Consider the following 142,212-nt stretch of genomic DNA (forward strand, 5'->3'; position numbering starts at 1 on the left):
ATATCACCTATATACTCATTACCCTGCTTCAGTCATCAACTCATGGCCAGTCTTGTTTCACTTATACCCACTTGTTTCATTTATGTCCCCATTTTATGCTGAAATAAATCTCATTAATAATATCACTTCATCAGTAAGTTTCTATTCAGTATGGGAACTTTCCCTTTTAAACATAATCACAATATCGTTATCACACTCAAAGATTTAACAGTAATTAGATATGTTATCAAGTATCTGATGTTTGCATTTTCCATTGGGTTTTTTTTTTTCCAGTTTGTTTAAATCCGGTCCAAGTAAACTACATAACATTGTGATTGATTGAGTGATGTGCATTTTGAGAGGCTGTCCGTACATTCCAAGTACTCTGGGATAGTCCTGGTTTTCACCATTTTACTTTGTTTCCTAGCACTAGCTAAAGTGACCAAAGAGTCTTTTTTTTTTTTCAATATTTCAGATATATTAACATTTTAATCAGGAAATTCAGTATTACATCAATATTTACATATTATATCATTAGTTTTCATTGATGACATTTCAATTTTTGATTAAAATTATAGAAACTACATAATTACCACATCATTAGTACTATGATCAAAATTTGATCTTAATATTAGGCTAAAAAATAGTTATGGAGAAGCAATTTTTAAGCTATCTTAAAGTGTATATTCTTGTTGGGTTTTTTGAGCTGCTTAATTAGAAAATATATAAATTATTTTATCACAGCATGCTTCTAATACAGAATGTTTTAAATAGGAGTTTTTTGCAATACAAATGATACCAATAGCCTTCACTTTAAACAGTAAACGTCTCTTTTTCTATGAATTTAACCTTCAAAAAAATTTTATTGAAGTATAGTTGACTTACAATGTTGTATTAATTTCTACTATACAGCACAGTGATTCAGTTATACATATACATATTCTTTTTCATACTCTTTTCCATTATGGTGTATCACAGGATATTGAATGTAGTTCCCTGTGCTGTACAGCAGGACCTTGTTGTTTATCCATCCTACATATAATAGTTTGCGTCTGCTAGTCCCAAACTCCCAATCCTGCCCTCCCCCACCCCCCTCCCTTTGGCAACCACAAGTCTGTTCTCTATGTTTGTGAGTCTGTTTCTGTTTCATAGATAGGTTCCTTTGCGTCCTATTTTAGATGCCACATGTAAGTGATATCATATGCTATTTGTCTTTCTCTGTCTGACTTACTTCGCTGAGTATGATCATCTCTAAGTCCATCTATTTTGCTGCAAATGGCATCATTTCATTCTTTTTATAGCTGAGTAATAGTCCAGTGTATATATGTACCACATCTTTATCCATTCTTCTGTCGATGAATATTCAGGTTGTTTCCATGTCTTGGCTGTTGTGAACAGTGCTGCTATGCTCGGGGGGGGGGGGGGGGGGAAATATCTTTTTGAATTAGAATTTCATCTGGATATATGTCCAGGAGTGGGATTGCTGGATCATATGGCAACTCTGTTTTTAGTTTTTTGAGGAACCTCCATACTGTTTTCCATAGTGGCTGCACCAATTTACATTCCCACCAACAGTGTCAGAGAGTTCCCTTTTCTCCACACCCTCTCCAACATTTGTTATTTGTAGACTTTTTAATGATGGCCATCCTGACCAGTGTGAGGTGATACCTCATTGTAGTTTCGATCTGCGTTTCTCTAATAATTGGTGGTGATGAGCATCTTTTCATGTGCCTGTTGGCCATCTGTATGTCTTCTTTGGAGAAATGTTTATTTAGGGCCAACGAGTTATTTTTGTATCATTAAGAATTCATAGATTTAAACGTATTTAATGTGTGTAAAAATATATTGCAATCATTATCCTCACTGATGGTGACACTGTCCTGGCTTTGGCAGACAGGCGTTGTTTGTTTTGGCTCCGAGTCTTGAATGTTGACCCTCATGGTGCTTGAGAGCACTGCATCCACACTTCCTCATACAAGAGGCTTCAGGCCTGTTTTGGGCATTTCCTGCCCAGACTTGAAGTCAGCCGTTTCTCCAAAAACCCCTGAGACCATTTAGAAAAAATTGTTTCTACAGACCACAGTCTGAGTGCTAGAAAATATATTATTGGGTTTTTAGTCATTTCTAGGCATTTTCTATGGAAAAAACTTTAAACTATCTTAATAAAGAAAAATACATATGAGTTTCCACTGATAATTAAATTTTAAGTTGAGAACTAAGGGTTTTACTATACCTCATCAATTTTACATATTTATTTTATACACTCCATCATTACAGTCTTCTTCATTACAATCTTTCTTTCTGAAACCCTCCTTTCTGGTTTTGTTTATTGCAAATTTTCTATAATAAAAAGTTTAAAGTTGGAAAAAGACATCATAAACAGGGTAAAAAAGAAGTTGAAAACTCAGAGGTCTTTGTAGGACTTATGGTTGGTAAAGGATTAATATTTCCAGAAACTTCCCAAACTTCTGGTTCTCAAAAACACCAACATCATTCTCATTTGCACCATCCCATATAATAATCCTACCCGTTAACAGCATGACCCTGGACCAGTTACCTTATGAAGTGCAAAAAGACAAGAAAGGAACTTTCTACTTTTCTGATTCCGCTATGAGAATCCAAGAACTACAGCTGACCCTTGAACAACAGGGGTTTGAACTGGGCAGGTCCCCTTATATGTGGATTTTTTTCATAAGTATTAATATATACTGTAGTACTACAGGATTCCATCCATGCTTGGTTGAATCCAGAGATGCTGAACGCTGATACAAAGGAACCACTAGTATGGAGGGAGGGTAGACTATAAATTATAGGCAGATTTTCAATTGTGCAGAGAGCCGGTACCCCGAATTCCAGCGTTGTTCAAGGCTCAGCTGTACTCTTAGCTGTAGCTGTATGTCCAAGAAGCTCTGAGCCTCGTGACTCCACGTTGAATTATTTCTCTGGGCTACGTGCTTTGATCTGTGCTCCTGTAGTTTGCAGAACCTGATAACTCACCTATTCCTCTGTATTTCTTCCCTAGTTCCCTACTCATTCTGAATATATGTCATTTTCAGTCTTTCTATTTTTTTCATTTGTGTAAGTCTTTATCCAAAGATATTCTTGAGCTCTTAGTATATGACAGCTGCTGAGGAGGGCTTTCAAAGACAATTTTGGTTTTTGTTTTGTTTCTCATTTTTTAACAGCTTTATTGAGGTGTAATTGATAAACACAAAACTGCACATATTAAATATATACAGTTTGATGGGTTAGAATATGCATATATCCATGGAACCAGGATAAACTTATGAGCAAATCACACGTCACTGCCCTCATAAAGGTTACAGCCTAATAGGGGAGGCAGACATTAATAAAATATTCACACAAATAACATGAAAGAGAAGTTTGGTGAATGCCATGAAGTAAAGATGCAGAATTTAACAGGCAGGGTATGTCAAGGGGGTTGTGCAAATCTTGAGGGAAGGCCTATGAGGATTAGAGACACATGTAGAAGTGCAGAAAGTGGTTTTGGACATCCCGGAAAGGGTGTGCCCATGTAGACAGACACAGAGCCCAGACATAGATGATTTGAAGAGGGAAGCATAGGCTATGTCATTTTACAGAAGTTAAAAGTGAGTCAGGGGCTTCCTAGGTGGCGCAGTGGTTAAGAATCCGCCTGCCAATTCAGGGGACACAGGTTTGATCCCTGCTCCAGGAAGATTCCACATGCTGTGGAGCAACTAAGCCTGTGCACTACAACTACTGAGTCTGCGCTTTAGAGCCCGTGAACCACAACTGTTGAGCCCATGTGCTGCAACTAGTGAAGCCCACGCGCCTAGAGCCCAAGCTCTGCAACAAGAGAAGCCACAGCAATGAGGAGCCCATGCACTACAACAAACAGTAGCCCCCACTCACCACAACTAAATAAAGCCCTCACACAGCAAAAAAGACCCAACACAGCCAATAAAATAAATAAATTAATTAATTAATTAAAGAAAAAAAGTGAGTCGGAGTATAGTAGATACCTATCGATGAAAGGGATCTCCGTTCCTCACTGAAAAACAAGCCCCCAGCCGCCGACCCCATGATTCTGTAGAGCTGACTCCGCCCCCGAATTCAGGATCTGTGCATCCGGGCTTTGAGGTGCGCAGCTCCATGTGTTGAATACGACACCAGGCTGTATGGCAGCATCCCAAGCCCACGGGGTTTTGGAGGGTCATGAACGGTTGTGCTGGCAGAAGAGCTGTGGGCAGGAAGTCAAATCCATACTCAGACTATCTATTCCAGTGGAGACACCATTGCCCTCCCCGGTGGCAGGAGAGGTTCCATATAGTCAGCCTGTCACCGTGGATTATTTCCGCATCAAAGACACAGCCTCAGCCCCTGTGGTCGGGAGGCTGGACACGCAGCAGAGGTGGTGCCCGATCAGCCTTGGCGAGTGTGAGGTCATGACTCCACCGTGCGGAGCCCCGACCCTGCTGCCAAGGCCGTTGTGTGTGTGGTCACGATGAGCATGAAGGAGGCTGGGAGAGCAGCTGAGTGACACCCACAGGACAGGTCATCATGTCTGCTGATTCTGGAGAGTTCCCTCTGATGCGGTGCCTCTGGTGGGTGTTTGTGTAGTAAAGGCTCTCCGCGTGTTCTGCCTGTTCCGTGAGGTTGACCCTCATACCTCCCCTCAGACCTCCTAGTCACCAGTTTTCCAAGTCTGTTTTTTCCAAGGCCTTGATCAACAAAGGCAAACTATTAGCCACTGCCCGTGAATCATTGCAAATCTACCCTCAGGCATCAAGGTGTCCAACGAGGTGTACCACACAAATTCTGTCCACTGGGAGTAACTCTCTTCACCACTCTATTTCAGAGGCCACGCCTGTGTGACGTTATACAACTGACCACCTCCAGCAGGTGCTGGCAAAGCCATGCACATCTTTCTATAAACCATGCCCTGGCTCTTTCCCTGTACTCTTAGCTGGTTATCGGGAACTGCTGATTGCAGGCATGAATTGAGTGAGAGAAGGTAAAGCGGTAGGAGAAAGAACCATGATTGTCTGAGCTCCCAGCCCATCAAGTTTATTTGTGCCTTTAAAACAGCTCGAGCCCAAACTCGTATGTGCCGAATCAACCGATATTTCCTTTACATGCAGTTTTGTGGTTCCATGGATCCCATCATACCCAGTTCACGATAAGTTCAGCTCACCTGCTGTCCCTTGACCAGGTGATTAATCACTCCCCCCGTTCATAGGAAGCAGAGATAACTTTTAAAATGGAGAAAAGGGCTCAGTGGGGAAAGGGTTACTCCTTCTGGCCAGCACTCTGATTCCAGTGTGTGGCCAGCAGGTGGAACCCACAGCAGTCTGTCTGCCAGCAGTCTGGATGCCTCTCCTACAGCTAGCTTTGCTGGGGCAGCTCTTCTGCTTGCAGAGACCTTCCTGCCCCAAGTCCCACTCCAAACTGGTCGCCTCGTGGACCACCTAGTAAACGGATCAGCCCTGCATTTCCCAGCGAGGTGTGTTGCTTCCAAGGTCCTGAGAGGCCCCCAAGACTGTGTCTGTTTCTCTGCCGTGGATGGTTACAAGATGTAGCCCATCTCTCTCTCTCAGGTGAACACGCACACGCTCCAGAATTTTGGACGCTTAGAAACTCTGACCGCCTGACAATGGCACTGAACTGTTACAGGATGTATGTCCTGCCACCTGGCACACCTAATTGTCTTAATAAGACCCCCAGGGTGCTGCCTAAAGCGGCTTCCCAGATCCCATTAGCACGGTGCCTGGAACCCACATGAGGACCTGGAGCCTAGAAAGATGAGCTGGTCCCTCTGGACTTCATGATGAGAGAGAGGAGAATGATAGCACAGGGCAGGTGGCAAAGGTCGTTGTTGGCCCTGCCACAGAATCACAAACTATTTTTTATTTTATTATCAGTTGGAATGGAAGATAAAGCATCTGCCAGAAAAGAAAGCCCATGCCAGATGCCCCGAGTCATAGCTACAAACTGCATCAGGGCATGACTGTACTTAGATCACCTCTGTCATTCCACATTCCCCGCCACCAAGCGGTCAAGCCGCCAGGGCCACAGCAGTCGAGGTTGGCCTGCCACACTCTGTAGTGTCAACCAGCGCGGGGGCAACAAGCCCAGGTGGATTCGGGCAAGACCAGCATATTGTCCGGTCTCCACACACCTCGCCCCAATGGATGACCTGGGCCTGGCGGGGCCTGGTGACTCACTGCACTGCTGGTTTGAGCTGCCACCAGCTCGGAACTATAGCCAAGTACTTGGCATACTTACACGGAGGCTGAGAAGCAGATTCTGATGGCATGCGTTTTTATTCTTGTTGAACGTTTTCCTTTAGAATTTGCTTTTTAATTTTCAGTAAGGCTCTTAAGTGTAAGATTTCACGTTGTTTGGATATTCGCAAAGGCTCTTGTGCTTTCCCCCCACCGTAGTTTAATTGTCTATAGATTCTCTTGAGGGACCAATGGTGATCCCTCTGCATTTTGAAGATATTCTAAATTTATTTTGTCATCTAGTTTGCTGATGGGAAACCCACTGTCTTTTTTTTTTTTTTTTTTTTCCTATTACTCAATTTCAGCAAATTCTCTTTCCTGGGTAGATATTTGAGGTTTTTACTTTATCCCTGATTTTATCTATGGCTTCTCTACTTGTGTGCAACTTCTACTTGAGGACAAAGTCTTTCTTCCTTTCTGGGCAATTCTCAGTAACTGTATCTGGATATTTCTCCCAATTATTTCTTCTCTACTCTGTTTTGGGTCCGTATTAGACTTATTTTGAATTGCCCAATTTATTTTCAATGTCTAATAGTAGTTCTTTTTTATAAGTCTCTGTATATAACTGTGCTGCATTCCAGTTAAGTACCATCCTCAAAGTTTATTCCCTGAAATCCAGAGCCATTGTGCAAACACCCACCACTCCTCCTGCCTTTTTTTTTTTTCTCCTGCCTTTTTTAAAATTTTATGTTGGAGTATAGTTGATTTACAATACTGTGTTAGTTTCAGGTGTACAGAAAAGTGATTTACATGTAGTTATACATGTACCTGTATCTATTATTATTTTTCAGATTCTTTTCCCTTATGGGTTATTACAGTGTATTGAGTAGAGTTCCCTGTGCTATACAGTAGGTCCTTGTTGAGTATTTTATATATAGTAGCATGTATATGTTAATCCCAACCTCTTAATTTATCCCCGCCCCACCTTTTCCCTTTGGCAACCGTAAGTTTGTTTTTAAGTCTGTGAGTCTGTTTCTGTTTTGTAAATAAGTTCATTTGTATCATTTTTTTAGATTCCACATATAAGTGATATCATATGCTATTTGTCTTTCTCTATATGACTTACTTCACTTCGTATGATAATCTCTAGATCCACCCATATTGCTGCAAATAGCATTATTTCATTATTTTTTATGGCTGACTAATATTCCATTGTATATATATGTCACATCTGCTTTATCCATTCATCTGTCAGTGGACACTTAGGTTGCATCCATGTCTTGGCTATTATAAATAGTGGTGCAATGAACATTAGGGTACATGTATCTTTTCGAAGTATGGTTTTCTCCAGGTGTGTGCCCAGGAGTGGGATGGCTGGATCATATGGTAGCTCTATTTTTAGTTTTTTCAGGAACCTCCATACTGTTCTCCACAGTGACTGTACCAATTTACAGTCCCACCAACAGTGTAGGAGGGTTCCCTTTTCTCCACACCCTCTCCAGCATTTATTGTTTGTAGACGTTTTGATGATGACCATACTGACCGGTGTGAGGTGATACCTCATTGTTTTGATTTGCATTTCTCTAATAAGTAGCAATGTTGAGCATCTTTTCATGTGCTTTTTGGCCATCTGTATGTCTTATTTGGAGAAATCTCTGTTTAGATCTTCTGCCCATTTTTGATTTTTTTTTTTTTTATATTGAGCTGCATGAGCTGTTTGTATATTTTGGAGATTAATCCCTGTTGTTTGCATTGATTGCAAATATTTTCTCTCCTGTGGATTTTCTTTTTATTTTGTTTATGATTTCCTTTACTGTGCAAAAGCTTTTAAGTTTAATTAGGTCCCATTTGTTTATTTTTGTTTTTCTTTTCATTACTGTAGGAGGTGGATCCAAAAAGACATTGCTGTGATTTATGTCAAAGAGTGTTCTGCCTATGTTTTCCTCTAAGAGTTTTATAGTATCTGGTCTTACATTTAGGTCTTTAATCTATTTTGAGTTTATTTTTGTGTATGGTGTTAGAGAATGTTCTAATTTCATTCTTTTACATGTAGCTGTCCAGTTTTCCCAGCACCACTTATTGAAGAGACTATGTTTTCTCCATTGTATATTCTTGTTTCCTTTGACAAGGTGTGTGGGTTTATTTCTGGGCTTTCTCTCCTGTTCCATTGACTTATAAGTCTGTCTTTGTGCCAGCACCATACTGTTTTGATTACTATAGCTTTATAGTGTAGTCTGAAGTCAGGGAGCCTGATTCCTCCAACTCTGTTTTTCTTTCTCAAGATTGCTTTGGCTCTTTGGGGTCTTTTGTGTTTCCATATAAATTTTAAGAGTTTTTTTGTGCTAGATCTGCAAAAAATGCCATTGATATTTTTATAGGGATTGCACTGAATTTGTGGATTACCTTGGATAGAATAGTCATTTTGACAATATTGATTCTTCCAACCCAAGAATATGGTATAGCTTTCCATCTGTTTGGGTCATCTTCGATTTCATCCGTGTCTTATAGTTTTTGGAGTACAGGTCTTTTGCCTCCTTAGGTAGGCTTGTTCCTAGGTATTTTATTCTTTTTGATGAAATGATAAATGGGATTATTTCCTCAATTTCTCTTTTTGATCTTTCACTGTTAGTGTATAGAAATGCAACAGATTTCTGTGCATTAATTTTGTATCTACAACTTTACTGAATTCATTGATGAGCTCTAGTAGTTTTCTGGTGGCATCTTGAGGATTTTCTATGTATAGTATCATGTCATTTGCAAACAGTGACAGTTTTACTTCTTCTTTTCCAGTTTGTATTCCTTGTATTTCTTTTCCTTCTCTGCTTGTCATGGGTAGGACCTCCAAAACTATTTTGAATGAAAGTGGTGAGAGTGGGCATCCTTGTCTTGTCCCTGATCTTAGAGGAAATGCTTTCAGGTTTTCACCATTAAGTGTGATGTTTGCTGTGGGTTTGTCATATATGGCCTTTATTATGTTGAGGTAGGTTCCCTCTAGGCCTACTTTCTGGAGAGTTTTTTTTTATCATAAATGGGTTGTTTTTTGTCAAAAGCTTTTTCTGCATCTATTGAAATGATCATATGGTTTTTATTCTTCAATTTGTTGATGTGGTGTGTCACACTGATTGATTTGTGGATATTGAAAAACCTTGCATCCCTGGGATAAGTCCCACTTGATCATGGTATATGATCCTATTAATGTATTGTTGGGTTTGATTTGCTAGTATTTTGTTGAGGATTTTTACATCTATGTTCATCAGTCATATTGGCCTGTGATTTTCTTCTTTTTGTGTTATCTTTGTCTGGTTTTGGTATCAGGGTGATGATGGCCTCATAGAGTGAGTTTAGAAGTGTTACTTCCTCTGCAATTTTTGAAATAGTTTCAGAAGGATCCGTGTTAGCTTTTTTCTAAATGTTTGATAGAATTAACCTGTGAAGCCATCTGGTCCTGGACTTTTGTTTGTTGGGAGTTTTAAAGTCACAGTTTCAATTTCAGTGCTTGTAATTGGTCTGTTCACATTTTCTGTTTCTTCCTGGTTCAGTCTGGGGAGATTGTACCTTTCTAAGAATTTGTCCATTTTTTCTGGCTTGTCCATTTTATTGGCACATAGTTGCTTGTAGTAATCTCTTATGACCCTTTGTATTTCCTTTTAAAAAATATGTATTTATCTTATTTTATTTTTGGTTGTGTTGGGTCTTAGTTGCAGCATGCAGTCTCTTTGTTGTGGTGTGTGGGCTCTTTAGTGATGGTGCATGGGCTCCAGAGTGCATGGGCTCTGTAGTTTGTGGCACACAGTCTCTCTAGTTGAGGTGCATAGGCTTATTTGGGATCCCAGCATCATGTGGGATCTTAGTTCCCCAATCAGAGATCATCCCTGCATCCCTGCATTGGAAGGCAGATTCTTAACCACTGGACCACCAGGGAAGTCCTGATCCTTTGTATTTCTGTAGTGTCCAATGTAACTTCTCCTTTTTCATTTCTAATTTTATCGATTTTTAGCTCTCTCCCTTTTTTCGTGATGAATCTGGCTAAATTTTGTTTATCTTTTCAAAGAACCAGCTTTTAGTTCATTGACGTTTTCTATTGTTTTCTTTGTCTCTATTTCATTTATTTCTGCTCTGATCTTTATGATTTATTTCCTTACACTAACTTGGTTTTGTTTGTTCTTCTTTCTCTAATTGCTTTAGGTATAAGCTTAGGTTGTTTGAGATTTTTGTTTCCTGAAGTAAGATTGTATTGCTGTAAACTTCCCTTTTAGAACTGATTTTGCTGCATTCTATAGGTTTTGGATCATCGTGTTTTCATTTTTATTTGTCTCTATGTATTTTTTTGATTTTCTCTTTAATTTCTTCAGTGAACCATTGGTTGTTTAGTAGCATATTGTTTAGCCTCCATGTGTTTGTGTTTTTTACAGTTATTTTCCTTGTAGTTGATTTCTAATCTCACAGTGTTGTAGGTGGAAAAGATGGTTGATGTGATTTCAAGTTTCTGAAATTTATCGAGGCTTGCTTTGTGGCCCAGCATGTGATCTATCCTGGGGAATGTTTCATGTGCATTTGAGAAGAACGTGTGTTCTGCTGCTTTAGGATGGAATGCTCTATAAATATCAATTAAGTCCATCTGGTCTAATGTGTTACTTAAGGCCTGTGTTTCCTATTCATTTTCTGTCTGGATGATCTGTCCATTGATGTAAGTGGGGTGTTAAAGTCCCCTGCTATTATTATTGTCTTATTCTCCTTTTATGGCTGTTAGCATTTGCCTTATATATCAAGGTGCTCCTATGTTGGGTGAATATGTATTTACAATTGTTATATCTTCCTCTTGGATTGATCCCTTTATCATTATGTAGTGTCCTTCTTTGTGTCTTGTAACAGTCTTTAAAGTCTATTTATCTGATATAAATATTGCTACTCCAGCTTTCTTTTAATTTCTATTTGCATGGAATACATTTTTCCATGCCCTCACTTTCACTCTGTATGTGTCCCTAGATCTGAAGTGGGTGTCTTGTAGACAGCATATATGTGGGTCTTACTTATGTATCCATTCAGCCAGTCCATGTCTTTTGGTTCAAGCATTTAATCCATTTACATTTAAGTTAGTTACCAGCATGTATATTCTTACTGCCACTTTGTTAATTGTTTTGGATTTGTTTTGGAAGGTCTGTTTTCTTCCCTTCCTCTTTGTTCTCTTCTCGTGATTTGATGACTATCTTTAGTGTTGTGTTTGGATTCACTTTTCTTTTTTGTGTATCTATTGAAGATTTTTGGTTTGTGGTTATCATGAGGTTTTGATATAGCAGGCTGTATATATACAAGATTGTTTTAAGTTGCTGGTATCTTCTTTTCAAATGCATTTCCAATATGCTGCATTTGTACTCTCTTCTTCTTACGATTGTTGGTTTTGATATATTTGTGTGATGATTTCCTACCTTTACTATATGTTTGCCTTTACCAGTGAGCTTTCCCATTCATAATTTTCTTGTTTCTAGTTGTAGGCTTTTCCTTTCCACCCATAGAAGTTCCTTTAGCATTTGTTGTAAAGCTGGTTTGGTGGTGCTGAATTCTTTTAGCTTTTGCTTGTCTGAAAGCTTTTGATTTCTCCATCAAATTTGAATAAGACCCTTTCAGGGTGGAGTATTCTTGGTTGTAGGCTTTCCCCTTTCATCACTTTAAATATATTGTGCCATCCCTTCTGGCCTGCAGAGTTTCTGCTGAAAAATCAGCTGATAACCTTATGGGGATTCCCTTGTATGTTATTTGTTTCATTTCCCCTGTTGCTTTTAGTATTTTCTGTTTGTCTTTAGATTTTGTCAGTTTGATTAACATATCTCAGCATGTTCCTTGGGTTTATCCTGTATGGGACTCTGCGCTTCCTGAATTTGGGTGACTGTTTCCTTTCCCATGTTAGGGAAGTTTACAGTTATTATCTCTTCAAATATTTTCTCAGGCCCTTTTTCTCTTCTCCTTCTGGGAGCCTTATAATGTGAATGCTGGTACGTTTAATGTTGTCCCAGAAGATCCTTAAACTGTCCTCATTTCTTTTCATTCTTTTGTGTTTATTCTCTTTTGCAGCAGTGATTTCCACCATTCTGTTTTCCAGCTCACTTATCCATTCTGCCTCATTTAGTCTGCTATTGATTCCTTCCAGTGTATTTTTCATTTCAGTTATTGTATTGTTCAACTATGTTCTTTAAATCTTCTATCTCTTTGTTAAACATTTCTTGCATTTTGTCATCTGTGCCTCCATTCTTTTTCTGTGATCTTGGATCATCTTTACTATCATTACTCTGAAATCTTTTTTGGGTAGGTTGCCTATCTCCACTTCACTTAGTTGTTCTTCTGGGGGTTTATCTTGTTCCTTTGTCTGGAACATATTTCTCTGCCATCTCTTTTGGTCTTTGGTCTAACTTTCTGTATTTGCAGTCCCACAGGCAAGTTCCTCTTGCTTCTGGTGTCTATCCCCTGGTGGGTGAGGTTGGTTTAAGAGGCTTGTGCAGGCTTCCTGGTGGGAGGGACTGGTGCCTGCCCACTGGTGGGTGGAGCTGGATCTTGTCCCACTGGTGGGCAGGACTGTGTCAAGTGGTGTGTTTAGAGGTGGCTGTGGACTCAGGAAGACTTTAAGCAGCTTGTCGGCTGATGGGTGGGGCTGTGTTCCCACCGTTTGTTGTTTGGCCTGAGGCATCCCAGCACTGGAGCCAAACGGCTCATGGGTGGGGCCAGGTCTCGGTGCCAAAATGGTGACCTCCAGGACAGCTCACACCAATGAGTATACCCCAGTACCTCTGCCACCAGTGTCCTTGCCCACAGTGAGCTACAGCTGCCTCCCAGCTCCCCAGGAGACCCTCCAACATCAGCAGGTAGGTCTGGCCCAGGCTCCTATGAAGTCAGTGCTTTTTCCCCTGGGTCCTAGTGCACACAAGTCCTTGTGTGCACCCTCCAAGAGTGGCATTTCTGTTACCCTCAGTCCTGTGGAGTTGCTGCAATCAAGCCCTGCTGGCCTTCAAAACCAAATGCTCTGGGGTCTCCTGATGCCAGACCCCCAGACTGGGGAGCCTGACGTGGGACTCAGAACTCTCACTCTTGTGGGAGGACCTCTGCAATATAATTATTTTTCAGTTTGTGGGTTGCCCATCCAGCAGGTATGGGATTTGATTGTATCACGAATGCACCCCTTGTACCATCTCATGGCTTCTTCTTTGTCTTTGGAAGTAGAATACCTTTTTTGGTAGGTTCTAGTCCTTTTCTGCATCTACAGTTGTTCAGCAGTTAGTTGTGATTTTGGTGTTTTTGTGAGAGTAGGTGAGCTCAGGTCCTTCTCCTTCGCCATCTTGTCCTTGCCCCTGGGATCTGCCTTTCTGACTCCTCTTGCTTTCTAGTAAATGCTGACCCCTGGCTGGACTGTAGCTTCATACAGGCAGAGGCCAGATGAGTCACCTTCCCATGTCCCTAGGACATGGACAATAGAGGTTCCCTAAACATATCAAATGAATGAGATCCAGGAAAGAGTCACAGGTCAGTGACATCTTGATCAAAGATGAAAAAGTATGTTTGTTAAACATGCAAGACTCTGCCTGCAGCTCAAAGAAGTCCCAAGACTCCTCCAGGCTTCACAGCTTCCAAACCTGGTGGCTCTGGCTTCCTGACCCCACGTCCAGAACCACACTCCTCACCTTGAGCTGGGCCTCCAAGCTCCAGGGAGCCAACACCTCACTCTCTAGGGTGGAAGGCAGCTGCCTGTGCTTGTGCCTCCATATCCCCTGTGCAGTGTGGGCTGTGACTCACTTCTAAGTCATTGTTGACAGCAATGCCTGTGTGAAGGCAGCTGCTCATAGACAAAATCAGTGAGCTCTGTCTGAACGCAACAAAGAAAATTTTAACAGATTCCAACTGGTCTACCAATATCTTCAAAGGAGAATTCCAACTGAATTTTTCATAACTTATATTTCCTTATATCAAAAACATTTTTAATTAGTAAAAACAAAGGACACTCAAAATCTGATAAAAATCATATTTTCCTTTTAATTGACACCATTTCCTCTCTTGGGTGCTACTTTGGTAATGATTAGGTCCCCACCTCTCAAGAACATTGCATCTGAACAGGCTGAGACAGAGCCAGTGTGAACACAGACCCCAAACCAGGGCTTTCAGAATAAAAAGAACAGAAAAAAAAAACCAGCCTTTCTCTTCACTTACAAAGGGAGTCACTCAGAGGGTCCAAATCTCTTGTTTTCCAAACCTAGAAAACCTGGAGCTCAATGCAAAACTGGAAACCAGAATATATCAGAAATGAAGCACAGTGCTTCCTCAAATACTCAAGTTCTCATCTGCCTCTTCTACAAGGAATGGCCCCACTCCAGCATTTTTAAAGGAAGATGTTTTGTTTCTATTTCACTTTCCAACTGGGTATAAAATCTACTAAAAGGGATACAATGAATCAGAATAAATCAGCTCACTCACAAGAGACACTCCCCGATAATGATTTTTGGTTGCTGAGATTATTCAGCACATTATTTCAAAGTGGCAAAATTCAGGACAATCTGAGAAGAGAATTCAGAAGTGGCAGCTACATTCACTGATAGGTTCATCTGAGACACACATACATACAACCCCATTTTTCAGTGTATATGTCAAGGGGCCAAGACCCCTGATCAGCACAATAAGTTATTTTGTACATTACAGTGCACAGAACAACAGAGGGAAAGACACTTTCTTGGAGAGGTTCATATCGCTCTGAAGGAGGCTGGAGCCCAGAGCCCTGGGGCCTTCATTAGCTCGATCCCTCCTCTTCTTTGGTTGTGGTGGCCTCAGAGGCAGCTGCTTCCTTTAAAGGATCCGCTGGCTTCTCTTCCTCCTCCTCCTCCTCCTCTTGGGGATAGAGGTCTGGGTACTTCTGCATGCACTCCTGCATGGCCCGGAACTGGTCTATACAGTCTGACCCCTTGACATCCTCTGTGCTGTAGTGGAAGCAGGAAAAGGCCGCCTTGAACTGTTCCCCGCACGGGCCGCTGGCCATCCCCCCAAGGCACGGACAGTTCCAGTTGATGTCTCCATTTGGCAGGATCAGTCCTGGGACAGGAAGATGGGCAAGGAAGTGTGAGAGGTGTTGCCTGAGGTTTCAGAAAAAGCAAAACCAAGACCAGCCTTCACAGGAATATCAGTAACATGAACTGCTGCCTAGCCGGCATTCGCTGGTGGGCCTGCCTCACCCTCGGGATTGGGTTCAAATGCCCAGCACAAGCTCAGCATTCCTGGCTCCATGGGGGGGGGGGGGGGGGGGGTTGGTTCACCATCAGCGACTGTCTTCATGTGCAGCCACTGGCCTGTGTGCTAAGCCACCTCCCAGTGCTGTAGCTGTGCCTGTGCTCCAAGAACTACACAGCAGAAACCGTTTAATTCAAAGCAGAAGTGACCACTTGGATAGTTACTGAGAAGCTTTTAAAGCCTAAACACTTTAAGGCGCCGAGGTACTGGTCTCCTCCTTCCACACAGATGGTCGGGACCCCCCACCCTATGCACCATCCCCTCAAGCCCCTCCCGCTCCTCCACTGCTCTCAGCTCAGCACAGCATGAGGACTGGTCAAAGCGAGGCTGGAAGCTGTCCCAGGCATGGTGGACAGGAAAAGGTGAATGACGTGCCAGAGCACTGTTGCTCCATTCTTGTAAAAATGGAAAACCATTCAAAACTCAGAAGAAAGAAGAAACGTCTAGGTTTGGCCTTATGGCCAGGGAAGTGCATGGGAACGAGGGCTGGAAAGCACATGCCCCCTCACACCTGAGGGAGACGTACTCAGTGTCCTAGGAGCAGTGGTGGCTGAGGCAGACACCTGGAAACCCAGCCGCGGCCAGGAATGCTGACCGCCACCAGCACTCACCGTGCTCCTCATACGGATCATTGGGGTCGTCAGCCACCAGCTCCGCGTTGCTTGGAGTTTCATGGTCTTCTTTGGTCACAAATATGATTCGATCCTTCCCTAGTGTTTGGACAACAGAGGGAGAAATGTTTCACCCAGGAGCTGTGAATCAGCCCTAAGCCCAAGCAGCCACGGAAACCTCGTTTGAAGACTGTCCCATTTGAAACCCCGAAGTGATGTGACCCTTGCACAATGTGCTCCCTGGGCTGGGGACTTGCTCACCGCCGAGTATGGGGGAAGGTCTAGCAGCCACTACTGCACCGTGTGCCTGTGGCAGGAATGGGGAGGAAGTCGGTACCCCATGGTGCCATGGGCATCCTCAGGTGGGAGTCTAGACGCCCCAACCCATCAAATGCAGCTGCTCTCAGCTCCCAAGTTTGCTGACGTCTAAGAAGCTGGTCTTCCTCCCTTGCTCAGAACTCCCATGCACTCCACAACTCTGTTACTTCCCGTCCCTGTGAGCACCTCCTCCACTTGCTCCAGGCCCCACAGGGCCTGCCAGCAGGCGCCTTCAGACAGCACTTCACCTTCTGGGCTCCTCCGGAAGAGGCTTGGAAAAAGCATGCAGGTGACAGTAAACACCAGAGATGTACCAGTGAGGACAGTGGTGGGGAGAGAGGGAAGGTACTTGGTGCTTTACACCCTCCCCACAGCTGTGCAAGGTCTCCCAGGCGGGGTGACAGCAACAACAGCTGACCCTCAGCACGCTTAGGACCATGGCCGGCTCCACAACACCTGAGGTTTCTTCTCCAACACCTCCCATTCTATCTCAGAGAAGGCGGCTTGTCCCAAGTGGCCTGGGAAAGGACTGGAGCCGTGCAGCCAGGGCATGTTGAAGAACCTAAAGACCTTGGTTATTCTGGCCAGTGTTCAGAACAGTCAAAAGCAGTCTGCACAAGTGCTGAGTGCTGAGCAGAATAAACAAGCTGCCACAGTTGCTCAGCTCAGCTCTGACAGTTTTGTTTACCAGGATCTCAGCCAGGCCCAGTCCAACAGGGAGGCAGGTTTCAGGCCCAGAGGCAAGGGGTCCAAGCCTGGCTGGGTACAGCGGGCACCAGTGGGGCTTGTGAGGCCCACAGGCCCAGCTTCACCCAAAAGAAGCTGATTCAAGCTCTCTGCATGTCCACGCCGCTGGCGGGCTCCTGGGTGATGGATGCACAACCCCACCCAGAATGTTCCAGGTCCCTCCCACAGGCCGTGTCTTCTCAGGCACCTTCCTGGACATCCCCCCGGGGAGATCAGTTACACTGGATTGAAGGATGTGATACTGTCATTTAGAATAAGAAATATATATTTGCTCTTTGACCCCATTCTTAGCACAGAACTCCTAAAATTTCAATTCCCCAAGTGATGAGCGCATAAAGGTCTTTTGTTATGTTAATAATAAGATGGCTTTGGGGAACCTGAGGACTGGCGCTGGTTGCCAGGAGAAACAGCCCTCCGATTAGGGGGTGGAGCTTTCAGTCACCCTTCCCGGGGAGGGGAGAGGGGCTGCAGGCTGAATCAGCTGCCAGTGGTTGATGGTTTAAGCAATCATGCCTGTGTGATGAAGCATCCGCAAAAGCCCAAGCAGACAGGTGGACACGTGCAGGTTCGGGGAGAGTAGGTGCCCAGAGAGGGCATGGAAGCTCCACCCCTTCCCCTCACCTTGCCCTGTGCGTCTCTTCCATCCAGCTGTTTCTGAGTTATATCCTTTTATAATGCAATATAATGTTCTATCCGTTTATAATAATCCAGCAATCTAGTAAGTAAACTGTTTCTCTGAGTTCTGTGAGCCCCTCTAGCACATAAATCCAACCCTAGGAGGGGGTTGTGGGCACCTCTGATCTACAGCCAGGGGTTCAGAAGCACAGATGACAACCTAGACTTGTGACTGGCACCTGCAGTTGGGGAGAGGTGTTGCAGGGCTGAACCCTTAAGCTGTGGGACCTGACACCATCTCCAGGTAGACAGCGACGGGTAGAGCTGAAGTGTAGGACACCCTGCTGGTGTCAGAGAATTGCTTGATGTGGGGAAAATACCAACACACTGGAATTGGAATCAGAATCATTAACAGCAGAACATAACTGCACCTTTTATACACTTGGGCCCTAATCAATGAGTTTCCCACCCGCTGGCTCATATAATCCCCACATCAACACCGTGAGGCGGGTATTACTAATATAATCCCCACATCAACACCGTGAGGCGGGTATTACTAGTCTCCTATTTACAGAGAGAGGAAACGGAGGCCCAGAGAAGTCAGGAAACCAGCCTGAAGACACACAGTACATGAAGGCAGAGCAGGAACACAAACTCTGGTCTGAAAGATTGCGAGTGTGTCGCCTTGTCCAGTGCACGCCTGTCCCAGCAGGAATGTCTGGGAGTGGACACAGGACTGACACAAGGATAGTGCTCACTGACCCCTAAGTCCCAACTGTGAAGAAAGAACTCGTCATGACTGCTGACTAGTGGGCTAACCAGCTAGGTCGGAAGTCTCATGACATTTCTCAGATATTTCTCTAGAGAAATAAAATATAAAAATGCTTGTTTTCTCTTCCAAGATAACCTTAAAAAGTTGACACAAGCATACTGGGAAGGATGTGGATAACCACCTTAAGCCCTCTTAGAGCTCAAGTCAAGATGTTCATGATCACAGGTGACGGGAGAAAAGGCCTGGGGTGGACGTAACTCCCAGCCAAGGGAGGGCCAGTGACTTCCTGGTCTCCACGGCAAAGGCTCCTCAGTCAGAGGCTGGCCCTGGATGACCCTGGCCATCAGACGGTGGCACAGGGACGGTAACCTCAAGGACCCCCACTGGCACAGAAGCACGTTCTCTGTGCGAGGGGCAATTCAGTCAAATATCATTTCCCAGACTGAATTAATGTTGTAAACTAAATGCTGTGAGAATTCAACCCATTTATCTGTCTGGTTTGAGAGTTACTGAAGCCCACAGGCAAATGTTTATAAGAGCAGGTTCCTTAGACATTTACGTGACAGTAATAAAAGAAAAAAATAAAAATCAATACAAAAATATATTTCTCAAATTCAGGAAGCAGTGATTCCCTGATGCTGGACTCATTATAGGAGAATCAACCTTTTTAAACAACCTGGAACTAATTCCATTTATGAGGGCTCCACCCTCATGACTTAAGCTCCTCTCAAAGGCCCCACCTACTAATACCATTCACTCCTGGGGTTAGGATTTCAGCATATGAATTTTGGGGGACACATATCATAGCAATGAGAAAATAAGGTCCCCTTGGTGATTTGACTCATTTGGGGGCAGGGACTTATCTTTACACCGCCAACCGTGGTATCCAGATGGTCCTCATGTTGGTCGAATGGACCAATAATAGAAAGGGCTCAAAACCATCTGTAAGAAGAACACAAGCACAGCCCTGAGGCTGAGAATTAAGCCCAGCTTTGGGAGGTCTGGCTCACAGTGCCATCAATATCCCAGAGAGTCTTAGGACTGAGGTTCAAATCTGGGCTTAAGCACATAACAGCTGCTGTGATCTCAGGCACCTACCAGCTCAGCCTACCTACCTCCATGGTTAAGGCAAGAGTCAAGAGGCTTTGGTTAAACACAGGAAGGGACGTGAGCTTCTGCTCTCACCTGAGATTCCACTCAAAACACAGTAACCTTTTAAACGGCATCAAATGACAAACATAAAATCTCCCAGAAGAGAGAATCGGAGGCTGGAGGTGTAAGTGTTAGAAGTGGGATAGAGGAGTGCTCTTGCCTTAAAGACTGGAGAAAGCTGACTGCAAAGTCCCCAGGAGGGTCAGTCAACTGGAAGAGCAGTCCCCACTCCAAGCCCTGGAAGGACCAGGAATCAGAGGCCCCAGATCACTCTGAAAGCAGGACTTCAGGGTGAGGCTGAGGACAGAAGGAATGACTGAGCAGTTAGATACCAAGATACCCCCAGTTCTGCAGTTTTACTCTTTGCAGCTGTCCTTGACTCCCATGTTTTTCTCACACTGCCCTCATCCAATCTGGCTGGCTCTGCTTTCAACATCCAGAAAGACCTGCATCCCTCACCTCCACGACCCCATCTCCCACCACCTGCTGCCTCCATTCAGCATCTCCTTGTTTTCACTTGAAGATGCTGAGCACAAGCCTGCCTCGGGGCCTTTGCACAGGCTGTTCTGTTGTCCAGGAACACAATGAGATACCCTCACAGCCACCCTCTCCCTGACTTCATACCTCCCGCTCGGGTGCCATCTTCCTTCATCACTCCCCATCACCCTTAGCCTGCTTTTTCTCACCTAACAATTATATATTAATATTTGTTTACCACCTGTCTCCCCCCTGAAATGTCAGCTCCTCAGAGACAAGGATTTGTGTATTCCATTCATTGCAGTATTCTCGGAGCCTAGAACAGTGCCCAAGATGTAAGGGATGATCAGTATTTGTTGAAAAAGTGAATGGAGAAATGAACTCTGAATTCAGACATGAAGACCCCAGACCCAGTGGAGGGCAGAAGACAGAATGGCTATCACCATGAAGTAGGTTAGAGGAAAAAAAAACCTTAGATGGGTGGTCTCATTTCCTATAGAACATGTTCAAGTCTTTACATATAAGAATCTCTTGGCACGTCCAACCCAGAAGGGGTACCCTCCACCCACCACACCACAAGGGCAGACTGCCCACCTGTGCCCACCTGCACATGTGATCAGGTGCTGAATAAATGTCTGTTGACAGAACAGGAGAGAGCAGGGTCAGCATTAGAAAAGGAGAAACAAAGACAGGGGCAGTGTGGCCCTGGGCCAGGGAGTGAGCCTGAGTCCATGCTGCCCAACACCTTGAACACGCAGCTAAGGCCTTTAACCCCAAGGCTGGGGGGCGGACCCCTTAAGTAAATGTGCACAGGCAAGTAATTCACTCAGAACAGAGGGCAGCCGTGTGTGTGTGTGGGTTCACTGGGTAAAGGTGCCAGGGATATGGCCATCTAATGCTGTCAGCTTGCTGCAGGAAGACTTCAGGAAGGAAGATGACACACATAAAGCAGGTACTTTCAGAGAGTTTAGGATGTGAAAGACACAAAGGGTCGGGGAAGACCTCACGGGAGAGGGGACATTTGAGCTGAATCTTAAATGATGAGGAGGCAGCAGTGGGAAGAGCTGGAGGAAGGGTGCACCAGGCAATGGGTGTTGGCTGGGCAGCAATGGGTGGTTAGAGACCAGGAGGAGCCGGATCAGGCAAGGTGCTCCATCACGTAAGCCTTAATGGGGAAGGAGCTTGGGATCGTTTCTCTAAGTCCCGTGTGAAGCATAAAGAATCGGTGAGTAGAAAAACAAGAAGTTGAGGACTTAGGGGGCAGTGGCATGGATAAGATAAAAACTAGGGAAGGCCTACAGTGAGTGCTTTTAATTCTCATCCCCAAACTAAGAAAGAGATCTCTGATCCAGGAAAAGAAAGGGATCTAAACACCTGCCTCTGCTTCCCAGAGAACCTGTGACTCCTAGAAACCCTCAAGAATGAGGATTATAGTCTCACTATACCCAAAAGGCTAGAAAAATATTTGCTAAATGAAGTAAATTAGACTCAGATGAAGGAAATTAAAAACGAGACCTACTGTCTAACAACGTGGTGAGGGCAGAGGACTTTCGCTCAGGGCAGAGTTAAATATCAATCAATGGAAACTACTCATTAGAGACGTCAGTGAGTAGTATCGCTTTATGACCCAGGGAAGGAGGGTTCCAGAAGCAGAATGGGGTACTGGGAAAAGGCTTAGCATTTTAGATTGAGCTGTTCTCCTAACTGAAGCATGACCTTGGGTAGGTCACCTCCACTTCTGGGCTTAAGATTCCCTGAATTAACTGAGGGAGCTGGACTATTCACTAAAGAATGTGTGGGTGAGTTCCAACTCTCTCTGGAGCTTTGTAGTCTCAGGTGTCCACCATCCCCTTCACCTGGCACCGAGCAGGTGCTTCATGAATATCTGCAGAATGAATGAAGATCAAGTTCTCACTTTACAAGACTGGACACTGGTCCCTGGAGAAGCTGGGTGGCAGCTCTGGGACGGCCAGTTAGTGGTTGTGCGGGGAGACCCTTGGACCCCCGCCTGGAGACCTCCGAGGTCCTGGGTAGAGGTAACAAGCAGAGACGGTACACGGGGACCAACTTTGCTTTATTTTGTTTTGTTCTATTGTGCGGGGCGTCTTCCCAGCGGAGGGATCCCTGGAGGCCACTGGGCACCAGACTGGGCACCAGACCGCGGGGCTTTGAGACGTGCCGGCCGCGTGGCTTACCCAAGTCACCTCCGGGTCTTGCCTTACTCTCCGGATAAGAGCAGGGCCTCACTTGGGAGGGCCGCTCCCGGACCAGGGCCCGAGCCGTCCCCGCGGGCGGCAGCCCCTCCCCGCGGGCGGCAGCCCCACCCCCCGCGCAGCGCCCCCTGAGGGGCCACTTTCCGGGACAGTCAGAGGCAGGGCAGAGGGAGCACGTGGCGTGTGGTGAGCGCCCCGGCAACGTCACGGTTGGCAGCGGTGAACTCCCCGTTAGCAGCCGCGGGCAGCGCGCCCGCAGCGCCCTCACCCCCGGGCCTAGTTCAGGAGCGCTCCCACGTGCTGGTCCCTCCGAGGTCGGGGTTCGAGCCTCACGGCGACCTCGGCCGGCCTCGCTCCTCCCCGGGCCTCGGTGCCCTCATCTGGAGAGTGGAGACTGCGCCCCCGCCGCCGGCGCGCCCCGAGGGTCCCGAGGGCTGCGCCCCGCGCCGCCGCCGCCAGTCCGCTGCAGGCCCCAGCAGGCCACCTCCACGCAGCCCGATCCCCTACCTTCCTGCCGGCAGTAGGCCATAGTGCAGCCCGGCGCTCCGACCTCGCGGCGACCGTGGCGACGGCCTCACGCCGTGACCTCTCCGCCGCGGGGAAGGCGGCTCGGAGGCCCGCGCGGGCCCGCCCCCTCCAGGCCTGCCCGCCGCGCGCCTGCCTCGGCGCGTCTAGCCGGGCCTCTCAGCCGGGAACTACACTTCCCAGCAGGTCGCACGCCGGCCGGCCCCTCCCCGGGCAGTGGGAACTACATTTCCCAGAGGGAATGGCGGTGCGCAGGCGCATCGGTGCGGAACCTGTACGCTGCGACTGTCGGAGCGAGCGCCCGACCCTGGACCACACTTCCCAGGAGGCGATGCGGCACCGCGAGCGAGAGCGGAAAAGCGCGCGCCCGGGGGCGGGGGCTCTGCGGGGCGTGCCGGGCTCTGGGCGGGGCGCGGGTGTCTGCTGCTCCCGGGCAGGCGAGAGCGCCCGGGGCTCCGCGCTGCGGCCGTACACCCCTCTCAGAGCCGAGCCGAGCGAGGCGGGCGGCGAGCGGGCCCCGCCATGGCCGCGAACGTGAGTGCCCCCTGGTGCGCCGGCCGCCCCCAGGCCGCCCGGTTCCCCAGCGCGTCTCCCCGCGGGCGCGTCGCGGCCGCCTGCCCGCCGGGCCCCTCCGTACGGCCGGCCCACCTCCCTCCCGCGTCCGCAGCCGGGCCTCCCGGCCGCTGAGCCGTGTGTCCGTCCCCCCCAGCCTGGCCGGACGCCTCGTGTCGCGCGGCGCTCCCCGCAGCCCCTCCCTTAGTCTCCAGCGCTCTCCTGGGCCCTCGGCTTTCCCGCCTGGGCGGGCTCTGAGGGCTGGACGCGGCCGCGGAGGGGAGGCCCGCCCGCGGGGGGTGGGGGGTGGGGGGGAGCCGATCCGCGCGGGAGGGGGTCCCGCGACGCGCCGTCCGGGCGGGCGGCGAGCTCCCCGCCGCAAGGGGGGGTGTGACCCGAGGCTGCGGTGCCGCCCGGGGGCGCGGGCCGGGAGCGAGGACTGCGGGAAGAGGGGGCGTCCCCCGTGGCCCGGCCCGCGTCCTCCTGGCGTGGATTTGGTTGCAGAGGCCCTTGGTTGAAGCTGGTGCCCCGGAAAGTCTACTGGCCTCTTCTCCCTGCAGCCAGCCTTTCTCGGGAACCTTTCTATTTAAGCCCAACGTTCATTCGCCACACCGAGGGGCACCTCCCGCCAGGGCGCTGGGTGTGGGAGGAGCTGGTGACTCACACTCCGCTCTGTGAAAGTGTGTCTGGAGCCAGCTCGGAGTCCTGCCAGCCCAGGCACTCCCTCCCTCCTGCTTCGGTGGAGTGTCTTAGCCACTCTCCCCTGGTCTGTTACACCCTCTTTCCAGGCCCCTCCTCTGTCCCCAAGCGTCCTCTCTGCCTCCCACACCCCCTGAAAAGCCAGGGCTTGCGTCACCCACAGCCCCAGCACACTCTGCCTGGATTGGAGGGAATTGTTGGGGAGGCCAAGAAGCCTTCAGCGGTGCGCCTGGAGGTGGTCCGTGAGATGCAGGGTCTGTGTCAGGAGATGGGCATATTGCCACCGTGGCTTACAGATGGGGAGCTTCCCCAGCAGGAGAAGGCACAGGACCTCACAGCCAGCTTGGCCCGTCGTGGGAAGGTGTGGCAGGATTTGGAGTCAGGCCGACCTGGGGAGAAATCCAGATTCTTCCTCAGTAGCACTGTGGCCGTAATCCCTTGGGATTTTTTTTCCTCATGGGAGCAGTTATTGTGAAATTTAAGGGAGACTGTGCTTAGCACAGTGCCTGGTGCATAATAAGTACTTAATACATAAGGAAGAGTGTATCTTCAGTCCTGGTGGGCAGAGACCTTCTTGGATATGTTGGGTCCTGACCTTTGCCAAGGATCGTAGATGAATTAGGGTATCCTCAGCTGCCAAACCGTTGTTGATTCAGCCAGCAGTGGGTGCACATTTACAGGGGCCAGCAGGCCCGGTGAGGAGAAAAGATCTGAAGATGGTGGGGTGGAGCAGGGAGGCCACAGAATTCTTAATCACTGTAGCATCTGTCCAGTGATCGAGTTCCTGTTGCCATCTCTACTTTATAAATGAATAAACAGGATCAGAGAGGTAGAGCAGCTTACCTGGGGTTACACAGCAAGTGATGTTCAGGGCCTGTATGTCGACCTCTGTTCCCACCTCTCACTGCTCATTGCTTCTAAGTCAGAATAGGGGAATGGGCAGGGAGGAAATCTCCATGCCTGTCCATATTTACTGGGAATTTGGTCCAGAAGGTGGGCTGGGTGTGTCATGCCACTCCACACCCTCGCCAGCCTGAGGGGCTTCTTCTTCCTTCTCTTCAAGGCCATCTTTGAGCCCCTTATCTTGATGTTGGTTCCTAGGTGTGTGCTGAGGGGTGGCCCAGGAGGAAGCCTGGCCTTCCAGCCCTGAGTTGGGGACTGCACTGGCCACAGCAGGACTGGCTTGTTCTCCTGTCCTGCCTGTCTGCAGCAGGCTTCCAAGGAGTGAGGAATGCAGTCCAGGGCAGAATGGCAGGAGAGTGGCCTCCAGTCTGTCCAGCTTTGAATCCTAAGTCCACCTCTTAGAGGCTGTGTGATCTGCACTGGTGTTGTAACTGCTGAGCCTCTCTTTTCCTGTCTGTGAAATGGGGTTGTGATAGTGCCCATCTCCTTGGGCTTGTCCACGACTGGCCTGTGATGGACTGGAGTGTTTGCCCTTGTCATCATCATGATGGTTGATGGTCACCTACCTGCCTGCAGCAGATTGCTCCACTAATGTTTCCAAATGGCCTGGAAAGTCAAGACCATTTCTGAATGCAGTGGACATCTGGTCCCTGGCAGGCCTGGTCTGGTGGCGTTCGGGGACAGTCAGAGAACATGGCACCAGCTTTGCTTAAGCAGAGGCTGACTTGAATCTCCTCTGACCTGGCAGTGCCAGGATGGGCTAGCTCACCTCACCCTGAGTGCTCATCTGAGAATCGCTTACATCTTTGTGGTGTCTGTCAGCTCAGCCCAGCCCAGCCCAGCCTTGGTATCAGTGATAGAGCTGATGGCATTCCCGCCAGCCGGCATGAGGCTCACTGTGCCCTCCTGGGCTGTGAGCATCCAATAATTGTGTCCTTTGGTTCTTACCACAACCCTGTGTACTGGATTATTATCCCCAGTTTTACCGCTGAGGAAGTGGGGGGGCAGACAGGGTTTAAATTGCTTGCCCAAGGCCTCACAGCTGGTGTGTAGCAGAGCCTGCATTCAAACCCAGCCTTCTGGCTCCAGAGTCCTGCCTTTGACGATGGTATTCCGGGTCAGCCGCGGACACCCTAAATTATGCTCTGTTACCAGCTGGACAAAGCCTGACCCACTGACTCTGGAGTTTGCAGCCTACCGTGACCCATCTAGATGTGCCTAGTTGCCCTCCTCTCCTCCCCACACCCCACAACCCAGCCAGAGTACATAGGTAGCTGTTCCCCCTGCTGAGGAGGCCCTCACCCCAGGGTCTGCCTCTGAGAGCCCACTCAAATGCCCGCTCCTCCGGGGGCCTGCCTTGACCCTCCCAGCTAGGTCACTCCTTTAACCCCTCCCAGCTGGAAGGGGTCTCTGGATCTGCTCCTCTTGCTAGGCACTCAGCAAGGCTTTGCACTGTTTGTGGCTGTGACTTGATGCCCCTAAAGCCACTCACCCCTACAGTCTCACCCCTACAAGGCCTGGCACTGCCCTAAGGAAGCTCAGCCACTGTTTATTAAACTAAATTAAAAATGTATCTCTAATAATCTGTTTGTAAAACAGTTTACTAGTTTCTTAAAAAAATACATCTCCCTATGATCCATCAGTTCCACGCCTTGGTACCTAATGCCCAGGGGAAATGAAATGAAAACATGTCTCCATCTCCGTGAAGACTCTGACAACAAAAATTCAATTAGAATCAAGTTAAGAAGGAAAAAAGTTAATTTTAATTAAGCCAAACAGGATTATAATCCAGGAGACAGGCTCTCAGGAGCTCTGAGAACTGCTCCACGTTAGAAGTCAAAGGCACAGTCATGTACATTTTTGAGTCAAAGGATCGAACATCAAAAGGACATACTGATATTTTATAAGAAGTTCACCAAAAACACATAGTCCAGGTAGGCACATATAGAGGAGCAGGAAATCACCATGACCGCCTGCAGAGCTGGAAAGAACACTGTTCTTTTAAGAAGTGGCATTACTAGCATCAGAGGAAAGGGAAAAAAAATGATCTTTACAGTCGAGCAAATGCCCCTGTCTTTGAGAACTTCTGGTCATTGTGTTAATGCAGATGCAGACTGCACGCTAGAGAGGGAGAGAGGAGACCCAAACAGACACAGAGAGAATATTATGCTTAAAGTTTCTTGTCCTGCTTTAAAATATATATTTCATTTAATCATTTTCCCCCTTTTGATCATTAATCTTTCGGTAGAATACATTAGGTGATCAAATATTTGGCCCCTCCATGGGGGTGGTGGTTGCTTACCTGCCCTGGGTCCTGTCCCTCGGTGCCAGATCTTAATAGCCTGGTTCTTTCTTTCCTTTTAGGGGGTTAGGCTGGTAAAATGCTTGGCAAGGACTGGTGGTCAGTTGTCCAACAGGACTTAAGCCAGTTTTACTCTGCACATGTGTCATGTATACCTGTTATCTTATGTAGAACTACAGATGTGATCAATAGTGTCAAGTCGTTAGACATAATTATAACTTTAGTTGGAGTTTTGAATATAGATCAAGAGGCACAAGAGATTATTCCTCTGTAAATGATACAGAATGCAATCAACATAGCCAACAACAGTAACAAAGTCATAAGCAGAGTTCTAAGCCATGAATCCACAGAGCTGAGTGATTTCCCTGAGATTTCACCTGAACTAGGAATGGGGTCCTTCAATGTGGAAATTTTATTTGATATGTGAGTTATTAGGTGTTAGATGAGTTGTATTAGAGGACTCATCTGTGTATGAAAATGCAACATTTAGTCTGGATTGTAGCACAAGCTTCTTCTTGCAATGTGGTTTTAAAAATCAAGAGTCATTCGATTTTGCAACATCAGTTTCCCATGGTAACAATTTCAGAATTAAGTAAATTAATCCTGTGTAGTAAATAAACAGAGGTGTATGCTGACGGGGAAACATTTTATGGCGTGTACATTTTCTAAGGCAACACCGATATCTAATACTATGGGCTAAGGAATTCAGGCTTGTCTGCTGTGCTGCAGTGCTGCTTGCAGCCTCCTTGGCTGTTTGACCAACGGTGGCTGATAGGTTTCTGAGCGTATCTCTGTTTACATGTATTCCTGCACTAGGACTCAAGATTCCCAAAAGACTTTGCCACCAGATACCTTGGTGTCCTGCTAACATTGACTCTGTCGTGGAGAGAGAAAGGGGGTTCATCTGCCTCATTGTATAGACGCTGGGGTAACGTTATGCCCAGCAAACATAAGACTTTTACCTGCCATCTTGTAAGATGTTTACGTGCCCATCCTTGGGTAGGTGTGCCAGTTTCAGTACCATATAGGAAGATAAAACCTGGCGGGGGGGCGGGGACAGCACAAGTGATCCCTCCCAGAGAGCTCTCATCAATATCCTCATCGATTGGAGGTTTTGTTAACAGGGTATTAAACGGTGGGTCATTCCTCTTGCAGGCTTTCCTAAAGCTGTCTATATGGTATTTGACATGGGGGAGTTGCGAGCACAAGTTACTTATGTTTTTCTATTCAAGACATTTGTAAGTTAAGTAAGGAATGGAGCTTGGGGTGGGGGTGGCTGGGTGTAGGCACTAGGGTAAGTTGTGTCTGGTCTCTAAGGACCAAGGATAGTGTAGTGTCAGACAAGGAATAGACACATTAGTGCGTTAGAGAATTTGGACCTGAAAGATTAGGCCAGAGGCAGGTTGATCTAAGTAAGTGGTAACATTGGAAACATCTGAAAAGTCAGTGACAGGAACTATGAAGGGCCTATATCAGCCTTGAATTGTGTGAAGAATTTGATGATGGATCCAACAATTGGTTGACTTTACCTCCAGTAGCTGTACTTTGCAACAACTTTACAAAGCAATTTTCCTTCCATCTTAAACACTAGGGCAAAAGCAGAGCTAGAAGTAAAACCGTAGCTTTCAATTTTGACAGACAGACATTTGGTAAATAGTTCATTTGAACTAGTAGGATGGGTCTCACAGGCCTGGTCTGGACTCTTGGGTCAGCTCTCTGCTGCTGTTGTCATCTTCTCGTCCTAGCTTGGTGATGCTTGTTGTAGTTGAAGCCGGGTGTTAGAAACAGGGGCTGAAGCCCATTTAGGTGTTGGGGCCTTTTTAAAATGAGAGGCGCGAATCCATAAATTGTCGTTTCGTTTGGCTGAGCATGAACTAGTTAACAATAACGGATAAGGTTCTTTCCATCGTGGCTGCAAAGAATCATTTATTTGATGTTCTTTCCAATAAACAAAACCTCTAGGTTATAATCTGTGATCTGTAGGATTTTCTGGGGAGCTCACTGTAAGAAGAGTTAGTTACCGATTGTTTTTTAAATGCCTCAGTGAGATCCTGACAATAATGTAATGTTTCCCTTGAACCACCGTGGGGGAGAAAGTTGCCAAAAATACTGTTTTCCCCATAAACCATTTTCTCAGGTGCACAATGAATTAAAGGAGGTACACTCTGGAGTAATGGCAGTTGTGCTCCAGACACTAGGTTGTTTTTTTTTTACATCAGGTCTAAACCATATTTGTGTGGTGGGGTCAGAATTCCCCTTTTTGTGGCCATATCTGTTTCTCTTCTTTAGTGGCAATTGCTTGAGTCTGTAGAAGGAGATCTTTTACTGGGTTAGTGGGATTAACGGAGAGGAGTAGACATTCTGGAGGCTGGACAGGATGAGTGTTTAAAGCTGCAGCATCAGCAAGCTGATTTCCTTTAGCTTCTGTAGTGTCGAACTTGGAATGCCCAGTGTGGCAATAATTGCTAACTGTTTTGGCAGTCGTATGACAATAACTCTGCAACTTGTTTTCCATTTTTTTATTAGGTTGTCCTGAAGGGGTTAAAAACCTCATTTTTCCATAACATTCCAAAGTCTTGTGTCACTCCAGAGGCACGGAGGCTGTCATAAATATGTGTTAGCTGGTCTTTAGTAGAGTTAAGGCAACTAATTCAGCTTGTGCCGACTTTGTTTCTGGTAAATAAAAGCTTTCAGTTGTTTCTACTGTGGGCATTACTGCATATCCAGCTCAGTAACGTCCCTACCCATCCCTTAAGTAGGACCATCTATAAATTAAATTCCATCAGCATTATCGATATGGGCTGTTTTCTTCCTGTGGTGCTGGAAGCAGAGTTGCAGGGTTAAGGTTATTACATGGGACCAAGGTAGCATAAAGCAGCAATACTTCATAGGAAGGTAGCTGGCTTACAGAATAGTGCTGAGGGTGGTGAGAGTTTATAAGAAACTCACCTGAGTGTGGGACATAAATAGTTAAAGGAGACCCCATAACTGTTTCTTCAGTGGCCTTATGTGAGAGCCGTGGCTGCTGAAGTAGCCCTGGAACAAACAGAAAGTCCTTTTGCTACTGAGTCTAATTTAATTTGGGAGCATAACAGCAAGTCATCTACAGACATTTTTGTAAAAGCATCAGTTATTGTATAGGCATAACTGTGTATAAATGACAAAAGACTTTAAAAGCATGGTTAAAGACCTGATTTCAATACACTTATCAAGGAAATTTGGCTATTCCTGTGGCATACAGCATTTTAAGATACTGTAATAACTAGAATCATGACTGACAACATACCAGCACATTTCAAATATCCTATTTCTTGGATATTTGTATTAATATATTTATCCATACAATATAACTTAAAAAGGTTTATCATTGTTCATTTGACAATGTTTCTCATGTAATTTAGCATACCAAATGAGCCTAATTAGCTTAATGTTTCTCTTTGAGCTGGTTAGGGGCTTCCTGAAGCATCCCAAAGTTAGCTGGAGCCCAAAAGAACTTCATTTAGAATTTGATTTGAGAAAGTTTGTGAAAGATATCAAAAGGTTTTAAATGCTTGGCTAAATAGGATCATAAGTCACTGTGAAACAATATTTATTCACTGAAAGTGACAATAAAAGATTTCAAAAGCAAATACAGAAAGTTACAGCACATTACTTAAGAGGTAAAGAAACTTTACAGTCTGTAATCAAAAGCAGATCAACACTTCAAGAAAACTTTGTCCTCTTAACAGAAAAAAAAACAAATTCTAGTCTTCAGCATTTCACCTTTGATATTAAAATTCATTCATTTAATTAAATTCAGTCTGATCTTAGTAAGTCCTGGCCATGCATAAAACTCTTTTCTCAGGGTTCCCTTTTAAAAATTAATTTTTAGAAGTGTATGCCACTTTATAGTTCAGTCTTCCAATAAAGCACAGAATATATTAATAGTCTCAAACATATTTAGTTTCTCTGTAATAAGAGATCAAAAGTAGGTAAACACAGACTTCTTTAGCAATTAAGGTTTCAGTATTTCCTTATTAAGAAAATGATCTGGACATTCAGTGAATTCCATCATTTACTTAGGCAGAACTCTAAAGTTTCAAGTCACCAAAAATCTGGAGAAACTGTTTTTAGGTAGACATACCATAAAACAAAATTATTCTTAAAAGAGTTCACTCCAAAACTTATTTATTACTTATGAAAATATCGTACCAAGTTAGTTTTCTTGTTGACAGATTTTATAACAGAGATCTCCCATGAGCTTATTAACTTTCAGTAAGCCTAGGTGCAATTAAAGTATCACACTTAATGTTGATGAATCTATAAAGACATGTCTGTATTAATTAAGCCATGAATTTAGACTCATTTCCATTCATTAAAGATTAATCCTAGATTATGTGATCCTTTAAAAATTTGGGCTTTTTAAAGTTACATTTAGAAATATTTGATTTGTGAGCATTTACTTTTAAGTCAAGTAAAGCTCTTACAAACTAATGTTGGTAACAACATCTGGAGCTAGAGATGAATCATACTTATGGTGTACATACAGACATACGTGTGTCCCGATAGACACAGACAGAACTCTCAGAGTTTTCCTGCTGGAGTTTTACAAAGGCCTCTTTCCACACGCGGCCTCCCCTCCTTTTTTTTCCCCCAGTTTTAGAATCTACTAATTAAGCCAAAGCTGTAGAGTCAGGCAATGTGGTCTGTGTTTACATTTCAAGGACATGATAGGAGTTATGACAGCCTTTCTCCTAGGAATACTTTTGTTCTCTCAGGGTGAGAATTTGAAAAGATGTGTTATCAAGCCAGCTTTCTCTACAGTGTTGGAATGTCAGAAGAGCTGCCCCCTGGCCATTTGAGAGTTAAGTGTTTGCGAGCATTGGTTTCCTCAGGAAGCCAGCCTGAGCGGCTGCCTGGCAAGGAGTATACGGCCTTTGAGGCACAGTTTCCCATTATTAATTTGGCAGCCCAATTCAGATAGGATCGGAACAACTTTCTGAGGGTGGTGTGATGGATGGAATGTGTGTCTGGGTCCCTAAGGGGTCCCCCTTGGGTGAGCTCGACTCTCACGTGCCTCGGCTTCTCCCTCCGACCGTGTGAAACCGAGTGGGTGCTCGGAGCCTCAGGGTGATCAGCCTTTATTACGCGCACCTGGCGAGCAGAGTGTACTTAGTGGTTGGAGTGGGAGTCCCTGTGGGACTGCTGCACGGTAGGAGGCTTGATCCTCAGGCACTTCCCCATGGTTCTCAGTTGCCTGTGAACAGCTCGTGGCTGGAAGGAGCAACCGGGCTCAGTCTCTCATTTCACTAGCAGTTTGTTCAGACCATGTATACGTAATCTTCCAATTTAAGTCAAATTAAAAAAAAAAACAACCCAGTGAACCCAGTTCACTCCAAAGCTTCTCCCAGGTCCCTGTCTAGGAGACGTTCCAGTACCCCCTTAGGACTCCAAGTCCTAAGAAGAACAGCTCATGTAGAACTCAGGATGTCATTTAAAGCAATGATGTTCAGGTATCAGGAGAACCCACCAGAGCACCTAAGGAATATGCAGAAGTGGGTGGGGCGTCCAGGGCCTGTGCTGGTACCAGGCGCCGGTTCGGGGTGGACTCCAGGAGTCCTCTGCTGGGTGTTTCTGATATCCTACCAACTATGCCAAGCAAATGTCGACTAAAATTCAATTAACAATCAAGAAGAAAAAAGGGCATTTTGTTTGAACCAAACAGGATTATGACCCAGGAGATAGACTCTCAGAAGGTCTGAGAACTCTTTCACCTGGTAGAGGCTGAAGGCACAGACATGTACATTTTTGGGCCAAAGGATCATACGTGAGAATGACATACTGATGTTTTATGTAAAGTTCACCAAGGATGCATAGTGCAGGTAGGTACAAAGTGAGCAGCAAGTCATCATGACCCCCTGCAGAGCTGGGAGGGAACGCTGTTCTTTTAAGATGTGGCGTTGCTAGCATCAGAAGAAAGGGGAACAAATGATCTGTACAGTCGAGCAGGTGCTCTTGTCTTTGAGAAGGTCTGGTCAGTGTAATGCAGATGCAGACTGCATGTTAGCGAGGGAGGGAGGAGGCCCAAACAGACACAGAATTTTATGTTTGAGTTTCCTTGTCCTGCCTTAAAACATAAATTTTGTTTCACCAACTTGTACATGAGTATTCATAGAAGCATTGTTCATAATAGCGAGGAACTGGAAACAACCCAGGTGTCCATCAGCAGGTGTGTATACTCGTGGCTGGAATTTTTTTATTATTAATTATCTATTTTTATTGGCTGCCTTGGGTCTTCATTGCTGCATGCAGGCTTTGTCTCTAGTTGTGGAGAGTGGGGGCTACTCTTCGTTGTGGTGTGCGGGCTTGTCGTTTCGGTGGCTTCTCTTGTGGAGCACAGGCTCTAGGGTACACGGGCTTCAGTAGTTGCGGCATGTGGGCTCAGTAGTTGTGGCACATGGGCTTAGTTGCTCTGCGGCACGTGGGATCTTCCCAGATGAGCGCTCAAAGCCATGTCCCCTGCATTAGCAGGCAGATTCTTAACCACTGCGCCACCAGGGAAGTCCCTCGTAGGTGGAATTCTACTTGGCCATAAAAAGAAACAAACTACTGATACCATGACATATGACCCTCAGAAGCGTTACGCTGAGGCAGAGAATCTGGACAGAAGGAGTTGATGCTGTGTGATGATTCCATTCATACTGCATTCTAGAAAAGGCAGAACTAATCCGTAGTGATTCAGATTCAAATCATTGCTACCTCTGGGTGGTGGGGAGAGAGGGGTATTGGCAGGAAAGGGGCACAAGGAGCTTTCTGTCAAGACACGTGTTCTGTGTCTTGACAAACAGGGTAGTATGCACTTGTCAAAACCGAACGCTTGGCCTGTGCGTCTTTAATGTATAGAATTAAAACTCAGTAAAAACTGAGTGTAAATAAATAGTGAAATCCAATTTATTTTTTGAAAACCAGTTTTGGTTTTATTTTAACGTCTTTTTTTCAGTATTCCAGTACGAGTAACAGGAAAGAACATGTCAGAGTTACAACCAAGTCCCAGCCGGGCTTCCTGGAGCGGCTGAGCGAGACCTCGGGTGGAATGTTTGTGGGGCTCATGACCTTCTTGCTCTCCTTCTACTTAATTTTCACCAATGAGGTACGATGTTTGGGGGTCCCTCTGTGCAGAGTGAGGGTCCCTGCAGTATCAGAGATGAAAGGCTGTGAATCCGGAGGCTGGATATGGTAATAAGGGCCTAGATTTTAGGGGGGGCGGGGCTGAATTAATCAGACTTCTTTCTGTTGTGACCCACCTCACGACTGATGTAAGCAGGAGGAGGAATGGATCCATTCACACACCTGAAATCCTGGGGCTTCAGGCATCTATCAGCTTCAGGCATGGTTGGATCCAGGCGTTCACGCTGGGTCACCAGGAATCTCCATTTCTCCATCTCTTGCCCATTTTTCTCTGTCTTGGATGTTTCTTTGGCAGATTCTTCCTTGGTGGTGGCAAAGATGGCCCAGCAACTCCAGGGTGACATCCAAGCAGCTTAGCAACCTCAGGGAAAAGAGGAACCATCTCTTTCTAAATTAGTTTAGCAAAAGTTGCTGGGAGATCTCTCGGTATCCTCAGTCCTCTCTCTGAACCGCTGCCTGGGGCCAGTGGACACAGGATATGATTCACGAGGCCCGGGTCACGTGATTTGAACAGCCGTGTGATCAGCCCAGGTGGAACACACGGGCTGAGAGGAGGGGAGGGGAGGAAAAGGCAGAGAAAAATGGGAACGGAGTACAGGGCAGAAGAAGCAGCAGCTCTTCCCAGCATGGGCGGTATCAGATGGGTGCTAGGAGGCCTTCCTGGGAGAGCAGGCGTCCTGGGTTCCACTTGCCAAGGACAGAGGGTGCAGCTGTGTGCAGTGGTTGAAATCCTTGCTCCCCGCTGTGCAAAGGGCCGCGCGTTGAAGACGGCGACCTTGCTGGCCGAGGGGCTCTCGCTGGTGGTGACCCCCGACAGCATCCACAGTGTGGCTCCGGAGAACGAGGGGAGGCTGGTGCACATCGTCGGGGCCCTGCGGACATCCAAGGTAGGCTTGGCGGTGGTTGCGGACCCGAGGTGGCTTGGGGCGCCTCACGGGTTGTTGTCTGGTGGAGGATCTGAAAGCGTGGGCCTTGGAGACGGAGACACTTGGTGAGACTCCCGCTGCATGCTCAGCAGCCGTGTGGACCCACTTCTCCTGAGTCTCAGCGTCTTCCTCTGTCAGATGGGGAGAATAACTGTAACAAACTGGGGGCCAGTTCTGAGGAACAGGCGGGGTTCAGTAGCTGCCCTCCTGGCACAGTCTCTGGCCATGGCAGGAGCCTCACAAAGAGGCGCTTTAATGATGATGGTGATGGGCGTGTGTATCTGGGGCGAGGTCTCCTATCTGAACACCCAACACACTGCATGGGCACCATGCCCTCTGGCGCACAGCCTGAGCTGTGTGTGCGGCTTGCAGGTTCAGCACTTGGGACGGGCAGCTTCTCTGGTCTCCCCATGCAAGAAGCTGTGGAGTTCTCTGTGCTCTTCTGCCCTCTGGACCTGTTTCTCCTCCAGTCCAGCTTCCGCTGAGCTGGGGATCCTTATCCTTTATTTTTCTGGTTTGTTTGATTCTTTTTGAAGCTCTTGTCTGATCCAAACTACGGGGTCCACCTCCCGGCTGTGAAGCTGCGGCGGCACGTGGAGATGTACCAGTGGGTGGAGACCGAGGAGTCCAGGTGAGAGGCTGGGGCGGAAGGAGGCGCGGGGTTAGGGTGATGTGCAGGTGGCTTTCACTTGGACACTTCTGGAAGTTGAAGTATAAAATCTTCCTATCGGAGAAATATCAGACTATCCCCCAGTGATTGGCTGATGGTCTTGTTTAGAGGTGGCTGGGATCTCCTGCAGAGGGGCTCGGAGAAGAAAGCGGGCTTGGTTAGCTCCCCTCCAGGGAAGTTGTCCAGGGCTGCCCCAGCTCAGGCTCAGACAGATCTATCCTGAGGCGTGTCACATCTTCTCTCCCACGGTGTGTGGGGCGGGGCTCCTGGGTTACATCCTATCAGGTCTAACGAGCTCCAGGCAGGCTCTCATCGACCACGTGGACTATGAGTGAGGGTGGAAAGGTGACTGAGGGAGCCCGGGCGGCTCAGCCTGGGGCAGGGCAGCCTCAGGGGCCTCCGTAGAGCTGTGGTGGAGCAGAGGGTGCAGGCAGGTCACTGAGCCCACAGGGCGGGGCCCACAGACAGCCAGCTGCAGCCCACAGAGGGTGCAAGCCAGGGGAGGCTGGTTTCCGCTCAGGATGAGAAGGCTCTTTTCTCTAGTGAGGGCCTTCGAGGGCTGGAGCTGGCTGTCTGCCAGGGAGCACGCTGCTTCTGGACTGGTGTGGACCAAGCCTGCTCCATCTGGGGAGTCTGACTTGGGAACCCCGAGGTTGCTTCCAGCCAGAGATGCTTAGAGATGGAGGTGCCTCAAGAGTAATGGGCTGACTCTGGGGCTGTGCTTTCCCCTCAGGGAGTACAACGAGGACGGGCAGGTGAAGACAGAGAGGAGGTACTCCTACAGTGAGTACCGGGCCCTGGACCGGGTGGATGGGGCACCTCCCTGCATACCTGTGGTCTCTGTCCTTAGCAAGCGTTAGGCTCCCTGGGTGCTGGTCCTGAGCCCTGCTCTCCCATCCGTTCAGCGAGGCTTCAGGAGCTGCCCCTTCGGCCCTCAAGTGGTGACAGGCTTGGGTAAGGGGATGAGGGGCCAGTGCTCCTCAGACCTGCGGTTCACCGTGGTTTCTGGGTTGTCCCCTCTGCCCGGAACAGACACTGAATGGAGGTCAGAGATCGTCAGTAGCAGGAACTTTGACCGAGAGATTGGCCACAAAAACCCCAGGTGAGAGCTGTGTCCCCAGGCCTGATTGTGGCCTTGTCGGCCACTGGTAGATACCTAGCCTCAGCTTTCTCATCTGGGTAATGGGATTGAGTCGCTCTGTCTCATGAGCTGATGAAAATATAGGACAGCATTCTGAGGCCAGATCCTGTGCTGGGTACCAGAAACACAGAGGCGAGACCTGACACCCCTGGCCCCAGGGGACCTCCGCTCAAACAGGTCATAGCTATAAAGTTGGATGGAGTGCCTGGAGGGGTTGTCAGCGGTTGGCGTGGGTGGGAGGACAGTCAGCAGGGGTTTTCAGGAGGTAGCAGCATTTGACCTGGCCCTTTGGGGGTTCCAGCAGAGGAGGGTTAGCTCAGGGCCAGGGGTGGGGGTGCTGAAACAGGCTTGACACTGGGCTGGGCCAGGGAGGGCCTTGGGTGTGCACAGTGGGGTTTGAGTGCTGGGGGGCTGGGAAGGGTATGAAGTCCATGGAAAGGCCATCTGACAGCTGGGTGCAGGGTGGGACAGGCTGGCAGGGTCCAGGCAAGAGGGTATGAAGCTCTGGGGGACAGGGGGCGCGAGGAGGCTGCTCCTTCCGGACAGAGGGTGGGGCGGGGGGAAGGGCCAGACTGCAGTGCGGGGCTGGGCGGGACTTGCAGGAGCACCCTGGGTGGGGACCCTGCCCAGCACAGCCCACAGGGACCCAAACAGTCCCCACCTGGTGCCCCCCTTCATCAGCAGCTCCCCCTCCCCCCCCCACAGTGCCATGGCCGTGGAGTCATTCACCGCAACAGCCCCCTTCGTCCAGATTGGCAGGTTCTTCCTCTCGGCAGGTGAGTGTCAGGCCCCTTTAGATGAGCCAGCACTGAGCTGGGGCCCTGCGCTTCCACCCGGCTGCCTCCCAGGAGCCCAGCGCTCAGCCCTCAGGTGGCTAAACGGGTCCCCTGCCGCCCGGGGCATGGGGTCAGCCGGCGCTTTCCCAACATCGTGCTTTGGGCCGGGGCCAGAGGGCAGGCGTGTCCCCAGGTCAGGAGAACCTATGTAGAACACCCCCAAAACCTGTTCCAGGGAGCAGTTGGCAGGTGCTGCGTCCTTATCAGGTTGACTAGACAGAGCCGAGAGCCCTTCCTCAGGCAGCCCTAGAGCCAGCAGCACAGAGAAGGCCCCGGGGCTCCACTTCTGAGCCCCATGGGCGCCCAGCCCTGTGCCAGGGAGGGGCCGGTTCATCACAGGCCCCAAAGCGACTCCAAAGAGAGGCTCGCAAGGGACAGGGCAGTATCACTGGCTAAAGAAACTCCTGGGCTCTGTCCCTGGGCCTGACCCAGGAAGGAGGGAGAGATGATACTCAGGGGGTGGATAGCCAGGGTGATGGGGGAGAGACCGTGTGAGCCAGGGCCTGGCTTGTCTGCTGTCTGCTCTGGCACTCAGCTGGTTCCAAGCCCTGCCAGCCAGCCCTGGCCTCATGCTGTTGGTGCAGCAGGGGGCCAGGCCTGGACGCAAATGACTGGACCCAGGGTGGAGTGGCTGCAGGGCTAAGGCCTTCCAGAGCTGTGGTCACTCTGGCTGATGGGGAGAGGGGACAGGAAAGGCTTAGGAGGAGCTGAAGACTGAAGGGGGCTGCCATTGTGAAAGGATGGAGTCGGAGGAGGGACTCAGGGTGGGAGACTCCATGTGTGGAGGCCCCTGGGGTGTGGAGGCCCCAGGGGCAAGCCAGGCAGTGGCCACATGACTGGGCTTGTGAGGGTGCTTGGGAAGGCTGTCAGGCCGAGGGCTTGCAGACAAGAGCTGCAGTGGACACAGCACTGTTTCTAACTGCCCACCTCTCAGGCCTCATTGACAAAGTGGACAACTTTAAGCAGCTGAGCCTGTCCAAGCTGGAGGACCCGCATGTGGACATTATTCGCCGGGGGGACTATTTCTACCACAGTGAAAACCCCAAGTACCCTGAGGTACGTACCCAGTGGGCTTGGGCGCTCCGGTGGCAGAGGTCAAGGTCCCAGAGTCCCACCCCTGACAGCACGGTAGTCAGAGCCCAGTTTCAGACTCCGGTTCATTTCCCGTGGCTCATAGCTGCACTGGGCCAGGGAAATGGGAGGGGAGAGGCTTTCTGGGTGACGGAGCTGCCTGGGCAGAGGTGGAGGTCGTGGGCGGGGGGATGGCGCCGTGGGCCCAGGCCGATGGCGGCCGCCTCCCTCACTTGCTTCTCTTCCACCCGAGGTGGGTGACCTGCGCATCTCGTTTTCCTACGCGGGGCTGAGCGGCGATGACCCCGACCTGGGCCCAGCTCATGTGGTAATCGACTCCCCAGGCAGACAGGGGGGACCTTGCTGGGCGCAGACACCTGGGCCCAAGTGAATGCTTTGGGCGCACACACACCCTTCCCCGTGTGGACGCGTGCCCTGTGCGTGTGCATGGGCCCCAGGCTGAGGGCGCAGTCCTGGAAGGTCTCACAGTGGTGCCTAATGAGATTCCTCCTGTCACATGCAGCCCCTCTTCCCCAGCCCTGAATTCTGCTTTGTAAATACTCAGCGCCGCGTTCCTCACCCTGTCACCCCAGCCCCGGCTCGGCCCTGACACAGGCCTCTGCCCAGGGTCCTCCCTGGAGCTTCAGATGGAGCAGCGCAGTGGGCACTGCTGTCCCGCAGGCCCGTGTGGAGGCAGAGGCTCGGGGTGACGTGGGTCTCCCCTCTCGCTGCCTCGTTGGCACACAGTGAGGAGGGGAGCTGGGCCCAGCGGGCTGATGGCCCCGCAGCTCTAAGCCTGAATTCCCTGACCAGGTCACCGTGATTGCCCGGCAGCGGGGTGACCAGCTGGTCCCCTACTCCACCAAGTCCGGGGACACCTTGCTTCTGCTGCACCACGGGGACGTCTCAGCAGAGGTGAGTGGCCACGGGGCACCTGTGCTCTGCCCTCCAGGGGTCACGTCACAAACTGCCAGTACAGAGGCAGAGCCAGGGCCACGAGGCAAGGGAACGCAGTAGAAGGATGAGGTCTCCCTGTGGGTGCAGCCCTGCCTCCTGAAGGAGGGAGCACTGAGCAGAGCGGAGCCCTCACAGGGGCTGGTGTGAGGGGCAGACGCTCTGAGGTGACAGATGTGCTAACGGGAGGCTCCTGCGGCGGCGGGCAGCAGGTGACATCTTTGCTGCGTCCCAGGTGAAGAGAAGGGGCCCGTCGGTGGTTCTGGCAGGCCAGGGCCCACCTTGTTGGGGCCGGGACGCCGGGTGGCCCTGCCTAGGGAGGGGCAGGCAGAGGCCCGTGAAGGCTAAGTGTGAGCTGGGGTGAAGGGGTTGAGCTGCGTGGCCCCAGGACCAGGTGAGTGAGGGCGGGCACCCCAAGGGAGACCTGGGCACCGCCCCATCTGTAAGACGGGTCACGCCTCACCCACGCCCCGTGCAGAAGGGGTGCAGAGACGTGCCGTGGGTGGAGTGCCTGTCTTAGGGGTCAGCCCCTCCTCTTCGGGCAGGAGGCCCTTCTCCTTCACAGCAGACCCGGCGCACGCTGGTGATGAGCAGCTGTCCCTGCAGCGCCATTCTGAACCTGCTTTCTCAACCCGTAAGGGTTTGGCGGGCGGCAGGGCTTAGCGGTGACCTTTTGGGCCACTTATTGGGCCCTCAGCTGTCATCCCCTCACGTCGGCTCCCAGTCCAGGTGGCGCTGGGCTGTGCTTTCTTGTGGCTGGGACGAGGGTGTGGTCAGTCTGCAGTCCAGGAGCCAGTTACCAACCTCAAGGCAGGGCTGGCCCCCCCCAGCCTGGCGGACTGTAAGTTACCCTTTCTCAGGCAGCTTTCAGGGCCCCCGGAGAGTTTCTAGAATTAGGAGGCCAAGTCCAAGCCTCCTCTCTTTCCTGGGGCTCTAGCCTCCTGCAGGCAGGGCCTGGTCTCAGAGCTGCACCCCAGAGAGGAGTTGTGTGGCGCGTGGCTTGATGCTGTGGGAGGCGGGACAGGTGACCCCAGGAAGGCACTGCTGCAGCGAGGAAGGTCAGGTTCATTTGATGAGACGGTGGGCTGATGGCTCTTGGTGGAGGTGGTCTGTGATCTGAGGACCCACACCTGCCTGCCCTGTGCTGCCAGGTGGGCAAGGCACGTAGGCCCGGGTGGTGCCCTTTCCTCCTCCTGGTCTGACCGGAGATGCAGTGGCTCTTGGGTCGGCCCGGCTCTCTTGGAACCAGCCCTGCCAACTGGGTAGGCTGGTGACCCCTTCGGAGTCGAGATGTGATGGCCCCTCCCCACTTGTCCTGCAGGAGGTGTTTCGTCGAGAACAGAAGAGCAACTCCATGAAGACGTGGGGCCTGCGGGCGGCCGGCTGGGTGGCCATGTTCATGGGCCTCAACCTCATGACGCGAATCCTCTACACTCTGGGTAGGTGGGGAGAGACAGGGCCCCTCAGCCTCTCCCACGCGCGTCTGCCCTCCAGCCGGGTGGGGTGCCCTCCGTCCATCCCGTGCCCGCGGGGCTTTGGGATGAGTGAGCAGGGGAGGCGGGATGTGGGTCAGGATGCTCCCAGGGTGCGAGCAGGTGGATGCTGGCCCCTGAGACTGTGGGTCTTCCCGCTCTGTCCACCCGCCCATCTCCTCAGCCCTTCGCCCCTGCATCCCACAACTGAACAGCCATGCCGAGGAGGCTGGCCTGCCCGTGCCGGGAGCCAGGCCTGAACAGAGTCCTGGATTCCTTTCCTGCCCCAGCTTCAGTTTCCGCACACCTAATTTGCAGAGTTTTGTGAAATGTTTGGCAAATAAGAAACACTCAAGAACGGTTAGCTTCATCCCCCACCCCAGATCCTGGGCGAGACTTGGGACAGCCGCTGGCGAGCGTGGAGCGCAGGGGAGAGTGCCGGGCGCTCATGGGCCTGACGCTGGCCCGCTTGAGCCCAGGAGCCGCCCGAGCGCCCAAGGTGACTGAGCGCTGGGCCTCGGCTGCTCTCTGGGAGGACGGGGCTTCTCGGAGAACGCTCCATCCAGTCACGTGGTTCTGTCCACCATCTCTGGGCCCAGAAACCCCTCCCCCAGTCACCCTGTCCAACTGGGGAGAGTCCGGCTGCCGTATATGCAGACTGTCAGCTCATTATGCAGATGGGAAAACTGAGGTGCAGGGAAGGGAAGGCTGCTTCTCTTGGACAGCTGAACTGTGCCCAGAAAGGCAGCCGCGTCTGGGGCACAGTCATTGAGCCCATTGTGGCTGTGACCTTGGACAGGCTGTTTCCCTCTCGGAGCCCAGTTCCCCCATCGTCAGGTCTCCTCACGGGTCCCTGCACTCCGGAAGGCTGACCCTCCAGGGTCACGACAGGTGTGAGAGCGCAGGGGAGGGCCTCACGCCTCCACTGCTGCGATGAGTGCGTGCCGGGTGCCCGCTGTGCGGAGGGTGCTGCTCCAGGCCCTGGCGGCCGCGCAGCCCGCACGACAGGCAAGGTCCCTGTCTCCGCTGGGCTTAGCGTGGTGGCTAAGAGCTGAGGCTCTGCACTCAAGCTGTCTTGAGTTTAGATCCTGGTTCTGGCACCTTCTATCTGTAAATTTAAGTCCCAGGCCTCAGTGATCGTGTGGGTAAACTGAGGTCAAGAGCTGTACTGGCCTTATAGGGTGGACGGGGTTTGGCGAGACATGGTCCCATGGTCAGCACCCAGGCATGAACCCTGCTTATTGCAGAGGCCGAGTGGGGGCCCACGTGGGACTAGACCAAGATGGGCCACACTGGGCAGTAGACGGCAGGGTCCTTGAGGTGGGCGGCTCGGGCCTGTTGAGTCCCTCAGCGCCTCCATGGAGCTGGGCGCACAGGTAACTGGGAACGGCTTGGGTGAGTGAACAGGCCCCTCCAGGAAGGGCCGAGGGGCCCGGGTGGGCCCCCAGGGGGCTCGGCCAGCCTGCTTTGTGAGGGGCAGCAGGCAGGTGCTCACCAGCATCCCAGTCTCTGTTCTGGCCTCAGCACACAAGGTCTCAGAGCACGGCCGCAGGCCCAGCCTGGGGCCGAGACAGGCTGCAGTTGTAAGCAGGGCTCCTTGTGTGACCTGCCAGCTTCTGCAGGCCACGTGCCCCCCACCACTTCCTCTGCCTCCCCACCTGATCCACAGACAGGCTGCTGGCTGGGGGAGGGGGAGGCACCGCAGAGCGCGGGGCCTGGGAAGCCTCACTGCCTCTCTCTTCCCCACAGTGGACTGGTTTCCCATCTTCCGAGACCTGGTCAACATTGGCCTGAAGGCCTTTGCCTTCTGCGTGGCCACCTCGCTGACCTTGCTGACCGTGGCCGCCGGCTGGCTCTTCTACCGGCCCCTGTGGGCACTCGCCATTGGCTGCCTGGCCCTGGTGCCCCTCATTGTTGCTCGGACACGGGTACCAGCCAAAAAGCTGGAGTGAGACGGGGCCCTGGCACCCACCAGACACCAGCTGCGCCTCGGGACCCGGGCCACCCCCTCCCCCAGTCGCACTTCAGTCTTGGGTTCCGCACGCGCCCCACTCAGGTGGCAGCCTTGGCAACACACGTGGGTGTCTGGTGGGTGTCTGTCAGCACTTCGCACCCCTTCTTGCCACCGGGCAGCTTTGGTGGCAGGAGGCAGCTCCTGTCCAGCAGCGTGACAAGCGCCCTCCTTTTTGTTTCCTTTCCTTCTCTTGGGGCCATGTGGCCGCTCACGTGTTTCACTTAGCTGATGTCTGCAGAGGTGGTGACACTCAGACCTGGAGACGGTGTCAGGCTCCGCCTCAGCCCAGGACAGGGCGGCAGGGGCGCCACAAACCCACTCTGCATATGGAACTTGACGCGGTGCTTAAAGAGAACCAACGACGGGGTGTTGTGGTGAGGAAGGTGGATGTTTGTTGGGTTTTGTTGTTACAAAACATGTTTTGAGCGTTACGGTTTGGCAGAATCTTTTTGGCGTATGGGACCTCCAAAGCCCTGGTTACATTTCTTGTCACTTCATTTCTCTGCATGTAGTTCCCCCACCTACCTGGGGCGGGGTGGGGGGGGGGGAGTTTCAAGTAAGATTTAAAAAACACGTCCTGAATGAGTCACATCTCAGACTGTTACAGAAAACCCCCCTCTGATCTGTCCGTTGAGGTTCGTTCAGAGCCCAGAAAGTTCAGTGGGGCTGTGACTTACCTGGTTGAGAAAGTTACCTGTCAGTATTCTGGGTCTCTGGGAAGCTTTTCAGAGCTTCAGGTACTTTGAAACTGCTGTTAGCAAAACGCCCATTTTCCCTCTAGGAGGAGATGGGAGTCCCTATCTGGGAGAAAACGCAGTGATTTTCTTAAAGATGATTTTGAGTTTTTAGTCATTTATCCTAAGTGGGCTCTTTCGTGGTGACCCCCCCCCCGCCCCCAATCAGACAGCGGAGGCTGCAGATTTGGAAGCTCTCTGACCTGGCTCTGTTCATCACGGGTGTGCTTTTGACATGAACATCTGGGCTTCAAGGGGCTGCTTCTGGGTGTTTCACGTGTTCAGTGTCCACAGCTTTATTCCTAAATCAAATCTACCCACACCTAATTCAAAGTTTAAGTTTCCCAGCTACTCTCACACCCTTTGAAAGATAAAGTATGCTGTAACATTGATGTCTTAAGAAGACTCTTTGTATGTCCTTTACCTTTTGACTATTTGGAAATTGTTCTGCCTTGCTGGGAATGGCTGCTTTGGTGAATAAGTATTTGGTAGCTGAATAGGGCTCAGAACTTTGGAAACTCAAGAGCTAATAACCTCCCTCCTTGTCTGGAGGCATTTGGGGTGTAAATTGCAATTTTTCATGTTCAAAGCAGCCAGTCCCAGGGATGAGTTATATGGGTTTAAGGACTGACACTGTGCACTATTGCTTGTTAAATGAACAGTTTATTTGCATCCCTTAACTCTTAAAGATGCTTTCGGAAAGCACAGAGACAAGATGATGGTTAAACACAAAATCCTTGACATCTGGTTTGTGTTACTTTTTTCTGGTACAGACTTTAAATTACTGCCAATTTTAAGTGTTCTTAAAGACCAAAATAATGTTATGAAATATTTCAAGCCTTTGGAAAATCATGATGAAACTTGTATCATCTTTGTATTTTTGATAAAAATTCAAAATAAATTTCTGAATATCTTTTGATATAGGAATTTGGCGTTATCCTTTTTTTTTTTTTTTTTGCATTCTTTCTAAAATTTCCATTTTAAAGAATTCAGCCATAGAATTTATTAAGAACCCTATGAATTTTTGGAACTTAGTTCTAAATTGCTTTTAGTGGTTAAAATTGGTTTCAGTTTTTTTTGAAAAGGCACCTCAATATTCCTAGCACTCAGAAACCTGTTTTGTGTTGTGTGAACTTAAAGAGTGCTCCCACCTCACTGGTCTTCAGATGGTTCTAAGGAGGGGGAGGAAGCTGGCGGAACCCAGCGCAAAAGGCATCCCGCACCTGCGGCTGCTGAACTGTGTGATGCTGGCACGGCAGTGACCTGAGCCCCAGTTTCCTCCTCTGTGACGCGGGGACAGTGCCTCCACCCCACGGGTGGTGGTGACAAGTGAGCGAAAGCCCACCCTGCAATTCGAATGTCTCCCTTCTTACAGGATGTGAAGCAGGTGAGTGGTAACTTTTCAAAACCCGAGGTTTCACTCCATTTCCAAGATGCGTCCTAGAAGCTGCCATCTGCCTAAAGAACAGGTCAGTCTTGCAGAGACAGGGCAGCGCTCTTGACTCAACTCCCAGAAAACAAGGTGCCCACCTCCAGGAGGGTGAGAGCCCGGCTCTGGTGCCTGGAGTGCCAGACTGGGCGGTTTCCATGGCAACCCCCATGTGTTTCTCAACAGAGCCGTCCTGCCAGTTCTTCCTACATGAGTCATACCCCAAGTGTTTTGTTTGTTTCCCTTGGATAAAACTGACTCAAAGTTTTAATGGCTCCTGTCAAAGATTAAGTAATATCTCAATTAAACATAGAAAGAAAAAAATTCCATGTGTGTCATGGTTAAGTTCCCAGCCTGTGGGAAAACAAAATCTGATCTTTAATGTAGTCTCAACCTGCATACAAATCACTGTCATCCAAGTGTTCTTCTTAACTGATGTAAAATCTTAAAGAAAATGTAGTCAAGTCTTTTTAGATAAATGCTTTATTTTTTTTCTCAGAATGTTATAAAAGTTATTTCTCCTAAGCATCTACAGTGCGTAGGGCTTCATAAATGTATCCAGTAATGAATAAAGTCTACTTCAACAATGCTCCACTCTTCCTAACCTTTAATTTTCATTGTTTTTCCTTTTCTGTCCTGATTTTAGCTCTTTGCTCTAGTCTGCTGCCACCAACGAAGTGTCAGCTCGGAAAAGTAGGTCCAGCAGCATCGCCCTGAGATGGCCTGCATGGACCTGCGCTCCGCCCACGCGGCGGCAGGGACCTGACGGAGGGCAGCGAGGGGTCTGCAGAGAACGGCCTGAGTCTGCAGCAGCACGAGTGCTGGACGCAGGAGGAACCTGCCCGGGAGCAAGGCCTGGGGCACGGCCGAGCCGAGGAGGTGACCACTCACGTCACAGCTTCTCAAACGGGAACAGGTGGGAAGCCGCCTCCTTCTTCTCCCTTTTGGTCTTCCTGGGGCACTTCTGCTTCTTCTCGGCCTCCCGGTTTTGGGGCCAGGAGGCCGCCAGGATTCTGGCCGCTTCTGCTTGAGAGCTGGTCCCCTCCTCCTCGTCTGAAGAGAGTCCTCCTCCTGTGTCTGTGTGGGGGGCAGCTGCCTCGCTCTAGGAGGGTGGGGGGCACAGCGGAGGAAGCAGTGTCAGGAAGCAGTGACGGCCCCGGCAGTGCTGAGCCGTGGCCCGGGGGACAGGGCTCGGCCCAGCAGGTCCTGGAGCGCTGGCTGCGCGCAGTGCTGGGGACACAAAGGTGTCGAGGCAGGAAACTGCCCTCGAGGAGCTACGACCAACCCAGGAGGTGACTGCGATTGGTGCCTTAAATTTACTTCCACGTTTACAAACAAAAAAAGTGTCCACACACATAGATGCAGCATTCGGGGCCTGCTGCTCCCAGGAGGCAGCCCTGGAGGCTGGAGAGCGGGGCTGCGAGGCTCGGGAGGCAGAGGGTGATGAAAGCACAGGGGTGGGAGGGGTCGCCAAGGGATCGGAGGGAAGAGCAGAGCGGTGGGGTCACAGCTGCCCCCAGAGCATGTTTCTACGTCTCTGACCCAGTACTGACCACTCCACATAACTGTCTGCTGGGGCCTTAGTGCCCCCGTGGGAGCCTCTGGGGGCCAAAGGTGCTGCAAGAGGGGTCTGAATGAGCACCCGCGGGCCTGGGGGTGGCCGCAGCCCCAGGGGCAGCATGAGGCCAGGAGATGCAGACACTTGTCCCCCAGAGTGGGGCTCAGCACCAGATCCATCCCACAGCGGGCACCCTCTCGTGCCGACAGGGCGGGGGCCGGCAGAGCAGCCGAGGCCTGACTCCAGGACGCAGGGCCTGGGAGACAGGGGTCTGCGGCACCAGGACAGAGCTGACTTGATCTCTGGGCAGAAGTGGCCCGTGGTTCCCGAGCCCCTCCACCTGGCACGTCCTCCAAGGACCACACTGACCTTGGCCCCGTAGCGAAGCCTCAGCCGCTCCCGGATGAGGAGCCCTTTGACCAGCAGCTTCCAATTCCCCAGAGCCCGCTTCTCCCTTTTCTGCAAAAGCAAACAGAACAGAAAATGCTAAGCACTGCCGTTGCCATTTCAGGAACATAAAGATACAGATAACACTTCAGGGTCAAACAGTTTCTCCACCATGCCAGGTGTGATTCATGAAGTGATACACATGGAAGTCACCAAAACCAAACACCTCTCCTTAACTGTTACCAGCTCTGAATTGTTTAGTGGAAGAGGAGGTCCGGGACCTGGACCATGGCGGGTCCAGGTTAAGAGGCAGGTGTTGGCAGCGGGGGCAGTGGGCCCTGGAGCCCGGATCCAGGCAGACAGTGAACAGAGACGGGGTTCGGAGGGGCAGGCAGGTCGCTGTTCAGTGCTGGCTCCCTGCCGCCTCCCAGGAAGTCAGAGTCCAGAGCCAGAAAGAGCGCTGAGGCCAGAGGGGAGGCCAGCCCCACTGTGTGCTGCCCGCCCTCCTGCTCCCTGGTCCTGCCCTGCCAGGCCCCACCTCCTCACCTCCTGCTCCTTCTTCTCAATGAGCGCCTGCTCGTTCTCCCAGGCGGTCAGGAGCACGTCTTTATATTCCTCACAGACTATGTAGCCGTCGGTTCTGCGGGGGTCAACACAGATGGTCTCTCTCGAGCCGGGCCTGCTCTGGCCTCTCCGCTCCCCTCCGCAGGGGACAGGGCCGCTTCTAAGCCCTGGGGGCCCCGAAGGACTCCCTGGGTCAGGGGTCCACAGTCCCGGCCACAGCTGCTGGCAGACACCACCCCTGCAGAGGGCAGGCCTGCAGACCCCGGGCTGCGTCCGCTTCCCCGGCCCCTCCCCACCCCCACCACGGGGCAGGACAGAGGCCACCAAGCAGGAAGGATGCTGACCCTGTCGGTCACCCTGACCGTCCCTGGAACAGCGTGCACTCCAGCATCGTTAGGATGCTGGTCTCACGGGTATAAAACATCGTGGATTAAGGCGGATTTTGCAAATCCAGAATAAAACCTTGAAAACAGGAGCCACTGGGCCTCAACCCCCACCAGCCGCACACCAAGCTCCCACCCTCCACGGGAGGCCCCTCGCGCACATGGGATGGGAGTAGCCTTTGTGGAAATCGAAGCCGGTGACGGCCTGGGCACAGTCGATGTTCAGCTTTCGGGCTACGCGGTGCAGGTGGGGCAGGTGCAGCTGGGTGCAGCCCACAGGCATCATGCTGGGCAGGAAGAGGTACACGTTCCCGAACTCGTTCCGGGGCACCTGCAGAGGGCGGCACGCCAGTCCAGGCACCGCCGAGGGAGGCGGCCCCGGCCCGGCCCCACGCGCGCGCACGGCCCGCACCTTGCCGTCCACGGCCACGGGCGGCTGGTACGGCTCGGTCTGCCACTCGCCAAACAGACCCAGGTCGTTGTAGTCCTGCAGCTGCGGCTCAGCCTGGCGGGCTCTCCGGGCCCGGTTGGAATAGCCTTTTACCATCTACACCAGAGGGGACAACCAGAGCTTACAACAAAGGAGACCGCCTCCTGGGCACTCGCTGTACACCAGGCAATGTTCTCGGTGCTTCCGTGTATTCATTACTTTTCAACAAACCCAGGAGGTGGAGTCTGTTATTGCCTCTGCCTTGCAGGTGAGAAGCCTAGGGAGGTGTAGACAATTCACCTACAGTCACACAACTTGTAGAGGCCGGAGCCTGTGCCCTGAACAGCTATGCTGTGTCCCACGTGCGTCACTGAAGGGGAAACTGGGCCTCTGAGATGTTCCTGCGGCCGGTGAGTGACAGGGTCTGCTTTTGGCAGTGACCGGCTCTCTGTAATCCAGCCGGAGGCCCCTCCATCCTGGCCCAGCTCTCTGGGTCTCACAACCCTAAGGGCTCCTCAAGGGATCTGACAAAGAAAAGTGACTGTGTCTCATGACCGGCCACCGTCCTCCGCTGACTGCACCGGGCCCTGTGTCCCGTGAAAGCCTGTGTGGTCTGTGCTGAATTCATGCATCTCGGGGCAGCTGACCGACCTAGCACAGCAGCAAGGGCTGGAGAGGGAACCAGAGTCGGGGCCGGGCAGGGCACTGGGTCTGTGCGCTGCCATGCCACTAGCTCAGGCCTTGGACAAGCTTCCCTTTCTGAGCTCCTGTTTTCTCCTCTGTGAAGCAGGCATCGTGATGCTAACTCCTACAAGACTCAGCAGGGAGCACACACACACAAACGGAGGGGCAGTGAGCGCTGGTGGGCTTGTCCACACCAGGCGGGGCTCCGGCCTCTCTCAGCAAATGGGTGACACAGTTCCGACCCACAGGTGCTCGGGCACACACCAGGGGCTGGAGGGCTGCTTTCTGGCCTTGAATTCCTGCATGCTCAGGAAGGCCCACCTCTTACAAAGGTCTCAGTAAAGAAAGACAAGGTTGAAATGCTCCTCTTCTCTGATCCTCTCAAGCCAGAACAGCCTGTCCCCACACACGCAGGGCAGCCCGCAGTCCCGCGCCTGTTACCTTGTAGGGCACTTCTCCAAGCCTCACCACTCGGGCTTGTTTCAGCCACGTGTCCCTGGAGTGCAGGGTGTGCACGCAGTCCCTACGGAGCCAACAGGAGACAAAAGACGGGTTCACACCCACCGAAGCACGGCGCATGCAGTAGCCTGCAGGGCCCAGATGCCTCTGACCCCCCCAGAAGGGGGAGCTCAGCCCTGGAGCCTCTCCCAGGGCACCAGGGGCCCGCGTCAGGCCCGTGGTTAACAGGGACCTGCTGTCTCCTGGGGATGCATCCACTCACAACTCCCAACCTAAAGGGCTTCACGCGGTGCCTTTCTTTCTCCTCCTCCCGCTGGGGGCCGCAGCAGCCTGGGGAGGCTGGGGTGGGGGAGCCCCAGCAGCGCGGGTGCAACTCCCCCGACCGCCTGCCGAGGGTCTGGTCGGCTGCTGAACACCAGAGAGAGAGGGAGGGAGGGACAAGTGTCCAGAGAAGGGGCGGGGCGCCCAGAAGACGACGACATGGAAACTGACAAGCGGACCAAGCACACGGATTCGGGTACACGCACCCAGAGCAATCAGTTCCCAGCAGCCCCTTTCAGCATACGTCTCAGCCGCTAACCACTGCACACCTACTAGGACGCTACTCAGACAATGGAAAACCAGAGCTGACCAGGATGTGGAGACACAGGGACCCTTGTGCTCTGCTGGGAGGAAGATAAAATGACGCAGCCACTGCAGAAAACAGTGTGGAGGTTCTTCACAAAGTTAACAGAGTCACCGTGTGATCCAGATATCCTACTTCTGGGCATGTACGTCCCAGAGGACTGAAAGCAGGGTTTCGGAGAGAGACGTGTGCACTGTGTTCACAGCGGCACTAAACAGCCAGAAGCGGAAGCAGCACCAGTGTCCACCAAGGATGCCGGCCACACAAGGGACGTGCTGCAGGTTTCCCTTCTGTGAGGGGCCTGGAGGAGTCCGTCACAGAGACGGAAAGCACATGGTGGCTACCAGGGCCTGGGAGGGGGGGAGGGGATGTCAGTGTTTAATGGGGCCAGTTTGGGAAGATGGAAGAGTTCTGGAGATGGTGGTGATGGCTGCACAGCAATGCGATCATAGGTGATACTACTGGACACTTACAATGGTTAAATGGTAAATTTTGTTCTGTATATTTTTCTACATTAAAAAAAAAGTATGCCTCTAGAACTTTCTGCAGGCAGGGACCCTCTTCCCACCAGATGTCCCCTCCACGTGAGGACACCTGTGCCGTATCCTCCATCGAGGTCGTCAGGCCCTGGACGCTGACTGTCGGTAGCTCGGGCCCCTGACCAGACCGGGAACAGAAAGCTCCCACACAGACCCTAACCAGAGGGTCGGGGATGACTCCCCTCGGGGCTGACCTGCAGGAAGTAGCTCCCAGGCAGAGGCCTTGAACCACCTACTCCTGTGAGCTTCCCTAAGTTTCCTTTTTTTGTCTTTTCCCATTTATTAAGAACATCCTCTATTTTTCAGTCTTGCATGTCAGTGTTTTTAAAAATCACTTACTTTTTATTTCTTAAATTTCTTAAATTTCTGCTTCCATTGTTAATTTTTACTCACCTTAAGTTTCTGTTATCAAATTTTTTTCCGTTTTAACTTTGTATATATTTTACTTTCATTTTCTATGCTTCTCCCCCCTTCCCCCCCTCCTTTGGCAATTTCTTTTTACTGTGGGGAAAAACACATAAAATTTCCCATCTGAACCATTTCCAAGTCTACAGCTCAGTGATATTAAGTACATTCACACTTTTTATCTGTCTTACTTACTTTTCCCCCCCATAACTATTCTCCCCTTGCTGATCTTTTAATCCTTGTGGTTTTAATTTTAAGGCTTTAGTCTCTCCTACAGGTCCTCCACCCACAAACCACGCACACACTGTAAAGCTCGTGCCCCCAGCCCAGGGGAGGCGGCTAACCCTGGGCCGCTGGGTGTCCCCGCACCTGGAGTAGACAGCCTCTCCGCGGCAGTACCCGATGATGGCGGCTGTCTCCGGGTAGATGGCCTCGTACTTCAGGAGATGCCTCTTCAGGGCGTACAGAGGGTGGTTCTTATACGTGCCTATGACGGTTGGCAGAGGCTGGTCCAAGTGCTTTGCCTGAAACTGCAAAGGCCAGAGAGACAATGTCAGGCGTGTTGCTCCAAGAGGAAGGGAGGTTTGGGGGGTGACCCTCGACCAACTTGCTCAGGTAACAGACGGTGGCACGGGGCCTTCAGGGCCCCCAGAGCACACTGTGCCCTGGCATTCTATTCCTTAGGTTCAGACGCATTGAAAGCTCTGCAGGGTCCAGCAATTCTGCAGCTTACAGCAATGGAGAAGTCACCCCCTGCCCTCTGACACCTCTACAAGCCGGAGCAGAGCCTTCCTCAGGTGGAGGCCTCACCTTAAGTGACACCACGATTCTGTGACGCGGGTTCAGGATCCCTGCTCCCACGGAAACCAGAATGAGCACTCATATTCTCCATCCACTGTGATCAACGCCTGTTCTCTCCACTGCTTCAAGGGGCCTGGCTTCTCGCGGGTAACCCCACTGCTCTCACCCACACCCCACTCACCAGGTCTCCTACACTTTCCCACAGCATCTCTTCAAAACCCCGACAGATGAGGGAGGAGTGGTGAGTGGGGGCAGGAGGGACCCCACTTGGCCAGCATCCATGACAAGCCTTTGACCTAGGTCAGCCATGACATGCTCTGCACGATTCCCGCGGCCCTGTCGCCTCTGAGCAACACCCTGAGCGCGTGCCCACACGGGTGAACGGCACTGCTACAGGGAGGACCCCGTCTGGGGGACTGGGAATAATTCTCCGGCAAGTCTGGCCCCACCCCGTGGCCATGCACAAGCCCCGGGCCCTCTTCCGGCCCGCAGCCGTCCCATGGCCCAGCCACACGCTGCTGCTCCAAAAGGCTCTCCCCAAGGTGCCCTTCACCAGACAAGGCGTCTCCTCGGCCGCCCGCTGGGAGCTGAATGTTCCAGGTCGGGGCAGGGATGCTGGCGTGTGCACGTGCTGAGAAGGGGGGACAATGGTATGAGTGAGTGTTTTCCTCTTTCACTCAGGACTTACCTGACTTACATAAAGCTCCAAATATATAACCGGGCAAGAACTGAAAGGACACAAGCTTTGACGCCAGAGCAACCTGGGTTCAAATACCAAGTTAGCTCATCTCTCAGATCCTAAACGTTAAAGTGGTAAAATTAAGGCTACGATAACTCCAGCTTTATACTGTTGTTGTGATCATTAACTGAGATGACATGCTAAAAACACCCAACACAGGGCTGGGCATCCACCAGATGCGGTGCGCGAGACCTCACCTCCTGGTCCTCCCTCTGTTCCCTCTCCACCAGCGGGCTCCGGTAGGGTCGCAGGGTCTCCGCCCACCACGTGGCGTCAACCCGGCACTTGTGGGTCACCGTCATCCAGACCGGGTCATACCGCTGTGTGATGTCGCGCACCCAGCCATCGCTGTCGATGCCCACGACGTAGGTCAAGGGCTTGGTGGCGTACTGGTAGCAGGTCAGGGGCTGGCCCACCACCCCGTGCACACAGTCCACGCACACCCACTTCTCCTCCCGCTCAGAGAACACCTCCAGCCACTGGTCCACGCCAGCCGCTCTCTGTCTGTCTGCCTCCTCACCATCCATGGACATCTTCTTGCCTCTCTTACGCTTACTGCCCGAAGCGCTTACAGATGCTTCTGGAAAGCCAGGGGGCTGAGGGTGGCTCCCACACTGGGACCTGGACTTACTCCTGGACCCTGCCTTTGTCCTCTGAGGGGCGGGGGCCCTCCTCTGCCTTGGAAGGCCCGGCTCAGAATCCTCATCAGATGGGGGTCGGCTGTCTGAGCTGGAGAGCTCAAAGTCAGAGCCACTGCTGGCCTTGCTACTCCCGCTCTCCTCTTTGTAAGACACCCTGGCGGCTGCCCGCCGCTGCCGGCCCCGCGCACGCCTCCGGGTCCCCTCCGTGAGCCCCCGGGCCTTGCCCTCTTCTTCCCCGCTCGAGGCGGGCTCTCTCTGCTTCTTCCTGACTGCAGCCGCCTTGCTCCCCTTCCCTTTGGCACGTGCACTGCCCGCGCCCTCAGGAGACGTGTCCTCTCGTCTGCTTCCTGTGCTGGTCTCTGCTTTGCTTGGCTTTCCGGGAACTTGGCTGGAAGTTTCTGAGGAGCCTCCAGGACCTTCTGTAGATCTCTCCTTGGAAGGTTTCTTTCCCTTAAACAGAACAGGAAGCTTTTTTTTTTCTTTTGTTGCTAATGATACAATAAAGACTCTGTCACCTTACAGAGCTAAGTCATGCTGGAACACAGTGTACACAAGACGTCCCCAGCTCAGACACGGACGGGCTGGCTACCCTCGGGTGGTAAGAACGCATTTGCTAAAGTCTGTAGCACCTTAGATAAGGCCACAATCTAATTCCTTTCCCTACGAAGTGCAGCACAGGGAAAAGAGCACAGGATGTGGAAACAGACAAACCCAGGTTCAAACTCCACTTCTGCGTTCTTGTTTTTTATGTGATTTGGATAAATAATGCACCCTGAGTCTCCGTTTCCTCAGCAGTAGTACTCACCTTGTACAGAGGGCATTCTGCAATCAAAGTCACAGTATTAAGAATTCACAAATTATTAAACTTGACTTCTGGACCGAACTTCGGATAGCGCCGGCACCCCAAAGAGCCCGGTGTTCAGCCTCCTTCTTGGATGACGGCAGAGTTCAGAGTCCTCCTCATCCTCTCTCCACACGGCTGAGGAGGACCAGTGCCTTTTTATTCTACCATTTACAGAACAAAAACCAGAGCACCATGGAGCCCAGGCTCTCGCAGGCCCCTCTGCACATGCAACGTCCAGGCTACCAGATACCCACCCGTGTGCCCTGTCTTCCCAGCACAGGGCTTGTGCCAGGCAGGCTCAGAGACACCCTGCTCCACAAAGACTGGGCTTTAAAAAGAGTCTAACGAACAGATCTGTCTGCTTTAAGTCTGATCATTTCTCACTCCTCCCTGACCAATGACCCTTTTCTCTGGAAGCCCTGGGAAACTCACCTTCGCTGCTGATAACTTCAGAGGAATTGGCTGCAGAGACAGGACGAGTCGGGTAGGGAGATGCAAGGCGCGGAGAATCAATAAAAACATCTGTAAGGAAAAGAACACCCTGCTTATCCTCAGGGAAGAACGAAGGAGTTGCATGATTCTGTGTTGTCTGTGGTGCCTGTTTACAAAAGGGAAGCATCACAAAGCAACAAACTGTCTAACAGTAGGTGCCTGGACCCCTCCACACGGCTGACGTGACGCTGCAGAGATCCATCTGTAGAAAAATGGGGGAAGGTAACCACATATGAAAGGGAAAATTTATTTTCTAATGAGCATTGTTAATTTTGGTAAGAAAAACTGTGTCCAGACGTAAACATGCACATGTCTTTGGAAAAGCACCCACACGGGGGTCAGGCTGCTTACAGAGGTTTCCCAGCTTACCCATCTTCCCACCGTTCTGTATTCAACATGTGATGTGCTTGTGATAAAATAATAAAGCAGATTATCACTCTGCGAGAAAAGACATCATCATCGCCAGGCTCTGGAGTCCCTCCCCTGGACGCCAGCTCCTGAGGCGCATCTTTCAGCCAGAGGCTGCAGCCCTGAAAACCCCGTGAGCGTGGAAGGACGGGGGTTAACCTCCAGGTCAGCAGCTGTGGGACGGCAGCCCAGCAGGGCCCTGCCACACAGCCCCCAGGGCCCCGGCGTCCTCGCGAATCCCACAGCCATTTCCCTCCTCCGAGGGCAGAGAGCACAGGTCAGAGACAGGAAGGCGGGTTTGCTGTGGAAAGCCAGCTACACCGAGAAAAAAAAATAACTACTTTGGCCGCGTTTCTTCTGGAGTTAGAAGTGGGGAGTGGGGGAGAAACATCAAAGAACACCACATTGAGGAACGCTACAAAATTCCCAAGCAGCACTCCTCAGGCGTGTCCGGGAGGACTGGGCGCTGTCCCGGCCTGGAGGGGACGGGGCGCTGGGGCGGCACGACCACCCGTGCCGAGACCGCGTCCTGGGACAGGAAGAGGGCATCAGCAGGAAAACCGGGAAAGCACAACTCACACCTCCAGTATTAACCGGCACAATGAATTCTGTATGAGTGCCCTCAGTCTCTCGGTATGTGGGCGGCACGGGGCACAGATGCAAAAGGCAGGCTAACTGAGCACCAGCAGGCAGCTGAATGATGGTCTAAACCCAGAACCTCCGTCTGAACATCCCCACCTCATCTTCCTCATGAGACCACAGGGGGATCTAGACGGCAGAGTATGAGGACGTGGAGCTCACCTCCCCCCGCAGACACACGGAAAACACAGCTACGTGTGGAACAATTCCCACAGAAAGCTAACTGGAAACTCACAGAAGATCTCCCATGACCAAAGCCGCCAGAAAGATCTCCGTGTAATCAGGCGGCATGGAAAAAAGAAAGGTACCAGGTTAGGATCAGCACCTCTGGGAGGGATCTGTCAGGAAGAGAAGGCGTCTGCTTGCCCTGGGGAGTCCCCTTCCTGCTGGGAAGCCCACTGAGACAGACAATAGGACTGGAGACGCCTAGACTCTACTTGAGAGGAGCACACAGGCTGGCCTGCTAACAGCCAGGACAGAGAGACCTGCACTGGTGGCAGCCACCTCCCTGCACTTCCCAATTGGAAGGGGTGAGTGCCCTGGCTCTGCTCTCTCCACACCGTGGCCTGGCACGAGATCAGTGCAGAGACTGGGTCTACCTGCACAGAGACAGATGGGGTGCCCAGGGTGTGATCCACGTGGGACTGTGAAGACCACTGTCAGTGCACACGGGGGGCTGTGGGGCACGCTAGGCAGACAGCATCAGTGCACGCACCAGGCTGCACCTCAAGAATGTGCAGCAGCTAAGCAGTGAATTGTGCTTAGAACCTACAATGTGCTGCCACAAGAGACATACTTCATGGTGAAAGACACACACAGGCTGAAAGTGAAAGGATGGAAAGAGATATTTCATGCAAATGGAAACAGTAAGAAAGCAGGGAGAGCAATATTTACAAAAGACAAAGTAGACTTCAAAACAAAGACCATAAAGAAAGACAAAGAAGTATATTACATAACAATAAAAGCATCAATACAAGAGCATATTACATTTGTTAACATATATGCTTCCAATATAGGAGCACCTAAATATATAAAGCAAATATTAACAGATATAAAAGGAGAAATTAACAAGAATACAATAATAGAGAACTATAACATCCCACCTCCATCAATGGACAGATCATCTAGACAGAAAATCAATAAGGCAACAGAGGTCCTAAATGACACAATGGATCAGTTGTGCTTAATAGATAGCTACAGGACACTAAATAAGAAAAACACTGAATACATATTCTTTTCAAGCCAGCATGAAACAGTCTCAAGGATAGACACATACTAGGTCACAAAGCAAGCCTCAACAAGTTTAAGAGGGCAGAAATATTTTCAAGCATCTTTTCTCACCACAACGTTAGGAAACTAGAAATCAACCGTAGAAAGAAAAGCAGGAAAAGAATGAACACATAGAGACTAAACAACATGCTACTAAAAAACAAATGGGTAAATAATGAAATCAAAGGGGAAATCAGAAATATCTTGAGACAAATGAAAATAAAAACACAATCTTACAAAAATCTATGGGATGCAGCAAAAGCAGTTCTAAGAGGAAAGCTCATAGCAGTACAGGCCTTCCACAAAAACAAGAAATATCTCAAATAAACAAGATAAGCTACCACCTAAAAGAATTAGAAAAAGAAGGACAAACAAAACCCAAAGTCAGCAGAAGGAAGGAAATAATAAAGATCAGAGAGGAAATAAAGAGATCAAAAAAGCAAGATCAATAGGGACTTCCCTGGTGGCGCAGTGGTTAAGAACCCACCTGCCAGTATAGGGGACACGGGTTCCATCCCTGGTCTGGGAAGATCCCACATGCCGAGGAGCAACTAAGCCTGTGCACCACAGCTACTGAGCCTGTGCTCTAGAGCCCAAGAGACACAACTGCTGAAGCCCTCGTGCCCCAACTACTAAAAACTCACACACCTAGAGCCTGTGCTCCGCAACAAGAGAAGCTACCACAATGAGTAGCCCAAGCACTGCAACAAAGAATAGCCCCCACTAGCAGCAACTAGAGGAAGCCCACACACAGCAACAAAGACCCAACATAGCCAAAAATTAAATAAATTAAAAAAAAAAAAAAGATCAATAAAACCAAGAACTGGTTTGGGTTTGTTTTTTTAAGATAAACAAAATTGATAAACCTTTAGCCAGGCTCACCAAGAAGATAAGAGAGAGGCCCCAAATAAAGTAAGAAATAAAAGAGGAGAAATAACTGATACCACAGAAATACAAAAAATTATGAAAGAATACTACACAAAGTCATATGCCAACAAATTGCACAACTTAGAAGAAATGGACAAGTTTCTAGAAATATACAGCCTGCCAAAACTGAGTCAAGAAGAAACAGATAATTTGAACAGACTGTTCACTGGAAGTGAAATAGAATCTATAATTTTAAAAACTCCGTGTAAACAAAAGTCCAGGACAAGAGAGCTTCACTAGGCAATTCTACCAAACACACAAAAAAACAAAAATAAACTTGTATCTATCCTTCTCAAACTACTCCAAAAAAAATTAAGAGGAGGGAACACTCCCAAATTCATACTATGAAACCCCCATTACCCTGATACCAAAACCAAAGACACTACAAGAAAAGAAAATCACAACCCCAAATCTTTCATGAATATAGATGCAAAAATCCTCAACAAAGTATTAGTAAACTGAATCCAACAATATATACAAAGGATCATATACCACGCTCAAGTTGGATTCACTCCAGGCTTGCAAGGATGGTTCAAAATATGCAGATCAATGTGATACATTAACAAAAGAATAGATAAAAATCACATGATCATCTCAATAAATGCGGAAAAAGCATTTGACAAAATTCAACATCCATTCATGATACAAGCGCTCACCAAAGTGGGTAGAGAGTGGACATAACATGATAAAAGCCCACTATGTCAAACCCACAGCCAACATAATACGCAACAGTGAAAGACTGAAAGGTTTCCCAGTAAATTCAGGAACTAGACAGGGATGTCCACCCTCGCTGCTTCTACTTAACACAGTATTGGAAGGCCTAGCTACAGCAATCAGAAAAGGAAAAGGAAGAAAAGGCATCCAAATTGGAAGGGAAAAGGTAAAACTGTCACTAATTGCAGGTGATATGATATTCCATATAGAGAACCCTAAAGTTTCCATATAAAAACCATTAGACCTAATAAATGAATTTAGCAAGGCTGCAGGATGTAAGATTAATATACAGAAATCTGCTGTGTTTGTATACACTAACAATGAAGTATCAGAAAGAGAAAGTAAAAAAAAGTAATCCCATTTAAAATTGCATAAGGGAATTCCCTGGTGGTGCAGGGGTTAAGAATCCACCCATCAATGCAGTGGACATGGGTTCAATCCCTGCACCAAGAGGATCCCACATGCCATGGAGCAACTAAGTGCGTGTGCCACAACTGAGCCTGGGCTCTAGAGACCACGAGCCACAACTACTGAGCCCTTGCACCACAGCTACTGAAGTCCACACACCCTAGAGCCCATGGGCTGCAACTACTGAAGCCTGCACACTGCAGTTACTGAAGCCCGGGTGCCTAGAGCCTGTGCTCTGCAACAAGAGAAGCCACTGTGAGGAGAAGCCCATGCACCTCAATAAAGAGTGAAGAGTAGCCTCCTCTCGTCACAACTACAGAAAAGCCTGCATGCAGCAACAGAGACCCAAGGCAGCCAAAAATAAGTAAAAATTTAATATATATAAAAAATTCCAAGTTCCTAATTTAAAATAAGTAAATAAAATTGCATCAAAAAAACCCAAAAAACAAACCTAGGAATAAACTTAACCAAGGAAGTAGAAAGATCTATATACTAAAAACTATAAAATACTGATAAAAGAAACTGAAGATGAGTCAAAGAAATGTAAAGATATCCCACGTTCTTGGATTGGAAGAATTAATATTGTTAACATGAACATACTACCCAAAGCAATCTACAGATTTAGTGCAATCCCTATTAAAATACCTATGACATTTTTCACAGAACTAGAATAAATAATCCTAAAACTTATACGGAACCACAAAGGACCCAGAACTGCCAAAGCAATCCTGAGGAAAAAGGACAAAGCTGGAGGCATAGCCTTTCCAGACTTTATACTGTACTACAAAGATATAGTAATCAAAACAGTGTGGTACTGGCACAAAAACAGACACATATATCAATGGAACAGAACAGAGAGCCCAGAGATAAAACCACACACTTATGGTCAACCTATGACAAAGGAGGCAAGAATATACAATAGAGAAAAGAGAGTTTCTTCAATAAATGTTGCTGGGAAAGCTGGACAGACACATGTAAAACAATGAGATTAGGACACTCCCTCACACCATATACAAGAATAAACCCCAAATAGTTTATTAAAGACCTAAATATAAGACCCATAAAACTCCTGGAAGAGAACAGGCAGAACACTTCTGACATAAATTGTAGCTTTATTTTCTTGGATCAGTCTTCCAAGGCAAAACAAATAAAAATCAAAATAAACAAATGGGACCTAATTAAACTTAAAAGGCTTTACACAACAAAGGGAACCATTAACAAAATGAAAAGACAACCTACTGAATGGGAGAAAATGTTTGCAGATGATGAGACTGACAAGGGTTAATACCCAAAATATACAAACAGCTCATACAGCTCAATAACAAAAAAGCAAACATCCCAATCAAAAATCGGGTAGAAGACCTGAACAGACATTTTTTTCAAAGAAGACATATGGATGGCTAACAGGCACATGAAAAGATACTCAACATTGCTAATTACTGGAGAAATGCAAATCAAACCACAATGAGCTATCACCTCACACCTGTCAGAATGGCTATCATCAAAAAGTCTACAAATAACAAATGCTGGAGAGGATGTAGAGAAAATGCAATCCTCGTACACTGCTGGTAAGAATTTAAATTGGTGCAGCCACTATGGAAAACAATGTGAAAGTTCTTTAAACTGCTAAAAACAGAACATATGATAATATGACCCAGCAACGCCACTTCTGGGTATGTCTGGAAAACAGAAAAACTCTAATTCAAAAAGAGACGTGCACCCCAGTGATCACAGCAGCACTCTGGACAACAGCCAAGACATGGAAGCAACCCCAGTACCCATCAACAGATGACTGGATTTCATACAATGGAATATTACCCACAAAAAAGAATAAAATACTTCCATCTGCAGCAACATGGATGAACCTGGAGGATATTATGCTTAGTGAAGGAAGTCAAACAGAAAAAGACAAATACTATAATGATATCACTTAGACGTGGAATCTAAAAAAAAAAAAATACAAGTGAAAGTATATGCAAAGCAGAAACAGAGTCACAGATATAGAAAACAAACTTGTGGTTACCAAGGGGGAGTGAGACGAGAAGAGGGACAAATTAGGGTATGGAATTAACAGATACAAACGACGTGACATAAAACAGATAAGCAACAAGGATTTACCGTATAGCACAGGGAATTATACCCATTATCTTGCAATAACCTATAATGGAATATAATCTGCAGAAATACTAAATCACTATGCTGTAATCTGAAACTAACACAATATTGTAAATCAGCTATACTTCAATCAGTCAGTCAATCAATCAATCAATTGAAAATCCATGAATGCAATGCACTGTCAGTAGAGTGAAGGGAAGAAAACCCACAAGATCATCTCAGTTGACACAGAAAAAGCACTTGACAGAATCCAAAACAATTTCATGATTAAAACACATTCATAAAATTAGAAATACAGAAAGGAACTTCTTCAACACGATAAACAACATATATGAAAATCCACAGCTACCAAGATACCCAGTCACAAAAGAGTGAAAAGCTCTCCCTCCCAATATCAAGAACCAGACAAGATGCCTGCTTTTGCCACTACTGTTCTACACTGCACTGGAAGTTCTAGCCAGAGCAACTGGACAAGAACAAGAAACAAAAGGCATCCAAACTGGAAAAGAAGTAAAACCACCTCTATTCACAGAGGTCAAGATCTTATATACAGAAATCCCAAAGAATGCACAAGAAACTGCTAAATGAATTCGGCAAAGCTGCAAGGGATAAGATCAGCACAATCAACTGTTTTTCTCGACACCCTCCCTGAACAATCTGAAAAGGAAATTAAGAACGCAATACCATTTACAATAGCATCAAAAAGAATAAAATACCTAGAAGAAAGTTTAACCAAGGAGATGAAAGATATACACTGAAAACTACAAAATACAACTAAAAGAAATTTGAAAAGCAAATAAAAGGAAAAAGCCATGTTTACGGACTGGAAGACAATATTGACTAGAGAGCAATGCTGCCCCTATCAATGTACTGAATCAATGCAATCTGTATCAATACTCCAATGGCCTTTTTGGAGAAATGGAAAAGCAGACCATGAAATTCACATGAAACTGCACGAGGCCCCGAATAGCCAAAACAGCATCATGAGGTTGTATTCATACTTCCGATTTCAAAACTTACTACACATTCACAGTAATCAATACAGTGTGGCACTGGCATAAGGATAGACATGTAGTCCAATGGAATAGAACAGAAAGACCAGAAATTAACCCAAGTGTCTATGGCCAATTGATTTCTGATAAGTGGGCCAAGACCATTCATCCCCACTGAAAAACTTGTCTTTTCAACAGATGGTGAAAATAATACAACAAATACAATGCACAGTTGAAAGACTAGTCTCTCAACAAATGGTCTGAGACCAGTGGGTATCCATGTGCAGAAAGAATGAAGTTGAACACCTACTTCACATCACATAAAAACATTAATTCAAAATGGATGAAAGACCTAAATGCAAGACCTAAAACTATAAAACTCTTAGAAGTAAATATAGGAGGAAATCTTCATGATCTAGGATTTGGCAATGAATTCTTGATATGATACCAAAGGTACAAGAAACAAAAGAAAAACAGAAAATTGGACTTAGTCAAAATTAAAACTTTTGTGTATCAAAGGACTTTATGAAGAAAGTAAAAAACCTATAGAATGGGAGAAAATATTTGCAAAGCACATATCTGATAGGCATCTAGTAACCAAAACATATAAAGAACACAACTCAATAACAAAAAGACAAAGAACCCAATTTAAAAATGGGCAAAGGACTTGAATAGACATTTCTCCAAAGAACATAAACACATGGCCAAAATGCACATAAAAAGACGCTAACTGGGGTTTCCCTGGTGGCACAGTGGTTAAGAATCTGCCTGCCAATGCAGGGGTCACGGGTTCTAGCCCTGGTCCAGGAAGACACCACATGCCGTGGAGCAACTAAGCCCATGTGCCACAACTACTGAGCCTGCGCTTTAGAGCCCGCAAGCCACAACCACTGAGCCCATGTGCCACAACTACTGAAGCCTGCGCACCCAGAGCCTGTGCTCTGCAACAAGAGAAGCCACAGCAATGAGAAGCCTGCGCACTGCAAGGAAGAGTAGCCCCCACTCTCCACAACTATAAAAAGCCCCACGGGCAGCAATGAAGACCCAACGCAGCCAAAAATAAAATAAAATAAATTTATTAAAAAAAAAAAAAAAGACACTAACTTATCATTAGTCATCAGGGAAATGCAGACCAAAGCCACATGAGTACCACTTCACACCCGTTAGGATGACTATAATCCAAAAAATGGAAAATAACAAGCGTTTGTGATGATTTGGAGAAACTGGAACCCTTGTTCTTTGCTGGTGGGAAGGTAAGATGGTGCAGCTGCTCTGTACAACAGTTTGGCATAGAATTACCGTATGATCCAGCAACTCTACTCCTAGGTATATATGCAAAAGAACTGAAAACAAGTACCCAAATAAATATACGTACACACGCTTACAGCAGTACTCTTCATAACAGCCAAAAAGGTGGGACGCTACCTAAACGCCCATGAACTGATGAATGGATAAGTGAAATGTGCTCTATCCACACAATGGAATATTATTCACCATAAAAGGAATGAAGTCCTGATACATGTTACAAACGTGAATGAACCCTGAATGCATGCTAAGTGAAAGAAGCCAGACACAAAAGGTCACACAGAATTGTCCCCCAGTTATCTGCGGGGACTGGCACCAGGACCCTCTCAGATACCAAACTCGGCAGATGCTTGAGTCCCTTACACGAGAGGGTAGAGTACAGTCAGCCTCCATGTCCTCTGGCTCTGCGTCTGCAGAGTCAACCAACTGCAGAGAGAAATCTGATTGGCAGTTGGTTAAATCCATGAATGCAGAACCTGCAGATGAGGAGGGCTGACTGTACTGTGATTTCTTTTATACGGAGTATCCAAAATATGTAAATCCATAGAGATAGAATGCAAATTGGTGGTTGCCAGAAACTCGGGGAGGTGGGAGGAGAAAGAATGGGAGTTACCGTTAATAGGTATGGGGTTTCCTTCTGGGATAGGAAGTGTTTTGGAAATACAGGTGGTGGATACACAACACTGTAAATGCACCGACTGTCACTGAATTGTTACTACTTTAAAAAAACTATTTTTTTTTTTGGTTAATAAAACTGCACAAACAAAACAAATATCTATGTATACAGATACGTAGGAACAAATCTGGGAGGATGACACTGAAATATTAGTGTTTTTCTCTAGGTGGTGATATCACAGCATGGTTACTGGCCAGATACTCTGACTTTTTCAAGCCAAATTAGGAGAGAAATAAGATGCCAGTCATTTGGTCTCTAAACATACAAAAAGTCTCTTTCCCTAAACAGAATCTGAGGCTCAGACACAAGAATATGCATTAATAGCAATCTTCCAAGGATGAAACCACATTTCTACCTATTTTTGTTTTTTTGAGACAGAGCCTTACCTAAGGGTATTTTAAGCATGTGACAAACCCTGTCTGCCCACAAGCTCTTCGCCATGACTCCTTTCGGACAGAACCCTCCTCACTGCACAGCTGCCTGCCAGCATCATCAACCAGCTTGGAAGGTAAGGACATACTTTCTTAAGGACTTCAGCAGCCAATCGGAAAAAACATTCCCTTGGGACTATTAGACACAATTTGTGAATACTGTAAACAATTCTAGGGCAGCTGACCAAAAATTAAGTGCTTTAATCCACCAGGACACCAAGTAAGAGACAAGAGAGGGCAGCTTTCAGCTCACACACTGGGCCCAATCCTGACTCCAATGCTTAACAACTGAATGACTCTAAGAAAGTGATTTAGCCTCTCTGAGCGTCAGTACCTGTTTTTATTTTATGAGAACTGAGCAAGGAAATATATGTAAAACAGCTGGAACGGTATGTGGCACACGACTGCCCTCTTCATCAGCTAACAGACCTCATCAAAACAGGGCTGCCAGGAGGGGTCACTCACGTGGACCAATTCCTCATCGTCCCTGGCAGAGTAAACAGCGAATCTCCTCTCCAGCGTCGTCTGCAGGCCATCCTGCTCATTGGTTGAAAGGTCTGCATTAACTGTAAATGTTCCAATGAACCTGGGGAGAAATCAGGCATTCCTTTCTGTCAGAGGTCAGGGCAAAGAGGAACTCTGTTCTTCTACAGCCAAAACTCAGAGTCTCAGGAGGGGCCCGGGAGCCCTCTTCCCAGCCTGTCTGGCCAACTCCTGAAGCCCCAGCTCAGAACTTCCCCTGGGGAGCCTTCCCAACCCCTCAAGCAGGGCCTGTGGAGCTGACCCCTACCATTTCACCAGGTTTGACAGGTAGCACACGTCCACGGCTTGAGGTGGCACTTTGGTAAAGCGAGTTGGGATGATGGAAAGGCCAATGGCACGCAGATCTGGCTGGTTGCAGATGCTATTTCGATAGAAGCCATTTGCCAGCAGACACAGAAGGTGAACCTGGGAAGAGGGAAGGGGAAGGCTGAAAACCAGAGGGATTTTTGCTGCCAAATTCAAAGACATTTTGTGGACAGGAAATATTTGTTGTCATTCCTACATACAAGAAAGTAAAAATACTAACACTGCCATTTCCCAAGACTCTTTCACCCCCTCTTCTCTCTAGATACTCCTTCTCTCAAAGAAACAATCATATCGCAAAGCTGCAAAATACAAACTTCCTTTTTCTTAAGAGGTCTTGTCTTTTAGAGGTATTGATATATCCTGAACGATTGTGGATGAAATGTTACAGAGCCTGGGGTTTGCTCCAAAAAGGTCAGGAGGAAATGGAATAGGGGAGAGCTTCTGTCAGAGCTGGGGTGCATCTGCAGGCCGTCTGCACCCCACCCCCCGCCCCGGCTGCAGACCCACACCTGCAGTCTCCACATCTGACCTCCAGCCCAGCCGCCCCCAACCTCCCGAACTGACCACGCCGCTGTCTGCCCCTCCTAGCACACAGCTCTGCATCATTTCCCCTCCAAGTTGGTCCCACTTCCTTCCCGCCCACAGCCAGCCTGCTTCAGTCCAGGGCTGCCTTCTCCCTTCCCTTAAGCTTCACACCTTGGTGTCATAGTCCTCCTTCCCTCTCTTTCACCTGTAACACCAAGAGGTAAAAGAAACCCAGCCCCCTGGCTCAGCGCCCAGGCCTCACTGAGGGCACCAGGCCAGCTCTCCCCTCATCTCTCTGCTCTTTTCACCTCTCAGTTTCTGTGGCTGCTGCAGGCAGTGCCCCTTCCATCCATCCCATCACTACTCTCTCCCCAGCTGCCTGCTGCCAATCAGAGGAAAACCAAAGTCCGCCCTTCCCTCAGTCTCCACGGGCCTCCAGCACATACTGTCTCCTAGACGCAGGCCGTCTGGCTGTCCCACCAGCCCGGCCACCAGTTGGCCTTTACGCGTCTCCCTGTGCTGTCCTTCCTTCTGGCCCGCCCCATCTTCTCTACTAAATGAGGCCTTCCTTGGCTGCTGAGGCCTGCACGGATCTCTCTCCCTGTTCTACGTCTCAAGTCTCCCTGGTTTGAGATCCTTCCTGTTCCATCTGTGAGATCAGGAACTCCTGAGTGGCAGGAAACAAGCTCCATAAGTCTCCCTCCCCACAACGTCAGGCACTGTGCTGGGGCCGCAGGGTGTGCTCAGTAAGCACCACGGCGACCGCAGCTGAGATCAGAACCAATGTCATCAACCAGCTGAGAGGAGGGATGGGAGCAGAGTGCCTGGTATTAGCCTTGCTACCCACCCGGCGCTCAGCTACATGCTTTACATGTGCTGTCCGCTTCCGCCTCATGCCCACCTCCCAGGCAGACACTGTTATCACCCCCACTTCAGGAGAGTCAGAAACTCGCCAGGGGACACCGTGAGTGGCAGCCCAGAGGCATGGCTGATGGAGAGCCCAGTCCTCCCGCGCACCATGTTCCTCCTTCCCTGCTGTACCTTGTGTGTGTCCTCGTGGACTTCCTTATTGAAACGTTTGATCATCCTCCGAAGATATGTCTCAAGCTCCATTTTCATCTTTTCACTGCAATGCACATTGAAAAATCCCAGAATGAAGGGGGAAGCCTGACCCCACTCCCGCGTCAATGCCTTTCAGCCGCAAAGGCTCAGGCTGTGCTACTCAGCAGGGCTGCAGGCTGGCTGTTCCTGCTCATCCTCACCTGCGAACCTTGACCCAGGACATCCCCTCCCCTCGACCTGCACCCATCCGCCTCCCGGGCACGCTTCAGGTGCCGTCCTCCAGGACGCGCCTCTGACTGCCCCACCTCCAGGGGCCGATGCGCCCCTCAGCGCCCACTGCCTTATGTCAGGTCAGTGCACGCTCACTTGTGTGATGCGGCTCTGCTGTAAACTCTCTCTCATGTCTGTGCTCCAAGCATCTTGCATAAAACTTGAGGATTCTTGAACAACTGCTATTGTTTCCCTCCTTCATGCCTAATGACGTGCCCATCACGGGGGACTCAGGAACCAATTAACTACCAGGAGATGCGCTCCATGTGGCCAGGCCACCAGGGGCTGCAGAGGGACTGGGGATCCTGGGAAGGGGTGGGGGGCGGCCGACCACGGTGGGCTCTGCCGCAGCTCCTGCAGGGATGTAGTGGGACAAGCAGCAATGTCGGATCAGCCTGAAGGCACGCAGATCGTGGCTCATCCACTCACAGCTGCAATGTTACCTAACCTCTCTGAGTCTCCGGCTCCTCATTCACACACTGTCCTAAAAATTAAATGGATAACGGGCAACCTGCACAGCCCTTCGCACATCTCCTGCCCTAGGCAGGACACAAAGGTTTCTCCTTCAAGCCCCAAAGGTGAGCCCAGCGCTCCCTCAGCCGAGGCTCCTGACAGCTCTGACGCTCGGCCCGGCTCTCCTGCACGTTTCTGAAAAGTTTTCATCAAGGAGCAGCTGCCGATGATGACACGTGACAGAGACCTAGAAGCAAGTGCTTAATCGTACCTTCTTTCTCTTGCCTTCACCTGCTCCGGTGTTTCAATTTCTATCTCCACTGGCTTCACAGGCAGAGCAGATGCAGAGAAGGCTGCGCTTTCCCCCACGGCACCCGGCACAGGCTCACTAACTTCTATCAACAGTAATTTTTTAAATCAATAATAATAATTATTGTTATAATAAGCACTGTACTGAACAAAATCGAGGTTCTGCTGGGAGGGAGGAAGTGAGGAATGGTATGAGGTAGGAAACCATAGAGACCACTGCTCCTACCATGCTCTGAGGTCCCTACATGCTGGGCCCTGTGCTCTCACATCTAATTGACTCATGAACCTACACAAGAACCCAGAGAAACAGCCCTCAGAGGCTGCTGGGCACAGAGATAGTGAGGTGAATTAGAGACAGACCCCTGGTGTCACGGAGCTGATGCTCACGGGTGTTTCAGTAGAGACTCACGGGAGCCACGTCCTATCCTCTGTGTTACCACAACAGCACTCACAACAGCGTGCTCTGCACCGAAGCATGACGTCCACGCCCAACTGTGAACTTTTATCAGCACACGGCAAGGCATGAGTCTTTCTCATCTCTTTACCCGCTACACTGCTCATAAATACCAGCTGAAAAGAGTTACTTTCGCTGAACGGGACATAACTGTGAACATCATTAGCAAAGGTCCCTTCAAAGGAGCTCGGGGCCTAGGAGCAATGACAACACCCAGTGCCAAGACCTTGGTTTCCAAGTTCCTACTAAAATGAACCAGGGCTTCTTAGACAAAAAAGGGCCAATTCCAGGTCTGCAGCAAGGAGAATATAGGGAGATCCCAGAACACCTTACTGTGCAAAAGAAAAAAACGTTCTTCGGAATTAATGAAGCCACGTCAAAAGGACACTGTAGGGTAGCTAGCTTAAAAGGGCTCCCGCTCGCCAAATGTGGGGCAATTCAAAGATCAAAAAGTATAATGATGATAACTGATAACGTATTTGAATTTTTAAGTCCATAGTGATACCCAAAAGAAATGACTAAATAAATACAATTCTTAAAAGGGAGCGCTCTTCTTTACAGATCAAAGTCAGCTAATAAACATACACGAAATGACAGAATCAAAATACTGCCACTTCACAACGCTCAGTATAGTAATCTCTGATTCAGTCAAGACCATCAACGCATGCTAAAACCAGGAAGGAGAAAGTGATTGGGGAACAGGATATTCACAAAGAATCAGAGTCCCACCTGAGACGGTAAATTACAGAAGAAAAATGTACCTTTACACTGGCACAACCAGGCAGTACCACAGACATGGTCAAACTTAGCAGCACTAGCAGGACAACCTGACATTACATGGCTCTTAATGGATGCATTATGAAGTACAAAGGTCTGAAGTGTTCCTGCCAAAAAATGTTTAATCTAAATGCAACCAAGTCTTTGGACTCACCTTACAGCTTATAAGAATTTCAGGGGGCACTGAAACAAGTTTACCACCATCACAAACCAGAATATGAGACACTCTACAAACCAAGAGGCCAGGACTCCGCAAAAACAATAACAACAACAAAACAAAAACAAACAAACAAAAGGTGGTGGCTGGGGTCCCTGCTCTAGATTAAAGAGACCAAACCTTGATTAGACCCTGCACTGGGGGGAGAAAAAAAAAAAAAACAACTATAATGGATAGTTTCATAACAATTAGGGACTTAATTTAGGTATGATAATGGTGTTTCATCATGTAGGAGACACTCTTTGGAGACACATGCTGAAGTATTTACATGTGAGGAGTCAGGATGTCTGCGACTTACTTTCACGCGGTTCCACAATGCAGATTTACAGAAAGGAAGGTACTGATACATTCAGTAGGTGCAGAGTGTATGGACTACATGTTCAATTTTTTTGTAGGTTTGAACATTTTCAAAATAAAAAGCTGGGGAAAAAAAATCACGCTGGGGTGGTGACATTAGGGGCTATTTATCACGCGTACGTGATACACCACGTCCATCACACTTTTCCGCAACAACCCTGGAGCCTAGACTGTGCCCAGCTCACAGTAAGTATTCAGTGTTCACCAACTGTCACCCGTGGAAAAACTCAGCTCGGACAGCTGGAGCTACTCACAGACACAGCTGTACAAGTGGCAAAGCTGGCCTCTGAGCCAGGTCTGAGCACCTGTAAGGCCCAGGCTCTCTTCATGAGATGCTGCTGCGTCTCCCTCTACTCAGCACCGCCAGAGGAAAAACATATACAACCTTCTTGGCTAACCTGGTCATGAATTTTTCCTTACATCAAAAGCAAATCCCTACTGCAACCTTATCTTTGTCTTAAAAAGGACAAGATTGCAGTGACATGACTCCAAACAAGATTAAACAGAAAACCAGGATCAGTTCTGAGAAGAGAGGCAGACGCTTTACCTTCTACCTCTTCCCAGTCCTCTTCACTCTCTTCCTCGGCGTCCCCTTCACAGGCACCTTTGTCCACAGCAGCCTCTTTCTCTGGATGGTGTGCCTTCCCGCGGGCACTGGGGAAGTCCCTGTGCAGAGATCGCAGGAAGGAAGATGAAGAAAGTGCAGATATTCCAGTGCTATGCTTAAGCCAAACTCAACTTTAAGGACTCCTTCCATTTACTGAGAATCTGTTGCCATTAGCTGAAGATGATTTGTGAGCTCTGAGCCTCACTTCCTCCATCAGCCTGGGTCTCAAGTTCCCATCAAGATGGGCTCTGATCATGGGTCTAATACTAGATGTGCCGTCAAAACAGGAGGAGCCTCAGGGAGAAGACCCACGACCTGGAGCTGTGTGAAGGGAAACAGCTGTGTCTGCAGATGATACAGGGAAAGTCAGAAGAAACGACAAGAACAATGAATACCAGAAGTAAAAGCTGTGATATCTCTATGCACACGTGTAGCCGGATGCCAGAAAGAAGAGGAGAGAATTCATGTTTGCTGATCCTACCATGAGCCAGCTCAGAAGATTCTTTCCCCACCTGTGAGAGATAAGATGAAAGGAAGACTTCCCTGGTTGCACAGTGGTTAAGAATCCATCTGCCGGCTACCTGAGTTGGGTTCGGTTCGGCTGCTGTGGCTTCGGGCGCCTGTAGCTGCGCTCCTAGCCTTGTCTTTGCGTGGCTGCGGCCTAGGCAGCTTTTGTAGCCCTCGGCGTCTCCAGAGGCGGCGCTGCCGCCTAACCCCCAGGCCGCTTTGGGCCGTGGAGCCCATGAGAGCGCGGGCCCTGCCGTCGCATTTGCGGAGTAGCTGTCGTCCCGGGGCGCCCCGAGCCGGCGGGGGCATGGCCGTGGCATGAACACGGAACCTCCGCCAGAGCCGGAGAAGAAGGCGGTGTTGGAGCCCGAGGCGGGAGCCATGCCGGAGAAGCGCGTGGGCTCGCGGGCCGCAAGCGGCAGCTCGAACTGAAAACCACAGCCACAGAAAGATAAAGAAAGTGAAAAAGCAGAGGACTTTGTACCAGATGAAAGGACAGGGTAAAGCCCCAGAAAAACAACTACATGAAGAGGAGATAGCACCCTTACAGAAAAAGAATTCAGAATAATGATAGTGAAGATGATCCAGGACTTTGAAAAAAGACTGGATGCAAAGATCGAAACGTTTACCAAAGACCTAGAAGAATTAAAGAGCAAACAAACAGAGATATGCAACACAATAACAGAAATGAAAAATACACTAGAAGGAACCAATAGCAGATTAACGGAGGCAGAAGGGCGAAAAAGTGAGCTGGAAGACAGAATGGTGATCATCACTGATGCGGCAAAGAATAAAGAAAAAAGAATGAAAAGAACTGAAGACAGCCTAAGATACCTTTGGGACAATGTTAAATGTGCCAACATTCGCATTATAGGGGTCCCAGAAGGAGATGAGAGAGAGAAAGGACCTGAGAAAATACTGGAAGAGATTACAGTTGAAAACTTCCCTAACATGGGAAAGGAAATAGCTACCCAAGTCCAGGCAGCACAGAGAGTCCCAGGCAGGATAAATCCAAGGAGAAACATGCCAAGACTTATCGTAGTCAAACTGACAAAAATTAAAGACAGAGAAATGTTATTAAAAGCAACAAGGGAAAAACGACAAATAACATGCACGGGAACTCCCATAAGTGTAACAGCTGATTTCTCAGCAGAAACTCTGCAAGCCAGAAGGGAGAGGCATGATATATTTCAAGTGAGGAAAGGGAAGAACCTGCAACCAAGAATACTCTACCCAGCAAGGATCTTATTCAGATTCGACGGAGAAATCAAAAGCTTTACAGACAAGCAACAGCTAAGAGAATTCAGCACCACCAAACCAGCCCTACAACAAATGCTAAAGGAACTTCTCTAAGCGGGAAACATAAGAGAAGGACCTACAAAAACAAAAACAAAACAATTAAGAAAATGGTACTAGAAACAGAGATATCGATAATTACCTTGAATGTAAATGGACTACATGCACCAACCAGAAGACACAGACTGGCTGAATGAATACAAAAACAAGACCCATATATATGCTGTCTCGAAGAGACCCACTTCAGACCTAGGGACACATACAGACTGAAAGTGAGGGGATGGAAAAAGATATTCTAAGCAAATGAAAATCAAAAGAAAGCTGGAGTAGCATTACTCATATCAGATAAAATAGACTTTAAAATAAAAAATGTTATGAGACAAGAAAGGATATTACATAAAGATCAAGGGATCAATCCAAGAAGAGGAGATGACAACTGTAAATATATATGAACCCAATATAGGAGCGCCTCAATACGTAAGGCAAATGCTAACAACTATGAAAGAGGAAATGCAAGGCAGAAATAGAGACTCAGGTGTAAAGAACAAACACATGGACACCAAGTGGGGAAGGCAGGGAGGGTTGGGGGGGAATGAATTGGGAGATTGGGATACCACATTGTACACTCTATATATATGCTGTTTATTGTCTGTTAACTGTATCTCAATAAAAGTTCTCAAAAAAAAAAAAAAAGAATCCATCTGCCAATGCAGGGGACACTGGTTTGATCCCTGGGCCAGGAAGATTCCACATGCTGCAGAGCAACTAAGCCTGTGCACCACAACCACTGAGCCCATGGTGCTGCAACTACTGAAGCCCGAGCGCCTAGAGCACGTGCTCCGCAATGAGAAGCCACTGCACTGAGAAGCTCTTGCACTGCGAAGCCCTCGCACCGCAAGGAAGAGTAGCCCCCACTCGCTGCAACTAGAGAAAGCCCATGCACAGCAATGAAGACCCAAGGCAGCCCAAAAAAGTAATTACTTTTTTTTTAAAAGTTAACCAGATTCGAGTATGCAGTACTTAAGTACTGAGGGGAAAAAAAAGATGAGAGGAGACTGGGGTTGGTAGAATTCTAAATTCTAGGTAAGCGGGGATGTGACTGAACACACGTGTGTCATAAGGAACAGGGAGAGCTGGCAGGGTAAGGAGAGAACTATGTAGACAGGAGCTAGCTACATACCAGCCCAAGACTCAATGGCTGCTACCATGTAATATACTGTATACTTCTGCAAATTCACACATAAAATGTGTTCAAAGCATTGAGTTACTTTTAGCTTTTGTAAGAGCTGATACACGGTATCCAGGGAGAATATTACCCAAGATTTTAGCACAGACATTTAAAATAACAAGCCTTAGACTTAAGCTTTAAAAAAGATAAACACTCCCTTTTTAGCCTGCCACTTCCTCTCAACACCACAGAACACCATGTCCCCTTCACAGTAAGTGTGGCAGAAATGTCAACTCTCAACTGCGAGGGAAAGGGGGGCCGGAGCTTTCCCTGGCAGCATCCTGGTCTGTGTGTGGATTTCTCTGCAGAAAGAACGCAACAGTGGGGACAGGCAACTGGGAAGCAGTAAGCTCAGAGGCACTCGCAGGAAAAGGCTCAGGGAGAAGAAGCGATGAAGGATGCTGGAAAATCTGCATGCTTCCTCGTGCTCCTTCCTACAGCTGCCCTGGCCTGGACTACTTTCCGAGCCAGGACTGGAGGTTGCTGGAAAAGCCAACACTAAGAGTGAGGGTGTATATTTGAAGCAAAGAAGAAACTACAGCCGCTCTGTCCATCCTCTTCCTCCACCCCCCACAACTTCCCTAGGAAGCAGATGATCAAGTGTTCACCACATATGAATATATTCATTCAATGTAAAAGGCCCTACCCTGGACGCCACAGGGCACATGAAAAAGAACCGGTGTGGATCCAGCCATCTGAGCGCTCACAGGGGCACGTGGACACACGTAAGTGTAACACAAGGCAAAGAAGTGACGCTCGTAAGAGATGCAGCAAGAAATCAGAGGAGGGAAAGGGGAAGGAAGCAATTAAGACTGTGGAGCAGATGGCTTCTGCTCTGCGTCTTCAGGTGGAAGAACATGTTCCAGGCAGGAAGAAGAACATGAGCACGTCTCAAGTGACGGAGGGAAGTCCAGCTGGGCAGGAGTGGAGCGCTCCCTAGGAGAGCAGGAGAGGACACAGCTGGAACATCAGGGAAACACGCCCTGTGTGTGATGTCCTTGTGTGGTAGGATGAGCACTAGACCAGGGGTCAGAGGACCTAGGTCGCACCCTGGTTTCTGCCACCATCTAGCTGTGTAACCACGAATAAAGCACTTTGTGTAAGCTGTTGTCCTCATCTGAAAAGTTTGGGAGGTAAACTATATAATTGCCAAGACTCTTTCCAGCTCTTACTAGTGGTCTGAGCTCTACCTAGAGGCCTAGAGGCGTTTAAAGATCCCACCTCATCCAGGAGCCCAGTGACAAGCAAAAAGAGCAGGTTTTCTTAGTCATGCTTCCCAGATGGGAACAATCAAGACCTGGTCAGGAGGTTTCCGGCCATCTCACCTGGACTCTTCCCCATCACTGAGGGCTTCATCCTTTACAACCTGGGGCTTCTCAGATGTAACAGCCACTCTGGCCGCTTTCTTTCTTGCTGGACCACCTGCTGGGCCCCCAGAGTCACCGCAGCCTTTCTTCCTCTTTCCTCGTGAAACTTTAGCAAGAAGGCTCTTCTTTAGAGGTTTCTCATCTTCAAAGACACCTAGATGACCACACAGAACATGAGATAAGGGACAGCAGGAAAGGCGGAGACACTGTAGGTTCGTGGGCAGGGTCATGAGACGTCCTCTCTGGTAACCTCCCTCCAAACCTCCAGCAGCATCCCACGTTTAATCAACAACCAGCTTTCAGCCTCTTCCCACCTCCAGCTGGTCTACACTCTACACGCCTCCTCCTTTATCACCACTGTATTCTACTCCTTCTAAGACTACAGAGACACCACCACATTTCTCACAAAAACCTAAATTGCAAACCTTAAATTTCAGCTAATATACAGCAAGGAAAATGCATCAGTCCATTAATTAACACCTTGTTTATTTACTACCTGCCAAGACTAATTATTTAGTTTAGGGATAATCCACTCCTATTAAGTGAAATGTTTCAAGTTCATAAACATGTCCAAGTTTCCAGTCTTACCACAACCTATTTCTCCTAATCTAATCTTCTGCCATCTTTCAAAACCAAGCACTATGCAAAACACATACTTTATGAAATCTTTCCAATCTAACCCAAATGCCATTCGTATACCAACCATCTCAGCAAGCTTAGATCTGGAAGAAGTTAGCAGTAATTCAAAAAACCTTTATTTTCTTAAAATAATTATTGTTTCTTTTTTTTATTAAAAGGAAATACAAAAAATGCATAAAGTGTTGGTTTTAGTTCAACTAGAGTATCTAAAAGCATGGTCTCTTTATTAACATATAACTGTATTACTATTATACATATTTTTATAATATATATTAATATGACAGGGGAAAATATTTTTTTATTCTATTATAAATATATTCATGCAAATTATCTTGACTCTGAAATAAATCATCTTCTTTGCCTCTGTACAACTCTGCTTCAATTACTTTGGGAAAACAAGAATATCCTTTATTGAGGTTCCAAAAGGACTGCAATATTAACCTAAAATATCAAATTAATTCATTCCTTTCACTTATGGTTTGTCCTGCTGACTCTCTGGATAGGTATTTATATTCCCCAAGAATATAAATTTTGCATGGGGGAAAAAAGACTCTCACTTTTGATCTAAACAAAATCATAACTTAATTTTAATATATTTCACTTTATAGCAACATTTGTTTTAATGCTGGTTAAAAGCACTGATTCAGTTCTGTTTCTTTAAAATGTTTTATAAAGAAGAAATTTACTCATTTCCATGTTTTAAACATTTTAATGGAAACATAAAATACTTCAAATTTAGTTATTTAGAGTCTGGAAAACAGATTTCTTATTTCAAGGCCAAAAGTTTGTTTATGACTTGACAGTTTGGTAGGGTACCCTTAAAATCAAGATGTCTAGATCTTACAATCTTTTTAGCCCTCTGTTATATGAAAAGATGCTAAATACTTCACTTTATTAATCTAAAGATGCAGGTGGGAGTCTGCTTCAGAAGCACGATTTCTTCCTCACCAAACTTACTTGGTTGGTTAAAAGGCACAGCTGTGTATTTCTGTGCTTTGAAGAGAGAGGTAGAGGAGTTAAAAGTGAGAACAAGGGAAACAAACGTGAACCAAAAAAATGTTCACAGTACTATTCATAATATCCAGGATTTTAAAAATCGGAATGTCCAGCCATTAGATGATCATTAATTATGGTACAGTCACACAATGATATATAATTCAGTCATCTTTTAAGACAAAGGAAAATGATATATAAAATGCTAAGAAAGCAAAGTTGTTTTTATAGTACAGTTTCTACTACACACAAAAAAAACACAGACCAGAAGGAAATATACTATTACGTAGTGGTGGTTGTTTCAGGATGGTAGACATATGGATGACTTTTTTTCTTTATTCTTTGTTTTTGTGTGTGTGTGTGCGTGCGTGTGCCCATGCACACATGCCAGACTATCAAGAGGCTATTATTCAGATATTCCATAAAAATGGAAACAAAAAGATAGCTCAGGTAGCAATACTCATATCAGACAAGACAGACTATAAAACAAGGTCTATGATAAAAGACCAAGGACATTATATAATGATAAAGGGGTCAATACAAGAAAATAATATCATTCATAAACATATATGCACCTAACATAGGAGCACCTGAATATATACAGCCAATATGAATAGAAATAAAAGGAGAAATTGACAGTAACACAATAACAAGAGGGGACTTTAACACCCCACTTACGTCAACGGACAGCTCATCCAGACAGAAAATCAATAAGGAAACAGTGACCTTAAATGACACATTAGACCAAATGGACTCGATAGATATCTGCAGGACATTGTGTCCCCAGAGCAGTAAAATACACATTCTTTTCAAGTGTACATGGAACATTCTCCAGGATAGATCACATGCTAGCCACAAAACAAGTCCCAACAATTCAAGAAGACTGAAAATGTATCAAGCATCTTTTCTAATGACAACAGTATGAAACCAGAAATTGATTACAGGAAAAAGAAAAAAAAAAAAAGAAAAAAACCACTAACACATGGAGACTAAACAAGATGCTACTTATAAACAAAACAAAAGTACCAATGGATGAATCATGAAATCAAAGAGGAAATCAGAAAATACCTTAAGACAGTGAAAATAAAAACACAATTTTACAAAACCTACAGGATGCAGCAAAAGCAGTTCTAAGATGAAAGCTTAGAGCAATATAGGCCCATCTCAAAAAACAGGAAAAGTCTCAAACAACCTAACCTACCAACTAATGGAATTAGAGATATTACTCAGCCATAAAAAAGAATGAAATTTTGCCATCTGCAACAACATGGAGGGTATTATGCTTGGCAAAATAGACAAATACCATGTTTTCCCTTGTATGTGGAATCTAAAAACAAGCAAACAAAAATGAACAAATATAACAAAACAGAAACAGACTCACAGATACAGAGAAAAAATTAATGGCTACTAGTGGGGAAAGAGGCAGGGGGAGAGGCAAGACAGCAGAAGAGGATTAAGAGGTACAAAGCACCATGTATAAAATCAGTAAGTTATAGGGATGTAATGTATAGCACAGGGAACACAGCCAATAGTTCATAATAACTTTATATGGAGTATAGTCCAATATCAAATATCAAATCACTGCTGTACATCTGAAATAATATTGTAAGTCAATTATAATTTAAAAAAAAAACAAAAAGAGGCTATTTTCCAGGATTCTCCAAGATCTAGAGCTGTCTACTATAGTCAGCCCTCTGTATCCCTCTGGTTCTGAATCTGCAGATTCAACCAACCTCAGATCTAACTTTGGTTGAATCTGCAGATGTGGAACCCTTGGATATGGAGGGCTGACTGGACTACACTGTTACACAAAGGATTTAAGCATCCACAGATCTCAGTATATATGGAGGTTCTAGAACCAATTCTCTGTGGATACCAAGGGACAACCATCTAACCAGCCTCCTCGACCTTAACCTGGTTATTTCAGCAGGGCATGAATGAACCCCTGGGGCTTGTGTGCCAGCTACTGATTTAACTGAAAAACAAAACAAAACACCTGCTTAGAACTGCCAGTGGCACCTCCCAGCACTAAGAATAAAACACAAATTCTTCAGTTTGGTCTCCAACCTAAGGGTCCTACTCACATCTTTTACCTCAATTCTAAAACATTCCCTAAGAGTCTTTAAACTTACTGATTCCTCTGCCCTGAGCTCTCTTCTCCCAGTGTCTGAAAGACTCCTTCATTACAGTCAGTAATTGGCTCAAAGTGCCACGTCCTCACACAGGCCTTCCGTGACCACTGATTCTGCCTCAGCGGCTTCTTCCCTGTCCCCATGTCAGCTTTACTACAGCAACCTGTTCTGCCTTCTTCATAGTTATCACCATATTAATTTATTTTTTAACTTATTTGTCCTACCTACCCTTCCCCAAAGATTACAAGCATCGTGAGAGCAGGAACCTTGCCTGTCCTGTTCACTGCTCTAGTTCCAGAGCCTAGAACAGGGCCTGAAAATAGCAGGTACTCAGTATCTGTTGAAGGAGTTAATGGACTATATCAATGGAGGCACTGACATCAAGATTAAATATGGATAAACTAGAGGTGCCCTAATAGAAACAAAGAGATAATGTGGAAGACTATTTTCTTTGTCCCCAGCTGTTGAAAAGCAGCCAAGTGTCACCTTCATTTGCATGCACTGAGGTGCTGCAGACACTACACTGAAGAGTCACCAAACCAGTGTCACGTGCAGCCAAAACCACAACCAAACTGCTCCTACACCCAACCACAGCAAAGATGACAACTCTTCCCAGAAGCTGCCTTGGAAACCCACTGCAGCTCCACTGGCACGCAGAGTGTGAGTGAAGCTTAAGTGCATCCTTGCCTACCTGTAGGCTGAATTGATATAAGCTAGCCCATCTGATTACCTCATCCGGACCGTGCCAGGATCCTTACATGCTATCTCACTGAAAACTCACCACCACCTAGCAGGTTAGAGCTGTTTCACAGACGAGGTCCAGAGAGGCTGTATTACTGGCCCAAATCATTTACCCAAGTATATGTAACTACTAAACACTGGAGCTACACCAACCTGGTGCCAAGGTGAAATGTTTAGCTGGGAGGAATGCTAACCCAGGTGGCATTTCCAAAACCTTTTGATTTCAAAATATTTTCATTGCCATGTATTCAGAATACATTCCCTCTGACTAGAATGACAACCCTTTTTCACAGGCATTTGCTGAAATATTACATATTCTTCAAGTTGCAGACCAAACATAACTTCTTCAAAGAGCATTTCCAACCTCTCCTGATTATTCCTTCATAAGCCAGAACGCCTTATACCTTCTCTTATGAAATCACTCTGTCTTGGATATTTTTTTGGTAAATGTCAACACTACCATACTCTAAGCTCCTCCAAGAAATCCCTATCTCCCATGACACCCAGCTCATGTGCAGCACACATTAGGTACTTAAAAAAAAAGAGTTATTTGAATGAGTCAATGAATAAAATTGAACTTCTCGTATTAACTGTGCGGTAAATCACCTTTTACGCTTAGAAGTGGTTACTATTTTACTATTTACTAATGGATGATGGCCTTACAATATGTACAGAATCATACTTACTGAATCTAGTGTCACAGGAGCTCTTGCTGGTGACCTGGTCTAATCGTCTACCCAGTTACATCAGGTACCCCAGAAATCCCTTCTACAGCATGCATATATTATGCCAGTATTTATAATATTTATTGAGCACTTAGTATATGCAGGGATGGGGGGAGGACAAGGGAAGATACAGCAAAAAATAAGACATGTTTTCCTACGCTTAAATTCTAGTAAGACAGGTCAAAAAGGAAGCAAATAAATTAACAAGATCACTCCAGGTGTGAGAGAGGCTGTTGGAGCCTCTGTGATGACGGGTACCTGGGAAAGACCACCTTAGGCAGGACACTCAAGGAGTGCCTGGGTTGAGACCTAGAGGAACCTAAGTCAGCTATGGCAAAGCCAGCGAAGAACGCTGCAGGGAGAAGGAACATCAAAGGCAAAGGCTCAGGTGAGAAACAACGTGGCATGACCAAGGAACTGGAAGGAGAGCAACAAGGAGGCTGCCGGGTGAAGAGGAGAGTGGTAGCAGACGACAGAAATAGCAGCAGCCAAATCATGTAGGGTCCTGTAGGCCACAGTGAGGAATCTGGAGTTCATGCCACGAGCCATGGGAAGCCACGGAGGGTCTGAAGGAGGAGCAGGGCAAGATCTGATCTTTTATTTATTTGTATTTTTTTAAGGTCGCTGGCGCCGCTGCACGGAGAACTCTTGCGGGGCGGGGAAGAAAGGAAGCAGGGAGACCGGTAAAGAGGGGACTGCAGTCGTTCAACTGAAAAGTGAGGGTGGCCTGGACAGCGGGTGTGGCCACGGAGACAGAGAGAGGTGGAGAGATTTGAGATATGGTTCCGAGGCTGAAGCAGCTGAAGGATGGACGTGTGCGTGTAAGGAAGGGGAGAGGTTTAGTCTAACAGCGGTGAAGAGATCAATTCCTGAGATGGGGAAAAGGAGGGAAAGGGCAGGTTTAAAGGGGACATCGAGTGTTGCTCTGCCCGGGGCAAATCTAAGAAGCCTATACGATATGCACGTGGAGAAGTCGGGTGGGGCCGCGGCGAGATCCTGCTGAAGGTACTTGTTCAGGGGGTCCGCACCCTCCAGCACTCGAGTCCTGGTCCGTGCGTCTCGCGGGGACACGGAACCACCGCGCTGCCGCCGGCCTGTTCACCCGCCGCGTCTGCCAGGAGGCCGGACTCGCTGCCGCGGGCGACGGGAGCAGGAGGCGGCCGCGCAGGGGCGCTCGCTCCCGGCACGGCGGGCGAAGACGCAGCGGCGTCGGGGCGGCCCGAGGCGCCGTCTCCCCGGCGCAGGGGGGCGCCGGGCTGCCCCGCGCGCACCTGCGGGAGGCCGGCCTCGCCCTCCCCGCGCCCGGCCCGCCGCCCGCCCGCCTCCACCCCTGCCCGCAAGCCCGGTCCGGCCTCGCGCTCACCCGCCTCCGCCTGCTCGCGCCGGGCTCTGCGCTCGCCCTCAGCCGCCCGGCTGCGCAGCGTGCGCCCCCGCGGCCCCCGACCCGCCGCGCGCCTCCGAGCCATCTTTGCCCGGGCAAGACTCGCCTCGCGCGTGACGCGCCGCGCCGCCGCGGGACGCCCCCGGGCGGGGCGGGGCCTGGCCACGCCCCCTCAGGACACACCCGCCCAGCCCACCCCGAGCCTGCGCCGCAGAGGAAGCTCCGCCCCAGCCCCGGAGCACCAACGCCAACTGCAGGAAGCAAGGAGCGGCAACGCCCATCTCTCTCCACTTCCGGTGCGTTGCGTCCTCGCGCTCCCAGAGGCCGGAGGGGCTTTCGTGCTCTCGCGAGAGGCGGGAAAGGGCGCGGGGCTTGAGAGATGGCGGACGACGTAGACCAGGTGAGTGTCGTCTGCAGCAGGCGCTCCGGGGCGGCCTCCCCGCGTCCAGGCCCGGCTCTGCCCCGCTTCACCTCCCGGGGTTGCTTTCCCCAAGCTCGCGGAAAGGCCGCCAGCCGTGCCGCGCCTTTCTGGGTCCTCACGGCCTCCATCCGCCTCCGGGGGAGCCGCGCCCCCTCCGAACGCCGCCTCGGGCCCTGAGCGCGCTCTTTGCTGGAAGCCCGCTGCAAACGGGTGGTTCCTCGCGCTCGCCGCTTCCCCCCTCCCGAGCCTCCGCTGTGCCCTCGCCTGCCTCGCGGGCCTGTCGGGGTCCGGTGGAGAGCCGGCCCGTCCCGCGAAGGAGGCGTCACCGCCGAGCGCCGCGGCCGCCACACGGGCAGCGCGCCTCGCCAGCGTGGTCCTCGCGGGGCCGGGCACCGGCACTGCATGCGGGCAGGGGCGGGGGGGACGTGGAGACCGGGACGCGCGGTGGAGGAGGCCGCGACGCGGCGTGACGGCGGCGGGCGAGCCGCCGGAGTTCCGAGCAGCGGATGGCCCTCACGCCTGGCCTCCGCGCTCCTCTCCTGCCGGCACGCGCCCCCTCGGAGGTCTCTGCGGAGCGGGCCGCAGCCCCTTCAGCCTGCTGCGGGATCTCGTCTCATCGCGGAGGACTCCCCTGGCCACCGGCGTCAGACAGCACTCTCCCAGTCTGCGTGGTCCTTCCGCACAGCATGTTCTTCGCTCCCGTGAAGTGCGCGCTGCTCTGTGTCGCGTCTGTCCCCCGCAGCTGGAGTGTGCGTTCCTTAAGACCCAGAGTTTGTTCGCTGGTCTGGCCTCAGGGTTTAGAACGGTGCTGGAAACGCGCCACAGGGACGTATCGAGGGAATGAATCCAGTGATCACGGAGTCCCCTTTGAAAAGGCGGTGCTTAAAACTACCGGATGAAGAGGGCGGACAGTGGGTAGTAGGGCTCTGTCATGCGTCTGTTCTTCCAGTGTCACGATTGCTTCTCTGCCCGAGAACGAGCTCCTTGAGGGCAGGGGACTGACTTCTGTATCACTGTAACCTCCTAGGTGGTTAGCTGGTCCTTAACAAACACTTATTGAACTGCGGATGGGGACCAGGTGAGGTGGTCAGGATTTCTTCTGATGCTGCTTCTTTTCTTTCTTTTAATTAAATCTAGCCCTTTAAGGCTGCAGAGCCTGTAACATTCAGTCACCGTACTCCACTGGCCTCATGTACTGGCGGAAGCAGCTCTCCTTGAATAATCTTAACTCTCCTGGCTTCAACCATCCCTTCCACAGGGACCCGGGTCATCCTAGCCCAGCTCTCTTTGAACCTTATGTTTCCTACAGTTAATAGTAATAACAAGAACCATTTATAAGTACTTCTCCGTTTGCCAGATACTATTTAAATTACATCAGATACATCAGTTAAATACATTAGCTCATTTATTCCTCACAAGAATCATGAAGGGAAGATTGTAGTTTCCTCATGTTGCAAACAAGGAAGCTGAGAATTGCAGATGGCGTGATTTTTAATCCCAGTTCATAAGCGTCAGAATCAGGAGTTGAACCCACACTGCCTGACTGGAAAGCCAGCGCTTTCAGCCGGTGTTCTGTACTGCCTGCTCAACGTTTCAGCTTGCTGGCCACGTGGCACCCTGAGCTCAGCCTGCCCTGTGCTGAACTCGTAATCCTGCCTCAAACATTCCTCTCTGCTTAGCATTCGGGCTAGTATGTGGGAGTCATTAAATGTAACTTCTTCAAATTACTAAATGGTATTTGAGATCAAGCTGAAGTCCCTGATAGAGTTACTCCCTACACACTGGATCGGGGTCGGACAGTTTGGATTCTGAGCGAATAGAGTGCCCTCATGTTTGTTTTCTCATGTAACTCCTTTCTGTGTGTGTATATTTCAACCCTCATTTATCTTTGTGTCAGGTGCTGTTGTAAGCCTTCGTTGATGTCATTTAAGCCTCTCAAAAATAGTGTTAGATAGGCATTTTTTTGTTTGTTTTTATAAATTCATTTTTATTTATTTATTGGCTGTGTTGGGTCTTCGTTGCTGCACATGGGCTTTCTCTAGTTGTTGCGAGCGGGGGCTACTCTTCGTTTTGGTGCGCAGGCTCCTCACTGTAGTGGCTTCTCTTGTTGTGGAGCACAGGCCCTAGGTGCGTGGACTTCAATAGTTGCGGCACATGGGCTCAGTGGTTGTGGCTCACGGGCGCTAGAGCACAGGCTCAATAGTTGTGGTGCACGGGCTTAGTTGCTCCGCGGCATGTGGGATCTTCCCAGGGCAGGGCTCGAACCCGTGTCCCCTGCATTGGCAGGCGATTCTTTACCACTGCGCCACCTAGGAAGTCCAGGCATTGTTGTTATACAGATTTTGCAGATTAGGAGACTGAGGTATAGATGGGTTAAGTAATTTGCCCACGGTCACACAGGGCACTGGTGGTTCAGACACTTCACTCCCTAGTACTGCCTTACTAAGCCTGTTTCTTTTATCAGCAACAAACCACCAACACTGTAGAAGAGCCCCTGGATCTCATCAGGCTCAGCCTGGATGAACGAATCTATGTGAAAATGAGAAACGACAGAGAGCTTCGAGGCAGGTTACATGTGAGTAAATTTATTAAATCACCTTGAACTCAGATTATTTCCTTACCATTGCTCCCTTCTCCCACCCCTTTGAAATGTAAAAACTGTCCACTCTGAAAGAGTGTTTTGAATGTAGACAAGAAGGAGGTGGAAAGCCACCCATATTTCTGAAAGCCAAATGCAACTGTGTTTTATCCGTATTGTTAACATTTTTTTCTCTTGACAGAAATGGTGTGTTTATTAAAGAATATTTTCACTTCTTTCATTTTTTTCCTTTCTGTTTATTTGTAAATAGAATTTGTCCTCCATTGTCATTTAAGTGTTCTTTAAATTACTGATGTATGTATATAAATTTGTGTTTTGTTGTGAAAAACTTGACAGCACAGACATACATGGAATAAAAGGTGAAATGCCATTTCTTCTGTTGGTAACTATTTCTTCCATCGGATCTGTAGTCTTTCAGGTCTTTTCTGTATATTTACACACATGTACATAAATGTGTCTCTGTATGTGTGTATTTGCACCTTATACACCACCTCTAAAAAATAAATGGGACCTTGCTATCCATTTTGGAGAGGCACCTTTAATCGTTCATGGAAAGTATTGATCATGAGTGCATATAAATCTCCTTTCTTTTAATGATTATGTTGAATTCTGTATATAGTAGCAGTGATATTAAGATTGTTTTCCATTTCTTGCTACTGTAAGCATTTTCATACAGAGACCTTTGTGTATACCTGCAGATATTTCTATAGGATCACCTCCCTGAAGAGAGTATGCTAAAGGTTTTGCCTCTTCTTGATAACTTGTTACTTTCCTGAGTGTGTTGTTTTTATTACTGCCATTTTACCCTAAAGTAATTAAAAATAGCTAGTTTTTATTGAGCGTTAATTATATACCAGGTACTGTTATTCTAAGTGTTTTGGATGTAATATCTCATTTAATCTCTATAACAACCCTATGAGGGTAGCTACTCATTATCCCCATTTTAATTTGAAGAAGTGCAGGCTCGGAAAGGTGAAGTTACTTTGCTTAAGGTCACATAGCCAGTAAAAAGAGGGCCAGACTAGGAATTTAGGCAGTCTGACTTCAGCCCCCTCTTAAGTACTACGATTCTACCTAACATGAAACCTAAAGATAAAGAACCCTCTGTGCTTCGAAAGGAGGTGGGGACCCAGTATTCTTAAATTATAGAAAGGGACACAGAACAGTGGCAACTTTGCAGAGAAAAATAGAATTGAGCTGAATCACATGGGCCAGTGGCACATAGACAGACACCATAGGATAGACATGTTTCCTTAACTCTTGGAGGCTTCTACAGTTCCCTGTGTAGCCTCCGCTGCCTCTTTAGTGAATGACCCCAGCTTGTTGTTTGTTTTCTGGCCTCACCTGTAGATCTTTGCCCGTGTTTCTGTGCTTTGCCTAGCAGTTCCCCCTGTTGCTGATTGGTTATGTTTATTTTGATGTGGGCTGGTAAACCATTTAACACTTGGCTAGAATTAAATGTAAGTGGGTTCTAAACAAGCTCCTCCTCTCTCCCACCTCGGAGTTCTATCTTTTAGTAAAATGCATGAGCCTTGGAGTTTGGATTGAGGACATTCCAGAATATCTGGGTTGCAGTGTTTGTTGATGGAGCCCACAGATGCCAAACAGTTAGTTCTGGCGAGGCTATAACGTGCAGGGTGTTGCTGTACTTATTCTCCTTTATGGTGTTTAGTTGAGGACAGGGAGGGTTGAGTGACAGGGTCTTGTGCCTTTAGGAGTCTGCAGTGCTGTCATCTTAGCAGTTAAAGAATTGTATTTCCTTTACTGTATCTATCTTGTCATGCTATTACAGATGAAGTTAAAAGAAATATACTGAAAAGTGAGGAACTGGCTTTTTTTCGTAATTAAATATTATAAATATTTATGTGACTGCCTTAGATAACAGATAGGGTGGACACTTTAAAAATAATTTCAAATTCTTTTGAGTAAATTCATTTTTGACAATAAACAGTTATATATTTGTATCAGGTCAATTAAGTTATCGTTGGAGATGATCTGCGAAGAAACAGTGTATCAGCACAGCAGGGTTATTTTTTATTTGCATGTAAAAGTTTGTGGTGTAAGTATTATGTCTTACTTGTAATTGAGCTATTTGCATATTATAAGCCCTGTTTATTATTTCCTGATTTGCTTAGTAAATTTCTTGGTCCCTCACCTTCCCACTTCAGGCTTATGATCAACATTTAAATATGATATTGGGAGATGTGGAAGAAACTGTGACAACTATAGAAATTGATGAAGAAACATATGAAGAGATATATAAAGTAAGTCCTGCAGTTCTATTCGTCGCTTTTAAAACGTCAGTTCTCAGAATCCAACAGCTTAACACTTGTTTATGGAAAGCCTGTCGTGTTTTGATACCTATTCATGGACTCAGTAGAGTGTAGCAATTAAAAAAGCAAAGGCTTTGGGGTTGGACAGACCTGGTTTCCAGTGCTGGCTTGGCCACTTCCTGTCTGGGGCACGTTGGTCAAGGGAAGTACCTTTGCAGATGTAACTTCCTCACTGGTAAGCAGGAATACTGTCACTTCTGTCGTAGGATTGCTAGGATTTGTTGAGGTATGGCTGTGTAAGGTGCCTCTGTGCTGGTGTATAACTGTAATACTGGACAGTGTTTTGTTCGATGTGGATTTATTTATCATTACTTACTAGAAACTAAAACAGAAATTTTTAAAATATTTAACTCATTAAAAATAGTAATAAATTTATTACATGTTGACATAAGTAACATTTTTATGAATAATAACCATATTTTCTAAAACAGATATTTAGTGAGGAGTGTCTTTGTTTTACATTTTGCAGATGCCTGGCTTAATAGACATCTAGTTACTCACATCTTTTTTTCTGCATTTAATCTGTTGTGCTATGTTATGAATGTCACACAGGTAGGTGGTTGGAAAGGGAGGAGTATTTTTTGTGGATACTTGCCTTTGATGCTACACCTAAACTCAACAAGCAGTAGTTTCTTAAAAGTTAGTTGTAGTGTGGAATCTAAAACTATATCAGTGAACTTTTCATACTCTTGTTATATGCAAATTCATTGGTCTGCCTTGCACTTGGAATGGATCTTTTATACATGCATGATTTTGTAACATCAAGCTCTGGTCATTTGGAAAATATTAGTTCACTGAATTATGCAGATCTTCCAGATATTGGCACATTTTATTGTTCGGTCTTTGAAGTATTGAGAAGCCAGTCTCTGAGCCTCCTAGAGCATAGTGTTTTACAGCGTAGGCTCAGATGGCAGGACCACCTGGATTCACGTCTTGACTCCCTTGCTTACCAGCTGTGTCATGTACCAGTTGCCTAGCCTGTCTGTATCTGTAAAATGGGGATAGTAATATGACTCACTTTGTACAGCTGTTGAGGAGTCATTGAGCCATTCCTTGTAAAGCCTTCAGATGGCACAGGCACGTAGTAAGTGCTCAGCGGTTAGCTGGTGTTGGTTTTTGTGGTTCAGCTTTATCCCAGCTTTCCTCCTCTTTTCAACCACTCCTGACTCCTTGGCTAGTTTTCTTTCTCCCTCTGAACATGCGATTTTTTTTTCAATCTGCATTTTTCCCCCTCAGATGTTGTTTAGTAATTCCTGTCATAAGCCATCAGTCTGTAATAGTAGTTAGTACAGCCTGAAAGCTTAAGCTCTGGGTTAACAGATCTTGGTTCAGATCCTCGCTGCTGCTGATTAGTTCTGTGACCTTGAGCAAGTTCCAGAAGTTTTCTGAGCCTCAGGGACCTCCTCTGTAAATGCCAGTACAATAACTGTGCCTTCCTCCCAGGCTATCCCGGGATGCCCTGAGGCTGGTGCTTGACATGCTGGCGGCAGGGGATGATGGGTGGTCATTGTGATTGTGGGTAAATCTGAGTCTGCAGTTTTTTTCTTTTCTGAGCTTTACTCTCTCATTTCCAATATTCTTATTGAAAATACATCCACTTTGGATGTTACTTCAAACTCAGTATATCTAAAACTAAGTCTATGGTGTTCTTCACCTTCAGAACTTCAAAATGAGGTCATTCTCAATTCCCTGTTTCTCGTCATGATTTTCTCAGTTATTTGGACCATACATCTCAGAATTTTATATAACAAGTCAGCCGAAACCTTGGTGGCTTAAAAGCACACACATTTATTAGCTCACAGTTTGTGTGAGTCAGGTGTCCAGGCTCATCTGCGGTCCTCTGCTTCAGGGTCTCTCACAAGGCTGCACAAGGGCTGGGGTCTCCTCTAAAGGCTAAAGTGGGGAAGGTTCTACTTCTGAGCTTACTTTCGTGGTTGGGAGGATTCCTTTCCTCAAGGGTTTTTGGATGGAGACCCTCACTTCGTGGTTACAGGGCCTCTACCACTTGGCAGCTTGCTTCATCAAACCCAGCAAGAGAGTTGGCTAACGAGGTGGAAGTAACTATGCAGTGTAACCTAATCATGGTAGTGACATCGCACTCACTCTTTAATACTGTATTCTGTTGGTTAGAAGCAGGGCACAAGTTTCACCCACACTCAGAAGGAGGGGGGTTATACAAGGGCGTGAACACCAGCAGGCAGGGATCCTTGGGGGCGATTATGTCAGTTATTTTGATGAGCACTGACTCCTTCACTAAACTGGCTCTGCTAAGACTAGATGGCCTCTTGCAACTGGAAGGAAACCAGAAGGCAGTGCTGCTTCCTAGTAGCAGACAGACATGATCCTTGTTTCTCTGAGAGTGTTTCTCAGAGTGTATGCCTTGAACCAGGAGCGTGTTAGAAATGCAGCTTCACGGGCCACACCCTGGCCTGCTGAGTGGGGATCTCTGCGTGTGGAGCTAGGAAACAGCCTTCAAGGCTGTTAAACAGGTTACCTTATGCACATTACAATTTGAGAACCACTGCCCTGAGAGAGTATTATGTGGGAAAGTGTTAGATACATTCATGGAAGACAGATGGGTATACTTGATTTAGCATACTGAATTTATAGATATTACTTGTATTCATTGTTGGAGTTCTCCTTTTATGTTAGTTCCAGTACCCAGGAAGCTCATAAAACATGGTTTTTGCATTTTTAGAAAGTTCTGAAAACATAACTATTACCAATATTTTCTGCCTGACAGAGAGACAGTTCTCTGTCAGATCTGCACGTGGTCATTTGTGGTACAGGTTCCTGTAAGCTAAAAAGGATACATTAATTTTCATCACCCCTCCCACCTGCACCCTAGCAGAGCAGGGACAGGATACCCATCACCATAAAAGCTCCCTTTCAGAAGAGGAAAGAGTGGGAACGGAGAGCAGTTCCTGGCCCTTTGCGGTGATGGATCCCCTGGGGAGGTGTGATAGGAGAAGAAATCCCTTGGTTAAGTCAAATATGTCGTGTGAGACATACTTATACTTACAAAAAAATTCTTTTCCATTTATCTATAATTCAGATTTAATTGGGCAACCTGTATTTTTATTTGCCAAATCTGGGTGGTACAGAGAATTCACAGAAACACCTCGCTTACGCTGGAAGACTCAGATTGTCAAAGGCCAGGCTGTGGGTTCTTTGGCAATACCATTTCTTTAAAAACTTATGACTTCTTATGTTTCTGATCTGTTTACTTCCAATCACTTCTTTGGGCCAGTAATCTCAAAGTCCTTTTCTAGACAGAACTTGCAGACCCCTTTATTTCTTTAGTTCCTCACCTCTAATTTGTATAAGTTCCTCTCCCACAGATTAGTGTTGACTACCTTGGGTCATTTGCTGAAGTAAATTTGGGTAGGAAGGCAACACCCTTAATCTGATCCTTCCCCCGGGGCTGAGTTTCTTTAAGGGAGAGAATTTACAGGGCAGCTTGGTTCCTCAAAGCTTTTTTTTTTTTCTTCCTGCTTATTGTCCACAGTTTGGGGTCTAAAAACAGGTGGCTTTCCTGGCCTTGTGAATGCTATTTCTTATCACTTCTGCTTGGAAACCAGCTAGCTCTGCCTGAGCCCATCTCTTCCTTACACTGCCCTGCGCTCTGCATCAGGCCCACAGCAACACTGCTAACACTGGGCTTTTCCCAACCTCTTCCCCCAGAACCTGTAGGTTTGGGACGTCTTTGGGCTACTTTCCAAGTTGTTGCAGGCGACAGTTTTACTTAATGTTCTACTGAGGCATAAGACTTCAGACCTTCCATATCTGTTTCCTTACTGCCTGAGGCTTGTCCCCGAGGCTGACACGAAAGGTGTGCATTCTGTATGTGAGTGCGGCAGCACGCAGAAGCAACACGTGAGGGCCTAGCACAGTAGGGTTTTATTTGTGCCCACACGAGAGTCTTTAGTGAGGGTTTAGGTCATTGTACTAGCTTTCTTCCAGGTGCTCCGTTGGGGACCCAGGCTTCCTGGCTCTGCCATCCGCTGGGTTCTCCATAATCTGAGACCATGGTGGGGGAGACCACAGAGGGGCCTTTGTGGGAGGCTTAGGGGTCGATCATCACCTCTGTTCACTTCCCATTGGTTAAAACCCATTCCACGGTGCCACCTGGTTGGCAGGGACCGTGAGAAACGTGGTCTAGCTTGTGCCAGGAGGAGCGGCGGAATGGGCTGGGTGGATAGCTGCAGCTTCTGCCCCGGTTGTGTTCCAGGAAAAGAAGCAGTTAACAGATGGTTCTTTGTGCCATAAAGGTAAGTGATTGGGTTTTTGAAGCAGTTTGTTCGTGTTATGGTGAATCTATGGATTTTTATTTTCAAATCTCTCTCTTGAAAAATAAATACTACTACTACAAATTTGTGTAAATGTGTTCTGTGTTTTTTTTCCTCTTCCAGTCAACAAAACGGAATATTCCGATGCTCTTTGTCCGGGGAGACGGTGTTGTGCTAGTTGCCCCGCCCTTGAGAGTTGGCTGAAACAAAGAATTTATCCTGTGTGGAAAATAGATTTTGTATGATTGCCTCTTTAAATGTAGAAGATATTCAAAAGAGAAACCGGCGTACATTTTGATACTAAGAAATAACCAAGATTTCTTGCACACCTGAAATAAGTTGATTTGCAGATAACTCACAAATTCTTAAGCTAAATGGCATTTTTATTTTTCTCCAACCCTTCCAATAAATGTGATCACCAAGATGCAGAACTTTTTCAGGAGTTGATTTGCTCCATTGTTTTTTTCGGACAATTTCTGGGTTTCTTTTTTTACATTAAATTTGATGTTTCCTTTTTTGATTTTTAATGCAGTCTCCTGTCTTATTCTTTAAAATAAGCACGTCTTCCATTCACTTTATCTGTACACTTTTGTGTTGCATCTGCTGTGTCTGCAGCACTGAGTTAAGTCCTGGGAACTTTAGTTTTGTCGATTTGCTTCTGTCCCTGGAGTCTTCTGGGAAGGCAGTTGTTGAAGCCAGTAACTGCAGGACAGTGAGATCAGTGCTGGTGCCGTCATGTGTGTATGGGATGCGGGGAGAGCACAGAAGAGCACCCAAGTCAGAACCATCTGGGTGGGCGGGTGTGGTGGTGATGTCTAAACACTAGCACTGCAGTGAAAGATGAAGCTTGGTTGTTACTTCTGTCTGGCCTGATTTATTTCTAAGGTCAGGCTTCAGTGGTTGTTAGTTCATTATCTAGCACAATATGCTAACTGTGCATAATATTTCAAGCCACATGCAAGAAAGATGCTTTTGTTAGACGTTGTGTAAAAAGGTTTCATCTTCTTTATTTATTGTACCTGTTCCTGCAAGTTAATGGAGAAGAAAAAACAAATGTGGGCAAGCGGACAGGAGAGAACCCTTCCCTTCTGCCACCCACACACTTTGTCTTCAGGTTTTAGTAGTCCCAGGCTGTAACCTGTCTACGGCAGCCTGTTCGCTGTTGAAGAAAGGGGACTGTGGTTCTCATGGTAGCAAGAGGTTGATCCTTTGGGTCACCTCTTCTGAGTAGAACGCTTGCCTAAGTGCTGATCATGGTGACACGTGTAGTAATTGCCATCTTTTGTGGAACAGAGCACACCAAGCACAGGCATTTTGTATGTATCTTCCTTTTTAATCCCTGCGACAGCTCTCCTGCAGGATGTTACGAGACGCTGAAGCTCTGCGCAACCTTTCATTGCTTGCCTATGAGTCCCAGGCAACACCTGCGTGAGCGTGCGGGCCAGGCGTGCAGTGCAGCCGTGGCACGATGGTCAGTCTCCGGTTCTCTCCACGGCATGTTTATTTTTAGTTGTATCTGATATCTATGCTTAATTCTTGAATACTTTTTCTACTCTGTTCTCGGCCATCTTTTTTTTTCTCCTAGAATTGATAGGTTGCACTAGAACTTTTTTGGCTATGAGGACTATTGTTTACACATACATGTTTCTAAAAACTGTGAACCTTACAATCTGACACAGTTGCCTTTGTGTGCACATAAAACTCAGCTGCCCCATACACACGTCCACTTACTCCTGGCTGCTAAGGTACAGGGAAGGGGCAATAAAAGATTTAACTGCAGGATAACCATCTGCATGTTGCCAGACGGGGGTTTTGCGAGCCCTTCTGGAACTCAGGCTACCTGCCTGGAGGGTTGGAGCTGGGACCCAGTCCACAACAGGGGCCCCTCAAGCAGCATCCTGCCACAGCCTCACATCAAGGCCGCCTCTCCAGGCCTGCGGGGCCACGGCCCTCCAAGGGATTGTGCAGTCAGCGGGGCCCCAGAGCCATGCCTTGGATTTCCAGGGCCGCACAGCATTCTGAGCTCTGGCCAGCTGGACAGCTTGATGTCACTGGAGCTGGTGGCTGGTGGTTTCTGCGATGTGGTGTCACATAACTCAAGGGGAGCCTCCTGCCCATCTTCCCTTCAGAAACCTCTCAAGCAGATGTCGTACCTGGATCCTCATGTTGGTGGTTTCCTGAAAGGTTGTCATGAATTGTCATGGCTTCCCACAAAGATGGACAGAATGTGGAACTACACACTCCGCTTTGAGATGAAATGTGCCCAAATTGAAATCTGAATAACTTGAGTATCCCAAGTAAGATTAAAAACATTAGCTACAAATGGGCAGTTTTCACACATTTTAAATACTAGTTTTTGAAGCTTGCCCAAATTAGGCTGTTACCACACATCTTTTTATTGCATATACAGGCAGACCATGGAGATGTTGCAGGTTTGGTTCCAAACCACTGCAATAAAGCTAGTGTCACAATAAAGCAAGTCACAGGTTTTTTGTTTTCTTGGGACATATGAATGTTATATTTATACCATACTGTAGTCTGGTAAGTGTGCAATAGCATTATTTCTTAAAATTGTACATACTTAAAAAATATTGCTAAAACATGCCAACCATCCTCTGAACCTTAAGTAAGTCTAAAACTTTTTGCAACAGTAAAATCAAAGATCGTTGATCACAGGTCACCATAACAAATGTAACTGAAAAAGTTTGAAATGCTGCAGGAGTTACCAAAATGTGACACAGACATGATGTGAGCAAATGCTGTTGGAAAAAAGGGTACTAATAAACTTAATGCAGGTTGCCACAAGCATTCAATTTGTAAAAACATGCAATAAAGTGAAGTACAATAGATGAGAAGTGCTTGTAATATATACTTACATTGATTTTAGCCTGCAGTCAGAGGGGAGGAATGTTCCAGTGTGTGAGCAGTTGCCAGCTGTGAGCAATGCTTACCTCCAGCGGACAGGGAAAGTCACTGAGAACTCCAGGAGTCATCCTGGCAGGATCCAGAGAGGCTCATTGATGTTTGTGTCCCTCAGCTCTGCTGAGCTGTGTGGATTTCATTCTTGGGCAAGCCCTGCTAGGTAGCAAATCCGGGCTTACCTGCTTGCCAGCTGCAGTGATCTCATTCTCAATTGTCTCCCTTGCTGGTCCATGGCTAGTCGTCATGGCTGGGGGAATGCAGGGCTCTGATTGGCCAGGCCTGAGCCAACGTGCCCATTGTGGAATGAAGAGTCAGATTATCTTTACCTGGGCCATGTGGTCTGAGCTTGGAGAGGGGTACTTCTCTAAAGGGAACCAGGGGGAAGAGTGGATGGGAGCTGGAGACAAAGAGCCTGTTATGTAAGGATAACTTGTAGTCTCGTCTAATTCACACAAAAATAAGCCCTTTTGATACTTGATTATTAGTAACAAATTTTTTGGAACATGCCACATAGCAGACATTATGATTTGAAGCCATTGCTATGGAAACTAGGAGGAGGAGGCCCTCGAGCACCCTGGGGGAGCAGGGTAGGCAGGGGGCAGGATAGAGCTTAGATGTGCTCCTTGACTGGGCCTGATAGTAATGGAACTGTTGTGGAGTCCTCTTGGGCTGAGATGGGGGACCTGCAACACAAGGGTGTTTGGCTGAGAATAGGTATTGGGGTCCTGGGGGCTCTGAGGAGGGCAGGATACTTGCATGATGTGAATGGGAAACAGCGAGCCCCACCCAACAAGTGGCTTCTCATGAGCAGGGACCATTGTCACAACCCCTGGCCCAGGGCCTGGCCAAGAGCGTGTCCCCAATAAATGCTGAATGACTGAATAATTAAACCATAAGAAAGCCAGTAACCTTTGACATAAATCACAGCAAGATCTTTTTTGACCCACCTGCTAGAGAATGGAAATAAAAACAAAAATTAAGTGGGACCTAATGAAACTTCAAAGCTTTTGCACAGCAAAGGAAACTAAACAAGACAAAAAGACAACCCTCAGAATGGGAGAAAATATTTGCAAACGAATCAACAAAGGATTAATCTCCAAAATATATAAACAGGTCATGCAGCTCAATATCAAAAAAACAACCCAATCAAAAAATGGGCAGAAGACCTAAATAGGCATTTCTCTGAAGAAGACATACAGATGGCGAAGAAGCACATGAAAAGCTTCTCAACATCACTAATTATTAGAGAAATGCAAATCAAAACTACAATGAGGTATCACCTCACACGGGTTAGGTTGGGCATCATCAGAAAATCGACAAACAGTAAATGCTGGAGAGGGTGTGGAGAAAAGGGAACTGTCTTACACTGTTGGTGGGAATGTAAATTGATACAGCCACTATGGAGAACAGTATGGAGGTTCCTTGAAAAACTGAAAATAGAGTTACCCTATGACCCAGCAATCCCACTACTGGACATATACCCAGAGAACACCATGATTCAGAAAGACACACACACCCCAATGTTCATTGCAGCACTATTTACAATAGCCAGGACATGGAAGCAACCTAAATGTCCATCAACAGAGGAATGGATAAAAAAGATATATACAATGGAATACTACTCAGCTTTAAAATGGAACAAAATTGGGACATTTGTAGAGTCCTGGATGGACCTAGAGACTGTCATACAGAGTGAAGTGAGTCAGAAAGAGAAAAACAAATATCGTGTGTTAACACATAAGGGGAATATAGGAAAATGATACAAATCAACCGCTTTGCAGGGCAGAAATAGAGACACAGATGTAGAGAACAAACATGGACACCAAGTGGGGAAAGTGGGGGGGGGGGGGGTTGGGGTGGGATGAATTGGGAGATCGGGATTGCCATACGTACATTACTAATAAGAAAAAATATATCAAATTGTACGCTTTAAATATATGCAGTTTATTGTATGTCAATTGTATCTCAATAAAAGTTCTTAAAGAAAAAAAAAAGCCAGTGACAACACTGTGGGTGGAAAGGGTAAATGGTACTCTTTTTTTCAGCTTTATTGAGGCATAATTGAAAAAGTTGAAAGATATTTAAAGTGGGCACTGTGGTGATTTGATGTAAGTATACGTTGTGAAAGCATTCCCACCATCTGGTTAATTAACACATCCATCACCTCGTATTCATCTTTATGTCTGTGTGGTGAGAAGTTTAAGTTCTACTCTCTTAGCAAATTTCAATTATGTACCGCAGTGCTGTCCGCTTAGTCGCTGTGGCTTACGTTAACTCGCCAGGTTTTACCCATCTTAAACCTGAAAGTCTGTGCCCTCTTACCAACCTCTCCCTGTTTCTCCCACCCTCCAGCCCCTGAAAACCATTTCTCTCTGAGTTTGATGTTTTCCTTTTTCCTTTTTTTTCTTTTTTAAGATTTCACGTATGATACATGCAGTGTTTGTTGGCTTCTTTGACGTAGTGTAATGCCCTCAGGGTCTATCTGCATTGTTGTAAACGGCAGGATTTCTTCTTTTCTCATGGCTGAATAGTGTTCCATCATTGTTTTCCAGATTCTTGTCCTGCCCACAACTGGACATTTTGTGGCCTTCTAGCCATCTTGCCCCCATTATCATTTACCTGAGAATAGCAGTATATGCCAGTAATAGATACCCAACTAGTTATCAGTTTACATGGAAAACTAACACCAAGAAAATAAGGAAGCCAAGTGTTTTAAATTCCTTTTAGATCCATTGCTAAATTTTAATACCTGGACCATGTAGATTCTTATTTTCTTGGCTGCTTCTAGAAGTTTCCTGGATGCGGAAGTAGCATGCCCCACTGCAGGTTCTGATATTGAGGAATTCAATATCAATATTCTGACTACAAAACAATTTTTTCTTGGCGGTCATCCCACCCACCTATGGTGCTATGGGAATCTGGGCTCTGGGTGTTGACAGGAACCCTAGAGTTGCCCTTGGTGGTTTGGAAGACTGAGCACAGAGTCTGGAAATGTGGTCGAGTCAGATAAACTTGGCTTCAAATCGCCGCTGTGCCGTGGACCAGCGGGACAAATTACTTACGCCCTGAGGTCAGCCTGTAAGGGATGGAAAGCTCCATAAGAAGCCCAGGACAGAGCCTGGAATGCCTCTGGCACATCACGGACCCCTGGTTCAGAAGTCACAGAAGGGGAGGCAGTACTGGTACTGGGAGGCCTGTTCAGGTAGCTCAGGTGACTTATTCATCTTATTCCAACTGTCCCCACTCTTTTTTTCTCCCCAGATAGATTTCAGGAAGATCATGAATGTGAAACAATTTAACTCCATCAATTAAAATTTATTCTCAAATGTCTTCTCAGTGCCAGCCTGTGTCCATGGAGTACTGAAAACATAAACCGAGTGCGCAGTGCTGGTGCCGTGAGGGACACGGAGGGTCACGTGTCGAAGGTGGTCTACGTAGGTAATGTTTGAGTAGACATCTGAGCAGCAGGAAGGAGCATTAGTCCGGTGCCCTGGGAGCTCTGAGGCGAGAGCAGTTTTGCCTGGTCAGGGGTCTGCAGGGAGACCAGTGGCAGGAGGAGACGGAGCTGAGGGCCAGCACACAGCCCCTGGCGGTGTGTGGTGTGTAGTCTGTGTGGTACCCTGCTGATCGCACACAAACACTTCCCTTCCCTTTCCTCCCTCCTTCCCTCCCTCCCTCCCTTCCTTCCTTTCTCTTTCTTTCTTTTTTTTTTTTTTGGTTTCGGAATGTGTTTGTTGGGATGGTTTCCCACTCATCTCGGTTCAGAGTGCTTTTAGTGCTGCCTCCTTCAGTAAGCTCTGCTCTTCCTCCTGTGGCCTGATGAGGACAGTGGAGCCGCTAACGTGCAAAACTGCGGTGTGCATGGCTCCAATGGGTGATTTCGTGGCACGCCGGGCAGCTCACGCGTGAAGCAGGCCCTGGGGCTGTGCACCAGGCACCTCTCCTTGTGTTTCCTCTTCTCTTTTGGGGAGGGACGGAGATCCTGAGCCAGAGGCAAGTTCTCTTGCGGGGAGGGGCTTCCTTCTGAGGCGGGACGGCTGGGAGTCCGTGTCCATGGAAGGAGATGGCTGCTCTCCCCTCAGGTGGCCTGATGGAAAGAACAGAGTTGGAAATCAGCTCTACCGTAGCGCGTTTTGTGAATGTGGCAAGCCTCTCACCTTTTCTGGCCTCGCCTGGAGGGAGATGCAGGGGGATGGGCTCCTGAGGGCTTACGCTAACCCAGCTTCCCGCCAAGGGCATGCCTCCCCTGCCGTCTCCGCTGTCAGCAGCAGGTGGCGCTGTGCTCCTTGCTTTTCTGCCTCCACATTTCTTGGTTTGCAGTCAGCGTCTATTCATGTTGGCTAACAAAGTTTGTGTCACGTATTTCCTTAAATCCAGTTTGTGGAGCTCCAGCTCAACAATATCTCTTGCTACCAGTAGCAAAGAAGGAAAGAAAGCAGTGTGCTGTTGGGCCCCAGGGAGCAAGTTGTAGGGTAAAATGCCCTTTGTGCCCACATCTTGTTGAATTAAAATGAGGTTGTTGGCAAGACCACATCCCAGACGAGGTGCCTGTTGTCAGCACTCTGTCCTGTGTGTGCCTGTGGTCGACAGGTGGTCCGAGAGGGCTTTTGTCAGGGTTTGAGTCCAAATACTGCCACTGTTGAGCAGATCCTTTCACCTGCTCGCAGGCTCAGGGCCTTCATTGCTTCAGTGCAAGGTCCTTTCAGCTTAAGCATTGTGTGTTTTGGGGAAGCCTGCGATCATTCTGTTACTGATTAAAAGAGCCTCCGTTTGGAGTAGTTGAAAAATTCCTAGTTATACTATTCAAAAGCCAGCGATTGTGTGGTAGGTGAAGAGTACAAATTTGCAGTCAAGAAGCCTTGCGTTCATTTCCCCACACCACTCCTTACTAGGTGAACAACAGGTCCGGCCTCTGATCTTCAGTTTCTTCCTCCATAAAATGAGGATGGTAGCCATGCCCACCTCATGGAGAGGCTAAGCATTCACTGATGTGCATGCAGGATCTAGCTCAGGGCCTGCGTGCAGTAGGAGCCCACAAAATCTTTGTTTTCCTTAATTAAGCCAGTGACTCCACGTAGTATTCCTCTTGTCTCCTCCTGACTGCCCTTCCGGCCTCTGTGGTTGGTCCATAGTACAAAAGACCACTCGTAAATATTTCTCTGTCTTATAATAAGGATCAAAGCTGTTCTTCATGAGTTCATAGTTTCTGCCTGGCTACATCTACTACAGCATTAAAAAATAATAATAATCTCATTGATCTCTTCTTGTATTGTTTTAAGGCTTTTCCAGGCTGAGGACTGATAGAAAGTGGGTCAGATAAAAGCTCATCATGAAAAGGGTTTGGAAATCAGATGAGGGGGCAAGGGGGCTTCCCCTGTAGAGTCTCGAGCCTCCCCCCTCCTTGGTTCTCAGCAGTGTTTTTCTCAGTTCATCTTCAGGGTACAGGAGAAATGAGTGGAACCAGCTCTGTGAACAAGGTCACCCAACAGCATCACGAGATGATGACATCACTGTCAGCTCTTGCCCAGGAAAAACCCAGGGCTCAAATAACTGAGGGAAAGGACAGGTCATCTTCGTGGCAGGTTGACAGAGCTGGTTGCAGGCCACCATCACGTATCAGGCCCAGGAGTGTTGCTAAAAATTCCCCAGGGGCCACACCCACCTCTGCTCAGCTAGCCCTGGGTGGCCTCCCTGCCCTCACAGGCTCAGGACAAGTGAATACCCCCAGCGGGCGTTCTGTCGTTGTTGTTGTTCCCTTTCCTAGAAGAAAGGCCGCCAGCTGCCAGGATCAGAACAGAACGTGGATTGTGTCCCAGGAATCCTGCCCCTCCCAGCGCACTCATGTTGTGCAGTGACCTTGAGGGGACAGAGCAGATAAGCGAAATCTCAACGTTCTTCTCACTTTGTTGGAACTGACATCACGGAAGGCCTCTCGTCAGCCTCTCTCTCCAGGCTGGTTATGTTTCCGCCAGGGCTGCATGTCAGGTGAATCCTGTTTTTAGTGCCCTGGAGGGACACTGTTGCTGAGGTGAGCCTGATGCAAAATCCCTCACAGGAAGAATCCTTTTGTTAAACTGCGAGATTGCTCCCAGCTGTATCCATTTCCCTAATTCATGGTTTTATACATTTTGGTTTTTTTTCTCTTGGCTTAAATTCTTTATTATTCTTAATGGTATGATAGAGTTTCCCACATGGGAGTGACATACCCATGGTAACTTTTCTGAAGAACAAAAAAAATTAAATTGAAGAATTCAGAGCTTTGTAGATTTGTCTTTCACATGTATGATGCATATTATCTTTTTTAACTGCAAAAAACAATATAAAATTTCTCATCTCAACCACTTTTGTGTCCAGTTCAGTAATATTAAATATGGTCGCATTGTGCCACACATTGCGTTTTCTTAAAGCAAAGCACTGGATGTCTTTATCAACAATTAGAGACATCCCCTATCTGCCAAGTGTTTCTCCCATGAGGTGATACTTTACTACCATGCCTAAACTCACTTTTCTGGGATTTCAAAGCTTTGGAAAGTAATTCTGAACAAAATCCATGGGCAGTACTTAAAACATAGGGAGCACTAAGAGAAGGCTGTGAAGCTAAGTCATCCTTTTTTTGTCGCCGTTCTAACTCATTTCGATAGGACTGTCAGATGAGGGTCATGGGTGAGGCGTCTGGGTCATGTCGTCTGTGCTTGAAGCCTCCGGTGGCTTCCCTTTCTTACTAGAGTGACCTCTGATGCCTGACCCATCTCATCCCCTCCTGATCCCACCCCTGCCCACCTCTCTAACCTCACTTCCTCTGGTCTCCACACTGGCCTCCTTGCTGGCCCTTGAAAATGTCAAGCTCATTCCCCCTTAAAGGCCTTTGCATTTACTCCTACCTCTTTCTAGAACAATCTTCTCACCTTGTGCTCAGCAGTAGAAACACTTACGGAACTCATAGCATTCTCAATGCCTGGGCCACATCCTATACCAATTAAATCATCATTTCTGGGGTCTTAATGAGCAGTATTTTAAAAAAACAAATAAACAAAAAGCTCACCAGGGGTCTTCCCTGGCTGTCCAGTGGTTAGGACTCCACGCGTCTGCTGCAGGGGGCGTGGGTTTGATCCCTGGTCAGGGAATTAAGATCCCGCATGCTGCGTAGTGCGGCCAAAAAAAACCAAAACCAAAACTCACCAGGAATTCCAATATAGCCACATTTGAGAACTAATGTCCTGGGTCAGGACTCAAAGTGTGGGCCCAGATCAGAAATCGTATTATCAGCTGGGAGCCCCACCCTAAACTTACTGAATCAGAAACTTTAAAAGTAGAGCCTGGGAATATGTATTTGAACAAACCCCCCAGGTTCAGACGGGGGCCTGAGTTTGAGAACCATTGTCCTATATCCTTGGTGCTCAAGAGGTGGCTTGTGGGCCCGTAGCATCAGCATCACTTGGAAGCTTGTTAGAAAAGCAGAACCTGACAGCAGCTGGTAAATCCAACCAACGGAATCAGAATCTGCACTTGCACAATATTCTAGTGCCTCTTGCACATTAACCTTTGAGAAGCGTTCTAGCTCTGTCCCCTGCGAGAACCTAAGAGCGATAACGCACTGGTAGCAGGAGCCCATCCGGCATCTAGAGCTTGAGTTCTAAGTGTCTTTTAACACCAAAAGTCTCGTTGGAGAAAAGGCTGATTCCATGACTAGTGCAGGGAGAGTGCAAGATGAGCCTTAACCATCTTGTGCCATAAAGCAAGGACGTGCTTAAAGAATGATGGGGACACGTCCAAAGGACCCAGGGACTGAGATAAGGGGGCTCTCGCTGGCCAAATAGGAGACGAATCTGGCAGTGGTGGATTATAACCTGGGGAATAAAATAAAAGCCGATGGGTTTGTAGTGCTATAAAGAAATAAATGATTGTATAAATAAATGAAAGAGAAGGGAAAACTCTCCTTGCAGTAGAATGCCAACTCATCAGCGCAGAAGGAAAGATGAAGAAAATCACCCCCGAGTGCTGAAACTGACGGGGGAAAGTTTGAGGACCAGAATATTTATATTCTAAAAGTAACTATCCACAAACAACTTACAAAAGGGACAATGGTAACTTTTTTTTTTAACACAGGATTTTCTCTTATTTAAAAAATATCTATCTATTTATTTATTTATTTATTGGCTGCGTTGGGTCTTCGGTGCTATGTGTGGGCTTTCTCTAGTTGTGGTGAACGGGGTCTACTCTTCGTTGCGGTGTGCGGGCTTCTCTTGTTCTGAAACATGGGTCCTAGGCTCTCGGGCTTCAGTATTTGCAGCATACAGGCTCAGTGGTTGTGGCGCATGGGCTTAGTTGCTCCGCAGCATGTGGGATCTTCCTGAACCAGGGATCGAACCCATGTCCCCTGCATTGGCAGGCGGATTCTTAACCACTGTGCCACAGGAGAAGTTCACAACTGTAATTTAATAGTGGAGAAACCTGGCAGAGACCCCCTTCACCCAACAGTCAGAGTTAGCCTCGCCCACCCTGGGACAGCCCAGCACCACGTGCCTCCTGCTGTGAGGTGCCGAGGAGGGCACAGCGTCCCTGCTGTGGCGTTCCTGCCAAAAAGGCATACCTGCATCTACTCCTCAGGAGGCATCAGGAAATCCAAACAGAGCAACAGGTCACCAAGTAACTGGCCTGCATCTTAAAAAATGTCAAGGTCAATAAAGACAAAGAATGGCTAGGAAATTATTCCAGATTAAAGGAGACTAAAGAGACATAAGGACTAAATGCAGTATGAGATCCTGGACCTGGAAAAATATATATCATTTTTTTTTTTTTACTCTTTATTGGAATATATTTGCTTTACACTCTTGTACCCGTCTCTGAGGTACACCACAGTGAATCAGCTGCATCTACACACATATCCCCATATCCCCTCCCTCCCGCGACTCCCCCCCACCCTCCCCGTCCTGGCCCTCCAAGGCATCTCCCATGAAGTTGATCTCCTTTTCTTACACAGCAACTTCCCACTAGCTATCTCTTTTACAGCTGGTAGTGTAAATATGTCTATGCTGCTCTCTCACCTCGTCCCAACTTTGCCGAGGTGAGAGAGTAGCATAGACATATATGTCATTTTAAAAGGTTATCGTAGGAGCAATTGACAAACTTTAAATACGGACTGTGGTTTTGTAAGAGAATGTTCTTATTTTAGGAAATACATACTGAAGTATAGGGTAATGGGGCAGTATGTTTGCAGTATATACTTTCAAATGGGCTGAAAAAAGTATGCGTGCATGAGTGTGTATGTATATGTGTATAACATGTATGTTATAAGTTTAGAGAGAGACAGACAGAGTAGAGAGAAGAGGGCAAAACATTAACAATTGGTGAATCTAGAAGGTGAGAGTTCCTTGTACTATTTCAGAACTTTTCTGTAAGTTTAAAATTATATCAGAATAGGAGTCATGTCCCCTCCTCTCAAGAAAAAGACCTATGAGAACAAACACCAAAATAAAGCAAGGAAGCAGCAGTGATCCAGAGTGCTCTGTCTTCTGAGTTTAGTCTGACTGTCTCCTTCTGGTCGTTCAGGCCTCTACTTCTCTGTCACCTCCTCAGAGAAGCCCCAGTTGGCCACCCCATCTAACGCAGCCCCAGCCACCACTGTCAGACCCTCTCTGTCATGTCACCTGCTCTCTTACTCTCATAGCACTTGGTTGGCATGTAAAATTATTCTTGCTTATGCACCTGTCTACTCATTTACTGTCTCTTCCCGCTCGGATGTGAACTTCATCAGCATAGAGATTTTATCTGTCTTGGTGTACCTCCAGGACAGCGCCTGACAGCTAGGAGGCACCTCACATGTGTGTGCTAAATGAGTGAGCAGCCAGACCTCAGTTTCCTCATCTGAAGGACGAGGGGCTGCTCTACAATGCAACACCAGACTCCTTCCGGCCCTGACACTGATGGGAGGAGCACAGCAATGTAAGAACTACTGTTTAAAGAGCATCTAAAATGTCCTGGGCTTTTATTTATGATCGCTCATTTAATCTTCACAGTGACCCTTCTCCATTCATTCATTTAGCAGACACATACCGAGTGCCTGTTATCCACCAGGCACTAAGAAAACACTAATTAACACGACAGACGTAACCCTTACCCCCATGGAGCTTTCCAGGTTAGCTAGAGCTGGCTGAGAAAACCGAGACTCAGAGAGGTTGCCCAACTTGCCAAAGTCACACAGCAAGCGCAGGGCAGAGCTGGGAAGGTAGCCAATGTCTCAGTCCAAAGCCCATGGTCTCCAGTTGCTGGGGACCTACTGCCTCCAAGGAGCTGCTGCTGTGAGTCGGTCCACTGCTCAGGTGGCTCCCTCAGAGCTGTCACAGCCCCCGTGTCCCATGACCTTGGCTCTGTCCCTCACTGGGCCCCTTTCCTTGGCAAAGAAACAGAACGTGCTGTATCTCAGCCATTTCTGATTACATTTTTGATTATTCCAAGGCTTCTTGGTCCCATTTACTTCAGATAAGCTAGAGTCTGTTCTGCTTCACTGGACAAAGGTTAAGTTCAATTTAACCTAAGAAATAATCTAAGTGGAGATGTAATCAAATAACCTTACCAGAAAAATAACTGAAAAAGCCAAAACCAAGAAACAAAATTAAAACCTACTTCAAAAATGTTTAACGGAGAGATCAAGCATGAAGAATTAAAACAATGTAAGAGAGCGGGGAAACTTCCTAAAAGATGTTTGATTTTTCTTCAGCTCATTGATCCTTTTCCCTCCTTGAAAGCTTTCTCTGCCAATTAATCACTCAGCTTATTACCAGGCACTGTTTCCCTGTTTATAATTTTGAGCCTCAAGAATCCCTCTGTAAAGACCACAATAAATTTCCCTGGTTAGCAAGACAAACATTTATCTTAGAGGATCAATTACTGTGCTGGGAGGTCTTGGATTCCTGGGATTTAGTGCATGCCTTTGCCCTTGATTTGTTGGGTGACCTTCGCTTCTCTGTGCCTTGATTTCTGAAGCTGCACAAGGAAAACAATGTTACCCCCTGAGTTATGTTCTGAAATTGCTCTGGGTTCCCTGAAGGAAAATAGAAGAGGGTATTTGGCCAAGGATATGATTTATCTATGCCCATAAATGCCTCTCCTCCTCCTTCTGGAAGCTAGCTAATTATGTTTAGAGTTGAAGTGCATTCTCTGTGGGCACCTAAAGTAGATTCCTTGCAGGAATGTCTAGTGGGTGGGTGAATAAAAGAGACACATTAACAGAGTTTTGTTATTCTAGAGAAAAATGTCGTATTTTCGCTTTTTGTGGCCACAAAGTTCAGAGTTAGAGAGGGGGGTGGACAAGAAAACAGTATTGTCCTTTGGAACTACAATTCACAGATGATTTACCCGCGAGAGAAGCTTTTTTGTCACTGTTGAGCAACGTGTTTTTGAGCAGGCCAGGCAGCTAACTGGCAACCGGGTCTGTGATAAAACGACCACCTTTGTGTTTAGTGAGTTCCCCGTCACTGGAGGTAACTAAGGATAGGCTGAAGAAACCCCCAGCAGAAGGTGGAGTAGAGCAAGTTCAAGCACCAGAAGAGGGTTTCAACTAAGTACCATCCATCCCCCTCTAACCCTGAGATTCAGGAACTCAAGTCCATTTCAGCATCACATGCTCTTCCGAATGGACAGTCCAAGCTGTGCCACAGTGCACGGGACAAAGGACAGCAATGAGTGAGGTCATGGGAGTATTTGAGATTCAAATCTTGCAAAGAAAGGATGGCTTTATATCTGCTACAAAGCATGAACCAGAATTAGGATCCCAGAAGAAGAGGGTGAGTAAGGTATTGTGTACTTGAGGACACACCTTTCAACAGGAAGTGTTGCATGGACCACGGACTCTGCAGCCTAAAAGGAAGTTGGTGCAGCCACTGAGACCCCTCTGGATGTAGCTTTCAGCCATAGAAGCCCCATCACTGATTAGAGGTGGGAGGAAGCCCAGCCTCAGAGACCCAGAGAGGGTGAGCACAGTGGTGGAAATTGGGGATGGTGGCAGCTTTTAATCAGGCACTTCTGTTAGAGTAAATAACAACCACAACAATAATAAGAGCTGCCAATTATTGATCATCTATGTGCAGGTACGATGCATGGTTTGCCTCACTTACATCTACAATGCTTCAAGGTAGATGTCATATGCCTATTTTGTAGATGAAGAAACTGAGGCTTCCAGGAGCGGAAGTGACTTGTCTTGCAAATGGTGACACCAATATTCAAACTCAAATCTGTCCAACTCAAGATTCATGTTGTCTCCACTGTGTCAACAGTCTTGATTTAGAAGTAGGGGTTATTAACCCCATTTTTGCAGATAGAAAAACTGATCTCCAAAAGTGGAAGTAATAATGGGAAAGCTGAGATTTGACTAATTCCAAATCTTGGCCGGATGTCCTGTGAGAGGAACCTCGTAGAACCCCAGAACGGGGGGACACCCGGAGGGCAGCCTGGCTGAGTCCCTTCAGTCTACAGAAGAGAGCCTGGCTCAGAGGGGAAGTGGGCAGCTCAAGAGCATGAGGCAGGACGGTGGCAGGCGGGGCAAGATGGGCTGGGCGAACGACCTTCAGGTGGAGTGGCGCTGGGTCTGTGCTGACCACCTCCCGGGTGCCCTGCCCTGAGGTTGCAGTGAGGCCTGTCTGTGACCTTGGAGAGCATCCGAGGGGCAAGGCTGAACTTATGTCATGGAAGCTGGCTCCCGGTGTGAGGACATGGACCAGTAGGCAGGGCCCTGGGGTCAGGTGTCACCAGCCCAGCAGCCCCCCATGCTGGCAAACCTGGGGAAAGTGAGGGGATCAGTTGAAAGGCAGGGAACACAAGTGGGGCTTTCTTTGGGAGGTGAGCCGTTATTCCCAGACGCCTCTGCTCATCCTGCACCTTCTTCAAAGGCTCTGCCAGTAGCGTGAGGCCTCCCTGGATCCACCTGAACTCCCTTCTCCCCCTCTGGCTGCAAGAGCCACGATCCTGACTGCCCTTCCTGGAAGCCATTTAGGTGCCAGGCCCTAGGCTTGACACTCCACATGCAAAATCTGACATACAGCTTTCCCGACAATGCTGTGACCACGCTGTAATGAGCTAAGGCTCAGAGAGGTTAAATGATTTGCCCAAGCTCACACAGCTGATAAGTGACAGAACCAGGATGGCAGCTCTATTAGGATAAGGATTTCTGGCTCCTTTGGTCACTGCTGTAGTCCCAATGATAGGCACATAGCAGCCACCCAATACATACTCGTCGAGTAAATGACTCCCGTGCCACTCCTGTTGCCCTGCACCTCTCTGCCTCTTGAAAACCCCCATGATGAGAGAATTCAGTTTTGAGTAAAAATAGATCTAGAGGACTTCAGTGAAGAATGATACCACGAAGTCTTTTTCTATGAGTACTTTTTATACTCACCAAAATTTGGCAATGAAGAAAGCTCTCTGAATAGAATGTAAATTGCACTGTGCACGTTTTTACAGTTAGTAATCAAGGCTGCTACAGAATTAATTTCTTCCCCAGGCAGGTTCAATGAGATGCTTGTTAGTTCATTTTGCTTTTTTGCTTTCCTGCAGACAACATGCACGCTAACAGGCAGTTGTTTTTCCTTTCTGAAATGATGCTTTTAGAAATGGTTCAAAGCCATTTTGATTTTACAACTCAGAGTCTCTAAGTCACTTTCCTCAAGCCATGAATTTGTGACTTTACATATATCCAGACTCTGGTAGTACCGAAAAGGTAATCTATATATCCTTGAACTTCCAAAAAGGAAACTTGTAACCACTGGCGTGGTTCAAGTTCATTGAATGTTCTGTTTATTGGATCATAACCATCCATCCACTCAGGCTGTCTCATCTGCAGCAACTGGAACTCTATAAATTACACCTGAACTCCACCTGAACTTTACTGACCAGGGACTTCCCTGGCAGTCCAGTGGTTAAGACACCGAGCATCCAATGCAAGGCGCGCAGCTTTGATCCCTGATTGGGGACCTAAGATCCCATGTGCACACGGCACAGCCTAAAAAATAAAAATAAAAAGTAAAATTTAAAAAGAATCTGTAAAAAAATAACCTTTACTGACCATAATTATTTTTTCTTTCATGATTCAGGATGTAGTTCAGCATCTCACAGAGCCCTAGGCCAAAATAGTGAATTTTGAATTAAAACTTCTCAGAGCTGAAAGGAATCCTACAGACCCCCTAAATTTTCCTCTGTCAAGTAAGTTTGGTAACTGCTGTGTCCTGTGCCTTCCTGTCCAAGGCTCACAGTGCATAAGAGTGGCTGGAAGTTTCCAAGAAGTCCTGCAGTAAGCATACTGTTCTTTAACTTTGACTCACCCAGTGTCCCCAGAATTACTAGACCAGGGGGGCTGGGGGGGATTTTTTTTTTTACTTCTGAAAAATGCCTACTGAAAAACACTTTGGGAAATATTAGTCTAATCAGACCTCACACACACACGCACACTCGCACCTGCCAACTTTACAGATGTGGAAAGTGAGGTTCAGAATGGGGAAGAAAGTGGCCTGACACTGCACATGGTTAATGGCACAGCCAGGCCTGGAAACCCCGCATTTCTTAGCTCCTAGGTTCATAATTCATATCCCCTCCAATGCCCAAGTAAGACTGGTAGGAGAGAGGTAGCCAGGTGGTACAGTGTGGATTGACCCAGCTTTTATTGTACCAAATAAACTTATTTTTTTTTAGGTTTTATTGGAGTATAGTTGATTTATAATATTGTGTTAGTTTCAGGTGTACAGCAAAATGATTCAGTTATACATATACATGTGTTCATACTTTTTCAGTCTTTCCTCATATAGGTCATCACAGAGTATTCGGTAGAGTTCCCTGTGCTCTACAGTAGGTCCTTGTTGGTTATCATATATAGTAGTGTGTGTATATGTTCATCCCAAGCTCCTGATTTATCCCTCCCCCCACACATTTCCCCTTTGGTAACCATAAATTTGTTTTCAATATCTGTGAGTATGTTTCTGTTTCATAAAGAAGTTCATTTGTTTAATTTTTAAAAAATTAGAGTCCACATACGAGTGATAGCATATGGTATTTGTCTTTCTCTGACTTACTTCACTCAGTATGATCATCTCTAGGTGCATCCGTGTTGCTGCGGATGGCATTATTTCATTCTTCTTTATGGCTGAGTAATATTCCATTGTGTGTGTGTGTGTGTGTGTGTGTGTGTGTGTATGTATATATACACACATTTATGTTGCTTCCATGTCTTGGCTATTGTAAATAGTGCTGCTATGAACATTGGGGCGCATGTATCTTTTCAAATTACAGTTTTCTCCAGATATATGCCCAGGTAAGCTGGTTTTTTGAAGCTTATTGTATTGAAAGAGATAACTAAGGAACAAGGAAACTTTGTATCTGCCCCAGGTGACTTTCTCATTCTGGAGTACAGGTCCTAACATGGCTACTCTACCTCTTATCCAGCTCTAGATTATTCTTTACAAAGCAAATTGGAGTAGTTGGAAGATGGTGTGGGGCCGGTGATCAGGTCATCATGTTGGAGTGACCGATTATAAGTGTGAGTAACAGCAATCATAGCCACTTACTGAATGGGGACAGGATACTTCAATGGTGACAGTGAGCTCGGGAGCCACACACTCTGGGTTTGAATCTTGGCCCCATCACTGAATAACTGTGATCTTGGGCAAGAAATTTAGTCTCTCAGGGCCCCTGTTTCCCACTGTGAAGGGAGGATAATAATAGCACCTATATTTTCCTGGCACTGCAGTCCAAGAGGATTTTATGTCATGATTTCTTCATTGGAAACATTGGGTAACAAACACAATAGCTCCTGTCTTAGAAGAAGGAGGTTTTCCAAAAGATGCACAGAGGCTCGGCAGGCAGCTATCTCATAAAGCTAGGGGAGTTTGAGTAGATGGCCCAGGAGGGGCCTGTATGTTGGCACGTAGCAGTAACCGTGAGGTAGGGGAAGTGTTTTGGGCAAAGATGAGTGAAGAGATACTCAAGCCACATAGAAGATGAGGGGCATATTTTTTTTTTAACAATAATTGAGGCAAAGAACAGCTATGGAAGGCAAATAGATTCTCTTAACCAGGATTTTTTCATTGATGATTGACAAATAAACAGCTCCAACTGGTTTAGGAAAAAGACAGGAGCGGGAGGAGCTGACTAGACGCGGCTGCATCCAGGGCTCGAACGGTCTCAGCAAGAGCCTCTCTCGCTCTATCCCTGGCTCTGCTTCACTTCTGCTGGATCTGTTCTCAGCCAGGCGCTCCCTTCCTGCTGGCAGGATGGCTACAGCAGCACCAGAGGACGTTCCATAGCTTAGCCATCCTGCCTCTTTCCCAAAAGTTCAAAGTTCCAGGATTCATTACAATGGGCCTGGCCCAGATCACGTGCCCCCTTTCAGTTACTGGGACTGATTGGCCAGGCCTGAGTCACTTGCTTGGACTGGAAGTGAAATGAAGCAGACATGGGGCTGGATACACCTCTGCCTTTATTTCCTCCTGTGTCTTTCAGTTTCCTGACCCTTGTCTCTGTCCTCTGTTGGCCCACTGCTTCCCAGGCTTCACAACCAGACCCCATTCTGGCCTCAGGTAAGAAGTGGCCACATCCTAGAGGAGTCTTCTGGACTGACTTGGGCCTTTCTGTTGGCTCAAAAGTAGATTAAGGAGATGCCAATTGAGGTAGGAGGAGGCAGTGTGGTGTGTGATGCTAGGATGGCAGAGGAGTTTTCATCCTCAGTGCCAATTATGATTTAGAGTGGCTGTCTTGCAGAGGATGGTAAAGCTAAGTCCAGATTCAGAGGCAAAGGAAGCCATGATTGATTAATAATGTCTGCCAAGAGCACTGGAGTAGGTGATAGTGATAGACATGCCATGTATTTGTGAAGCTTCCTTAAGGAAAGAGCATGGATCATGGAGTATGACAGCCCTGTTCATGGCCACCTCCACCTCTTCGTCCTGTGATCACAGTGCAGTGACTTAGCCTTATGGGCAACAGCGCCCCCATTTGCACAGTGAGGACATTCATCCTGAAGAGCTAAAAGAATCAGTGGAGACAGTGTACATAGGTGCTAACCATGTTGCAGCATAAATGGAGCTTTGGTTTTTGATCAAAGTAGAAAGATATCTCATTTTTCCAGGGGTCCCCTCCCCAGAGGGCTAGCATTGCCTAGGATACCTCAGTTAGGAAGGTTTTCATGAGTTTGAACTTCTCTTTTGAAAGATGCACTGTTGGTTCCTCACACTTATCCCTTTATGGCACATTGTATCCAGACCCAAATTCTGGCAGCCAGCATCAGCTTCTCATTGCCCCTCCTGCCAACAGTGCCACAGCCAACACCACCATCTGAGAACTGACCAAGGGTCTGACTTATCTTCATCAGATCCCACATTACCTTGTTTTACACCAAGGGACCCAACCCACTTGATGACAAAGGATGTAGAGCAACGGGCACGTGATCCCAGGACCCACCGATCTTCCCAGGAATGCCTCACCAGAAGTGACTGCTGGCCCTCCAGCGTATCAGAAGGGCCTCTTAGAAGCAAAGTTAAGTTGCCAGCCCAGGAGTGATATTCTGCAGGATTGGGGTGCTGTGTTTTTTATTGAGGTGAACGTCACATAACATAAAAGTCACCATTTTAGCCTTTTTCAAGTTACCATTCAGTGGTCTGTAGTACATTCCTAATATCACGTAACCGTCACCACTGTCTCGTTGCAGAACACCTTCATGCCCGCTCAGGGGTCCGCCCCCATCACTCCCTCACCTCAGCCCCTGACGACGAACGTGCTTTTTGTCTCCATGGACTCGCCTGTTCTGTACATTCCTTCTAAATGGAATAACACGAGGCCTGACGTTTTGTGTCTGGCTTCTTTCACTTGGCACAGTATTTTCAAGGTTCATCCTTGTTGACGTATAGATCAGTGTTCATTCCTTTTCATGCCATTGTATGGATATACAACATTTTGTTTATCCATTCATCCTTCAGTGAATATTGGGTTGTTTATGCCTTTTGGCTATTGTGAATTGTGCTGATGTGGAATTCTTGTAGAAGTTTTAGCTTGAACAGCTGTTTTCAGTTCTTTTGGGTATATACCTAGAAGTGGATTGCAGGATCACATGGTAATTCTATGCTTAACTTTTAGAGGAACAGCCAAACTCTTTTTCCGAGCAGTTGCACCTTTTACATTCCCACCAGCAGTGTCTATTATGAGTTCCAATTGCTTGATGTCTTCAGTAACATTTGTTATTTTTCATTTTTTTAAATCACAGGCATCCTAGTGGGTGCCAGGTGATATCTTATTATTGTTGTAATTAGCTTTTCTCCAGTGACTAATGATAATGAGCATCTTTCCATGGACTTATTGTCCATTTCTGTATCTTCTTTGAAGAACTGTCTATTCAAGTCCTTTGCCCATTTTTGATTGGATTGTTTTGTTGTTGTTATTGAGTTGTAGGTGTTCTTTACATATTCTAGATCTTAATTCCTTATCAGATATATGGTTTGCAAATATTTTCTATAGGTTTCTATATTTCCATTCTATAGATTGCCTCTTCACTTCCTTGATAGAACCCTTTCATACACAAAAATTTTAATTTTGATGAAGTCCAATTTATATATTTTTCTTTTGTTGCTTGTGCTTTGGTGCCATATCTAAGAATTTATTGCCAAATCTGAGGTCATGAAGATTAAATCCTATGTTTACTTCTAAGAGTTTTATAGCTTTAGCTCTTATGTTTAGGTCTTTGATCTATTTTGAGTTAATTTTTTTATTTTTTATTTTTTTATTTTTTTGGGGGTACACCAGGTTCAATCATCTGTTTTTATACACATATCCCCATATTCCCTCCCTTCCTTGACTCCCCCTGCCTCGAGTCCCCCCCACCCTCCCCACCCCAGTCCTCTAAGGCATCTTCCATCCTCGAGTTGGACTCCCTTTGTTATACAACAACTTCCCACTGACTCTTTTACAGTTGGTAGTATATATATGTCTGTACTACTCTCTCGCTTCGTCTCAGTTTCCCCTTCACCCCCCGCCCCCTCCCATACCTCGAGTTCTCCAGTCCATTCTCTGTATCTGCATCCTTGTTCTTGTCACTGAGTTCATCAGTACCATTTTTAGATTCCGTATATGTGAGTTAGCATACAATATTTGTCCTTATCTTTCTGACTTACTTCATTCTGTATGACAGATTGTAGTTCTATCCACCTCATTACATGTAGCTCCATCTCATCCCTTTTTATAGCTGAGTAATATTCCATTGTATATATATGCCACATCTTCTGTATCCATTCATTTGTTGATGGACATTTAGGTTGCTTCCATGTCCTGGCTATTGTAAAGAGTGCTGCAATAAACATTATGGTACAAGTTTCTTTTGGGATTATGGTTTTCTTTGGGTATATGCCCAGGAGTGGGATTACTGGATCATATGGTAGTTCTATTTGTAGTTTTTTAAGGAAGCTCCAAATTGTTTTCCATAGTGGCTGTACCAACTTACAGTGCCACCAACAGTGCAGGAGAGTTCCCTTTTCTCCACACCCTCTCCAACATTTGTGGTTTCCAGATTTTGTGATGATGGCCATTCTGATCGGTGTGAGGTGATACCTCATTGTGGCTTTGACTTGCATTTCTCTGATGATGAGTGATGTTGGGCATCTTTTCGTGTGTTTGTTGGCCATCTGTATGTCTTCTTTGGAGAAATGTCTATGTAGGTCTTCTGCCCATTTGTGGATTGGGTTATTTGCTTTTTTGGTATGAAGCTGCATGAGCTGCTTGTATATTTTGGAGGTTAATCCTTTGTCCATTGTTTCATAGGCAATTATTTTTTCCCATTCTGAGGGTTGCCTTTTAGTCTTGTTGATTGTTTCTTTCGCTGTGCAAAGGCTTTTAAGTTTCATGAGGTCCCATTTGTTTATTCTTGATTTTATTTCCATGATTCTAGGAGGTGGGTCAAAAAGGATGTTGCTTTGATGGATGTCATAGAGTGTTCTGCCTATGTTTTCCTCTAGGAGTTTTATAGTGTCTGGCCTTACATGTAGGTCTTTAATCCATTTGGAGTTTATTTTTGTGTACGGTGTTAGGAAGTGTTCTAATTTCATTCTTTGACATGTTGCTGTCCAATTTTCCCAGCACCACTTATTGAAGAGGCTGTCTTTTTTCCATTGTATACTCGTGCCTCCTTTGTCAAAGATAAGGTGCCCATATGTGTTTGGGCTTACTTCTGAGTTCTCTATTCTATTCCATTGATCTTCCTTTCTATTTTTGTGCCAGTACCATCCTGTCTTGATCACTATGGCCTTGTAGTATAGTTTGAAGTCAGGAAGCCTGATTCCACCAACTCCATTTTTCCTTCTCAAGATTGCTTTGGCTATTCGGGGTCTTTTGCGTTTCTATACAAATCGTAAGATTTCTTGCTCTAGTTCTGTGAAAAATGCCATTGGTAATTTGATCGGGATTGCATCGAATCTGTAAATTGCTTTGGGTAGTACAGACATTTTCACGATGTTGATTCTTCCAATCCAGGAACATGGTATGTCTCTCCATCTGTTTGAGTCGTCTTTGATTTCTCTCATCAATGTCTTAAAGTTTTCTGCATACAGATCTTTTGCCTCCTTAGGCAGGTTTATTCCTAGGTATTTTATTCTTTTTGTTGCAATGGTGAATGGGATTGTTTCCTTAATTTCTCTTTCTGCTCTTCCGTTGTTAGTGTATAGGAATGCAAGAGATTTCTGTGCATTAATTTTGTATCCTGCTACTTTACTAAATTCATCAATTAGTGCTAGCAGTTTTCTGGTAGAGTCTTTAGGGTTTTCTATATATAATATCATGTCATCTGCAAAGAGTGACAATTTTACTTCTTCTTTTCCAATTTGTATTCCTTTTATTTCTTTTTCTTCTCTGATTGCTGTGGCTAAAACTTCCAAAACTGTGTTGAATAATAATGGTGAGAGTGGACACCCTTGTCTTGTTCCTGTTCTTAGAGGGAATTCTTCCAGTTTTTCCCCATTGAGAACGATGTTGGCTTTTGGTTTTTCATATATGGCTTTTATTATGTTGAGGTAATTTCCTTCTATGCCCATTTTCTGAAGAGCTTTTATCATAAATGGATGTTGAACTTTGTCAAAAGCTTTTTCTGCATCTATTGAGATGACCATATGGTTTTTATCCTTCAATTTGTTGATATGATGTATCACGTTGATTGATTTGCGTATATTGAAGAATCCTTGCATCCCAGGGATAAACCCCACTTGATCATGGTGTATGATTTTTTTAATGTGCTGTTGGAATCTGTTAGCTAGTATTTTGTTGAGGATTTTTGCATCTATTCATCAGTGATATTGGTCTGTAGTTTTCTTTTTTTGTGACATCTTTGCCTGGTTTTGGTATCAGGGTTGAGTTAATTTTTAAATATTTTATGAGGTAAGTTTCTAACTTCATTCCTTTGTGTGTAATTAGCGTACTGCTTTGATCATCATAGTGTTGTAGTAAGTCCTGAAATTAGGAAGTGTGTGTCCTCCAACCTGGTACTTTTTTTTCTCGATTGTTTTGACTAATCAGGGTCCCTTGCAATTATCAATTATATATGGATTATAGGATCAGTTCATCCATTTCTGCATAATAGATAGATGAAATTTTGATAAAGATTGCAAAGTCATCTGTTGATCACTTCAGGGAGAATTGGCATCTATGACTGCCTTTTTTTTTTTTTTTTTTGGCCTCACAGCTTGCAGGATCTTATTTCCCTAACCAGGGATCGAACCCATGCCCCCTGCAGTGGAAGCTAAGAGTCCTAACCACTTGACTGCCAGGGAATTCTCTGGCTGCCATTTTTTTTTAAACAACTAATTGCCCTAAGCAGAATTTCCTAAACAATATTGAGTAGAAGTGATGAGAATAGACATCCTTGTACTGTCTATGATCTTAGAGAGAAAGCATTTAGTCTTTCACCGATACGTATGATGTTAACTCTGGATTTTTCATAAATGGCCTTTACCATGTTGAGGAATTTCCCTTTTATTCAGTTTGTTGAGCATTTTTTTTTATCATGAAAAGATGTTTTTTTTTTTCTTTAAGAACTTTTATTGAGATACAATTGACATGCAATAAACTGCATATATTTAAAGTGTACAATTTGATATTTTTTTTCTTATTAGTAATGTATATATGGCAATCCCAATCTCCCAATTCATCCACCCCGCCCCTTTGCTTTCCCCACTTGGTGTCCATATGTTTGTTCTCTACAAAAGATGTTGGGTTTTGTTAACTCCTTTTTCTGCATCAATTTAGATGATCACAGTTGTTGGTTTTTTTCCTTCATTCTATTCATATTGTGTATTTCCTTGATTACTTTTTGTATGTTGAACCACCCTTGCATTCTTGGGATAAATTCAACTTGGTTATGGTGTATAATCTTCTTAATTGCTTCGAGAATCTATTTGCTAATATGATGTTGAGGAATTTTTGCATCTATACTTATGTTTGTATATTGGTTTTTAGTTTTCTTTTCTTTGACGTCTGTGGCTGGCTATGGTTAAAGTAATGCTGGCTTCATAGAATGAGTTAAGAAGTATTTCCTCTTTTGTTTTTTGGAAGAGTTAAGAAAGATTGTTGTTAATTCTTCTTTAAACACTTTGTATAATTCACCAGTGAAACCATCTTGTCCTGAGATTTCCTTTGTGGGAAGATTTTGATTACGGATTTAATATCTTTATTTGTTATAGGTCTGTTAAAAATTTCTGTTTCTTCTTGAATTAGTTTTGGTAGTTTGTGTGTTTCTAGGAATTTGTCCATTTCATTTAGGTTATCTAATTTGTTGGCATGCAATTGTTCGTAGTAATCTTTTATAATCCTTTTTATTTCTGTAAGATCTTTAGGCTGTCTTCACTTTTATTTTTGTTTTTGGCAGTCTAGCTCCACAATCTAGACTCTTAACCACTGTGCTATGTGGTCTCCACCATTCCTTCTTTCAATAATTTGAGTCTCCTCTGTTTTTTCTTAGTCAGTCTAGCTAAAGGTTTGTAAATATTTCTTTTATCTTTTCAGGGAACCAACTCTTGTTTTCATTGATTCTCTCCATTGTGTTTTGTTTCTATGTTCCATTTACCTCTGCTCTTATCTTCATTATTTTCTTCCTTTCTTTTCTTCTTTTTCTAGTTCTTTAAGGTGGAACGTTGGGTTATTTTAGATATTTCTTCTTCTTTAATGTAGGCATTTTCAGTTATACCTTTCCCGCTGAGCACTGGTTTCACTGCATCTGATAGGTTTTGGTTCTTCTTTGAGCCATTAGCTGTTTAAGAGTGTTTTCTTTAACCTCCAGATATTCATGAATTTTCTAGTTTTCCTTCTGTTATTAATTTCCAATTTCATTCCCTTGTGGTCACAGAATAAACATTTTACGACTTTATTCGTTTGAAGTGTGTTCAGACTTATTTTATGGCCTAACCTGTGTTCTCTCCTGGAGGATGTTCTCTGTGCACTTGAGAAGGGTTATGTATTTTGCTATTGTTTGGTGGAGTGTTTTGTTTGTGTTAGTTCTCATACATTTATTGTGTTGTTCAAGTCTTCTATTTCTTTATCTTTTCCCTAGTAGTTCTATCCATTATTGAAAGTGAAGTGTTGAAATCTCCAACAATTACTGTATAATAATCTTTTCTCCTTTTATTTCTGTCAATTTTTGCTTTGTAAATTTGGGGTTTTGTTGTTAGGTGCTATATATTTATAATTGTTATACTTCTTGGTAGATTGACTCCTTTATCATTATACAATGTCTTTCTCTCTTGTTACAATTTACGTTTTAAAGTCTATTTTGTCTGATATCAATACAGCCATTCCAATGCTTTAAGTTACCATTTACAGGGAATATCTTTTTCCATCCTTTCACTTTCAACCTACTTGTATGTTTGGATCCAAAGTGGGTCCTTTGGGCTTCTCCGGTAGCACAGTGGTTAAGAATATGCCTGGCAATGCAGGGGACACAGATTTGAGCCCTGGCCTGGGAAGATCCCATATGTCACGGAGCAGCTAAGCACATGTGCCACAACTACTGAGCCTGCGCTCTAGAGCCCATGAGCCATAACTATTGAGCCCACACACGACAAATACTGAAGCCCACATGGCTAGAGCCTGTGCTCCACATCAAGAGAAGCCACTGCAATAAGAAGCCCACGCACCACAACAAAGATTAACCCCTGCTCACAGCAACTAGAGAAAGCCCATGCACAGCAATGAAGACCCAACGCAGCCAATAAATAAATAAATAAATAAATTTAATTATTTAAAAAAAACAAAAAAAATGGGTCTCTTGTAGACAGCATATTGATATTGTTGTTGTTACAAATTACATCTTTATACATTGTGTGCCCATTAATATATTTAAAAATCATTGTTTTATGTAGTTGTCCTTTAAATTATACAGGAGAAAATAGAGGAGTTACAAACCACAAATGCCTTAATACTGACTTTTATATTTACCTATGAAATTACCTTTACCGGTGTTCTTTATTTCTTCTGTAGATTCAATTTACTATTTAGTATTCTTTCATTTAGCCTGAAGGATCTGCTTTAGTATTTCTTGTAGGGTAGGTCTACAAGCAATAAACTCCCTGTTTTTGTTTATCTGAGAAAGTTTTAATTTCGCTTTCATTTTGGAAGGATAATTTTCCTGGGTATAGAATTCTTGGTTGACCATTTTATTCTTTCAGCACTTTGAATATAGCTTCCCACTTCCTTCTGGCCTTCATGATTCCTGAAGAGAAATTAGCTATTAATCTCACTGAGAACCTTGTACATGATGAGTCATCTCTTGCTTGCTGTTTTTAGATTTCTGCCTTTGGCTTTCAGCAGTTTGATTACAACATGCCTCAGTGAGAATCTTGAGGTTCATTGGGATTCTTGGATGTATATATTCATATCTGTCATCAAATTGGCAAAATTTTTGGCCATTATTACTTCAGATATTCTTTCTACTCATTTCTGTCTCTGCTCTCTTTCTGGGATTCGCATCATGCATATGTTGGTATGCTTAGTGCTGTACCACAGGTCCCTTAGGCTCTGTTCATTTTTCTTCAGTGTTTCTTCTTTCTGCTCCTCAAACTGGGTAATCTCATGTGCCCTGTCTTTAAGTTTGCTGAATCTTGCTTCTGCCTGCTCCAGTATGCTGCTTACCTCTCTAAGAAAATTTTCATTTTAGTTATTGTACTTTTCAACCTCGGAATTTCTCTCTAGTTCCCCTTATAGTTTCTGTCTCTGTATTGATAGCCTCTGTCTGTTGATACTTCATTCTCATTGTTTCCTTTAGTTCTCTGAGCATATTTTAAATAGTTGATTCATAGTCTTTTTTTAAGTGAGTCCAATGTCTTGACTTCCTCAGGGAACATTTCTATTCATCTCTTTTTTTCCTGTGTATGAGCCATACTTCCTTGCCTCTTTGCCTGACACATAATTTTTTGTTGAAAACTGGACATTTTCAATATAATGTGGCAACTCTGGAGATCCTGTTCTCCTCCCTCTCTAGGGTTTGTTGCTGCTGCTGTCCTAGTTGTTGTGTGCTTGCTTGTCTTTTCTGAATTGTTTGTAATATTCTGTGTCGTATACAGCCACTGAAGTCTCTGTTCTGTTAGCCAGTGCTCAGATGACGATTTGACAAAGATTTCAGGGGCCATATGTGACGAAACATATAAATTTGTATTCTTTGCCTGTAACAACAAAAGGTCCTGGCATATGCAAATGGACTTCACGTATGTGTTGGGCTACAGCTTCAAATCTCAGCCAGGCATTTCACAATTATGCCTTAGGCTTTGCTTCCTGCTTGTGGAGAGCTTCAGCGTCAGCCAGAGGTGAGAGCTTGGGGCCTTCTCAGGTCTTTCCTGAGCATGCATCCATCCCTGGGCATGCAGGTGGCCTTCCCGGCAATGTGCGGGAGCTTTTTAAAACCCTTCCCCAAATGTCTCAATCTCTCATCTTTCCTGCTAACCTTTTTTGATTTGTCTATAGTTTGTCCCAACTATTATCCTTTGCCTAAAGTGGCAGCAGCTAATACATTTGCCTTTAAATGTTTTTGACAAATGCCCCCTGGGTGAGTTTAGTGGTAGCTGAAATAAACAGCTGGTCCTTCAGGTAGCCACAAGACAGGTCAAAGCAAACAACCACAGTTCTCTGAGGATTAGATCCATTCTGCTCCCTGATGTACTAGACGCTATACCAGAAATGTACACGATTGTTTTCAAGGCCATCACTGAGTCATGGTAAGTCAAAACACCACAAAGCTCTATTATCAAGATTTTGGTGGATTTTTTCCTTGACTAATTCTCCTGGTTGCTGTAAACTTTTCATTAGTTTCTCAAGTTCCCATAAATTTGATTCTTTTGCCAGTTTATTGCTCCTTTTGTGGAATAATGAGATTTTATAGTTCCCTACTCTGCCATTTTCACTCTGGGGCTCTGTCTTTTAAGATTCAGCATGCACTTTGAAATAGCAGGCATTATATGATGATGGGTCTACCTCACCAGGTAGACTACATGGGAACCAAGGAGTGGAAGCATTCATAGAAGAGGGCCTGTCTGTCTTCCTTTCCTCAAGGAAGCTTCATGTCTTCCTTCTGTTTCCTTTTTTTTCAAGCATAAAATAGTGGGCACTTAGATGGGCATAATGGTTTGCTCAATTGAGTGGCCGTCCGTTGCACTTTGAATGAAAAATAAAAACCAAAAGCCCCCTTAACACAATATGCAGGATCCTGCAAAACCTGACCCCAGCCTCCTTCCAGCCCCCGCTCAGGCCCTATCCCCCTCTTTCACTGGACCCAGTCTTCCTCCAGTTTTGTAGTATGCAATGCCATGTCCCACCTCAGAGCCTTTGCACATGCTCTTCCACACACAGTGATCTTCCCATCATTTGCTGAGAGGTGAATTATTACTTACCCTTCATGTTTTAGCTTTAAAGCCACTTTCTCAGAAAAGCCTTCTCCAAGCCCTCTGATATAAATCATTTTCCTCCATTATTCTTTTTCAGAGGGCACTTTGCTTGTCCATTTTCTGCTTACAGTAAGTTGTCTTGGTACATTTATTGTATGTTATATATATGATTAATATCTTTCAACAACCACACAGAAATGTTGAGATGGGCCCTGAATGTCTCCAAATCAGATGATGGCAGTGGCGAGGCTCTGAGTGTTCAGAGGGAGGGAGGGGGCCTTGCCAGGAGCACTCAGAGCTCTGGGGCCTGGCTTCACCCCTGGTGATGGGGATGTGGGGTTGAGGAGGGGCCGCATTTCCAGGAACTTTGAGAGCTGTCTTCTGTCTTGACCTTATAAGCCCTAGTGTCTCGTTTCTCTGCTCCTATTGATAGCAAAAGTCTTCACCTCCTGTCTCCAGTTACTCTCCTCCTGGTCTCAGAATCAGGCTTCTGTACCTATTCCTTCACTGAGACTGTCCATCAAGGTTGGCAATGACTTCCAAGTTGCTGACTCCCATGGTCGATGGTCACTCCTCATTCTTTCTTGACCACCACTCAGCAGCAGTGGACACTGCTTTGAGTCTCTCTGGGAAGGGCTCTCTCTCCCCCTACTCCTCTGCTCCAACCACACTCACTCCCTTGGTGATTTCATTCTATCTCATGAGAAGGCTTTAAATGCCTGCTGTAGGCCGGCAGCTCCCGAATCAACATCACTAGCTGAGGCCTCCTCCCTAGCTCCACACTCTAAACTCTGCTGCCTGCTTGCAAGCGCACTCCTGCCTCGGGCCTTTTGCACTGTTTCTTTCCTGCCTGCAGGACTCCCCGCAAATGCCCCCAAAGCTTGCTCCTTTATTTCTTCGGATTTCTGCTCAGATGCCAGCTTTTCTGCAATACCTCCCTTGGCCACACTGTATCAGCAACAACCCATGTCCTCCCAACTTCCTGTGCCCTTAATCTGCTTTATTTTTTTTTTCAAAAAACCTATCACCATCTAAAAGTCTCTCTATTCAACATTCTGTTTTCTCTATATTCTCTACATTCTATGTTCTTATTTGTTTATTATCCACCTACCCCGACTAGAACATGAGTTCAGTGAAAGTGGGAGTTGCATGTCTGTTTCACCTCTGCAGCCGCCCGTGCCCCCCTGCCCGGAAGGGCTGCTGTAGGAATGGATGGGGCTGTGCTCAGTACATAGTTACAGAGGGATCAGTGAGTACGGGAATGTATCTTCCTTGCCGGTGGATCTCGCGGATATGTTGAAGAACTCATCTAGTAATTAGAGTTGTGAACTGGGAATTACTTTTTTAAGATTTATTTTATTATTTATTTATTTTTGGCTGCATTGAGTCTTTGTTGCTGTGAATGGGCTTTCCCTAGTTGTGGAAAGCAGGGGCTACTCTTTGTTGTAGAGCACAGGCTCTAGGCATGCAGCCTTCAGTAGCCGCAGCAGGTGGGCTCAGTAGCTGTGACGCACAGGCTTAGTGGCTCTGCAGCATGTGGCATCTTCCCAGACCAGGGATCGAACCTGTGTCCTCTGCATTGGCAGGCAGATTCTTAACCTCTGCGCTACCAGGGAAGTCCCCTGTTTGTTTTAAAGGCAGAAAACCAAAACATTCACATCCTCAAAGATCCCTCTCCTCCTTCGAAAGCCTGATGCTGCTTGCGGAGGGCAGCGGGGCTTTTCTTGTAGACCTGTGTCTCTGACAGTGTCTCCTTGCAGAGTCTTGAGCAAGTGCTGTCCTCTTGCTGGGTCTCATTTCTCCCTCTGTGAAGCCTCCCAGGCGTCCAGCTCTGGCATTCTATGGTTTGTTTCTACTGAGGGAGATGGCGTGGCACTGGTGTCTGACCTCACTGGGAAAACATGCCAGATAAGCAGGCCACGCTATCTCCGCAGCCTTCACCTTCACCTCCATTCCTTCACATGAACAACGCCAGAGTTTCTGGGACAGCGTTCCTCATTGATAAAGTGTCCCGTAACTTCTCAATGAGCCCACACACTGTAACTGCAGCGATAACAGGCTATATCTGGCTCGCTCGGAGTCCTGCCCATGTTCGACACGATGCTGCGGCCATGGTTATCTGCTGAGCATGAATGGCCAGAGGCAGAAAAAGCACAGGGAGCCTGTGCCAGCAAGAAGTGGAAGTGATTAACTCATGTCGCAGGCTCCAGCGCTGGTCTCAGCAAGTGAGGAGCAGAATGGATGTTGACAGCCTCCGCGGAGCTCACACCCTGGCATCAGCACTCTGCAGGAAACAGATGGCTTCGGGGCGGCTCTCAAGCCTGTCCACAGCTCAACAGCTCGTGCTTTCTGATAGAGTTGTCAAAAGACAGCAAGGACAGTCCCAGGAAGTCAGTTTCTCAGCCTTGGAGGTGTTCTGGTGGAGCAGGGCAACCAACGGATGGGATGTCGTGGAAGAGGTGCAGATGCCCTGGGTGGGGAGACCACGTCTGTCCTGTGAGCACAGTCCCTCTCCTCCTGGCTTAGGGGCTTGGGGCCAAGGCTTATCTACCAGGCACAAGTTAGGGCTGAGCAAGCTAGGCTAACCCTTAGAAGGAGAGCCAGGACCCAAGAGTCAGGACAGGGCCACATCTAGAGATCCTCAGAAAGGGGGAGGAATTCAGGGCAGGGAGATAAGAATTCACAATAGGGAAGGTGAGACAGAGTGACAACAAGTGGAAATCAAATAGGATCAGAGGTCAGAGACAGGAAGTAGTCACTTTCATAAGCCTGACAGGGTGTGGTGCCTGGTACACTGGCCCGGCTTTAAAAATGCCCTGAAGTGGGTGCTCTTTGTGTCTTGCTGCTCACGCTGCATGTTGAGCATCAGGGCAGAGAAACAGATGCTTCAGGGTCATTCCCTGACACACACCTGAAATGAAAATAGCTTTGTTGAATTCTCCTAGCGTCAGGCACCTACTTTATGCAACATCCATGAGAGAATCGGCACTACTTTTAGCTGCTTTGAAGTTACTCTCCAGGCTGATTTGAGAAGGAGCCATAAAGTGGCAGCCTTCTAGTCTCTCAGCTCACTACAGGCAAGCCGTAGGCTGCACCGGACTCCTGTGCGCTGCCGCGCGGTCTCGTCCCTGCTGTCCGGTTCCATGGAGCTGAGTGCAGCAGTAGAGGACGCAGTGTGAGCTACGTGGCCACACGGGAGCCCCCCACGCCGGGCTGCCCACTCTGTGTCCTCGTTCCCCTGACTGCTCTGCACGCGTCTCTCCAGTCAGGCCAGGAAGAGCACTGAAAGCTCTATGTCCCTCATGCCCACGCGCCCCGATCTGAACCCCACTGGGCTTTGGCATCAGTCTGAAGAGATCACGTTCTCTCTTTCTGTCCAGAGCACATCTCAGCAAGAGCCTGACCTGGGCGGGGTGATCTGAGGAAACTGGATGACTTCCCGGCCTCTCATGAGTTAGGTGTTCATGGCCTCATCCTTTTGTTTAAAGTGAATTCCTGGAACGCAGCCTGTTTTCTGATCATGCAAAAACACCTCCACCGCCAAGTGGTGGTCAGGGTCACATCAGCGGACCCTCCTGGCAGCCTGTCTTCAGAATGAAGAGTCGGGCTGGGAAGGCAGGCAGCAGTGCCCTTGTGCGGGGCCTGTGGGGCAGTGGCGAGGGGTTTGGGTTAGGAGCAGGGGAAGGTTACTAGAGGGTTTAAAGCGGTGGCAGGGCGTGATCTGATACTCATTTTAAAAGATACCTCCATCAGCAGAGGGCTATGAAACTGAAGGAATGGGAGGATGAGGGAAACCACTTAGGAGGCTACTGAGTGCCCATCCGTTCATTATTCATTCACTCTGCACGCACGTGCTGCCCTCCAACCCTGTGGGCAGGAGCACTAGACGTCGGGTTCCCTTCTCTCCTCAGACCTATGGGAGGAGGACTATGAAAAAGTGAACAGACAGAGAAAAGAGATCCCCTCTGGAGTCCCCCGATGACCTAGAGGTTAGGATTCCAGACTTTCACTGCCTGGGCCCAGGTTCCGTCCCTGGTTGGGGAACATCCCGCAAGCCGTGTGGTACAGCCAAAAAAATAAAATTAAATAAACAAATAAAAGTTAAAAAATTAAACCAAAGAGACAAGATCCATTGAGACTGCGATGCGTGCTGTGCAGAAACTAGAACAGGGTGCTCTGATGAAGAGTGACTAGGGAGGGAGGCGACGGTCACTTCTGAGGGTTGAAGGGATGGCCTTTCTGAGACCTAAATAACGGGAATGATGAATCACATGACAATAAGTGGGCACGGGGGTGTTCTAGGTGGAGGAAACAGTGAATGCAAAGGCCTTGAGGCAGAAGTGAGCCTCAAGTGGGACGGTGGCAGGGGGACCTGCCGCGGCATCTCCTTGCTGACCAGGTTAGGAGTTGGGTTTGACTCTGCGGGGATGGGAGCCATCATGCGGTTTTGAATAGAGGCACCAATGAGCCACAGACTATAGCCCGAGGGTCAAATCCAGCTCGCGGTCTGGTTTTTGTAAGTAAAGTATCCCTGGAGCCCAGTCTTCCCTTTCATTTATGGAGTATCTGTGGCTGCTCGCAGGCTGTGACCGCAGAGCAGCGTAGTTGTGACAGAGGCCACCTGGCCCACGAAGCCTTTAGGTATTTTGATACTTACTCTCTGGCCCCTTACAGGGTAGTTTGCTGACTGGTGGTTCTCATCGATGCTGTCACAGGTTATTCTGGCTGCCGTGTAAGTAGCATCCTAGAGTAGAGACATGAAGCTACTGTAGGACACAGAGGACGGTGAGGCTTTCCCTTAGCATCTCTGGGTGCGCGCAGCTCTAAAGACAGAGCCTGTGGGGGTGGGGAGTGCTGCCTGGTGCACGGTGGCCAGCCGAGCTGCCGCTGCTTCGCCTGCTGAACTTGGTAAGGAGTTCATCTGTGCTTGTGGGCCCTCCACCCAAACCACTACTGCCTGTCTTTTGTCTGCAGCACCTCGTCACCAGTTTGGGGCTTAGAGGCAGCGCAGGCCAAGCAGCTGTTTCCCATTACCTGCTCGTCCCCGTTCAGCAGCCTGTTGTAACTGCCAAGCGTGCCCACACGACTCCCAACAGGCAGCAAGAGACACTGTGAGAAAGGCATCTCATTTCCAAACTTCAGGGCAGATTGGTTTTGTATTGGTTCTTGAGAAGAACATCAAATAAGTGAAATAGTTGAATAGGGTGTTAGAAACCGAAACGTCTGGGTTTTTTATACCGTGGGATCTTATTTTCATTCCTTTGGTTGTAACTGATAAATGTTCACAGAATAATTGAGTTAGTACACTTTTTAAGAAGAAAAACCATTTGTGTTATGTAAAGAAATGGTGACTATGAGGGCAGGGACAAGAAGAGGAGATTCGGGGTGACAGACCAGCCGTCCCCAACTAACTCGATAGGCAGGAGGTCACATTTATTTGAACAAGCATTTACTGAGTTTCTACTCTGTGCCAACCACTTCTAGGAGCTGGAGAATGTGAGGTCCCTGATGTCTGGGGCCTCACGGTCTGGTAGCGAATGTAACAGTGACAACATGACAGGATAACAGAAGAGAAGCCCTTGTAATTGTTCTTACGTTCCCCCAGCATCCCTCTCACGTAGGTATTATCATTCCAAGTCTAACTGAGACTTGAAGAGTAAGTGTCAGAGTTGGGAAATGAAACTATATCCATTTGCCATTAGAGCCTTTTGCTGCCCCTCTAATTGGAAGAACTAAACCAATCAGTGTAAGTTCTAGCAAGTTTCAGCCCAGGAACAAAAGGGGCTCCTTTGGAAGGTGATGGGCTGTGTGTCAAGGGCGGTGTGTACGTGGGAGCTCACAGAGGCCTGGCTGGATCAAGAGCCTCCAAGAATACTGTCAGAAGTTTGTCTCTCTCTATGCCTTGGGCCCACTTTCCTCTGGTTTGGCTTCCATAACAGGCAGGCCCTTCCCCATGGAGTAGCTTGGGTGCCCCCAGCAGCTCCAGGCTACTGGTCTCTCTGCTTGGTAGCCTCAGCACAAAGAGGGCACCTGTTTTCAGTAGTTCCAGCAAAAGCCCCAGGAGTAACTCTGACTGGCCTGGCATCTCTGAGGCAATCCCTGCAGCCGTGAACGTGGGACTCTCTTTGAGTCACCTCTCCAACCACATGGACTGAGAGCGGCCCTTGCCCCCATCTCCTGAGCTCCCCCAGTGCTGCTCCTCCCAGGGATGCAAAAGCATGGGCTTTTCAGGGTGTCTGGATGGAAGGACATGGTATCTAGCATAGTGGAAGGAGGGTGAAGTTGGAGTTCAGCGGGCTTGGCTGGTCACTCACTTGAGTAAACACGCTCCTTTATCTGAGCTTCACTTGTAAGCCGGGTGTTCATAGCCCCTTCCTTGCTGGCCACAGGAAAGATTAAACTGGTGTTCACACAGTGCCTGGCCCAGGGAATGATGCCTAACATCCCCTGGGAGGGATTTATGTGAGAGGGGATGTGGGAGAGACGAGGCTAGTCTCAGGACCAGGATGCAGGGTAAGTAAGGTGTCGGTGGGTGGCCAGTGATTTGGCCAGGCTGACAGCCATGAGGTCAGGCCTGGCTGCACGGTGGATGCTGGGTTTCCACACTGAGTTCCTGGGTGAGGGACCGCTCAGACAAGGCTGTTTGTAAAGGCCCAGCCAACCCTGTTTCCCTCTCCTGCTTCTCAAGCTCCAGCCAGATCACCAGAAAGCAACGTTCCCAGAATGAACTGGCTCAGCTCATTGCAGAAATGCCACCAGAAGAGGGCAATTAGCTCCCGGCTCTTGGCTTTTGTAGGGGTTTGCATTACACTCAGATGAGGGGGAGGAAATGCACATTCAGGGTCTTCTCTGTGTCCCCACCAGGAGGAAGGCAGGGTGGTTTCGCCACAAGCCCGAGGCTCAGGAGGAAGGCAGGGTGGTTTCGCCACAAGCCCGAGGCTCCGCGGCCAGGCTGCCTGCATGTGAACGTGGCTCTGCCCACAGCCAGCTGTGTGGCCAGGAGCAGGATCTCACTTTCTTCTCTGTAGATTGGGGCCATGCTGGTGAAAATGGCATCTGCCTCAAAGGTTTGTTGTATGGATTACACAGGTCATGTGTTAGCTCCAGCCACTAGAGCTCAAAAATTGGTAGCTATCCGCAATTTCCCTTGGTTCAAGCTAAAGTTCTCTTTTTAACATATTTATTATTATTATTATTGTTATTATTATTATTTGCTGCATTGGGTCTTCATTGCTGTGCGCGGGCTTTCTCTCTAGTTGTGGCGAGCGGGGGCTACTCCTTGTTGAGGTGCACGGGCTTCTCAGTGCAGTGGCCTCTGGTTGTGGAGCACGGGCTCTAGGCGTGCAGGCTTCGGTAGTTGCGTTGCATAGGCTCAACAGTTGTGGCACACAGGCCTAGTTGCTCTGTGGCATGTGGGATCTTCCTGGACCAGGGATCAAACCCACGTCCCCCGCATTGGCAGGTGGATTCTTAACCACTGCGCCGCCAGGGAAGTCCCATAAGCTAAAGTTCTTGACGCCGAGTAGGTGCTGACTATGAGCATACGCTATCTGTGGCCCCTGAGGCAGTCTTATGAGGAGGGCGCTGTTGCATCTGTGCTGCGGGCGAGGGGATATCGGAGCAGCGCGGCCACCATCAAGAAGCCTGTGTCCTGTGCAGCCAACAGGAAACAGCATCTGAGAGAGGCGTTCCGTCCTGGGGTCCTGCAGACGTGACCTGGGCCTGGGATCCTGTCGGACGATTTTTCTTGGCTTACACAGTGCTGGCTCCTGCAGCAGCACTGAAGACATGATCCTTTGCTCTAATCGGAGTCCCTTATCTCAGGATCCAGGTGATCAATTTCTCTTAGAAGTCTGCGCCAGGAAGAAAACCTGTCTCTCCTAATAAACTGGTACAGAGTAAATACCTGGGCTGGGTTTCCAGAGATTGTGATGTTTGTTATTCTCTTTATTGTACCTACCATGGTGAAGCATTAATTGTGTACCAAGACATTGCACTAAGTGCACTACATGCGCACTCTCCTTGCTACTCAAAGTGTGGTCCTTGGACCAGCAGCAACGGCATCACCTGGGAGCTTGCCAGAAATACAGTATGTCGGGCTCCTCCCTAGACTTGCTAAATCCAAATCTGCATTTTAACAAGATGGCCATGTGACTTGTAGGTACATTTAATGATTGAGGCATCCTTCATTTAATCCCCACCCCATCCAGGAGATACAGACTATTACCCCATTTTACAGATGAGTAGTCAGTAGAGTGAGATGAAACCCTCTGACTCAGATCACCTGGCTGGGATTCTGACTGATTTCAGAGTCTGCATTCTTGCCACTGCCCAGCCCTTGGAAACTAGGAGGAAACATCTAGCAAAGCCCTAGAGGTGGGCAAGACTGAGAACCTTGGAACAGCCAGGTTGTTGACAGTGTTTCTTGGCCAACTTAAAACTCTGGGCACCTTTCCCAGGGATTCAAGGAACTTAGATCTGGCACAACTGCCAGGTGCTCGCGTTCAGGTGACAGCTGGCAGCCCCAGAACCAAACACTAGTGTAGAGAGGAAGAGGCTTTGGGGTCAAATCAAAACCCCCTGCTGAGCATCCTCAGGCCTGTTGATATAATCTTACTGAGCTTCAGTTTCCTCACTTGAAAGTGGAGTCAAGTGTATCAACTGAGTCAAATTATTGGAAAGATAATCTTATGACATCACATTCCTTCATCCAGTGCATGACAAGCTTGGTATGATACATGCTAACTAAAATGAATGAGTGATAAATGAATAAACACACACAAGCCCTCTTCAAAGCATGGAGTTCTCAAACTAGGCAAGGTAATCTGAAGCTGACATAATGTGCTGAATTTCCCCCATGCACAGAACTGGGCGGCCACACGTTGAGGTGAAAAATATGATCCGGCTCTTGAGGCTGCTGAGTGGTGGAGTCCAGCCCCTTGGGCCCCCGCTCTTGCCAGGACATGTTCCTGCTGTCATTGCCTGGTTTGGTACAAGGGTGATACTAGCTGTAAAGAATGACTTGGGAGGTGTTCCCACCCTGTGGTGATCAGCTTTGTGTGTCTGCGTGGGCTGGGCCGCAGTCCCCAGTTATTCAGTCAAACACGAGGTGTTGCTGTGGAAGTATTTTTTAGATGTGATTAACATTCATAACCAGATGACATTAAGTAAGTCATTTAGATCATCTACAACAACCCGCTGCGATCCGTTGAGAGGCCTTAAGAGCAGAACTGAGGTTTCCTTGAAAGAGAAGAAATTCTGCCTGTGGGCTGCACCTTCAGTTCATGCCCAGGAGTCCTGACAGCCTGCCCTACGGCATTCAGACTTGCCTAGACGGTCCCCACAATTGTGTAAGCCAATTCCTTGCAGTAAATCCATATATTTGTATTCTGCAGGCTCTATTTCTCTGATTCAACCCTGACTGATACAGACTGTGATACCAGAAGTGATTCTTGAGGACAGAATCCTAAGGAAGAGTTTTCTAAGTTGGTTCTGGTTTTTCTGGAATTTCTCCTCTAGTATGACTAGATCTAAAGACACGAGTGACTTTGTTTTCTGTGGTAAAGAGGATGCTGGGAGTCTGTGATGGCATGATGAGGCCAAAGAGATATGCACAACATGGCCATTGGGTAAGATAAGGAAAAGTATGTCTCGGATGAACACGAGAGATCCATTATGATGCCTTTAGTACTACGTGTCCTGAGATTAAAGTCAATGGAAAACAACAGCGACCCAATTCAGGCAGAGCTACTAATGGCCCAGACCCTTCAGGAATGAAGATAAAGAACCCTGAGCAGCTGAGGGCAAAGGGCATATGGAATGGGTAGTAGAAATAAGTAGTTATAAACACCAGCTACGACCCCATGAGCAGTTGCAGAAATGAGGACTGTAATAGTTATGAGGGTTTCTTTCTTATTTTGTCATGAATATGTTTGTGTAGACCTTTAAAGCAGATATCTTTGTTTTCTTTCCTCCCTTATCCCCTTACCATCTAACGTAAGGTGTGTTAATAGTTAATGTTACATCACAGTATTTACATTACAGGGCTTTGAGGGGGAGAGCGAACATCACCTGAGGACTTTGCATCCTCCTCTGGGGAAGGTTAGTGTGTTTTCAGTTGTATGCAGAATAGTCATATCACATTGGGGGAAAGGATGATTGAGCTATTCTTTTTTTGGAGATTGTGTATATTTATAAATATTATTCAGCCATAAAAAAGGAATGAAATCTTACCATTTGTAACAACATGGATGGACATTGAGGGCGTTATGCTAAGTGAAATAACCCAGACAGAGAAAGACGCGTACCATTTGATCTCACTTACATGTACACCATCAGTGAACATTCAGCCTGTTTTCATGTCTTGGTTGTTGTAAAGCTGCACTGAACATGGGTGTGCATATGGCTCTTTGAAGGTGATTTCCTTACCTTCAGATATATACTCGGAACTGTAATTGTTGGATAATTTGGTAGTTCTATTTTTCTTTTTTTGAGGAACCTCCATACTGTTTTCCATAGTGGCTGCACCAATTTACATGCCCACCAACAGAGCACAAGTATTTCATTTTTTCCACATCCTCGCCATCATTTGTTCTCTTCTTTTTGATGATGGCCACTGTACCAGGTGTGAGGGGTTATCTCATTGTAGCTTTGATTTGCGTTTCCCTGATGGTTAGTGATGTTGAGCATCTTTTCATGTATCTGTTGCCCATCTGAATGTCTCCTTTGGAAAAATGTCTGTTCAGGTCCTCTGTCCATTTACTAATCAGATTGTCAATGTTTTGCTATTGAGTTGTATGAGTTCTTTATATAGTTTGCATATTAACCTCTTATCAGATATATGATTTGCAAATATTTTCTCCCATTCTGTAGGTTGCTTTTTCACTTTGATGATGGTTTCCTTTCCTATGCAGAAGCTTTTTAGTTTGATATAGCCCCACTTGTTTATTTCTGCTTTTGGTGTCAAATCCAAAAACTCATTTCCAAGACTGATATCAAGGAGTTAATCCCTATGTTTTCTCATAGGATTTTTATAGTTGCAGGTCTTATGTTCAAGTTTTTAATCCATTTTGAGTTGATTTTTGTATATGGTGTAGGATAGTGATCCAGTTTCATTCTGTATGTGGCTGTCCACTTTTCCCAACAGCATTTATTGAAGAGACTGTCCTTTCTCCATTGTATATTCTTAGCTCCTTTGTCATAAATTAATGGACCATATATGCGTGGGTTTATTCCTGGGCTCTGTGTTCTGTTGATCTCTGTGTCTGTTTTTAATGCTGATACCATACTGTTTTGATTACTATAGCTTTGTAATATACTTTGAAATCAGGAGGTGTGATGTAGATTTTCTCTTTTTAATTTCTGCTACTTATTAATTTATTCTTTCTGTTTGCTTTGGTTTTATTTTGCTCTTCTTTTTCTAAGTTCTTGATATGGAAGCTTAAATAATCGACATTTATGCATTTATTGGGTTGGACAAAAAGTTCATTCCGGTTTTTCTGTTACATCTTACAAAAAAACCCAAATGAACTTTTTGGCCAACCCAATAATAACCTTTAACCTTTTATAACCTATGCATTTAATGCTATAAATATCTTTCTCAGCACTGTTAGCTGCTTCCCATAAATTTTGATGTGTTGCATTTTTTCATTCAGTTCAATGTATTTTTTATTTCCTTTGAGACTTCCTCTTTATCCCATGGACTACTTAGAAGTGTGTTTTTCAATTTCTAAGTGTTTGGAGTTTTTCATGTTATTTTTTGGTTATTGATTTCAAGTTCGATTCCCTTGTGGTCAGAGAACATACTCTGTATGATTTCAATTCTTTTAAATTTATTGAGTTTTTTTTTATGGCCCAAGATATAGTATTTCTTGATATATGTTTCATGGGCACTTGAAAATGATGTCTATTCTGCTGCTGGTGGTAGAGTGTTGGTTGATGGTATTGTTGTGCCTTCTATATACTTGCTGATTTTCCATTAACTTCTAGTAGTTGTTGACAGAGAAGTGTTGAAGTCTTCCACTATTATTATGGATTTGTCTATCTCTCTTTTCAGTTCTGTCAGTTTTTGCTTTACATATTTTGCAGCTCTTGTTTGGTGCATACACACTTAGGATTGCTATTTCTTCTTAGTGGATTGACTCTTTTATCATACAATGTTCCACTCTGTCTCTGGTAATTTCCTTTTCTCTGGAGTCTATTTTACTGGATATTAATATAGACACTCCTGCTTTGGTTTCAGTAAGGTTTGTATGATATAACTTTTTCCTTTCTTTTACTTTCAACCTGTCTATATCATTATATCTGAAGTTAGTTTCTTGTAGACGTCGTAGAGTTAGTTCTTGTTTTTTAATTTACTCTGCCAATCTTTGTTAATTGGTATAGTAAGGCCATTTAAGTTTAATGTAAATGTAGGGACTTCCCTGGTGGTCCAGTGATTGAGACTCCGTGCTCCCAATGCAGGTGGCCCGGGTTCAATCCCTGGTCAGGGAACTAGATTCCACATGCCACAACTAAAGGAGCCAGCATGCCACAACTAAAAGATCCCACATGCCACAACTAAGGCCTGGCATAGCCAAATAAATGACTAAATTTTTTTTTTGGGGGGGTACACCAAGTTCAATCATCTGTTTTTATACACATATCCCCATATTCCCTCCCTCCCTCAACTCCCCCCCCACCCTCCCAAAAAAATATATTTTTTTAAATTAAATGTAATGTAAGTGTTGATATTATAGGACTTAGGTCTGCCATTTTATTCTTTAATTTTCTGTTTGTTCTCTCTGTTTTCCTCTCAGTTTTTTGGTTTGCTTTTTCCTGACTGCCTGTGGGTTACTTGAGCTTTTTTTTTTTTTTTTTTGGAATTCCATTTTACTTTATTAGTAGTGTTTCTGAGTATCTCTTTGTGTAGGCTTTTTTAGTGGTTCTAAGAATTAAATTGTACAAATATAACTTACCAGTCTATTGAAGTCATTATTCTACCAGTTGAAGTACAGAAAGCTTAGCACACTTTATGACCCTTTACCCTCACCTATTTATAATATAACTGCCTTAAATGTTTCTTCTACATACATGTAGAACCATAGCAGCCAGTGTTTTAATATTTGCTTCAACCATCAAATATAATGTAGGAAACTCACAAAGAGGAGGAAAGTCTTACCCATATTTTCACTTACTGTGTTCTTTCTCTTTTCCCTGATGCTCCAAAGTTTCTTCTTTTGTCATTTCCTTTCTGTTTAGAGAGAACGTCCTTAGTTATTCTTTTATAGTAGGTGACACATGCTCTTAGTTTTCCTTCACCTGAGAATGTCCTGATTTCCTTTTCATTCCTAAAGAATTTTCTACTGGTTATGGGATTCTGGGTTGTAAGTGCTTGTCTTTCAGCCCTTGAAAAGTACTGTCTGGATTCCACGGTCTCTGATGAGAAATCTGCTATCATTCAAATTCCTTTTCCTCTATAAGTAAAATGTAGTCTTTCTCTGACTGCTTTCAAGATATTTTTCTTTGATTTTAGTTTTCATAAGTTTAATTGTGATATGTCTTATTGCGGATTCTGCAGACTTATTTGACATTCACTAAGTTTCTTAAATCTGTGGATTTATTTCTTTCGCCAAACTTGGGGAAATTTCTGTCATTCATTTTTTTTTCTCTTCCAGCTTTATTGAGACATAATTGATATCCAAAAAAACTCAAAAAGTTAATGCATGTAAGTTGGTGAGTTTGGACCTGTGCATACACTCGTGTTACTATCACCACAGTCAAGGTAATAAACATATTCATCACGTCCAAAAATTTCCCCCATCCCTTTTTTGTGAATTTGTCTGTTTTGTGGTACCAACAAAACATAAAATCTACCCTGTTAAATCTTTAAATGCACAATACCCCATTATTTCTCCTAGTGCTTTTTCAGCCCCATTTGCCTTCTCTTCTCCTCTGGGACTCTGATAACACAAACATTAGATCTTTTTTTATAGTTCCCCAGATCCCTGAGGCTCTGTTCTACCCCAAGTCTATTTTCCCTGTTGTTCAAATTGGATAATTTCTATTATTCTATCTCCCAGCTCACTCATCCTTTCCTCTGTCCTCTCTATTCTGCTGTCGAGTCCATCTTCTCAGCATTTTTTTAGGTTATTGTATTGAATTTAGACCTTAACGGTGTAAAATTTTCATTTGGTTCTTCTTTATATCCTCAGGTTCTTTGCTGAGGCTTTCCCTTTCATTTATTTCAAATTTACTCATAATTGCTCGTTGAAACATTTTCAATAGTGGTTGTCTTAAAATCTTTGTCAGATCATTCTGACATCTCCGCCATCTTGGTGTTGGATCTACTGGTTGTCCTTTATTCATTCCACATGCAATAGTCCTGATTCTTGATATAATACGTGGTTTTGTATTGAAACCTGGACATTTTTGTAATATCTAAACCTTCTGTCTGTCTCTCTTTCTCTGACACCATTTCCACAGGGTGAGATGCGGGGCGGGGGGCACCTCTTCATTCCTGACAGGAAGGTGTGGAAGTTCAGGTTTTCTGCTCCCCCTTCAGGGACACCAGGGTGGAAGGGGTCCTCATCGCTGCTGAGTCAGGGTGCGGGCCCTGGCTCCCCGTGCGGTCTCTGTGTGTGGAGATAGCGTCACTACTGCAGGGAGATGGTGAGAGCCCTGACTCTCCACGAGGCCTTTCCTGCTACAGGGTCTCTGATGTTTAGCTGGGGTAGAACAGTTATTGTCTAAAGGTTTTCTTTTTGCTGAGCAGCTTTTTTCCTGGTCATCTGGCTAGAGAGAGCAAGCTTTTGTTGGGGCTTTTTTGTTTGTGCCCATCCGTATTTCCAAGGCACTTGCTTCTTCTGCTCTAGGTTTCTTCTCAGGACATTTTGATGCCCGTCTGAGCTTGCGAGGTCTGCGCCACATTACCTGGGGGTGCCGCCGCCGCGCTGTGAGGCAGCCCTGATGGGCAGAGTGCGTGGCCTGCATGGGTGCTGTCTGCCTCGGGGGTCTCCTGAACATGGAGACAGATGACCGCATTTTGTACAGGAATACAACACGGATGACAGAAAAAAAAAAAAGAAAAGAGCAATTCGTACTTTCTTCAGGTATGTTTTTGATGTGTAAAAAATGATTTTTTTCATCATGCGTCCAACCTTTATTATTTTTTCTTGCTATTTTGAAGAGCTCTCAGTCACTCATAGGAAAAATGAGAAACTAATGTTAAGGAAAAAGAAAAGGTTAACCTAAATCCCACCGCCAGAGAGGACTGTTAACTTTTTGGTGTATGTCCTTGCCGTCTTTTATTTTGAATATACATACACACATGTATAAATCTGTATGCATCTATTTTTCAAATGAAATAGAACATATTACTTTTTTTTAGTTTCGCATTTTGAAACAATTTCAAACTAACAAAAAGTTGCAAGGATAATTCAAAGAACTCCCATATCCCCTTCACCCAGATCCACCACCAGATCCACCACTGATTGGCTACATGTTGCCTCATTTCCTTTATCCTTTTCTTTCTTTCTTTTTTTCCTTCTTTCCTTCTTTCTTTCTTTCCTTCTTTCCTCCTTTCTTTCTTTCTTTCTTTCTTTCTTTCTTTCTTTCTTTCTTTCTTTCCTTCTTTCTTTCTTTCTTTCTTTCTTTCTTTCTTTCTTTCTTTGTCTCTGTATACACATAAGTATATATTATATAGCACATATTATATATTTAATATATATTACTTACATTAGATATTATATATTGTTATATTAAAATTTACCATATACAATTTTGTGTATTCTTAACCATTTGAGAGTAAATCACAGACACAATGCCCTGTACTCCTAAATACTTTACTATTTTCTAAGAATAGGGACGTTCATTTGTATAACTACAGTACAATTAACATTGATACAATAATATCTAATCTATAAACATTGTGCAAATATTACCAGTTGTCACAATAAATATTTGTTTAGCTTTTTTTATTTTTCTGGTCCAGTATCCAATCTGGAGTCGTGCAATGTATTTAGTTTTCATGTCTCTTCAGTTTCCTTTAATGCGGAACAGTTCCTCAGCCTTTATTTGTCTTTCTTGACTTGAGGAGGACAGGCCAGGTATTTCACAACGTGTCCCCCGATTTTGGTTTGTCTGGTGTTTCCTCCTAATTGACTCAGATAATGCCTTTTAGCAGAAATACTTCTGTAGTGATGTTGTGTCTTTCTCTGTGCATCTTATCAAGAGGAACTTGATGTCAATTTGTCCCATTATTGGTGATGTTAACGTTTATCTCGTGGTTAAAATGGTGTCTCCCAGGTTTCTCCACTGTAAAGCTACTATTTTCCCCTTTGTAATTAGTAGATACTTTGTAGCATTGTCTCTCATCACGTAAATGTCGTCTACCTCATCAAGCGTTCACCCGCCAGTCTTAGCGTCCACTGATGCTTCTTGCTCGAATCAACTGTTACTGTTTCAAAAGGTTATTTTCTCATTGTAATCATCCACTCTACAGTTGTGGTTGGCATTCTGTTCAAAGGATGTGGTTCTTTTTATTTATTTAATTTAATGTATTTATTTATTTGGCCCCGCCTCACGGCATGTGGGATCTTAGTTCCCTGACCAGGGAGCAAACCCATGCCCCCTGCATTGGGAGTGCAGAGTCTTAACCACTGTGCCACCAGGGGAGTCCCTGGTTTCTTTTTACGTGCTCTTTTCACTTAGAAAATGTGAATGCCTATTTCAATATCACAGTGCCGTTCTGGCACTAACCACCTAGAGTTACTGCAGACTCCACAGGCAAAGGGCACAGCTGTCAACAAGACTGCCCTCACGTTAGATGCCAGCCACACTTTGGGGGTCCCCAGGTCACTTCTGACCAACTAGCTGCAAATTTGGGAGACTCTCACAACCCCCTCAGGTTTGATAATTAGCTAGAATAACTCCCATAACTCAGGAAAGTGCTATACTTGTGATGACAGTTGACTATAAAGGATCTAGATCAGGACCAGCCAAATGGAGAGACACGCAGAGCGAGATCTGGGAGCATTTCCTCCCTACAAGTCTTCAGGGGCATCTGCTTGGTGCCAGGTACTATGCTGAGTTGGGAGCAGACCTGCTGTCTGCCCATGAGAGGAAGGGAAGACCACCCAGGCAGAGGGAACGGCCTTGCAAAGACACAGAGTTGTGAACAACGTGGTGAGGCCCCAGCAGGGTTGGAACACCATGTGTGAGGCCGGGTGACGGCACTGTGGAGAGGGAGGCTGTCCTGTTGGGCTGTGCACCTAAGTGTGCAGCTTGTCTTTTGGGCCATGGGGGAGCAGAGGCTGCGACAGGAAGTGAGCAGAGATTTGTGCACATAGAGGATGGATTGCAGGGAGGGCCTAGAGCCTGCAGGAGATTTTAAAGAAGAGGCAGAGGATGATGAAGATACACGCTGAGGTGAGAGGTGAGAGGTGTGGCATGGGGAGCAGGGCTGGATCAATGTGAGGAGAGATGCTCCAGGAGAGGCATCAGGGACCACAGCGGGGAGTCTGAGCACCCTTTCCTGGCTCTGGGTCCCGCCGGTGAGAAGCGCTCTCATTGACATCAGTCTTAGAGTCTGGTGTGTCTCCTCTTCCCATCCTACCTGGTTGCCAGTTTCCCCAAACAGGATAAGGCTAAAGAAATCCACACAAAGCCACATTGTAATTAAATTTCTGAAAACCAAAAACAGAAAAATCTTGAAACTAGGTCAGATGCAATGTAGCTGATTTACAGAGTTAATAATAATTCCACCAGTGTGCACAGAGCAACACATTCTTCATTAATGTGCTATTTTTGCCAGATTTTTGGTATCAAAGTTATGCTGGTTTCATAAAAGGAATTTGGAAGCTTTCCTTTTTACTCTACGCACTGAAATGTTTTCAATAGCGTTGGAGTTATCATTTCTCTAAGGATTTGGTTGAGTTCACTTATGGCCCTGGTGATTTCTTTCTCTTTTTTTTCTTGTCCTTTTTTTATGGCATCTTTATTAAGCTATTCCTATGAAACTATCACCACGATCAACATGACAGACGTTCCCATCACCCCCGAAAATTTCCTTGTGCTCCACTGCAATCCGTCCCTCCTCCACGCCTGTCCCCAGGCAACCCTGACCTGCTTTCTGCCATTCTAGATGAGTTTGCATGTTCTAGAATTTATGTAACTGGAATCAAACAGTATGTACTCTTTCTTTATCAGGCTTCCTTCACTCAGCATAATTATTTTGAAATTCACCCATGTTGTGTATATCAATAGTTCACCTGTTTTTATTGCTGAGCAGCCCTCCATGGGGTGCGTACACCACCGTTTGTACGTTCACCAGTCGAGGGACTTTTGAGCTGTTTTCAGTTTGGTGCTATTATAAATGAAGCTGCTGTAAATATTCATGTACAAGTCTTTGTGTGGACATGTATAGGGTTTTTTTGGTTTGTTTTTGGGGGTTTTTTTTTGGATAAATACTTAGGAGTGGAAAGATTGGGCCATATGGTAGGTGTATATTTAACATTTTAAGAAACTGTCAAACTGTTTTCCAAAGTGGCTGTTCCATTTTACATCCCCACCAGCAGCATGCGAGAGTTCCAGTTGCTGCATAGCCTCTCCAACACTAGGTGTGGCCAGTCTGCCTAGGAGTTTTTGAGTGGTTCCTCAGTTTCTTCACCTTATCTTAGGCTGGGTTGCCTAGACGACAGAGTTGGAGGCAAAGCTTAGGTACTGCTGTTTCATTGCTGGGCCGGGTGGGGAGTACAGACAGAGGGAAAGAGGGGAGGGAAGCAGGAAGGAGAGAAAGCAGACGCAAGGTGTGCATTGCTGAGCTGCTCACAGCTGCACGAGAACTGAGGAGGTCACCGAGCCGCAGGGTGTCTCCAAAGAAGCCTGGAACTGGAACACCTCAGAGGAGGAGCGAATGCGAGAAGAAGGGAGGGGAATTTATCCTCTTCCATCTCCCATCTTTCACGGGCCCAGATTTACCCCATGGAGCTGTAACTCTCCTGAACGTGTTGTGTGCCCCTGTGCATGACTGCTCAGGAACCAGATCCCACATCCCAGGGCGCAGCGCTTCCTCTGAGTCTACACACCAGAGCCTCTGCGTGTCCAGTCAGGCGGGCCCAGCACGTGTAGTTCCTGCCATGGAGAGCAGGAGAGGCCCTGCCCAAGCGCAGACAGGACTGTGGGAGGCTGAGCCCCCAGCACTTAGGAGATGCGCAGGCAGCGGGGCCAGGGCTCCCCTGCGCGAGCAAGGAGGCCAGGATGGGGGCACAGCCGGTGGAGCTGAGCACAGCTGGAGAGGCCTGCACGTTGAGTTGGGTACAGTCTTCTGAGAGAGTTTACACCCATTAGCTCCTCTGCTCTGTGACTCAGCCCAGGGGTGTAGGTACGGATTTATAGCCCTGTGGTTCAGGTGAAGAATCGTAGGTCTTAGCCGAGGGCCTTGCCCAGGTCACACACCATGTAGGTGACACACTTGGGGCTTTGGGCTCTGGGCCCGGTGCTCTTTCCACGTGCTGTGTGAGTGCCAGATACTCTCAGACGTGCATATTGGGGACTGTGTCTGGTTTGGGGGCACCTTCTGGAGGACAAAGAATCACGTTCTGAATCTTGTTTTTGTTCTTTTTTCAGCCGTTTCGAGGGAGTGACACAGTAGGAGGTCCTGATAACCAGGCCGCCGTGGGAGGGACATTGGGGATCTGGGGGTCTAGTCCCACTCTGTGTGACCTTGGACTCATGATTATTCCCCCTTGGGCCTCTTTTCACTCACTCAGTCAGCAAACATTTAGAAAGAGTGTATCGGCTGTGTGCCAATCATTGTGCTAACTGTGGGGAATTTCAAAATGAGTGCAGTGGTCCCTGCCCTCATGAAATTTCTAATCCTGACCCACTCCATGGGAGCATCATTAACAGCTACCCCATAGGCCTTTTGGGAGAATTGCACGAGTTAATGTATGTAAAGCTCTTAGAATAGCGCCTGCATACCCTAGACGTTCCATAAATATGATGATGGTGACGACTGTTGGCCTCATGGATGACACGCTTCCTAAAGTCTTTGTGAGTGAGTGGGCAGTGGGGAGTGGACAGTGCATCCTGCGGGTTAGGAACACATGTCGGCTGTGGAATCATAAGCTCTGGGGTTTGACTCTGAACTCTATTAGTTATTAGCTTCTTGAGCAAGATACTTATTTTTGTGCCTCAACCTCATCTGTAAAATAGGACCTCAAGTTGCATTTTTGAAGATAAACTGAGATAATTCCTGTGAGATGGATTGTTTGCAGAAATGGCCCCAATTTTTCACGCTCCTGTATATCCATACCTGCTGTCAGTGGTGGTCCTTGCATGTGGGATGGCCTTGAAACTTGATTTGGCCAACTGAATATACCTTCAACTTTGAGTGAGTGTACTTTCTCACTCTGGGACCCCAACACCACCATCTGAAGTTGCTCCAGTTGACCTGAAGGCTGATGAGAGATGTAGGATCAGTATCCCCAGAAGCACAGCAAGCCCACTGGCCTGCAGCCAACTATGTCTATAGACACACTAAAGAGACCACTCAGTACCAGAAGAGCTGCCCAACTGAGCCCAGCCTATGTTACCAACCCACAGAATTGTAAGCTAAATAGATGGTTGTGGTTATAAGTCACTAATTTAAGGCTGTTTTATTATGCAGCAACAACTAAACAATACAACGTGTAAGATGCTTAGCACAGTAACCTGGCCTAATT

General features: G+C 46.8%; 4 protein-coding genes across 8 annotated transcripts; 2 read left to right on the top strand and 2 right to left on the bottom strand.

Annotated features, from left to right (window-relative positions):
- Positions 1–14,176: 14,176 nt before the first annotated feature.
- On the bottom strand, positions 14,177–23,271 carry CHCHD4 (coiled-coil-helix-coiled-coil-helix domain containing 4). The gene is made up of 3 exons (XM_057704755.1): positions 22,856–23,271; positions 16,055–16,153; positions 14,177–15,248 (listed from the first exon to the last, which is right to left on the bottom strand). The coding sequence occupies exons 1-3, from the start codon at positions 22,875–22,877 to the stop codon at positions 14,950–14,952; spliced, it is 420 nt and encodes a 139-aa protein (XP_057560738.1). The 5' UTR covers positions 22,878–23,271; the 3' UTR covers positions 14,177–14,949.
- TMEM43 (transmembrane protein 43) lies at positions 23,258–45,241 on the top strand. 3 transcript variants are annotated; one of them, XM_057704752.1, is made up of 14 exons: positions 23,268–23,407; positions 33,502–33,537; positions 34,309–34,458; positions 35,249–35,383; positions 35,959–36,053; positions 36,826–36,875; positions 37,125–37,194; positions 37,939–38,009; positions 39,004–39,125; positions 39,394–39,468; positions 39,954–40,055; positions 41,416–41,533; positions 41,950–42,065; positions 43,316–43,501. In XM_057704752.1, the coding sequence occupies exons 1-14, from the start codon at positions 23,396–23,398 to the stop codon at positions 43,358–43,360; spliced, it is 1,197 nt and encodes a 398-aa protein (XP_057560735.1). In that variant the 5' UTR covers positions 23,268–23,395; the 3' UTR covers positions 43,361–43,501. The 3 variants fall into 3 exon arrangements, with proteins under 3 accessions (XP_057560734.1, XP_057560735.1, XP_057560733.1); XM_057704750.1 differs by lacking the exon at positions 41,950–42,065 and having other exon boundaries at positions 23,272–23,407; positions 43,316–45,241; XM_057704751.1 differs by lacking the exons at positions 33,502–33,537; positions 41,950–42,065 and having other exon boundaries at positions 23,258–23,407; positions 43,316–45,241.
- Positions 45,242–46,214: 973 nt separating this feature from the next.
- Positions 46,215–82,238, bottom strand: XPC (XPC complex subunit, DNA damage recognition and repair factor). 2 transcript variants are annotated; one of them, XM_057704749.1, is made up of 16 exons: positions 82,050–82,236; positions 75,415–75,610; positions 70,999–71,117; positions 68,609–68,732; positions 67,594–67,678; positions 65,969–66,126; positions 65,644–65,764; positions 55,235–55,324; positions 53,515–54,408; positions 52,147–52,307; positions 50,191–50,272; positions 49,048–49,182; positions 48,797–48,966; positions 48,235–48,328; positions 47,671–47,760; positions 46,215–46,845 (listed from the first exon to the last, which is right to left on the bottom strand). In XM_057704749.1, exons 1-16 carry the CDS (start codon positions 82,150–82,152, stop codon positions 46,636–46,638), a joined length of 2,832 nt encoding a protein of 943 aa, XP_057560732.1. In that variant the 5' UTR covers positions 82,153–82,236; the 3' UTR covers positions 46,215–46,635. The 2 variants fall into 2 exon arrangements, with proteins under 2 accessions (XP_057560732.1, XP_057560730.1); XM_057704747.1 differs by having other exon boundaries at positions 48,797–49,182; positions 82,050–82,238.
- An 87-nt stretch (positions 82,239–82,325) lies between these two features.
- Positions 82,326–92,233, top strand: LSM3 (LSM3 homolog, U6 small nuclear RNA and mRNA degradation associated). Of its 2 annotated transcripts, none has more exons than XM_057704754.1 (4): positions 82,326–82,467; positions 84,953–85,063; positions 87,256–87,351; positions 91,833–92,233. In XM_057704754.1, the coding sequence occupies exons 1-4, from the start codon at positions 82,447–82,449 to the stop codon at positions 91,911–91,913; spliced, it is 309 nt and encodes a 102-aa protein (XP_057560737.1). In that variant the 5' UTR covers positions 82,326–82,446; the 3' UTR covers positions 91,914–92,233. The 2 variants fall into 2 exon arrangements, with proteins under 2 accessions (XP_057560737.1, XP_057560736.1); XM_057704753.1 differs by lacking the exon at positions 82,326–82,467 and adding an exon at positions 82,568–83,237.
- The last annotated feature ends 49,979 nt before the right edge of the window (positions 92,234–142,212 follow it).

Source organism: Hippopotamus amphibius, chromosome 13 (assembly GCF_030028045.1).
Source record: "Hippopotamus amphibius kiboko isolate mHipAmp2 chromosome 13, mHipAmp2.hap2, whole genome shotgun sequence".
NCBI classification, from domain to species: domain Eukaryota; kingdom Metazoa; phylum Chordata; class Mammalia; order Artiodactyla; family Hippopotamidae; genus Hippopotamus; species Hippopotamus amphibius.

Excerpts from the sequence above, each read along its gene's own strand:
- LSM3 (XM_057704753.1), top strand. The coding sequence starts at position 82,995 with ATGGCCCTCACGCCTGGCCTCCGCGCTCCTCTCCTGCCGGCACGCGCC. Across the intron at positions 83,238-84,952 it reads CTGTCCCCCGCAGCTGGAGT|CAACAAACCACCAACACTGT; the intron begins GTGCGTTCCTTA and ends TTCTTTTATCAG. Across the intron at positions 87,352-91,832 it reads CATATGAAGAGATATATAAA|TCAACAAAACGGAATATTCC; the intron begins GTAAGTCCTGCA and ends TTCCTCTTCCAG.
- TMEM43 (XM_057704750.1), top strand. Across the intron at positions 38,010-39,003 it reads CAGGTTCTTCCTCTCGGCAG|GCCTCATTGACAAAGTGGAC; the intron begins GTGAGTGTCAGG and ends CCCACCTCTCAG. Across the intron at positions 40,056-41,415 it reads ACGGGGACGTCTCAGCAGAG|GAGGTGTTTCGTCGAGAACA; the intron begins GTGAGTGGCCAC and ends CTTGTCCTGCAG.
- XPC (XM_057704747.1), bottom strand. The coding sequence starts at position 82,152 with ATGGCTCGGAGGCGCGCGGCGGGTCGGGGGCCGCGGGGGCGCACGCTG. Across the intron at positions 65,765-65,968 it reads CTGTCAAACCTGGTGAAATG|GTTCATTGGAACATTTACAG; the intron begins GTAGGGGTCAGC and ends ATTTCTCCCCAG. Across the intron at positions 55,325-65,643 it reads ACGATGAGGAATTGGTCCAC|ATGTTTTTATTGATTCTCCG; the intron begins GTGAGTGACCCC and ends TTTTCCTTACAG.
- CHCHD4 (XM_057704755.1), bottom strand. The coding sequence starts at position 22,877 with ATGGCCTACTGCCGGCAGGAAG. Across the intron at positions 16,154-22,855 it reads GGCCTACTGCCGGCAGGAAG|GGAAGGATCGAATCATATTT; the intron begins GTAGGGGATCGG and ends TCCAAACACTAG. Across the intron at positions 15,249-16,054 it reads TGATCCGTATGAGGAGCACG|GACTGATCCTGCCAAATGGA; the intron begins GTGAGTGCTGGT and ends TTCCTGTCCCAG.